The sequence below is a fragment of the Azolla caroliniana genome, unplaced genomic scaffold (assembly GCF_043228905.1).
Source record: "Azolla caroliniana isolate FFs.n. ecotype wild unplaced genomic scaffold, voAzoCaro1.0.p SCAF_16, whole genome shotgun sequence".
In the NCBI taxonomy this organism is placed as follows: domain Eukaryota; kingdom Viridiplantae; phylum Streptophyta; class Polypodiopsida; order Salviniales; family Salviniaceae; genus Azolla; species Azolla caroliniana.
In genome coordinates this window covers 7,936,706-8,080,884 of record NW_028230451.1, presented here as the reverse complement: position 1 = coordinate 8,080,884, position 144,179 = coordinate 7,936,706, and the positions used below count along the sequence as shown (strand labels likewise).

General features: G+C 41.9%; 7 protein-coding genes, 4 non-coding genes and 1 pseudogene across 13 annotated transcripts; 5 read left to right on the top strand and 7 right to left on the bottom strand.

Annotated features, from left to right (window-relative positions):
- Positions 1-41,456: 41,456 nt before the first annotated feature.
- LOC147853911 (uncharacterized) lies at positions 41,457-42,392 on the top strand. The gene is made up of 2 exons (XM_087332457.1): positions 41,457-41,771; positions 42,222-42,392. Exons 1-2 carry the CDS (start codon positions 41,457-41,459, stop codon positions 42,390-42,392), a joined length of 486 nt encoding a protein of 161 aa, XP_087188583.1.
- A 4,376-nt stretch (positions 42,393-46,768) lies between these two features.
- Positions 46,769-52,951, top strand: LOC147853910 (uncharacterized). The gene is made up of 5 exons (XM_087332673.1): positions 46,769-46,919; positions 49,291-49,371; positions 49,507-49,685; positions 52,245-52,311; positions 52,430-52,951. The coding sequence occupies exons 2-5, from the start codon at positions 49,323-49,325 to the stop codon at positions 52,669-52,671; spliced, it is 537 nt and encodes a 178-aa protein (XP_087188799.1). The 5' UTR covers positions 46,769-46,919; positions 49,291-49,322; the 3' UTR covers positions 52,672-52,951.
- Positions 52,952-54,763: 1,812 nt separating this feature from the next.
- On the bottom strand, positions 54,764-63,195 carry LOC147853909 (uncharacterized). Of its 2 annotated transcripts, none has more exons than XM_087332301.1 (10): positions 63,098-63,195; positions 62,430-62,469; positions 62,250-62,346; positions 61,967-62,034; positions 61,352-61,438; positions 61,147-61,302; positions 60,522-60,557; positions 60,355-60,429; positions 56,180-56,279; positions 54,764-55,117 (listed from the first exon to the last, which is right to left on the bottom strand). In XM_087332301.1, exons 3-10 carry the CDS (start codon positions 62,331-62,333, stop codon positions 54,941-54,943), a joined length of 783 nt encoding a protein of 260 aa, XP_087188427.1. In that variant the 5' UTR covers positions 62,334-62,346; positions 62,430-62,469; positions 63,098-63,195; the 3' UTR covers positions 54,764-54,940. The 2 variants fall into 2 exon arrangements, with proteins under 2 accessions (XP_087188427.1, XP_087188428.1); XM_087332302.1 differs by having other exon boundaries at positions 61,147-61,280; positions 61,363-61,438.
- Positions 63,196-64,230: 1,035 nt separating this feature from the next.
- Positions 64,231-64,302, top strand: TRNAD-GUC (transfer RNA aspartic acid (anticodon GUC)). Its single transcript has one exon. It is a non-coding gene; the product is annotated as a tRNA-Asp (tRNA).
- Positions 64,303-70,666: 6,364 nt separating this feature from the next.
- On the bottom strand, positions 70,667-72,183 carry LOC147853907 (small RNA-binding protein 11, chloroplastic pseudogene; annotated as a pseudogene). Its single transcript, XR_015531203.1, has 2 exons — positions 72,147-72,183; positions 70,667-72,098 (listed from the first exon to the last, which is right to left on the bottom strand). The product of XR_015531203.1 is annotated as a small RNA-binding protein 11, chloroplastic pseudogene (transcript).
- Positions 72,183-95,510, top strand: LOC147853905 (eukaryotic initiation factor 4A-9-like). Its single transcript, XM_087332498.1, has 5 exons — positions 72,183-72,192; positions 90,934-91,021; positions 93,263-93,366; positions 93,548-93,978; positions 94,629-95,510. The coding sequence occupies exons 2-5, from the start codon at positions 90,966-90,968 to the stop codon at positions 95,262-95,264; spliced, it is 1,227 nt and encodes a 408-aa protein (XP_087188624.1). The 5' UTR covers positions 72,183-72,192; positions 90,934-90,965; the 3' UTR covers positions 95,265-95,510.
- LOC147853906 (uncharacterized) lies at positions 74,717-76,584 on the bottom strand. Its single transcript, XM_087332678.1, has 3 exons — positions 76,196-76,584; positions 75,391-75,620; positions 74,717-75,236 (listed from the first exon to the last, which is right to left on the bottom strand). Exons 1-3 carry the CDS (start codon positions 76,530-76,532, stop codon positions 74,958-74,960), a joined length of 846 nt encoding a protein of 281 aa, XP_087188804.1. The 5' UTR covers positions 76,533-76,584; the 3' UTR covers positions 74,717-74,957.
- A 1,112-nt stretch (positions 95,511-96,622) lies between the features above and the next one.
- On the bottom strand, positions 96,623-96,695 carry TRNAF-GAA (transfer RNA phenylalanine (anticodon GAA)). The gene has a single exon. It is a non-coding gene; the product is annotated as a tRNA-Phe (tRNA).
- A 1,701-nt stretch (positions 96,696-98,396) lies between these two features.
- Positions 98,397-98,469, bottom strand: TRNAF-GAA (transfer RNA phenylalanine (anticodon GAA)). The gene has a single exon. It is a non-coding gene; the product is annotated as a tRNA-Phe (tRNA).
- A 1,972-nt stretch (positions 98,470-100,441) lies between these two features.
- On the bottom strand, positions 100,442-101,438 carry LOC147853902 (uncharacterized). The gene has a single exon (XM_087332720.1). It carries the CDS (start codon positions 101,376-101,378, stop codon positions 100,779-100,781), a length of 600 nt encoding a protein of 199 aa, XP_087188846.1. The 5' UTR covers positions 101,379-101,438; the 3' UTR covers positions 100,442-100,778.
- Positions 101,439-102,599: 1,161 nt separating this feature from the next.
- Positions 102,600-102,672, top strand: TRNAA-CGC (transfer RNA alanine (anticodon CGC)). The gene has a single exon. It is a non-coding gene; the product is annotated as a tRNA-Ala (tRNA).
- Positions 102,673-104,793: 2,121 nt separating this feature from the next.
- Positions 104,794-110,437, bottom strand: LOC147853900 (kinesin-like protein KIN-14N). Its single transcript, XM_087332216.1, has 17 exons — positions 110,304-110,437; positions 109,297-109,566; positions 108,946-109,090; positions 108,744-108,853; positions 108,513-108,632; positions 108,116-108,319; positions 107,822-108,031; positions 107,650-107,724; positions 107,205-107,351; positions 106,960-107,107; positions 106,762-106,871; positions 106,473-106,634; positions 106,202-106,395; positions 106,031-106,112; positions 105,730-105,834; positions 105,538-105,642; positions 104,794-105,408 (listed from the first exon to the last, which is right to left on the bottom strand). The coding sequence occupies exons 1-17, from the start codon at positions 110,352-110,354 to the stop codon at positions 105,241-105,243; spliced, it is 2,406 nt and encodes an 801-aa protein (XP_087188342.1). The 5' UTR covers positions 110,355-110,437; the 3' UTR covers positions 104,794-105,240.
- Between the last annotated feature and the right edge of the window lie 33,742 nt (positions 110,438-144,179).

Genomic DNA, 144,179 nt, shown 5'->3' with positions numbered 1-144,179 from the left:
TGGTCTAGTGTGTGAACTCACCTTGAGAGTGAAGAGACACTCCAACGGTCAAGAGTCACCATTATGTCATGTTGAGAGACAAGCTCAACATTTGTGCGTAATACAATGCGTAGACTGGGTGCATAAAACCGGTACGCAGACCAGTGCGTAGAAAGGCCGTATCGGTGCGTAGATCGAAAGGCCGTTAGAAAGATATTCCTCGTAAGGAATAGTTTTGGGAGTAAGTGTCGAGGCTCATTTATGAGCAGTCAAGTACTGCCAGTACTTGTGTCAGCCCATTGTCAGGGCTTGTATAAAAGTGCTCACTGAGCACATCCTATGTAGAGATTGTGTATTATTTTTTGAATTTAAGTTCTTGAGTTACTCTCTCTCTTTGTCTCTTCTGTGTGTACTGTGCAAACCTAAGCTTTCCATTAAACCTGCGTTTTTTGTTGTTCGGTTTTCCTAGATTGCTTCCGCACGCCATTCTTTTCATGTCACCACTTTGTATTCTAGCATTTAGTATGAGTCATAGAATCATATTCTATGACACATAACTTATGAGCTTTCACATTCCCCATGCTCCATGAGTCTTGTAGTTAATGAAGAGAGAGGGTGACTACATAAAGCACCCTCCTCCCACCTTGTATAAGGTTGTGTCTTTCTCCTTTGTTAATATACTTTTCACCTTGCGTATACTCTGTGTGTGTGTCTCTCTCTCTCTTTCACTATCTCACACACACACCCAGTTCACACCTATTCCGCTTCACAAGAATCCATCTCTTGATTCTTTACACTATGGATCCAACTAAGGTCAAAACTGTGGTAGAGTGGCAGACTCCCCGTTCGTTCCCCGTTCGTTGCGAGATGTGCAATATTTTTTAGGCTTCGCAAATTTCTACTGCAAGTTTATTCAGGACTACTCAAAGCTTATTTTGCCTCTCACACAACTTACCAAGAAGGGGTAATCATTTGTTTGTTCTAAGGAAGCAAACACGGATTTTGTAAATCTTAAGAAAGCATTTACATCAGCTCCTATTCTAGCTCATGTTGATCTGAGAAAACTGTTCATGATGGAGGCAGACGCATCGGATTTCGCCCTTGGTAGCATTTTGTCACAACAGGGCGATAATGAAAAACTACATCTTGTAGCTTTCTACTCGCACAAGTTTGACGCCGCCGAAATCAACTACGAGATACATGACAAGGAGCTATTAGCAATAGTAGATTCTTTTGCACAATAGAGGCATCTTTTAGACGGATATCCTCATCAAGTCACCGTATTAAGTGATCACAAAAACCTTGCCTATTTCCGGAATGCTTGTGTATTAAATCGACGACAAGCTCGATGGGCCCAATTCCTCACTTGTTTTGACATCGAAATTACATATCGTCTTGGGAAGCAACAAGGGAAGGCAGATGCGTTATTGCGGCGCTCGTATCTAGCACCTCGTCCCGGTGATCCACCATTTGATAATCAAAAGCAAGTCATCCTAGGACCAACACAACTACAAGCAACGTGGGTTTTTGACACTCCATTGGATTCCCAGATTATCGAGATCATACGTGAAGACTTGAAGATAGACGTTTTCGCTCAAGCCATTCTAGCGCAAATTGATACCTCGCGGGCAAAATGTTCACAATCGCAACAACAAGGTACAGACTATCGACAATTCGAATGTCATGATGGATTACTAGTCTTTAAGAAACTCTTGTATGTTCCCAATGGTTCTTGTCGCTTTGGAGTAGTCCAAAATTGTCATGAAAAATATACAACGAGACATTTTGGTAGTACTAAAACGTTAGATTTAGTACAACGATCATTTCGGTGGCCTCATATGCGACGATTTGTCAAAGACTATGTTAGGACATGTGATACATGTTGCAGAACAAAGATGCCAAGACATCATCTGTATGGTTTATTGGAACCATTACCAATTCCAAGCAAGTCGTGGCAATCCATTTCTCTAGATTTTATCACAGATCTTCCAGTTTCGAAGGGATTCGATGCGATCTTAACAATAATGGATTAATATACTAAGATGACACATTTTCTGCCTTGTACTAAGGCTATCACTAGTGAAGAAACCACCAAAATTTTCATGCATGAGGTATTTCGGCATCATGGCCTCCCGGATAGTATCATCAACGACCATGAACCTCAATTCTGGAAGCATCTCTTCAAAATTCTCAAGGTCACTTGTAGTGATACATGTTGCAGAACAAAGATGCCAAGACATCATCCGTATGGTTTATTGGAACCATTACCAATTCCAAGCAAGTCGTGGTAGTCCATTTCTCTAGATTTTATCATAGATCTTCCAGTTTCGAAGGGATTCGATGCGATCTTAACAATAATGGATTGATATACTAAGATGACACATTTTCTGCCTTGTACTAAGGCTATCACTAGTGAAGAAACCACCGAAATTTTCATGCGTGAGGTATTTCAGCATCATGGCCTCCCGGATAGTATCATCAGCGACCATGAACCTCAATTCTGGAAGCATCTCTTCAAAATGCTCAAGGTCACTTGTAACCTTTCCTCTGGCTATCACCCTCAAACAGATGGCCAAACAGAACGAACAAATCAAATGCTAGAACAATATCTTCAGTGTTTTCTAAGCTATCAACAAGATGATTGGGCGGATATTCTCCACTTTGCCGAATTTTCTTATAATAACTCTATCCACTCATTGACTAGGGTTACACCATTTTATGCTTATAGAGGCTATCATCCTTGATGGTGTGTGTTCGAAACTCTAGAGTTACCCACAAATCCTCGTGTAGAGGATCATTTGGAGCGGCTATGCAAGATACAAGCAGACCTATCTACCCATTTGCATCAAGCTCAACAAACACAGAAGGCTTATGCAGATCGTCATCGGCTTCCATCCTATTTTGACATTGGAAATCGGGTATGGCTATTACGACGACACATCAAGACTACTCGACCATGCAATAAATTGGATTATCGATGATTAGGTCCTTTTCGTATTTATCAGAAAAATGAATGATGTCACTTTTCTTCTTGATCTACCTCCACAACTACGGTTACACCTAGTTTTTCATAGTTCTCTTCTCGAACCCTATCAAGATAACGCTATTCCGAATCGTATTACACCACCTCCACCCCCCATCGAGCTTGAAGCAGGACCAGAGTACTAAGTTGCTGCCATCCTCAATTCCAAGATTGTTCGCAACAAGCTCTACTATTTGGTCAATTGGTTAGGATATAGTCCAAGCGAGCGTACTTGGGAACCAATCGCAAATGCTCGAGCTCTTATTCAGAACTTCCATCAACAATATCCCGACAAACCGGGTCTTCCATCGAAGACTCGTCACACTCATCGTGTTCTTAAGGCGGGCAAGGGGTAGTGTCATGATATGGCATGGTATGGCTCTGAAGGGATTTGAATCCATGACCTTGTGTTACATGGGCTAAACCCTTGCCATTAAACCATTAATTGTAATACGAAAGATATTAGTTTCATTTATTATTTCTATAGGAAATTCATGTATACTCTAGATTACTCTGGAACATTCTAGAAATTTCAAGAGTAATCTTGACAACACTATAAATAGAGGCAAAAGGCATTATTCCGGACCATTTTGGTTCAACACCAGTCTTAATCCTCCTAGCCGTTCTTGTATCTTTCTTCTTATAATATAATGTACTTGTTGTCATCATTATATATATATATATATATATATATATATATATATATATATATATATCTCACATGGTTCTCACACACTCTTTTCGTTCTTAGTACTAATCCTCATTCTTCTCCTCTACCTTTAGTACTAATTCTCCTTGCCTCTAGTACTATCCCTGACATTTGTTAGTGCATAAGAATACAAATCCTTCCTTTTGGAGCTTTAATGCTTGAGGGAAAGTCCTTGTAGTGGAACAAGAAAATCAACGTTCGTTGGCTGATCTAAAACAAATCACCATAGAAAACCAACAACAACACAAGGAGTTGACATTACGAGTGAACAATTGGAAACAAGCACTGCGTCTTTACAAAAACAAGGAATAAGAACTCAAGGGATCCTTAAAGAACCTAATATGAAGTTTGATGGAACATGATCATTGTTTAGAGGGTTCCTCAATCAGGTACGCTTAGTAATTCAAATACATTCTTCTTGATATCGAACTAATGCATCGTGAGTGGGGTTTATAGGCACATTACTAAGGGGAACATTATTAGCATGGTTTGCCCCTTTGTTAGGAAAAGGATCTCCTTTGTTAAATGATTTTGAGGAGTTCACTAGTGAGTTCAAAGCATGTTTTGGAGATATTGATAGTGTTAGATAACACTCAACAAAAAATCAACGTGTGTTGGCTGATCTAAAACAAATCACTGTAGAAAAGCAACAACACGAGGAGTTGACATTATGAGTGCAACAATTGGAAACAACCCGTGTCTTTACAAAAACAAGGTATTAGGGCCGTAGCCAAAGACAAGTTTAAAATGAAGAAAAGAATGAGAAATAGAAAATAAGAGAGGAATGAGAGAGAAATAAGATATTGAAAATGTATTAGCAATGCGAACAAGGGTTACAATAGCAATGAGAACAAGGGTTACATGAGTACGCCGAAGACTGGCGTTGAACCGGAATGGTTCATCAATAGTTCGCTATATGTTTATATAGCATGCTTTGGATACATGCATGCTCGCCACCTCATAGGCACGCATGCTCGCCATTTGTCATTCATGCAAGCATGCCACTAGGTATTCATGCAAGCATGACACTTGGTAATCATGCGTTAGCCTATGCGGTGGCAACGTTTCACACTATTAGATATGTTTCTTCTTGATCTAATATAAAAATTTACAATTTAATAAATGTAATATGATATATCCTAGTGGTTGAAGCTACACATTATCTTTGAAGAGGTCATGGGTTCGAATCCATATTATGAGTCTTGGACTTTTGGATAATAAATGTAATATGATGTATCCTAGTGGTTGAAGCTACATATTATCTTTGAAGAGGTCATGGGTTCGAATCCTTATTACGAGTCTTGGAGTTTTGGTATATGTTCATGACATTATCCCCTTCCTTTGATGACGAGTTCCACGAGTCGCAATGCACGAACTAGGAGTTGGCTTTTTTAGATATCGTTGATGAAATTCAACTACCAGTTCTTTGGTATTACTGAGGTTTTCAGTTGGTTCCCACGTTCGATTCGTAGGTGTATAACCCAACAAATCAACAAAGTAATACAATTTGTTCTTCACAACTTTGGTGTCCAAAATGGATTTTACTTCATATTCTGGGCCTTCATCAAGCTCAATAGAAGGTGGAGGGGAAACAACGCAATTTGGAATAGAGTTTGAAGTATAAGGTTCCAAGAGTGAGACATGGAACACAGGGTGAAGACGCATATAAGGAGGGAGATCGAGTTGAAAAGCAACTTCATTGATCTGTTTAGTCATTAAATATGGACCAAGGCGTTGATAATCCAGCTTGTTACAAGGCTTCGTGGTCTTCGCATTACGTTGTAAGAGCCATACACGATCTCCAACTTGAAATTTGGGTTTTTCTAGTGATGAGTTGAGTTGATGGCGATCTGCAAATTTCTTATGGGTGGCTTGAGCGTGATGTAAATGATGAGAAAGAGCAATATGAATTTTTTGGATATGATGTAGGAGATCCTCCGCAACGGGGTTTTTCGAGATTCTTGGGTGGTCAAGAATTGTTCAACGGGGATGAACAACTGTGTTGGCAAAGAAGGGAGTAATTTTGGTAAAAGAATGAACTGAATTGTTGTAAGAAAACTCCGCAAAATGTAAATAATCTACCCAATCATCTTCTTGATAATTGATGAAGCAACAAAGGTATTGTTCCACGGTTTGATTGGTACGCTCGGTTTGACCATCGGTCTTTGGGTGATAGCTTGAAGAGAGTTTACAATCAATTTGGAGGAGCCCAAACAAGTGTTTCCAAAATTTTGAGATAAATTGTGGTCCTCAATCACTAATGATGTCATCAGGAAGACCATGATGCTGAAACACTTCACGCATAACCAAATCTGCTGTCTCTTGACTGTTAATAGTCTTTGTGCATGGTAGAAAATGTGCCATCTTAGTGAACCGATCTACAATAGTAAGGATGGAATCAAAACCTTTGGAAGATGGAAGACCAGTAATGAAATCCATAGATATAGACTTCCAAGGACCATTAGGAACTGGTAAGGTTTGGAGTAAACCATATGGTCGATGTCGAGGACACTTGGACCAACAACATGCATCACAACTACGAATGTAGTTTTCAACATAATTACGAAGATGCGGTCACCAATAATTTCTAGAAACTAATTCCAATGTTTTATGAACTACAAAATGTCCAACCATTGGCATATCGTGGCAATGTTGTAAAATTAGGAGTTGAGAGCGGCCATCAGGGACATAAAGCAAATTATTCGATAAAGTAAATTATCATGCCAACTGAACTGATTATAATCTTTACGAGAATTCATCAACCTTGAACAAGAAGCACGATTTGGAATAATATGATTCAAGACATCTTGGGAAAATTCGTCTACTTCAAGATCAGTACGGATCGTACTTATAAGTATCGAGTCCGTAGGTGTTTTAAAAGCATTAGCGGCCATCACTTGTAAACGATAAGGACCAAGGAGGATTTGCTTTTGATGATCAAAAGTAGGTTACCCTAGACAGGGTGCCATGTACGAATGCCGAGATAGCGCATCTGCCTTTCCATGGTGTATTGCGGGGTGATACACAATCAAGAAATCAAAGCGTGTAAGAAATTGTGCCCAACTTGCCTGTCGACGATTTAAGACTCGAGCATTCTGGAAATATGTTACGTTATTGTGATCATCATAGACAATGATTTGATGGGGAGAACCTTCCAAGAAGTGGCGCCAATTCTCAAAAGATTCTACAATAGCCAAAAGCTCCTTGTCGTGAATCTCATAATTAATTTCCCTAGCTTCAAATTTCCTCAAATGAAAGGCAACTGGATATAATAGCCTATTTTCTTTGGGTTGTGACAGGACACTCCCGAGTGCAAAATCTGATGCATCAACTTCCAAAATAAAAGGCTTGTCTTGGTCAACATGGATCAAAATAGGAGTTGATGTGAACGCATATGATTGTCCATATGATTGTCTCATTGATTTAAAACTAGGAAAGGAGCCACCATGGGAACCAAGCTACAATTTGTCACCAATCAAGCTTAAGGTTCTTCAAGCATACATTGAGGAAAACTTGGCAAATGATTTCATTTGACACTCGAAATCTGTAGCTGGTGCATCTATTTTCTTTGTAAAGAGAAAACATGGTTCACTTCGTATAGTCATGCATTACCGGGGTTTGAATAAAGTTACTATCACGAATCGGTATGCACTCCCATTGATCTCTAGTCTTTTAGAACGGATTAGTGGTGCAAAATATTTTACAAAGATTGATTTACGAGGTGCATATAACCTTGTACAGATTCGTCCTAAAGACAAGTGGAAGACAACTTTTGGCACCCGATATGGGCATTTTGAGTATATAGTTGGGCCATTTGGTCTCACAAATGCACCATCAAGACTTGTTCCATGATGCAAGTTGTATATGCAATATAAATAAGGAGGTTTAGAAAATACACAAGCAAGATGAATGCTTGAAATTTTGATTGGAAGAATATTGTTTAAGAAAGCATCTCACGTCTTCACCCCTCTAGACATATGAGATGTGATTCGAGATCCTGTAACTATGGTAATACTATGGTGTTTTAAAAACCACAACAGAAAACATAGCGAATATGTATTTCCTCAACCCGTATCTTGAATAATCATGGCGGCTCCTTGCGGCTCAACCGTGGTTCTAGAATCAACATAATTTTCTAGATAGTTCGATATTAAATTGAAAACCCAACATGTATTGGTATGGTTGAGAAAGTGTATTATGTGCAAAAACAAATGAGGTTGCAAGTAGTATTGTAGTCTTTCAAGTAACAAGCAACTTGAACCAGAGAGGATGGATGACTCGAAACCTCGTTAGTGTCGAATGATTATTAGAGTAAGAAAGATCGTTAGACTCAAAGGATCTACAGATTTGAAAAATCGTTGGAGTCGATTTTAACCCAAAGTTGAAAGATCGTTAGATTTGAAAGTTCTATAGAGTCGAAGGTGAGTCAAAGTCAAATGTTCCTTAGCGTCAAAGGTAAGTCAAAGTTAGAGGCTCTTCAGAGTTAAAGGCTCCTCAAAGTCAAAGGCTCTATAGAGTCGAACGTAGTAGCGATCCAAACAGTGAATTATGCAGGAGATTAACGCATAATTAACCCAAAGAACCTAAGATTATGAATGGATTCTACAATACTAAGTCCAAATTGTCGTCTTTATAGGATGAAAACATTGGATTATGAAAGAAATTTCCTTTATAAAATAAGGTTTACAAGATTTTGGAGTATTTGATTACAACAATGGTAAATTTTCAAAAATGAAACCTGAACTAAGGCCCTAAATTTCACTAAGAAGAAAGAAATGAAGCCCTAAAACAAGAAACATGTTGTGGAGAAGAAGATGATGATGAAGAAGGAAAGATAAAAAGTAAAGCTTCAGTAGGAAATCCTTGTGTTTTGGTATAAATTTCCCTACAACCAACATTGACGTTGCCTCTTGTCAATGTTGGTTTGACACGCCTGCTTGATTCACAACCCTCGTGTCTCAATCTGTAGAGCTTTTGTGTCTCACTCTTCCTCCCCTCCCTTTTGTCTTTGTTTTCTTCACCCTTTTATAGGATGAAAGAGCTCTCCCTTGAATAAATTAATGAGTGTTTTTTAGCATGCACCCTGCTTTCTTTCCCACTTGCTCTACTTTCCCACTTGCTCTACTTGCTTCCACACACCCTGATGTTGTCCGAGCATGACGGCCGAAGGTGTGAGAAGAGACAAGAAGCCAAACAAAGGGATCCGGCCAAGAGCCGAATGTGGCGTACTATAAAGCAAAGTATTTAATGAGTGAAATGATTGTAACTGACCCATGATCCACTGAAATAGGAAGCATGGAATCTTATATAAGGACTATGTGAGTGAGAGAAAAGGGGGGAGATTTAGACAAGTAATTGTACAAGAGGGGTGAGTGTTTATGAGAGAATAGAGACTATACCGACAATCGATCGGTACTTGCAACAAAGTTGTAACATTAATATATTATTATGTCTTGTGGGGAACTCTATGCGGTCTATTTGTGTTATAAGGTGTTGATCTCATGTTACTATGTAGTCGCGTGGTTGTAATCAGTTGTAGCCGATTCGATAGCATATCTATTCCTAAGTTCGTTGCAATTCTATAGGAATAAGTTTGTGTCTCCAAGTGTTGAGCAGAGCAGATGAGTTGGATATCCTCAAAGTGAGATATCTCAGATTCCCCGAAGTAAAATTACCCCAACTCCCGTATCGGATGAGTGCACAGTCAACGGGACGACCCAAAACTCTTTCCCTCCCTACCTACCACAATACCTTGGTCTAGTTACTTGGGAGTAGTAAGTAAGAGTGTGTTCCTCCAAAGGGGAGTAACATTGGACTCTACGAGAGTTAGCATTCTTTACATGGTATCAAAGCATGAGGGTTGGAAATCCTTCACCAAGCTCTACCATTGAGGTTGTGTGAGTTGTTGGAGACGTTATTGTTGTTGTAGTGTTGTTTCATGACAAGAGGTGTACATCAGGAGGAGCATACAAATCGAGCTAAATTAGAAAGATTAATGCATAGATAGGTAGTGCACTTCCTACGGAGAAGTTGGATAGGCAAAACTACGCATCTTGGGAGTACAAGATGCGCCAATACCTAGTTGGGAAGGGTTATTGGAGTTATAACGAGGGAGATCAAGAAATAGCCCCCAATCTCATAAACCCTAACTACCCACATGGTAGCAAGGCACAAACCGAGTAATGCACTGCTTAGAAACATGTGTGTTTGATCGCATAGTAAGCTATATCTGAGATGTAAAGGCCCCAAAGGAACTGTCGGAAAACTTGATGAAGATTTTCCCCAATTCAACTACAACCCAAAAACATGAACTTCAATAGTAGTTGAACAATATTTAGCAAAGGGATATGTCTTTGATGGACAATACCCTCAAGACCAAAGACTTCTACGATGCACTCAACTCCATCAATGTTGTAGTAAATGACAAAGATGTGGTGCATATCGGCCTCGACAGCCTCAAACATAAGTATGGTGTGTTTTAGATTGCCATAACAACAACGGAGAACTCCCAAACTTTTTCAACTTGCAATCCATGTTGATGGACATAATGAACCATAACAGTTGAAAAGGGCAACATCTTATAAGCAGACACTATATACACTAGAATATCTTGGTTGAGGTCATGTTCATGGAAATGGGAGGAATGGCCATGGAAGAGGTGGATGATGTCCACAATAGTTTAGTTCCCGACATCAAGAAGATGGAACCAATTGAGAGAATTCTAGTAGAAGGGGGAACTCCCACCAGTCTACATCAACCTGGGAAAATCAATAAACTAAGTTCTAGTACTGTGGAAATCTTGGCTAGTTCCAAGATGAGTGCCAAAAGAAGAAAAATGACTTAGTTGCCTCTCCTTGGAAGTAAAGGAACTATACTATGATGGCTGAGATAACAAAGGGAGAAGACCAGTGATGACTCCACACACACAATTGACTAGATTTGAGATGTGGCCTTCAACCATCACAACAACAAGGGCTACATCAAGGACATATTGTATGTGTTGACTATCACAAAGAATTTAGTCTTTGTTGGCCAAACTAGGAATGTTACTTCATCAAGGATAAGGACCATCTTATTTCTTATGCAAGTAGAAATGGTCGCATGTTTATCCTCGACACGATCGAAATGAACACAATAATGAACGCAAAGGGACTCAAAACTGAGTTTGACATCATGTTGTGGCACAAGAGGGTTGGCCATGTAAAACTCAATAAACTTGTCTGATGCATACGAAAGGAGTTGTGCATGAATTGCCAAGATTTACTTCGGAAAATCCCAATAAAGTATGTGAGGCATGCCATCATAGGCATCCATTCCTGCTCAAGGGGAATGTGAGTAACAACCTCCCAAGCGTTATTTAATCAGACATATGGGGCATGGCTCAAAATGAGACAATAAATGGGTACAAACACCTAGATATGCCCAATGAAGTGAAGGAGTTCTTTTCTCACTTTCTCAAGTTAAAAAGTTGCATTGAAAACAAGATGAATCACAAGATACAATCCTCTCGGTCCAATGGTGGTCAGGAAGTATCAGCTACACGACACCATGTTGCAAGGGAAGAACATTTTCAAAGATCTACTTGGCAAGGGCAATTGTCATAGTCTCGTATCTCATCAATGGGTGCACAACTGAGGGTGTCCATGATGTGACCCCACATAAGAATTATTTCAGGAGAAAGCCAAATCTTTTGAAGTCAAAATGTTTTTTGCATCATGCATTGCATCCTTGTCTATCCCAACTAGTTCATAAGGAACTTAAGTAATCCCAATATCGTGTTTGGATTAATGGGCATGGTGCAACTGGAAATTAGCCATACCCATGGTGATTGAGTACAACATTAATGCTAGCATTAGATTTTCCCAAACATTGCTTGATCATGCCAACAACCCCACTTCAAGCTTGATGAGTGACCTCAATGAGTTGTAGATCCTTGACCATAATACTTCAAGGAACATCATCACAATCTTATTCTAACATGAGAAAGCCAACGCTAAGGTACTCAAAGAAAATGACAATTGCGAAATCTCTAATACAGTGGAACCATGATCCATCAATTCAAGAAGCTTGAATTTGTCACTTGATGAAGAATTCAATGTGCCTACCATGAGGGCACCTAACAGGAAGAAATACCTTTGGAAGGCACAAGATCAACCATGACTCTCCATTCATGGGAAGAATCTGGTTGTGTGGCGACATGGTACAATATCATGCTTTTATTATGAAAGTACGATTGTCTATGAATCAGAGGACTTCCCCAAAGTAGGTGTTGAGAATAAAACTCAACTTCCTCAAATGACTTTCACACTAGCCAATGGACATACTTGGCTAGTTTTGTAAATAGTAGAAAGGGCAGTTGCCCTAGATTAGTTGGTATTTAAACCAACCTTTTGTAACTTAGTTACTGTTGGATGTATTTTATCTTCTTATCAATATAGCTTCTTGTTCTAAGCTCTCTCTCTCTCTCTCTCTCTCTCTCTCGATGAATTGGTAAATATCCCATTTTTTGTTGTAAACCATTTGTCTCATGGGCCACACACAACTCGCTTCCGTTAATATTTCTTTCTTTCTTTCTCTCTCTCTGCACGCATCTTACATACACACACACACAACTCGATTCCGTTGCACAACACCACCTATGTCTCTCATTCTTGACATGGTATTAGAGAGTGTGGTTATCTGATCGAGATCACTCAATTGTGGTGTGCTACACAACGACGATCAACATCTATTAGTTAGCAACAAAGAAGAAATCAACATCATGAACACTCAGATGGGAAGCGCTCTTCCTACATAGAAGCTTGATAGGACAAACTTCGCATATTGGGAGTACAAGATGCATCAATATTTTGTCGGACAAGGTTATTGGAGCTACATCGAAGGAGCTCACGAAAACTAACCCAACCCAACACACGCCGACTACCCAGCATGGGAGTAGGCCACAAATCGTGTGTTGTATTGCCTTGTATCATGCATTCATGATCACATGCTCGGCTATATTCGAGAGTCAAAAAAGCCGAAAGAAGCTTGGGGCAATCTCAAGAAGATTTTCACAGCCAACACAGCTGCACAAAAGCTCCAACTCCAACAGGAGTTAAACAATATGCAACAAATGAACATGTGAATCACCAGCTATACCTTGAAGATCAAGGAACTATGTGATGCCCTCGGGTCAATCAACAACATCATCAACGATGAAGGAATGGTGAAAATATTCCTTGGCGGCTTAGCACCGCGATTCGACATGATTAGATCAGCCATTCCGCAAGGGAGAATCCACTTTCCTTTTTCGACCTTCAGTCGATACTATTGGTGGAAGAAAATCATGCCCGACAAAGGAGCAATGCACTCGATGGACAGATGCTCTACTCCCAGTCAGATGATACAAGAGGATTCGATCGAGGAAATAGAGTTAGATTTGGCCGAGGGCGATAGGGTAAACCGACCCAAGAACACAACCCCCACTAATGGCAAGACAACATGAACAATCCTAGGGAACCGGTAGGAGGAGCCATCCTATCGGACCGAGCCATCACAACAACCCGATTGAATGCGGGTACTGTGGAAAACTCAGCCACTACAAAGAGGAGTGCTGAAAGAAGAAATGAGAATCAACTTGGACTAGCCGACAACTCACAAACTACGCCATGAATTTCGACTATGATGGCCCTGGTGGAATGTTCGTAATTAGGCATAAAGCTCACTCAATGTCAGCACAGGGTCCGACCAACACCTCTTCTTCTGACAGTATATGGTTTGTTGACTCGGGAGCATCCAATCATATGACATCTCATGAAGGTTGGTTCTGAGAATTACGAAAGCCTGATTGACCCAGCTATGTTGAAACCGGAGATGACACAACTCACCCGATTTGGCATGTCAGAAATGTCCCATTCGGGAGCGATGGCAAACAAACCTACCTCAAAAACATGTTGCATGTCCCAACCATCATGAAAAATCTGATCTCGGTCAGCCAGATAGTAGAACAAGGCATGCAAGTGCAGTTCAATAATGAAGAGAGCTTCATTGAAAAAGACGATCAAGTCATAGCTCACGGTGTTGCTAAGTTTTGTGTGCGTGTGTCGCTCAAATGGGACCGTCGGGGCCCTGGATCGGGGAGACAAAAGAAGTGAGGATAGTGGGAGATTATGATGTCAATGACATGGGGAAAATATACATAAGTTTAGATATAAAATAGGCCTTAAAAACCAATTAGGCTTAATACCACGATTTCAATGGGTTTTTCTTACATAGAATTGGTTTCATGATTAATAAAAACAGCTATGAATCAAAACCGGTTTTTATTTTCTTTAGATTTGCTAGGCTTGACACCATGATTTCGGTGGTTTTTACAATGATCGGTTATGAAATTATCAAAGGCTAAAATAATCTAACGAAGGTGAGTCTAGTGGGCTCCGAGCTCGACTACTTCCAACGGCTATGTTGCCTCAATTCAGAGTAGCCCTCGTGCCACTACAACCTCCCTTCCACAATGGGCCACCGAGTTGACTACCACCGAGATGCCGAAGAAGTTGATGTATAAGGAATCCAAGCCCTAAAATATCTCGAGTAAGAAGTATAATAGAGGCAAAACTCTCAAACCCGAAAATCCTAACTCCTCTAGTATGTTGAGGAGAAAAGAAGAAAAGTAGAAAGAAGAAGTTCCCAAACCCTAACCCTAGAAGGAAAAGAAGAAGGAGAAAGGGATAAGGAGAAAGGGAGGCTACCAAACCCTAACCCAAGAAGAAGAAGAGATGAAGCCCTAGTGGTACACCCGTAGAAGACAAAATGGGCGACCCCCAAATAAGCCCTATCCCTCTTCTCTTATAGAGGAAAGAGGAGCCTATTATAAGATTACATGCTCTCTCTCTTTTTTCCCTTCGTCACAAAAATGGAAGGGGAGCAAAATATTCCTTGATTTGTAAGAAGAGAGACTCGAACTCCACACTTCTCTACATATACTTATAAGTTTTAACCACTACGCTACTACAAGTTGTTGGGAAATCAGTCTCTTCGGATGGGATCCGGTGATGAATAAAGAGGACCCAGTGAGAACCGGAAGAGATCCGGAAACCGGAGGAGACCCGGAAAGAACCATAGGAGATCGAGAAACCGGATCGGTGGACCCGGTGAGAACCGAAAGAGAAGACAAAGTTGTAAATATGTCTTGAATAAGCCCATTGAGGCTATTTTTGTAAATAGCCCTAAGTTCATATAACTATAAATATGACTTAGGGCAATCACTTTAGAAGTGTGTGTGTGTGTGTGTGTGTGTTGTTGTCATAATGTTGTAACTATTGTACAGAGAGAGAGAGAGAGAGAGAGATACAGAGTGATACTCTGTTGTAACCACCACTGTGCGAAGAAACAGAGCTCGAGGTCGTTGCCTCTGAGTCTCTGATTGTACCCCTTCTCTTCATAGTGATAGTTCGGAGTTTGTGGGCTCCCGTGGTTTTTCCCTACTAGGGTTTTCCACGTAAACATCATGTGTCATTTTTCTTGAGTACTTCCCACTTCCCATTTTTGTGTTTGATTCTTTGAAAAGTCACTTACTACTCGGTTGTAGCCGAGCGATATTCCGTGCATTTCTCTTCAAACTGGTATCAGAGCGAACAACACAGAAAATGGAAGAATCTTTCGGCGGCATGTTCAAGCTTACCGGTTCCAACTACTCAATGTGGAAGTCGAAGATGAGGGACATGCTGGTGGTTAAAGATCTTTGGTTGTCGGTTCAGTTCGGGGACAAGAGACCGGATAAGATCGACGCCACGGTGTGGGAGGTGATGCACATGAAGACGAGGGCATACATCCGGTGCTTCATCGACATGAGCCTATACAACAACTTCAATGAAGAGAGCAAGGCTCATGAACTCTGGGAGAAGAGCGGCATCATGTTCCAGAACAAGAATGTCGTTAATTGGGTTTCGGTATTTCGGGAGCTAGTGAGGCTCCGGTACTAAGACAACTCCAGTATGGCGGAGCACATGAATGCCTTCCAGGGGCTGATACAACAAGCAACCTCGTTGGAAGTACCTCTCGCCGATGAGGTACTTGCTCTACTCTTGCTCGGTTCCCTCCCGGATAGCTGGGAGACATTAGTTGTCACATTGGGCAACACCGGGCTGGAAGGAAAACAACTATGCCTAGCAAGGGTCAAGTTGAGCTTGCTAGATGAGGAGGCGCGTCGGAAAGACAAGGAGGTGATCTCTGACGCCAAAGCCCTCCTTACCGAATCGGAATGCGGAAGACAAAGGAATCGGAGTCCTCAGAACCGGAAAAAGTCGGGGACACGGTCAAAGTCAAGGGGGAGGCCCACTTGCTTCTATTGTGGCAAGTCGGGGCACTTCCAGAAGAACTATTGGCATTTCCGGAAGGACAAGGGAACCGACAATACCGATATTAAGAAGTCACCGAACCGAACTGGTTCGGATCGGCGAGGTCCGGACCGAAAAGGAACAACGGGGATCGCGGCAAGTGAAGAAGAAGTAATGCTTATCACCGAGGACAGTGAGTTGAACCTTGCCATCGATGAGACAACGTGGGTTGTCGATTCCGAAGCGTCATTCCACCTTACCCCGGACCGGAAATGCTTCTCATCCTACACAGCCGGTGAGCACGGCTGTGTCCAGATGGGGAATGAAGGGACATGCCGAATTATCGGCATAGGAGATGTGTTATTGACGACATCAACCGAATGCAAGTTGCTGTTGAAGGATGTTTGACACGTTCCAGAGGTTTGACTGAACCTGATATCAGCCGGTCTGCTAGATGATGAAGGCTACATAGGTAGCATCCGGAACGGTGTCATGAAGTTCTGCAAAGGGAGCTTAATAGTGGCTTGAGCCTGGAAGGTCAACATGTTGTACTTGATGAATGCTCGGATAATGCCCGGATATGCCGGGAAGAAGTGAACGTAGCATCTGACACTACCGGTGAGCTGTGGCACAAAAGGCTGTGTCACATGAGTGAGAAGGGGATGAAGAGACTTGCCGAAGACAACCTCATTCCGGTGAAGGACATGCAACTTGAGAAGTGCACCAACTGCTTGGCCAGCAAGCAAAACTGCACCTCCTTCCGGTCAAGACCACCGATGAGACAGAATGCACCACTGGAGCTGGTGCATACCGATGTGTGTCAAGTTGACACGAAGTCACATGCTGGATCGCAGTACTTCGTGATGTTCATAGATGACCATAGCCGGAAGTTGTGGGTCTCACTGTTGAAGATGAAGGATCAAGTGTTATCCGTCTTCAAGGAGCTCCACGCAAGAGTGGAAAGAGAAACCAGCGAAAGCTAAAACCGGTTCGAGCAAATAACGGAGGAGAATACCGGGGGCAGTTCGAGGAGTACTGTCGGTCGAAGGGAATCCGGCTCGAATTCACCATGCCGAAGACGTCGGAACTAAATGGGTTGACCAAAAGGATGAACCGGACCATAATGGAGAGAGTCTCGAGCATGCTCGCACAGGCCAAGTTACCCAAGACGTTTTGGGCTAAGGCGCTGAAGAGGACAACCTATGTGATAAACAGATCACCCTCAGTACCCTTGGACGGAGACTCACCGCAGAAAGTATGGACCGGTAAGGATGTGTCTTACCGGCATCTGAAGTTGTTCGGGTGTCTCGCATACGTTATCGTAGTGTAATTTGCACACTACGTGAAAATTGCATTTTGGTTCCTCTGGATGGGACGAGGAACCAGTAAGGAGAACTGGTAAGAACCGGATGAAGGAGGAACCGGTAAGGAGGACCCGGTAAGGAGAACCGGTGAGAACCGGATGGAGGAGGAACCAGCAAGGAGACCCGGTAAGAACCGGATCAAGCAGAACCGGCAAGAGCCGGATAAAGAATGCCGGTGAGAGTCTCTCACCTGATGAAGAGAAAAATTTATAAATAGAAAAAAAGATTATTACATGCATAGGGCAAGATTCAAACCCTATACCTCCACGTAGACAAACCCCAACCTTACCATTGTATTAACTTATCTTAAGTGTTTTAAATATAGATTTAATATGTATAAGACCTTTATTTACGCCTACCTTTATTAAAAGGTAAGTCATGCATTTTTAGAATGCGTGAATACTTTATTTATAAGAAAAATGTACACCAATAAAAAATTACTCGTGCACATCTAGCGAGCATGAGCACTATATTTAGGAAATGAAAGCATAGTGTAAAAGGCAACACATGCACATTTAGTGTGCATTAACACTTTAGAAAAAGCATGAAGCTATGCTTAGCCTCTTCCATCCTTATATAAGGAGGAGAGAAAGATGTATGGGGTTGTTGATTATTTTACAAGGATTGATCAATCTAATATATTTGTGGGATTCACGAGTTTATCATCAAAATTCTCTTCTTACAATCTAAATATTGATTAAATACACTAAACACGTGGGAATCCCACATTTTATTTCTTACTTCTCTTTCTACCATCCATAACTAGCCTTATATTGTATTCTTCTTTCTCCTACTCCAAAACCTTAGTGGTTCCCACCCGACTCACACAACGATCCGGAGCCAAAAGGCACGACACAAGTGGTGAACCCGACGTGAAACCGGGTGGCAAGGAGATGAAAAATCAACCGGGGGCTAACAACATGATGGCGATGTTTGAGTGGATGCTACAAGAACAACACGCAATGTCGGAGATTGCAGCGGCAGTAGAGTGGCTCGTGCAATGGAACATGCAATTCAACGGGAAAGACATGTCGCGATATTTGCGAGATTACAAGGCGGAAATGCTACGGTGCGGGATTTCGGATGGATTGGAAGTGACATCCTTCAACCGGGTGGCGACCGACGGGCTTCAAGGGAGTATCCACGGGATACGACAGCAAAATCTAACGTGGGAGGCGTTTGAAGAGGCACTAAAGACCACATTCGCCATCGAGGACTCCTCCAAGGTAATGAGGAGGGGATTCAAAGATTGGGTGGAAACACCGGATAAGGGGATGAAGGTCCTCGATGTGTTTTCATCATTTGAAAGTCGGTTTGGGAGGTTGTCTGCGAGAGACCAAGCTATCCTCGCACCAGACAAAGTGATCATGTTCCTACGAGCCATGGACATCCGGGACCGGAAATATCTTGGAGTGCTTTTGGAGGACACGACCACTGAGAGTGGCCTCACCGAAACATGGGAAAGCGTGCGGGATATCGTCGCGCGATACACAAAGAGGGGGCAATGGCTTGCTAGCGAAGAAAACTGGGTTTCAGAACCAATTCCGAAACCAAGATCCGGATTGGAATACCATCAACCGAGGGCTCGGGAGACTACGACCGAGAAGGGAATCGATGCAACCACAGTGGAGCAGTTGCTGAAAGAAATGGAGAATCTGAAAATCGCGATGGTAAAGAAGTCGGTTGACCATGTTGGGATTTTCGGTCCCTCCGGATGGGATGTCCGGAGATGAATGACGGCAGGCCTGGTTGCGGTTACGGAACCGGAGGATGAAGAGTACCCGGTTATGGAGCAGGATAATGAAGACCCCGGCTACGGAGCCGGATGACGAAGACCCGGTTACGGAGCCGGATGATGAAGACCCCGGCTACGGAGCCGGATGACGAAGACCCGGCTACGGAGCCGGATGATGAAGACCCCGGCTACGGAGCCGGATGATGAAGACCCGGCTACGGAGCCGGATGATGAAGACCCCGGTTACGGAGCCGGATGACGAAGTACCCGGAGAGAGATCCGGATGCGGAGACTATATTTGTAAATAGCCCGAAAGTCGTATGTGTATAAATATGACTTAGGGCAAACAGTTTTATAAGGCTGTTGCTCATTTTCTGTTTTCCACTGAGAGGAAGCGAAGTGAGAGCAGCCGAGAGAGAGTGAGAGAGAAAGAGGAAGGAAGAGGTCGACGCCTCTGTGTAATACCGCCGCCTGTGGCGAGGACAGCGAGCTCAAGGTCGTCGCCTTGCAGCTCGCCATTGTACATTCCCCACGTATAGTGATAGTTGGAGTCTTGCACTCCCGTGGTTTTTCCCATTTAGGGTTTTCCACGTAAAACATCTAGTGTACCCTTCTCTCTATTGTTTTCGTGCATTTTGTATTTCCTATTTTCTGTGAGTTGATCCTATTCCTCGGTTGTGGCCGAGCACTGTGAACAACAGACCATCCCACAAGCTTCAAGCATATGGACCGTCAATGCATATGGTGCGATAGCACTGAACATAATCAGAAGGATTGCGACGAGCACAAGGAGGCGTTACGACAAGATCTTATCTACTACGAGGGAAATCGGATCCATTCGATGGACTCTCGGAAGCCACTCCAACCGAACTTCCGGAAAGGCAGCATGAAGAAGGTCCTCAAGGAGGAAATAGCGGCGAATAGCAATTATGCGACAACCGCAGGAATACGTGTTGAGGAGTCATCTGGAGCAAAGGCGTCTTTTTGGCCGGAAGTGCTAGAAATTTCGAAGAAAGCCGACCATGATGAAATTCGAAGCGCCGTGGAATGTATCCAGGAAGCTACGGGATGGGAGTGCCCCGTAGATAAGAATAGCGTACATGCGTTATGTCAATTGCATGAAGTGTATGTGGATGAAAAACAACGGTGCACGGATGATGCAGCCGGACCATCAAAGACATCGGAGAGCTGGAACTCCGAAGGGAAGGGGAAAGGAAAAACAATTCTGGCATTCAAACTCGCTTCGGACATCGAACAACAGACGGACCTAAAGAAGGTGTTCGAAGAGAGAATCCTTGATAGTCAGGTGGAATTTTCGCTTCGGGAATTACTCGGAATAGCGAAGAAGGAGTTCCATGATCTTCTTGTGGATCTCATGAAGAGAATAAGACAAAGTAAGGAGGAGAACGCTCCAAGGGTAAATGCAAACACGGTTTTAATGAATGACACCGAAGCGGAGGACGAAATTCCGAACTCCCACTACACAAGGCCACACTGGGCACATGCAACTACGGAAACTCCGGTCCAAATCGACAACATCAAAGAGCCCGTGCTAGCATTGATTGATCATGGATCGGAGATCAATTTGATGTCTAAGGAGTTCTACCGGAAGGGGAAGTGGCCTATAAACACTAACCATGGATGGAAGATCCGGGCAGCCACTAAAGCAATGGAAGATCTATTTGCGGCTTGTCCGGATGTGACGGTGAAGATTGGGGATGTCGAGATCGACCAAAATTTCTTCGTACAAAACGAGGTCTCACATTCCATGATCCTTAGGCAACCCTTTATCACGGCTTCACGGATGGAGACAAAGGTGCTCGATAGCGGTGCGGCTTTCGCACGAATTCGGAGCCAAAGCAGAGGGAAATCCGTTTGATTCCTAACTGTGCCGGCAAATCATGAAAGGAGAAAGAGAGAGCTCTTGTCCCAAACAAGGATGGATTTTTAGAGCGGACTGTTATGAAGTGGGGAAGTGATAGTCCCAGAAGCCCTGATACCCCACACAGGAAGAAAACTCTCGAAGCAAAACAAGTACGAATCAGTCCGGATGGGGCATCTACGTACACGGCCGTAACCGGAGGAAAGAAGAAAGAATACCGAAAAGTAGAGGATAAGTTGCAGTCGGCATCAATAATAAAAGAAGACGAAGAAATCGTGGGGGTAGTTGAAGAAGTGTTCTATGGGAGCACGCTACAACGGCTTGAAGAGCTTGTGGAGGATAAAAGCCAAGGAGACTGGCTAGTCCTGGTGGAATCGGTCGAGATGTACGAGATCATTGCGAAAATGGGGCCAGATGCGCTCCGCAAAGAAGAAGCAATGGTAAGTACAAAATACAAGACCGTGGAGAAGAAAGTGAAACCGGCCGCAGGACCGTTACCCGCCAATAGCGAGCAAAAGATGAAAGAAGTCTCAGGAGATCCGACACTTCGGAAGTCCGTGGATATCGGACATGCCTTCACGGATGAGACCCAGAAGAAACTTCGGATCGGTGGAGGTGGTTTCCTTTCACAAAATGAAGAAGAACGATTCCGTGGGATGTTGGAACAACATGGGAAAGCATTTGCATTCACATTGAAGGAGATAGGGTGCGTTGATCCGAAGATAGTGGAGCCGATGGTGATCTTCACGATTGACCATGTGTCGTGGAACCTGAACCCGATTCCGGTGCCGCGGGCGAATATTCCCAAAATCATCGACTTGCTCAAGGAGAAGGTGGCGATGGGGATTCTAGAGCCATCAAACGCTCTGTACTCAAATCGATGGTTTACAGTTCCGAAGAAGAATGGGTCACTTCGATTTATCCAAGACTTGCAACCGGTGAACAAGGTCACGATCCGGAACTCCGGAGTCAGTCCGATAGTGGACGAATTTGCGGAAGCATTTGCCGGTCGTGCGATATACTCCGTCGGAGACCTATACTCGGGGTATGACCAATTCCAACTAGCCACGGAGAGCCGAGACATCACTACCATGTGAACACCGATAGGATTAGTTTGTATGTGCACACTACCACAAGGTGCAACGAACTCGATCGCACATATGACAAATGCAATGAACAAGGTGCTTCGAGACTGCATTCCGGAGATAATGATGTTGTTCCTAGATGACATTCTGATGAAAGGATGCACGGTAGAAGAAAAAGATGAAACTATGGATGATTGGGGATGCCAAAAGTTCATAGTCGACCATATTCGTGATTGCGAGAAAGTGCTTCGAAAGTTAGAAGATGTGCACCTAACACTTTCTGGGGAGAAATCAGCATTCGGGCAAGAAGAGATATTGGTAGTCAGACATCTATGTCAGCCCTACGGCCGAAGACTGTCAGCAACCAAGATCAATGCGATTCAAGCTATGAAAGAAGTATGGGAGTCACAATCCGAAGTCCGAAGGTTTCTTGGAGCTTCTACATTTTATCACATATGGATTCCGCACTATGCACATATTGTGGACCCACTCTATCACTTATTGCGGAAGGGGAAGAAGTTCGAATGGAAACCGGAACACACCAAAGCCATGAAGAAGCTCAAGAAAACACTACGGAGGGTTGAAGCACTTAAGAAGCCGAGCTATGAGCGACCGATCATAGTAATGGTTGATACAAGTCCAACCGGGATCGAATGGGTCATCAATCAAGCCGACTCAGATGGGTTGCGATATCCGATCCGATTCGGAGCAAAGTTTCTCAACGAAAGGCAACACGGATATGCACAAGTCAAAAGAGAATTATGGGGAGTCGTGTCGGCAATCAAATCGGATCGAGATTATTTGATCAGAGCCGAAGTAGTGATCGAAACGGATTATCTTCCGATACTTGGGATGATGCGGTGTTGTACGATACCAGATGTGGCTATGCTAAGATGGATTGCATATGTTAAGTCGCTTAACCCGGACGTACGACACATCTCCGGAAAAGACAATGCGGTAGCGGATATACTATCAAGGGCTCGATTCGGAGACGACATAGCCGAATCCGATAATGAAGAAGTTTCTAAAGACTACTTTGCTTCGGAGCACATATTCCGAGTAAACCTAATCCGAGAATTTCGAGAAGAAGAATACGAGGGAGAAAGCTTGATGATCGGGAAGGTGCTACAAGAGATTGAGGAATCACCGGACGATAAAGAGAAGAGAGCCGAGATCCGAAGGAAGAAGAGGCAAGTCCAAAAGTTCTTGAAAAATGGATTAATATGGAGGGAGCTGAAAAGACCGAATGGCATACCACTTCGGGTAGTCGGGATGAAAGAGCAACGAAACCGGATAATGTTCGAGTTTCACGAATCCGATTGGGTTGGACATCGAAGAACATGGGCAACTTTTGTGAAAATCAAACAAAAATATTTGTGGAAGAATATGTACAAAGATGTAGCGGAGTTCACGGGAACCTGCGAGAAATGTCAAATCTACTCCGGAGTTCGACACCGAGATGAGTTACATCCAACATTCTCACCGACAATGAACTTCAAATGGATGGTCGACATTGTAGCCATGCCAACCGGGATCGGACAAAAGAAGTACTTGGTGTTAGCTCAGGAAGATCTCACAAATCAAGTAGAAGGTCGGGCGTTACGAAGGAAAACGTGTTTTGCGGTATGCCAATTTCTTTTGGAGGAGGTGTTTTGTAGGTACGGGTGCATAGGACAAGTGATTGCGGATCTGGGAGAACTCGACTCTGATAAAGCTAGGGAATTCTTCACCAAACATGGAGTTCGGTTAACACTAATAATGGCATACAATCCAGAGGCCAAGGGGAAAATCGAACAAGGACATAGCCCGATCATCAAAGAACTTGCCAAAGCATGCGATGGAAGGGTGAAGGATTGGCCGCAGATGCTCCCGTATGCACTATGGGTGGATCGGACCACTCATAGCTCCGTAACCGGTTATATGCCAACAGAACTTATGACCAGACAAGCACCGGTAATGCCAATGGAAACCGCGATCGCGACATTGACAATGCTACCGTGGAAGGAAGAGATGAGCCGGGAAGAACTACTAGCTGTCCGGATACGACAACTAGAGGGAAGACCAGAAGACATAGCGGAAGCAACACACCGACAACAAGAAGCGCGATTCCGGAACAAAAGTCGGTTCGACACAAACCACCGACTACGACCACAGAAGATTGAAGAAGGAGATTGGGTGGTTGTCTATGACAGTAGTTTGGATCATCAACATACAATGATACGGAAGTTCGCGAAAAGGTGGTTCGGGCCATACGAGGTTCGGAAAGTTTTCGACAATGGAACTTACCGACTATGCGAGTTGGATGGAATGATACTACGAGTGCCTATAGCCAAAAAACGGGTAAAGATCTTCAAGATGTAATACATATAAGACCTTTATTTTCGCCTACTTTTATTAAAAGGTAAGTCATGCATTTTTAGAATGCGTGAATACTTTATTTATAAGAAAAATGTACACCAATAAAAAATTACTTGTGCACATCTAGCGATAATGAATTTAAAAAATAAAAGCATAATGTAAAAAGCAACTCATGCATATTTAGGGTGCATGAACACTTTAGAAATAGCATGAAGCTATGCTTAGCCTTTTCCATCCTTATATAAGGAGGAGAGAAAGATGTATGACGTTGTTGATTTTTTTAAAAAGATTGATCAATCTAATATATTCGTGGGATTCACGAGTTTATCATAAAAATTCTCTTTCTTACAATCTAAATATTGATTAAATACACTAAACACTTGGGATTCATAAGTTTTTATTTCTTACTTCTCTTTCTACCTATTCATAACTAGCCTTATATTGCATTCTTCTTTCTCCTAGTCCAAAACCTCAGTGGTTCCCACCCGACTCACGCAACGATCCGGAGCCGAAAGGCATGACAACATGCATGTGGCAAAGAACAAGAGAGCAAAGCTGGATCCGAAGTCCCGGCCATGCATATTCCTTGGATATGGCGATGATGAGTTCGGTTACCGAGTGTGGGATCTGGTCGACAGAAAGGTGTTCCGGAGTCGGGACATGGTCTTCATGGAAGACAGGACCATTGCCGACTGGCAATCGGAGAAGAAGGTAGCGAACTCCGGATCATCCATTGAAAACCAACTTGAGGACAAAAGGATATACCCGGTTGAAAAACGGATGTTAGCCGGCAACCGGATGACACTGGACGAACCAGCCGGATTCGGACAAGAAACCGAACTGACCGAAGAAGAAGAAGACACTGGAACCGGACAAGATCCCGAATCGGATTCGGATTCGGAACAGACGGAGGAACCGACAGTCAGAAACCAAGGACGGATGTTACCCCGTACGAGTTGTACGGAGAGTCAAGTGTGATGAGCGAGGGTCGAATATTATCATGATGATGTTGTATATGTGTAGGGAACATAAATGTAATTGTGAGTTGATATGTATGTGAACACATGCACACGTGTGTGCATGTGGAGGGATACGATGAGGTGTGAGTGAGTGTCCAGTATGAATGCTCTATGGGGCTTACACCCCTTTGTATCTACCCCCTCTTGTATTATTTAACCCCTTTATGGGGAATGAATGAAGGAATGAACCATTTCTCTCCTAATCTCTCTCTTGTCATCCCTCTTTCTCTCTCTCTCTCCCCCTCAACGTTGAATCCCCTTGGGAGGGGGGTGGAGCCATTCTAGGCACCACCCCCCACCCCGCAATGCTTCTCTATGCTTCTCTATACGATCTCTCATCATCATGCTCTTCATGACCACCATGTCTATCTTTATCATGATTATCATCCTTAACCCTAACCCTAAAAGCTACAACACATTTTGGCGACCACTACGGCGACCCCCCTTTGGAAACGGAGTCAAAGAATGATACGCGGTGATGAAGGCCATAGCGAAGGCCATAGCGACATATTTGTGTGAGTACAGGAAATGACAATGCGATGAAAGAATTCATGAATGGAACGGTGTTTATGTAAGGTTGCGATTGGTGTCCATGTACGTGTTTCCGAATGCGGTTAGTGACAATGTGCGTGTTCGAAGCGTGGTGCAAGATGCACGGCTGGACAAACAGCGACGCAAAGAGAACCGGTGCAAGCACAACCGGTAAGAGAAGCCCACCAGGAGACTGCGGTGGAAAAGACGCAGTGTGTGGAGCGGAGGCCGGCAAGATGTGCTGAGAGTGCACGAGAGATGGTTCCAGACGAAGCAACGCAGAAAGAGTCGAAACCAGAATCGGAGCAAGAACCAGACTTGGTTCACATCGAATGGCCATAGAAGACGGAGAAGGAGATGCAAAAGCAGACCAGACATCGAGGACCAGAGACACCAGAAAGCCACGAGCAAACCCTAGGTCGAATACCGGACGAGACTAACAATGGCGACCATGGGGCAACATTGCCGGACAGAAGGCACACAGGCACCGGACAGGGACGAGTACAACCTGTTAAATCGACAAGCACCACCCGTCCGACGGATCGAGCCAAGAAGCAGCCGAGACGAAGATGACGATTGTTGGCAAAGAATGAACCGGTACCCACCGGCACAGGATGTCCGGTACGGGGACAGGCAAGAGAATGATGGCCGGTACGGGAATCGGCGTGATAACTACGACCGGTATGAGCGATCGGACCGTTATCGAGAGCCCAACAGACGACACGAGCAATACGACAGAGACCATTCCCCCGGTTACCGAAGGCACCAGGAGGACTACGGCCGATTTTACGATCTACCACGACCGGACTACCGAAATAAAAATAAGAATAATAAGAAACGTAATTTCAAGAAAGGTGGTCACACTAGGGACCCGGAACAGGGAACCCCAAGGAGCCAACCGGCACAGAACGCACCACTCACTACGGGACCGATTCCGGCTACCAGCAATGCTGAATCCAGCAATACCCGTAAAGAGTACTGCTACTACTGCAGGCAGGAAGGCCACTACAGTAACCAGTGCCCGGTAAAGAGCTACGAGAAACGACCAGCAGTTAATATGGTGGTTCCGGAAGTGGCGGATTTACAGCAAGTAACCACACGGTCGAAAGGCATGGCCAAAGAATGGGAAACACAAGAGGCCATACGAAAACAGGCGACGGAATGGGTGAAGGAAGCCAATGAAAGGAACGTCGCGGACGCGGAACGGCAAAAGGCGAATACCATAGGGAGTGCCGGCGGTAGCCACCCAGAAAACGAGACATGGCAAGCACTACAAGAATGTCAGATCACGTTACCATTAGGAAGACTCTTGCAGCTCGTGCCGCGATTCACAGAAGGACTAAAAACGGTCATGACAGACGGTATAGCCCCACCGGCACCAGTCCTCTTCTCGAATCCGGAGGAGGGACCGACGGTGGTGGACACTAGTAGTCTGGCGATTACAACTATTGTCAAAGGGCACGAACTTCCCGGCACCGTAATCGATGGAGGTTCCGGGGTGAACGTAATAAGCCTCCGTACGTGTGATGCCTTGGGTATACATGAATGGGAGCCATGCCCGTTCTGGCTACGGATGGCGGATACGAGCTCGGTACGGCCGACGGGCTTAATACGGAAATTGGAAGTCACCATAGGAGGTCACACATTTCACATCTCGGCTGTAGTGCTGCAGCTACAGGCGCAAGGCGCGTACCCTCTGTTGCTGGGCAGACCATGGTTGAAAACAGCACACATCAAGCAAAATTGGCGAAAAAATATGATTACCTTCCGGCGCGGAAAAGCCAAGGTCCGGGTACCGACACAACCACGGACGACCAACGGTAAGGAATGCACACCGTTGTATGCGGAATGTGTGAACATGCTTGAAGGATTGGCAGACGACGAAGAAGCCCAGTACTTGGAGGAACACCCGAAGATCGTACCACTCTTCGAGATTGACGTAGCTGAAGCCGTAGCCCCATACTTGCCGCAGCGGGACGACACCGAAGCCGAACCAGACAAAGATGCGATTCGGGAATTACGGCAAGCACAGGAAGCGTTGGAACGGGAAATGGCCGTTTCCCAACGGGTAAAAGCATCCCAGCTCGACGAAGTGAACCTAGGAAGCAAGGACGAATCAAAGCCGGTACACATCGCCAAAGAAATGAAGCCGGAGGATAAAGCGGCGATGATCAAACTTCTCACGGAGTTTCGCGACGTATTCGCCTGGTCATACGAAGACATGCGAGGGCTGGACCCTCAATTATATCAGCATCAGATCCACTTAGGCAAGGACGCGAAACCAGTGGCGCAAAGACGATACCGAATGAACCCTAACTACGCCGCCAAAGTGAAGGAGGAAATCGACAAACTCCTAAGAGTGGGCTTCATCCGGCCGGTAAAGAAAGCGACGTGGCTGAGCCCCATTGTCGTCGTCCCAAAGAAGAACGGTAAAATCCGTGTGTGTGTAGATTACAGGAAACTAAATGCCGCCACAATTACGGATGCATTCCCTCTTCCGTTCACGGATGGAGTACTGGATGCCGTCGTCGGCCATGAAGTTTATAGCTTTTTAGACGGCTTCAGCGGATACAATCAAATCCGGATGCACCCCGACGACCAGGAGAAGACAGCGTTCGTCACAGAATGGGGGGTGTTTGTGGCCGAAGTCATGATGTTCGGCCTAAAAACGGCACCAGCAACTTTCCAGCGAATCATCATGGAGATCTTCGGCGAATACATTCCGGCCTTCATGCAGGTTTTCCGGGATGATTTTGCAGTCTATAGCCGGGGAAAAGACCATTTGCAGCACCTACGGTTATGCCTTGAAAAGTGTAGGTTATACCGGCTAAGCTTAAACCCAGCAAAATGCATCTTTGGAGTTTCAAGTGGAATATTGCTGGGACACATTGTAAGCAAGGAGGGCATTGCGGTCGACCCGGACAAAGTAAACGCGATACTAGGGGCACCGGCGCCGAAAACAGCCAAAGCACTAAGCCGATTCTTAGGACAGATCCGGTGGCACAGCCGGATGCTCCGTCACTTGGCTGACTTGGCTACACCATTGCACACCGCGGTACATCGGACACCGTTCCAATGGACGGATACGGAGGATAAGGCATACAATGCCCTGAAGGTACTTTTGTCGCAAGCACCCGTCGTGCAGCCTCCGGATTGGAGCAAGGAATTTCACGTGTTCGTTGACCGTCCGACATCGCTATCGGCAGCGCCTTAATGCAACTTACGGAGCCTAAATGGTACCGGCCGGTCTATTACGCCAGCCGGAAGCTGTCCCAAGCGGAGAAGAACTATTCGACGACGGAACGGGAGGCCCTGGGCATGATCTACAGTGTCACAAAGTTTCAGCATTACCTATTGGGAAGGAAGTTCTCCTTTCATGTGGATCACTCGGCGCTCCTGTACTTAGTGTCCAAGGCGTCCCTGACCGGTAAGTTGGCCCGTTGGACCTTGCTGTTGCAGGAGTTCGAATTCGAGATTTTCCACCGGCCCGGTATCCAGCATGCCGTAGCAGACTACCTGAGCCGGTTAGAGTCCGGAGAAGCAGGCGACGGAGTATCGGATGAATTCCCGGACGCAGAGTTATTCCGTATCACCCCGGAAACGGCAGCGGACGACACGGTGGCATCAGAAGATAGGTGGCTGATAAACATGCACCAGTTCCTAAGCACGGGCCTGCCACCGGAGGAAATGAACCGGGACGAGAGGAAACGACTGGCGGTGCAGAGCCGCAATTTCTGTCTGTTACGGGACACTCTCTACCACAAAGGAGCAGATGGAATATGGAGACGGGCAGTCCGTAGTGACGAGAAAGAAGTAATCTTACGGGAAGCACACTGTGGGGTTGCCGGAGGACACTATGCCGGGGAAGCAACGGCAAGGAAAGTATGGCAGAGCGGCTTATGGTGGCCCACGACTTTAAAAGACGCAGTCAAGTATGCTAAGGAATGTGACCTATGCCAACGAATGGGCCAGCCTACGGAGCAAGCACGGATGCCACACCAACCGGTACTTCCACTAGAGCCATTCCAGAAGTGGGGGTTGGATTTTGTCGGACCGTTCAAGCCACCGGCAATGAGAACAGGTAATCGTTATGTCATCGTGGCAACGGATTATTGCACTAAATGGGTGGAGGCTAAGGCCTTGAGAGACAATACCGCGTCATCCACAGCAAAATTCCTGTACGAAAACATTTGGTGCCGATATGGATGTCCGATTGAATTAATCAGCGACCAAGGAGGGCACTTCCTCGGCCAGGTAGTGGAAAGCTTAACAACGTTCTATGCCGTGGTTCATAAACGGAGCACACCGTACTACCCACAAGCGAACGGGTTAGCAGAGTCCACCAACAAAACGCTGCAGAACATTCTCCGCAAAATTGTCAATGAAAACCGGACGGACTGGGACACAAAGCTCCATAGCGCGCTATGGGCGTACAGAACGGCATACAAAACAAGTATCCGGACAACGCCGTTCCGGTTAGCATTCGGCTTAGAAGCGGTCATGCCGGTGGAATTTCAGGTACCAAGCTTACGGATCCAACTACGGGAACGACTGAATGAAAAGAAGTCGGAGGAAATGCGGCTAGCAGCACTATGCGAACTGGAGGAGCAACGGCTGGCCAGCATCCTACACATGGAACTGGAGCAACGACGACGGAAAGCGTTCGTTGACTGTCACCGGAAAGGTAACGAGAAGATGTTCGAAATCGGAAAGCCGGTGCTAGTATTCCAAACGAGGATGGGCAAGATGCCGGGTAAACTCCGGTTCAGATGGACAGGCCTGTATTGGCTGACACGGGAATACAACGGGCCCTATCAGATAGGGACACTTGCCGGTGAAGTACTAGGCAAGTGGGTGAACGGATTTCGACTAAAGCCCTATAAAGGACCGATGCCAAAGAACCCGTTTATGCAGCTCACCGGCACTACACCGGGAACCTGTTCGGGATCGGTACGGATCGGTCCGGAAGAAAAAGACGACGGGGAACCAGTAGCAGAGGCGAAGGAAGACACGGCAACCCGTAAGGAAAACGGTAAGGGTCCGAGGGGACCTACGGATGTGTAAGGTCACACACCGTCATTAAAAATAAAAATAAAAATAAATAAAAATAAATAAAAAATCATTAAAAATCGAGGTATGAACGGACGTGAAAGCAAGGCGCGAAAAGGTACGTAGTGGGCATTTAAGAGCCGCCACGTACTTAATACTAAATCGGTACACGACGTGCGCATGCTCGAAAAAAGGCGCCAAGACGCACAGAGAAAAAGAAGAGCGCATGGAGACCTTCTTTTTTCGCGAGCCAAGAAGCACAGAAGCACCAAGGCAGTGGAAGCTGAGCAAACGCGAACCTGCACGCAGAGAACCCCCGCGCTCAGAACGCTCTCTCTCTCGCTCTCACTCTCATCACCACTCTACTTCGCCATCTTCCCTCGACCTTGAAGCAGACATGGAACCACAAACGCTGTCGGAAGCGGCCAGGAAATGGTTCAGGCAACACGGACTGGAGGGGTTCTTGGCCATCATGGAGGCACCGCCGCACAGAGAAGCCGACCGGGTCATCAAGGAGCTCGCCACAGAGGTCATCACCGAGGAAGCGATCCGCGCGCTAACAGGCCTTCCGGAGGGAGGAATCTTTCAGATCGATAACCCAACCTCGGAGCAACTCATCCGATATTTCGGTGAGTACTCTGTTGCCGGCAAAGGCTATCGGACGCAGGGCGGCGAAGATCCGCTATTCAGGGAGATAGCTCGAGTGCTCCATGAGTACGGTCACGTGTACCCCCGACCCCCTGTCATGCCAAAAAATCGGGCAGGGATGATCATAGCCACCTATGAAGGGATCAAGGTGGACTGGCCGGTGTTGATTGCAGACGGTTTGTGCACGGCAATCGACATGGTATGAGGAAAGGACGGCAAGGAGGGCCGGAAGCTGTGGCACGCCGTAGCTCAATGGATAACATTGCTCGTGCCACCGGTCGAGACCGTCCAGCCAAAGAAGCGGCCAAGAGTATCGGAAGGAAGCACCTCGAAGCCGGCGTCCAAACGACAGCAGCTGCTGGCGTCGAAGGCGACGAAAGGGAAGAAACGGGTCCCAGAACCGGAGGAGGTGTCACCGGTCCGACCCGTCAAGATAACCATACGGAGACCGGGACAGAAGGAACCGGAACCCTTGACGGCACAGAAACATGCCGTGACACAGGAAGAGGAAACGGAGGAGCCAGAAGAGCACCTCCAACGACGGTCAAGAAGTAGGACCGTCGAGACAGGAGGGGAGCGGTCGTACCCGCGAGAGGCAGAAACGCCCCCAACTCAACCTGAGCAAACCACAAGGGAGGAACCGGAACCGGTGCGTAGGGAACCGGTCTTGTCGACTTCTATAGAAGAAGTCATTCCAACGGCTCCGGAGACGGCGAGAACCGGAACTCAACAGCCGGCGAGCCCAGCCAGAACACACGACGGCCAAGGAGTAGAACCAGAACGGCATATGCAGGCACTCAGGCCAGACAATTCAACAGTGAATGAGCTGACCCTACCAGTACAGCAACAAGGCACCAGTAGCATGTGGCTACGGTGGGTAGGCGAGCAAATCGCCGGAGTGGTCGAGTATATAGAGGCGGAAGAGAGAGCGCACCAGGAACGGTTGCTCGTCACAACCGTAGATCTAGAGACGGCCCGGTCCAGAATCCGGAGCCTTGAACAAGACTTGGACAGGGTCACAAGGGAAATGGCTCAAGTGGCTTTGACAACACAAGTCCAAGCACCGGTGACTCCGGGCAATGTACAGAATAAAGCGGCAGATCAACCTGTACATAGCAATCAGACCCCGGCAACGGAAACCGTTCCGGAGAAAAATGCGGCACAAGCCCAAGAGCTTGCGGATTTAAAGGATGAGCTAGCTGCCCAAGAAGCGCTGAGGAGCCGCGAAAGAGAATTGAAGACGGCAGCGGAGGCAGAACTCAAAAAGACTGCTGAGAATCTACGCCGGGCCGAGGAGAGCTTACGGAAAGGCCACCAAGCGTACGACCGGCTCAAGGAGGAGAAGGAGAAAATGCTGCAAGAGAAGGACAGGCTCCGGAGGAACGCCGAAACAGAAGTAGAGCGCCTCAAAGAGGAACTCCGGCAGGTAAAGGACCGGGAGGACCGGAACCATCGCCAGATCAACGGCAAGCTCAAACAAAAAACGGAGGAATTTGAGCAATTGCACCGGGAGTATAAACGGTTGCAAACGGAGCACAAGGAACGGACGAATGAGCTCCGGCAAGCAGTTGATCGGACCGCAACCGCATTCGCCAAGGAACAAGCAGAAAACAGAAGACGGTTGGAAGAGGCGGAGAAGGTTCGGACAGAGCTCCTCAGGCAACAGCAGGCGGAAAAAGAAAGAGCGGCGGAGGTACTGCAGAGGCTGCAAACGACATATCAAGGGCAGCTGACGCGCTACAGAGAGCAGGCGGAGGATACGGCAAATCTCATCAAGCAGTTGAAGGAGGAGCGACAAGTGGTGGAAAGCAGAGCACAAATGGGAGCAAGTCGCATCCAGGATATCATGCGGGCCTGGTTGAACCAGACCAAGAGCTTGATTGACAACGGTTCCGTCAAATGGTGGACCAAGTGGGCCACGAACGCGGCGGAACTCCAATTGCTCCGGGCCGACGTAGAGAACCGGCGGAAGGAGGGAGATGATTGCTATATGCTGAATTCTGAAGATTTCACCGGCATAAGAGATGAGCTGGCCGAAGACTTTCAAGCCTTGGCAGAGGACCAACTAGAGCAAGTCCGGCAACTTGTAGCTCAGCTGGACGACGACAGGCTGGAGGCGCAGATCCAGTTTGAAAGCTACGAGAGGTCCCGGATCCGGGGAGAGAAAGAACGAGAACCAGTTACGGTCAACCTCAGTGATGAGGAACCGTTACTGGAAGGAGACCGGACCAGAAGCAGTCAAACGGAGATGCCGGAGCCAGAGAAACAAACGGAGCAGCAGCAGCAAGCAGAGCAGCCGGAGCAGCCTCAGTCCCAACCACAACCACAACAGCAGCAACAAGCACAGCCGCAGCAACCACAACCGGAAGAACAAGTGGAAATTCTTGAACAAAGTATTTTGGACAATTTGGGTGAACAATGAAGGGATCGAGAAGGGTTCGACGTACAAGGTACTGTCCCACGGGCGTGCCATGTGTTACCGGCCGGCAAGGAGTCCAAAATACGGAGTGAAGGAATTAATTAAATATAGTTGTAAATGAGCATAGTATGGACGGACGGACTGGAAACGGTATGCCGTTCCAGTTCCGGACGGATCCCGAATAGGTGCGAGAGGCACCGTTTTGTACTACGGACCGGAAACCTATTTAAAGGCCTGGACCCCATTGTAATGACAGCGGATAATTAATAGAGCTTATGTTGTTTATACTTCTGTCTTGATTTCCGTTCTGTAATTACTGTTATATCTTACGCGTGTAATTCACCAAAGCATTCTAATCGTATAACCTATGTAAGTCGGTGTAATCGTTGAATCTTAATCCTATGCCGTAATCACCCTTTGGTGAAGTGTCTTCGTGACACCTTGTGTTAGGCCTTGTCCGGCTAGAGAATAACAACGGAGATATCCTCTACGGAAGAGAAGAGCCCCCCGAAGATTTTCGGATGGAGAGCATGTGTTGCTAACCGATGAGGGGGAGCCGGAAAGCTTTGAAGAAGCAAGGACAGACACCCACAGCCGCAAGTGGTTGAGTGCCATGCAGGATGAGATGGATTCCCTGCATGTGAACCACACATACGAATTGGTGGAGTTGCCGAAAGGAAAGAGGGCACTCCGGAACAAGTGGGTGTACAAACTGAAACCGGGAGACACCGGAAATCCACCAAGGTATAAGGCCCGAATCGTGGTGAAGGGTTTCCGACAGAAGAAAGGAGTGGACTTCGATGAGATCCTTGCCTCAGTAGTAAAGATGACATCCATCCGGATGGTATTGGGCATAGCGGCAAGCATGGACCCCGAGGTAGAGCAAATAGATGTCAAGACGGCATTCCTACACGGAGACCTCGAAGAAGAGATCTACATGCATCAACCGGAAGGATTTGAGAAGAAAGGGAAGGAGCACTTGGTGTGCCGACTCAAGAAGAGCTTATACGGACTGAAGCAAGCTCCCCGGCAATGGTACCGGAAGTTTCACTCCTTCATGACCGATCAAGGTTACCACCAGACGCATGCCGATCACTGCGTGTTTGTGAAGAAACTTGATGGAGGAGATTTCCTGATATTGCTCCTGTACGTGGACGACATGTTGATCGTCGGACGAGACCAAGTCAAGATACGGATGCTGAAGAAGGCCCTTAACCGAACCTTCTCAATGAAAGACTTGGGTCCGGCTGCAAAGCCCGAAGACAAAGGCAGAGAAGGCGGATATGATGAGGATTCCATATGCCTCTACGGTCGGGAGCTTGATGTACGCAATGGTGTGTACTTGACCAGATATTGGATACGTGATTGGAGTGGTGAGTCAGTTCATGACCAACCCCGGAAAAGAGCATTGGAATGCGATAAAATGGATACTCCGGTACTTGAAGGGCACTTCGAGTATGTGGCTCCAATTCGGCTCTGGTAAACCCCTCATGGAAGGCTTTACCGATTCGGATATGTTGGCTGATGTGGACACCAGTCGATCAACTTCCAAATATGTCATGACCTATGTAGGGGGAGCCATTTCATGGCAGTCGAGGCTGCAGAAGACGGTTGCGTTGTCAACCACGGAGGCGGAGTACATGGCAGCCGTGGAAGCCGGCAAGGAAATATTATGGATGAAGGACTTCATCGAAGAACTAGGGATCCGGCAAGAGGAATATTGGCTCTACTGCGACAATCAAAGTGCCATCCACCTTGCAAAGAACGCGGCATACCATTCCAGAACAAAGCACATCTAGCGTGGGCTCCCATGTCATTTTTCTTGTGTACTTCCCACTTCCCATTTCTGTGTTTGATTCTTTGAGAAGTGACTTATTACTCGGTTGCATCCGAGCAATATTCCGTGCATTTCTCTTCACAAGTTACTTATTATTTATTTATACATTATTTCACAAGATGTGCGTGGAACCTCGACTTTTCTCACACTGCACACGCCACACCACGACAACAATCGTCGAGAAGGCGGAATGTTCATCTTTGCGTCGAACGAGGTGAAATCGGTTATGTTTGTGAAAGGCCTCAAAGTCGAAACCGACTTAAAACCGTGGCACAAGAGAATCGGTCATATCAATCTCGAGAAGCTCTAGAACATGCAGTCAAAAGGAGTCATCATCAAACTCCCGACCTTTACTGAGAAGGAGATTACAGGCTTATGCAGGGCATGCCAATTCGGAAAACAACACCGACAACCCTTCTCAAAAGAGAGGAATGTGAGCAAAGGGATCCTGGATATAGTACATTCAGATGTGTGGGAACCATCCCAAATGGCAACATTTGGTGGTTGCGGATATTACGTCACATTCATCAACGACATCTCAAGGCATACCTGAATCTATCCTATGAGGCAAAAGAGTGAAGTGTTCGAACACTTCCAAAGGTTTAAGAACGACGTCGAAAAAGCCACAAGTCGGCATGTCCAATGCCTTCTAACAATGGAGGCAAAGAGTATTTCTCAAATGAATTTACAACTTACCTCCGAAAGGAAGAAATTTGACAAGAATTCTCATGCCAACAGACACCTCAACAAAACAGAGTAGCCAAACACAAGAATCAGCACATAGTAGAGGTGTCAAGGGCCATGATGAATGAGAAGAACCTGCCAAAATCGTATTGGGCAAAAGCGGCTAACACAACCATCTACCTCATGAATAGGTGTACAACCTCTGGGGTACATGACATAACCCCTCATGAGAAGTTTTTCGAAAAAAAAACTGATCTATCACATATCCGGATATTCGGTTCGATCACCTACATGCATATTCCCGATGAGAAGCGATAAAAACTCGAACCGAAGTCGGAAAAATTTATCCTCGTAGGGTACTCACTTGAACAAAAGGGGTACAACTGTTACAACCCATCCACACGAAAAGTTGGAGTGAGTCGGGACGTCATTTTCGACGAATCAACATCCTGGTACGAACCAGTGACGATCTCCATTCCGACCCCAGTCGACCCGGAATCAGCCGAACGAGAGATAGAAGATGAAGATCGACTTAGGCGCATGTTCGAAGAAAGTCCGATTAAGACCAAACGGAGTGGACCTTAGGAGCCACCGAGCGATCAAAGCATATCTCGGTAGAGTCCGAAGCCAAATAAAGGGAAGGCCAAAATGTAGGAATACGAAGTTCTGATCGACAATGAGTCGACTCACTCCCTTGATAGTGAGTTCAAAGGCCTTGATCTTCCAATCATCTAGACAAATGGCGCCAAGAAGGCCATAGCCACTACAAATGAAAAGCTCTATCACTCCACCCGAGAGAAGAACCCGGTCAGCCGATTCGTCTACAATGAGTATATGGTGTATCACTATGCATTCATGATGGTGGCAACACTATTCAAGAACCGAAAACCTTTTACGAGGCAACCAAGGATCCACAATGCATCGAAGCCATGAACGAAGAAATGCAGGTTCTTTGCAAAAATGAGACATGGGATCTCGTCCCTCACTCTCCACACAAGAAAGCAATCAGCTGTCGGTGGATATATAAGGTAAAATATAATGTTGACGGTTCGGTAAATCTCTACAAGGCACGACTCGTTGCTAAGGGGTATGCTCAAACACATAGAGTCGATTATGAGGAGACCTTTGCCCTAGTGGCAAAGATGACGATTGTTCGGACAGTCAATGCTCTTGTAGTTGCAAAAGGGTGGCACCTCCACCAAATGGACATGAAGAACGCCTTTCTCCAAGGCGAATTAGAAGAGTCCAGGTCTACATGATTCAACCACCTAGTTTCGAATCGAGCAAACACCCAACTTCAGCTTGCCGACTCAAGAAGCCATTATATGGACTCAAGCAAGCACCACATGCTTGGCATTTGAAGATCACCCAATATCTTCACCAATCAACTTCCAAATGTCGAAATCGGACAACACCCTATACATTCGAAACAAGTCAGACAACCGGATTGTCATCATCATGTACGTAGATAATCTAATCATCGAAGGAAAGGATCTCGCCAACATTAAGAAGGTCAAAACACTCGTATCCAGCAGATTCAAAATGAAAGACATGAACGAGCTCCATTAGTTTCTCGATATCGAAGTAATTCGAACACTAGTCGGGATGTTGATATCTCAACGGCACTACATTCTTAACTTACTCTACAAGTTCGGAATGACCAAGTGCAAACCTGTGTCTACCCTACTCGATCGAAATCTCAAGCTCGACGCCGATTTGGGGACAGAAGATTGTGAGCCAACTCGGTACCGTCAACTAATCGGTAGCTTGATCTATCTAACCATCACAAGACCCGACTTCAGCTATTCGGTCAGCCTACTTAGCCAATTTATGCAAAAACCTCGGGACATCCATCTCGATTGTTCTAAGTGGGTACTCAAGTACATTCGTGGGACATTGGATTTTGGCATTATATATAAGTCAGATACAATCATTCGGCTTGAAGGGTACACAGATGCAGGTTGGGCCGGCTATAAGGCCAATTGACGATCAACTTCAGGATTCATATTCTCCCTCGGTAGCGGAGCGATCTCCTAGAGCATCAAAACGTAGCCGATCGTGGCACTGTCGAGCACAAAGGCTGAATATAGGGGCGCGGTTGTCGCCACATGCGAGGCCTTCTAGCTAAAGTGCATATTGAAGGATCTGGGTGTTGCCATCAAGGATCTGATTCTCCTATACTGCGACAACATGAGCAACTATATCTACCTGGCTCAAAACCTTGTGTTCCATGCACAGACTAAGCATATCGAAGTACAATATCACTACATCTGAGAGCATGTTCAAGACGGAGATATCGACCTACATCATGTTAGCACAAACCTTCAGGTTGCCGACATCTTCACCAAGGCTTTAGGAATCGACAAGCTCGGGCAATTTACATTGGATCTTGATCTCACGATACACACATTTCCGACCTTGAGGGGGAGTACCGAATAGCAGCCGATCACCGACCAGGGAAGTCGAAGTATGATGATGACAATCAAGCAGAACAAGGATCACGAAGTAATCAAGCAATCAAAATTGTCATGATTGACCATCCGGATGCAGAGCAAAAGCCGAATCCAACCGAACAACCGAATCGAAGTATTTTCGAAGACCAAATCGAACCAACTTTTCGGCGTTTAGAAGTTGTGTTTGAAGGGGCGTGTTGAGAATCAAAATCAACTTCCTCAAATGACTTTCACACTAGCCAATGGACATACTAGGCTAGTTTTGTAAATAGTAAAAAGGGCAGTTGCCCTAGACTAGTTGGTATTTAAAACAACCTTTTGTAACTTAGTTATTGTTGGATGTATTTTATCTTCTTATCAATATAGCTTCTTGTTCTAAGCTCTCTCTCTCTCTCTCTGTGCATCTTATGTACACACACACACACACTCACAGAGCTCGCTTCCGTTGCACAACACTACCTACGTCTCTCATTCTTTACAGTAGGCAATGACCCTCATAAGTGAAAATGATTGATGAAGTGATGTAAGCTCTCTACTTCCCCCAATTGTCACAAAGCCAGACTTTTCACTAAGGGTTGTACACAAATCCACATCGTCAACTATGATGAGAATTTTTCTCCCACGGCAAAGATGAAGATCATGTAAAAACTTGTTATCATGAAGGGTGGCATGTCTATGAAATGGGTGTGGAAAGATTAAGGAAGAAGTCTACATGCAATAACCACCCCGATTCCACCCATGTACTCATTGTATGTCAGATGAAGAATTGATTATATACCTGAAGGAAGCAATGAAGACATGCAATTGAGGATCATGTGGTACCCGAATAGCATCAACTTTTTCATGTCCAAGTCGAGCAACTACCTCTACATAGAAGCAAAATTTACCAATTTGTTAATTAAAAAGGCTAAGTAAGAAAACCAAATATGAGCTTGACTCATCCAAGGATTTTCCTATCATTTGTAATTTCTATTCATTGATACCATTGTGTAGACTTGGCATGTTCTAGCCTCATTTCCCATCTCTTAATGTAGGCAAAGGCTAACTAAAATTTTGAACAAGTCACATTTATTTCAACTATTGTGGTATTATTTCACAATTGCTCTATTATCTCAATATTCAACACAGAAAATGATTAATAACATTTGAGCATAAAGTTAGTCATATAATGTGGTAAGAACATACTCATTTTTAGCATACTCCTTATCTAGTTAAAATGTAATGGAGAAATACACATAGATTGTGCTTGTTTGGAAAAAGATGTGATCATTGATGGTCAAGACATATATTGTCTTCACCATCAATGATTACAAAACAATTTGTCGCATAGTGAAATTAAAGTATATATATGGATCTATAATGAAGACAATATCAGACCCATTTAATTCGCAAACTAAAATTATGTAGAGTTGCTATATTGAAGCCAATATCAAATCTATCTCAACAAACTAAAATTTGGTAGAGTTCTTTTAGCAAACACATGAATATCAAACTCAATATGTTCACTACCAACATGCAAACCAATAGCTTCAACTCTAAATAGACTGGACGTACAACATTCAATAGAAGAGTATGTCTATCAGTATCTATATCCTAAAGATAAATACTTTACGTGACACTCTTCCCTGGATTGACTTTGTGGCTCAACGAAGAAGAGATGGTCCAAATATTTCTCAAAGGCTTATCACTTATCAATGTCGAATAGAAACATGTTGCACCCAAAGATAAATTTGACATTGTGGTAAGTATGATAGAACATATCACACAATTAGTGGTAGACTCCTAAATTAAAAAACCTTCTTATTACACCAAGGAATAACAAACTTGAAAATTGTCTAATAGAGCTAGGTTACACCAAGGCATATACGGACTCCTAAATTACCATAACCTAATTCAATATTAATAAAAATAATAATTCTGTCATTTATATCACTTAATATTATCGATTTAATATTAGAAATTATATATTAGTGTGCATTTTTTATTAAAATTATATATTATTTATATTGTGGTGTGCATGTGTGCCTTATGTGCATTTCATAATATATTAAATAGGAAATTATCTATCCATATTAATTTATAAATATATTGATATTTTTATATTGTTTGTAAATATACAACTGGTTTTTATTATATTTAATATTTAATTTTGCACATGGCGACAATGCAAAGAAACTTTCCCAAAATAGATAGATAGCCCAAACCAAGAAAGAAGGAAAGAAATAATGTTCATGAATTAATCTCTCTGTTACTTTGTGTCATTAACTTTTGTGTTTAAGTTAATGGAAATTTGATGTCTCCATTTAACGTAATACATTTCTAAGTACAATATTAATTATATTGTTTTTTAACATATATGTAGGGCAATATGTCTAGTGCTAGCATTAATGATGATAATGATTATCACGAGACGGTCGGCGAGTTCACAACCCTGAAGACTACAGTTGGCGGGGCACAACCCATTAAGATTGTTCACATGGGTGGTGCGGGCGAATCCAATCATACCACTAGTAGCGAGGATCTAGCACGCCACATCGCTCAACGTAAAACTGGCGATCCTGATGCTTATGAACGAGCACCCATAGTCGAAGAGGATGAGACCATCCCACGCGATGACAATCGAAGCGGTGGACGTGGTTCTGGTATTGGTGATGATCGCGCCGAACATGAGCACAAAGGGAAGGTAAGAATTCAAATTTGATATGGCAGTTTTTTTATTTGTTAGGTTTCCGTCCCCTATATAAAAATCGATGATAATATGGTGGGTTTTTTTATTTTCGGGTTTCCTACCCTATAAAAATCGATGATAACAATGGCATTCGATTTGTTGATATGGTGGTTTTTTATTTTCGGGTTTTGTCCCCTATGTAAAAATCGATGATAAATGGTGTTTTTGATTTGTTGATCTGGTGGTTTTTTATTTTCGGGTTTTGTCCTCTATAAAAATCGATGAAAAATGTCGGTTCAATTTGTTTTTCGTTCTTGTTATTTCAAGTTTATGGCTGGATAAGTATATGTGTACACATGTACTGGGCTTTGTTTTTGTAATTAAGCTAACACTTTTGTTTTTGTGATTTAAGCTGCTAACAATATATTTGAGGTTGTGTTTCAAACTTTATGTTGTAATCTGTAGGCTAATCAGAATGATGCCCATGGAGGCGGTGGGGAAGAGGGGAAGCGCGATACATATAAGTATGCACAGTTTAGAATTCCATTGCTCGTGTCGGGAGCAGCCTTGGCAATTGTGGGTGTCATCCTGGCATTCACAAAACGTAGTAAGGATGTAGAAAATCGCAAGTCGTAAGTAAAGTCTTGAATCGGCAAACTTTGGAATTGAAGTACCACTTGAATCTACTCTTCGAAACATATATAGATTTTATATAGATATATATGCATTTACTACTAAGCAATATACAAGGTCCGAATCCTACTGGAAATTCCCCATAATTTGCTTTTGAAAATTAGCTTGGTTCTTTAGGGTATTGTGTTGTTACGATTCGGGATCCACCAAATGTGAATTTAAGACGGCGTTGTCTTATAAATTTTAGCCTAATTTGTGATAGTAAGAAAATTATAATTTGCTTTTGATTGATAATTGTTTTTTATTTATTAGTTTACTACGTCCCTGTTCATTGCCATGATTCGTAATGTTTATGTAACTAATCATGATTTACACGGAGGAATCCTCTATAATTCATGAATTATTCATACTCATGGGACTTACCATTGCACCCATTCTCATTTTGAAGCCTAGGATAGGATGTAATTATACCCACCATATCACCAACTCAAATGGCATGAATACAACCGTATGTTGGATCAAATGATGAACTTAATGCTACACGTGAGTGATAGGGAGCCCTTGGGCTATATAATGTGTGAATGTGATGATATAGAAGCTTAGGCTCAAATGGCGTGAACATAATGTTTATATGTTACCTATATAGTGTGAACGGGCATGTAATCCTTGGCTGCAATGGCGTGAACGGGCATGTAATCCTTGCATAATGTTAATCCTTGAGCTGAAATGGCATGAACGTAAGTTCGCTAGTAATGTACATGTTCGCTAACGTAGTGTGCCAGGACATGGAAGGCTTGAGCGCAATGTTAATCCTTGAGCTGAAATGGCATGAATGTAATGTACATGTTCGCTAACGTAGTGTGCTAGGACATGGAAGTCTTGAGTGCAAATTGCATGAACATAATGTTATGTTAGGTAGGTAGTATGTGTAAGGGCATAGATGGAGGCTATGCCGACTCAAATATTGCAAATTTAGTTTGTGCCTTCTAATGACATGAATATAATGGTATGGAAGTGAGCCTATGCCGTGGAAATCTTGGTATGTGAAAGCTATTGCTTATTCCTAATTGCATGAGAATACATACGTATGAGTGTGGAATGATCATGCAAACTTGTGTAGAGATTTGATAGTAAATAAGTGCAACTATATTAAAGATTTTTATAAGTGTGTATATAGAAGAGACAATGTGAACATTCGAATTGGTTTTTGGTTCATGGGAATTTGTAATTTCTATATAAATTGTATAGTACATTAATATTCTTCCAATCCTCCCTCCTAAAACCTTACACTCCTCTCTCTCCCTCTTAAGAGTAGAGTGATCTTGCAATAGTCTCTCCACTTGAAACTTGATTGATGTGATGACCTCCCAACTAAATGCCAAATGGAAGAGGGTTTCTCAAACACTCGAAGCTTATGCCTAAGAAAAAGTATATAGACTCGAGATTTCTAGCTAGGAACTACTATCTTAGGCTCATCAATAATCTTCTTCTAAATGTTGTAAAGTGATCTATTGCTAAATCCTCAACGACATTTGCAAGTAGATAATAGTTGTATTTTTCTCTTGCATTGTGGCATAACTAATCGTCATGTGGGAGATTATCTAATTGATGAGGTGCCTACCATGGTTTCTCACTACATAAATGTAAACATGGGCACCATGAACTTCATATGTAAACATGGGTCAATCTTGTTGCCAACACCTTTGCATCACCCCACTTGTTTAAAAAAGTAGTGGTTGATGGCTATGATGATCACCATACTTATTAGTATGGGAAGCAGCCAGTTTTAATGGTTCAAGAAAGTTGAGGCACCATTTTTGGAATATGAATAGAGCAAAATAATAGGAAAATGTGGCATGCAAACATTGGTCGTCGATTGTCACAAGAATTGACACTTATTTAAACACCTTGATGAATAAGAGTGCATCTTTTACATCATGAGCCAACATAGGCCGCTCTACCTATGTGGTACCATTGTTAACATATTGTACTAAAATCCCACTATAAGTTGCCTCTTGTACATGCTCCGTTTGCCTAAACAAGCGAAAAACTTTCCTGCTCGCACTCATCCTTTTTTAACTAAGTGGGGAGTGTTCTTGTCTCCAATAAACATGACATAATTTCCCATGTCCAATAGTGCTCATCTCAAGGAGTTGTTGAAACTTCGATTGAGAAGTGAAGTATGATTGCATGCAATAAGTTGTCATAAACTTCCCTTCACACCTAACTCCAACGTGCGAAAGGTAGTTTGTAATCGCATGCTACATTCCAAGAGTGTGCAGATATTGTGACCTTAAAACCCTTGCAAGATCAACATCTAGCTAGTAAGTGATTTTGTTGATGACTGATGTGTTGGCCACTAGATAGAGGAGGGTGGAGTGGTTGACATAGAACATGGTTTTCAATCGGTAATAGGATGTGGTAAAATTTATTTATGTTGTAGATCATGCAATGCTTCTCTCTCCATGGTAGGATAATTCTTCTCCACCTTTGAGATTTAGCAATTCAAAGAAAGGATTGGTTGGCACCATTTCAGCATATAATTGAATGAGTACATTTTCTACTAGTATATGTGATGTATCAACAAACACATGGGTCTCTCAACTACAATTTGAAGCTTGTACAACCAAGGCTTACAGTCATAGAATTAACTTTAGTGCTTAGAATGACCAACACATTACACAATAGTAGGATAGCATCTATGATGCAAATGAACCTACAATTTCCCAAAAAGAAAACTTTGGTGAAAAATACTTGAGCACTAGATGGTTTTCTTTTCATTGTGTGGACTATCTATTATACCCACCTCCTTCGCAACTTCTAACATAATTTAGGTACATTGCAAGTTTGGTTCTTGAGATGGTCTCCTATATTTATTGTCATAAAGAACTAAGAGTGTTATTGGGGAGTGTGGTTGCCTTGGGGAGTGTGGTTGCATTGTTCACAAGCATTTGACGCCCTCTTCTATTTCATATCTTTCTCTTCTTTCATGTCTTTTACGTCACATTTTGCTTTTGTTTCTTCTGTTTCAATTTTAACTTCTTCGTCGTTTTCTTTTAAGGTTATATTTCTTTTCATGAATTCATTTTCTTCTCTTCCTCTATAAATAAAGGCATTGCCTCCTTTGGCTCCTCTTATTATTGTGTTAATTTTGTGAGAGGTAGAATTTGGATATGAACTTCCCGGTGATCTATTCAACACCATCAAGCTTGTCCAACAAGAATCGTGACAAAAAATTTGGAACAACTTCGAAAGAAGTGAGGAAACCCATAAACATGTCAAAGTCTTTGAGGATTCCATCTTCATCCAATGGGAATTGACACAAACCAGTTTAGAATCCAAACTTACTTGCTTGCAATAGACCCCAATTGTTTTGTGCTCCATTGTGGAAACTTTTTGACAATAGGCCCCAATTTCACTACAAGTGGCAGCAAGTCATCAATAATTGCACTTCTATTAATCTTTTGTTGATCTTGTAATCCCACCTATTCTTTTTGCTTGTTGCGATGTCTCCTTGGTGATATTGCTAGGAAGTCAATGAAGGAGCACAAATCTAAGCGTCTAGTCCCATTTGAGAGGTAGCAATAATCTATTTACCCGTTAAATGTCAATGTTCATAGATGTATCATCCTTGGTGATTGTCGCAGAAACAAGAGTACTTCAAAGACTGGTGTTGAATGTGAATGGTTCAACAACATTGAGATCTTTATATGTTGATAGTAGTCCTAGACTTATGTAGGATCAACACCTAATTGTGATATAGGCTTGCCACTTGGCAATTGTACATTGTTGCCATTTAGAAATAATGCAATCACTCACGCAAGGTTCTACAATAACTATAGCATAGCTTTGCTAATGTAATAATGTGAACATGCTACATATGAGACATTACGAAAAACATTTTACATATTAATGTGACAGCATAATGGTGAAGGTTCCAAGTGCACGAGACCAAGGAGTTCATGAGGATTTAAGTTGGCTAAAACCTACGGAATTCTGTAGGCTCGTGGCATTGCCAAGCAGCTCGAATGTGTCGTCGGCGATCTACAAGAGAATGGAGTTCGAGCAGAAGGCAAATTAGCGGACATGGGATGGGAAATGGGCCCATATAAATGTCACGGATCTTCCGGTTACTGTGAATGGATCGAGTAGAAGCGTAAGGTACATGATGAGGTGAGGACAGAAGAAACAAAAGTGTGCCAGATATTCTGGAACAGGATTCAAGTGATTGTCACCGGCACTACGACCCAAAGTGAAAGGAAGGGATTATGTGTGTGTGTGTGTGTGTGTGTGTGTGTGTGTGTGTGTGTGTGTGAACCCAAGCAAATCTTTTGAGTGACTTATCATTCTATTACATACAACATATGTATGTATATATATCATATCAATTCAGACATGGAAATTCTTCTTCTTCTCTGCACTTGCCTCTCAAGGCTGCCATAGCTTCGCGTCTCCTCATTCTCCTGTCAGTTCAATACTTCTTCCTCCTCTCGTGCCTTTCACAACATCGAACAGAGGCAGAATCAAGAAGTAAGTTTTATTATTGGCAAACTAGTTTGGACTGTTTCTTGTGATGATAGCTTAGCCCTATGATGGTGATGATGAGAGGACATTGCTTGTGAATCGATGCCTGCTTTACTAATGTTTCCAGCATCATGTTCAATGATGATGTTGCCCGGATAATGTTTAATTCCGCCAAAGACTGGATGATCATGGAGCGCAGGCATAGGTGGTTGTTGCTTTCATGCCACTGGTGTAATGAAATCTTGCAAATCATGAAGATTTAAGAAATGCTAGGAAAAGACTCTCCAAGTTATTAAGAAAATAGCAAGAAGGAATCAGAGAATTATATGTATACATTGTAAATAATTATTCAGTTTAACTATGGTGGTTAAGATTGTGTGGAAGCATGAAGAGATGACCATGTTAGCGTTTACTTGTTTGCATAGTTGTAGAAGTAGAAGTACCAATGAATGTTATATGTGCACAGTGTGGGAGAAGCCTTGGGAAACTACAACTTCTGTGTATAGTTCCAAGGTTGTGGTGGTGGTCGATGATGTGCAGATATCTATATGTGTATAGTGTGTGTGTGTGTGTGTGTGTGCACTTTTCTATAGGCTTCCAATCTCCAAGGTTTTGATGGTTGTTGATGAGGTGTGTATATCTATATGTGTATAGTGTGTGTGTGTGTCCGCGTGCAGACAACACTTTTCTATGGACTTCTAATCTCCTTATGAAATGCACTTTTCATGTTCTGTCATAACTTTGGACAAGAAGAATAAATTAGACAATTCTTCATCATATACACCATACACCAGCTATCCCCTAACTAGGTTACGAGTGCATAGTAGATTGAGTTAGCTCCTCTATGAATTATGTGTTATGTTAATAAATAAATATAATGAAAGAGAGGGTAGTTGCTCTTATAAATTTACAAATGTGCCACCCTTCTCACAGAAGAGGCCAAAATATGGACTACAGACTGACTCGGAGAAAACATATATATCATGGGTTTCAGTGGGATTATGAGGTCGCTCTCAAAGGAAGAGAATGTGAAAGTGATTGAGAGAGAGAAAGAGAGAGAGATTTATGATCTGCTAACATCATCGAAGGCGAAATGTGGACTATGGAACTGAATGTTAACATGGTTTTTGGTGGGTTCATGAGAGTCTCATAATGTGTGTGTGTGTGTGTGTGTGTGAGAGAGAGAGAGAGAGAGAGAGAAAGATGATGTTTTCATGTCATGGAAAGTCTACAAACATGACTTATGTATGGGATCAAGTATGAGAAAACGTATAACAAGGGCTTGATTGGGTTGTGAGACTCTCATGATTAATGTATATATATCCATATAGTGTGTGAGAGCACTCTCATACCATATGGTACCCCAAACCCCGACCCCTATAATCCTCAAAGGATCTAAAGCCATTCGTTTCCAATTTAAAATATAAATGTAGTCAGATTAGTATCTTATGTTTGTAATACTCACTTTCCTCATTCTTCTTCTTTTTCTGATAGATTGGAAGATCCATAGTGGAAACTTGCATCCTTTCTTGCCTCGTAAACTTTTCTTAATATTTTACCAATTGTGAATTTTTCTTATGAATGGTCATGCTGTACGATTTGGTATGTGCTGATCTTTTTTTAAATTTCAAGAAGTTCTAGATGACATGAACACTCGTAGGAAAATGGCTGGTTATAATTTTTTTAATCCAGTTAGATTAATGAGAAGTAGGAAAATTTCCGGTAGCCCCAACACTGATATGACATACATTCATTCCCATATTTGTATATATATACTCAGAAGAAACCAAGAAATCAGGTTCTCTCTCTTTCTCATGACTGTGCATATTGTCTCTGTCTTTCCTTCTGAGTTCTCTTTTTCATGTTCTTTGCTTTTTGGGTACCTTTTTAATCTATCCCCCAAATTGAAGAATTACGAAATTTTATATCAATGTCTTTTATAATTGACGTCGTGCTTTTCACCTATTTGTTAGCGTCTTTTTTGCTTTGTCTCAACACTTCCTGGTTTAACATAAACTGCTTTTCTTTCTGGATTCCATCTGTCTTCCTTTCATATCCCTAATTTTTATTGATGATTTTTTTTTCAACCTAATATTAGTTTCTTGATTTCTGTTTCTGCAGAGAACCGCAAGAAATGAAATGAAATTTGTTCATGTAACTATGAATTTCTCTTTCAATCCAAAATTTTCCGTTGCTTGATTCTATATGTTAAACTTATGAATAAACAAAATCTCATTCAAATGAAACTTTTGAGGAATCAGGTCAATCTTTTCATAGGAAACTAAGGAAATCCTTGATTCACAAGGACAAGATTTATGAAAGAAGAGTTAATTTTGGTTTTATCCCTTAAGAGAACTTATACCCTCTCTTTTTGAAGAATTTGCAGACTATTGGCTCAAACTGACATCAATGTCTCCATCCTCAACAACAGTTTTTCACAGTCCGAGCTGCACCATTGGTAAGTTACGTTTAGCTTTCTTGATAATACATCCATATAGTTCCCAGGATTTCAATCATATGTCGGTTTGTGCATGTTCAATGACCATGTTTCATTTTCCAGAAATGATTTAATTCTTTCACTCTTGATATACAGTTAATGGGTGCGAGAAGCAGAATCCACGTGGATTGTTTCCACACCTTCCAATATCAAATTCACATGCCACAAAGGTCCCGTTAAACTTTGTAAGGATGGAGACAAAAGGAAGTGCACAAAAGCGTTCAGGCAGGTCACATACAATGATGTCTGCACGGACAGTTTGCAATACAGCTTTGGTATGTTGGAATTTTTTCAGCTTATTGTTCTGTAATCTTTTCTTTTGAAAGGTTGCATTATAACACAAATTAGAATTGTAGCAAAGAAGAGGAAGCCATTATTAATTAATAAAGGGATGAATGTGAATGGGAAAACTACTTCTGACTCATTGCATGATATGTCTGATGGTCTTGGAATTCAGAGGATATTAATGCTTCTTGGCTAACATCAGGGTCTAGTAAGTAATAACTGTAACCTGTGAGTGCATAGGGTATTGCAGAAAATGGAATTAGTATAATGAAGTAGTGGACTCTTGACGCTTGCCTTTGCCGTCAATGAGCGTTGCGTCCTGTCACATCAACCCTGTATTTCAAAGCTTCCTGCTTTCTAGTCTCCATCTTTACTTAGATGCTCCATCTGGTCGATAATTCTGTTGAAGCTTGATACATCTCATTGTGTTTGTCTGGTGCTTTTTATTGCATCCATGGGAATTGTTTTCATAAGTTGATTCTTCGTTCAAAAATATGCTACTCAGCAATTTTGGTGAATTCTAAGTACAGTTAATACAAACTTTGTTTTTCTAACCCAAAAAAGAGATAGCTGATCACCCAAGTTTGATATTTCGATATCTTAGATTCAAGTTTCAGAGGGAAATAGAACAATCAAGGAATTCGATGATGATATTATAGAAATAGACTCGGTTGGGCTAAAACAAAACGAGAAAATGGAAGCACGAGAGGGGAAGAAGGTACAAAAACAAGTCAAACGGTAACATTGCTCGCTGGAATATAAACGTTCTATGGCAGAAAGTAGACGACAGAATGTACATACATACTGAAAAATAATAATTTCAGTTGTCACACACTGTCAATAGCCATTGTTAGGCATGGCAGAAATTGGGTAATGAAAAAAAACTGGGCAAGTGAAGGAGAATGGGGCTGTATCAGTTCGTAGAAACTGAGGAGGAAACGTCCATTGTAAAAACTGTAACAAAAGTTTGTGGAAAAACAAGGAAATGGAAAACTAGAAGGAAAGAAACTCAAGTTAATGGAGAGGATGGCTACGTACGGTATGCATGATGGAGGGGGCAAAGCGTTGTGTAAAACCATGTCTACTGACATCAGGGGAAACAGAGCCATACTGAGTTTTCCCTGAAAAGAAAGTTTGTGCGTTTGATCCAACTCAAGAAACCGAATAACAGCAAACAACAGATATGCACATTCGGAGTGGCTTCCTGAACATCTTGGACATTAGCATTGGTATCCCATTTCAGTCTTGAAAGTAAAGGACTATGTTGATGACTTTGCATGAATCTCTCCATGGATGCTAGAAAGATATGTAAAGCATTGTTGTCTGCAAGAATTTCCCAATTTTCAAAAACATCAGTACACTATGTAGAGTTAGAAGCAAAATAAATGCACTCGCTAAATCCATAAATTAGATATCTGCAAAAAATACACAAAATATTGGAAAGAATCATTACTATTATCTCTTTAGCTGCAGTACATCAGACAAAGGAGACATGCAATGCAGGAGACTTGTCACATGTAATCTATGAGAGAAAAGTAATAATATATTGTAAGTTCTATGTGCTGTGATTTGGACGATTCATCCTCTTGGGTTTGCAAAAAAGAGGGGAAGATAAAGCATCGGAAAAGATCAATGCATAGAACCTGCACAAGACTTGGGAGTTTGGAACTATGGCCAAATATGCTCCCTCGTATATGTGTACTAGCCATGTGGTAAACATCACAATATGTTCCCATCTTTCCCTTGTAGAAATCACTGGTTTCATATATCAAAAGGTAAGGAGTGTATCCTAGTACAATAATAACATTGCAACTGACTCATCTGTCAATTATTCCACAATTACACCAAAAAAGCGTAACTCTTCCCTACATAAAGTCACCGGAGTTCAATTAACCTCCAAGTTCAAGGCAACAGTATATATACCAAGTATGGTCGATAATTTGCTGGAATATTTGGTGGTCCTTATAAGTTATGAGAGAGGCAGAAAGGTCTCACATTATTGGAGGAACATTTGTTGCTGCAGGGTATTAGATGAATATTTTATGCTGCGGGTAAAGGATTGTAAGAAAGGGCATATGTGCCATCTAGATGTATAGACATATGATGCAGTCTCCTGGAATTCCAAGAGGAAGGTTTATTTCAAGGAAAAGCATTGCAATGCATCAGAAATTAGAAATCTATGTATGGAGCTGTTTGCCACATTCTTCAAATGATCCAATCAATTATTGTATGTGGTTTACTAATACCAGGGAAAACAATAAAAGCACAGTTTGCACTGTCACTAGAACCAAAATTTGAGAGACTTGCATATAATTAGTAAATTTTAATCAATGATGAATGTATGATTGTTATTAAATCCATAGAATTAGGTTTTCATGACCAGTTAGAATGGAATTGCTCTCATGAAATTACAAAGCATGGGTTTACCAACTGTGGACAGAATTATCCTTTGTATTTTGGCATTATGATGAGGGGTAGGTTTGGGAACGGACCTCATTTTTTTTGAAGTATTCCAATATTTACTGAATGTATTTTATGTGCATGTGCAGGCAACAAAGTGCTCTGCAGAGCAACAAACTATTCAAAACCCAGTTTCAACCAAGAGTCCTGCTCAAGGTACTCTACGCGTTGCAATATAAAAAAACAGATACGGATTATATAATGCTCAAGCTTTTCTCTTGTTTATTTTAACTATATATATTTGTGTGTGCATGTTTGTTTATTTTATTTTCAGCACGGATGAAGGAGAATCTTCCCAAGATAGATGATGGTGGGAATGGTTTCCCACCTGGACGGGGTGATGGTGGAGGCGGTGGTGGCGGCGGTGGCGGCGGTGGAGGCTGGGTCGGTGGTTTCTCCCTCTGGGGATTTCTTATGTTGATTGCTTTTATTAGAGATAAAGAAAAAGAGAAACCATACAAGCATACTGCCTTAACCAAGAGTCGTTTAAAACGTATGAGACAGGGCCAAATGTAATGCTATCATCCTCCTGATCAGTGCCCAGGTTTAATAAGCATACTTTGAGAGAATGGGACCTGGTTAATGCCATGAATTGTGCTGTGAATTCACAATTTTAAATCATTTTGTGTTTAATTTGGCCTACATGTATGTTCCAGTCTGTTGTTAACAGTGGATAACTAGAGACTTCATATATTTGCCTCTTTTCAAGGATATTGTGTACGGTATCTCATCTGAACTGTAAGGAACGGAAGATTCTATTTTCAGGTTTCATGATTAAGTAAAACTCGAGTTTTCATATCAATATTGTTAATGTTTAACAGGCAAAGATTTATGTGAAACAGTGGGAAGCATGAGAGAATTTATAAATAGAGTATCATGACTTTTATGGTCGAATGCATAGACCACTGTTTTCTTACTCACAATCTAGGATTTGTGGGATTAACGTTTGGTATCTTCCAAAAAATAGAAAGTTAAAGCAGAGATTCTACACTATTGTTCTTGGCATATCATATTGATGTACAAAATAGTTAGTTTGGAAATTTGTCATGCAACCACAATCATGATTAATACTTGATCAAGTGCCCAAGTCAAGGGCTTCTCTTAAATTATTTCAAGGATCAAACGATCGTACTTAAATACTATATGCTTAATGTGTAACATACTAAATGCGGTTCTTAGGTGATGTAATTGGGTACATCACTCAAAGCTTGTCAGAGAATTTTAGTCACCAAGAGACTTTAGATGTTATAGATTGAGCATTTGCCTTCATCAACAGTCATGACCTATGAGAGACTTCCCACCTGGGCCCAAGATGCAGAAGTTGACAAAGAGTACGCTACCAAAGTGCTCTATTGTGTTGTGTCACCTACATATTGATTCAATGGTGTTCAAAATCACAGGAATTTGTGTAAGATTGGCTGATTGTGTAAGGTTTCACAAATGGTATGATGATGGTCTGAAAACATAAAATGCTTCATGTTTTTCTAAGTTCCAAAGCTTGTAGAACAAACCATCAAATACAAAAGAAAACGTGCTATGTTGATCTATACACAATACAAAAAAACAAACTTTGTAGGCCTCCTTCCAAGGTTCAATTTGGGTGGTGCCATCATTTTCCATTGTAACTGATAAAATTGTAGGTAATTATTGAGCTCGTTATTGCTTCCAATCTCTAAAAAGTCATCCTTCAGATCTTTCATGCAATTTGAGTATTAAAGGAGAGAATCTGTACAATGGTTTCTAAAATTAAGTAAACATTGAACAAATCCAATGAGAAAACATCAAATTCTTTCCGACAAACTACAACAAAGTGTACAACATTATGGTCTGCTATTGGTAGAATAATCCAAAAGGACACGTCAAAATGGAAAACCTAAGCATATTATGGTATCTGGTGTTTTGCCTAATTCATTATATTACAATAGCTCCAATGTATTGCATTCTCTTACAAACTTCACAACCATGTTATGGATCATGCTTTTGCAATACATGCCAAACGCACTAAATTTGGCTCCATCAAAGTTAGTCTTATTTGCAGTAGCATGTCTCACCTCTGATTCTTCAATATTAAGCTTAGGGCACTTTTCCATTGTCAAGAATTAGTGAAAGTGCTTATTTAGTCTAGGTATCATGGTTAATTATAGCATTGTAGCCCTTGAACACCAATTTCTTAAAACTCATATTTTTCACCAGATGATTTGTTACAATTCAAAGAACAGCCTGCAAGCACTTCCTGTACATTTGGTATCGCCAAAACAATAGAAAAAATGGAACCACGCACCATTGTTCAGTTATACGCAATACTGTTGGAGATGAACATTTCAAGGGCACGTTTGAAGGACATGTATGGGAACAATATTTCCTTGCATTTTAAAGAAAGGTAAGTTTATTAGATTAAAATCAAAAAAGATTACAAATAAAATAAATAACTCAGGCACGAAGACAACTTTTTATACAGGGTTATCAGAATTCAGACGTCAAGGGGTAAATGAGGAGAAACGCCCTGTATTTATGATCAAATTTTTTTATGGAATGACAATTTATATCAAGTGTATCTTGTATGCTTAATTTATGCTTGAGAGCTTCATGAAGAAAGTAAGCAACCACATGAAAAATAGTATTGATCTAGAGTTGGAAGGCTGTTGCAGACAATTTTACATCCATCATTTGTAAGTTTGTTCCATTTACATAAATCATGATGGCTCTGATTTCCCTATGATCACTTAAAGCAAAAACAATATGTAATAAATAAATGTGAATGTGCTTTATGGAAGTTCAAAATGGTTCAGGTAATACGGATCAAAAAGACCATAAGCAGAAACATGCAGCTCATTACAAAGATGATAAGCCAAGTCCAACATCCTGTTTTGAAGCTCTGAGAGTAGATGTCATGAGCACGCTTATTCACATGGTTTGTTGCTGCCAGACTACCCTCCACTGCGTGCTCTGTGGAATCAAGAACCTGCACAATAATGTAATTGTTAACTACTAGTTGAGTATAGATATTACTTATAAATTCTTTCGATTTCTTTCATAATCCCTAATACACTATTTTTTCTTTCCAAATCCTGTATTATATACTGAATAGTGATTTTCATGGAGCACAGCCACCAATGTATCTTTGACTTAGGTACATATCAAACTTTCTATTTCCAAATGATAAATTGCTAGTCAAGAAGATTGAAGATATGTTGAGGGAATCCTATTTTCGAACTATTTGCTTTCTGTTGTGCAAACTGTTCAACCAATTTGGATACATAACACAATTGTCAGCTGTATGTAAGCCAATTAATGTAAAAGTGAATCATTCCCATTGTGGGTGGTGTCTTGTGTGAGTGAGTAAAAACTTTCATCCTCACTCCTGTTAGGTCTTATTAGGGTTTCCCATTCTATATCACTCTCCAATGTCAATCAGACGTTTTCATAGCACATTTTACATGCAAAAACGGGGCCACACATTTCATAAACTAGTTAGTTGTATGTAATTCAATGTGAACGTTAGCAGGAAACCCGTCTTCATTGTCTTCTCATGTGAGTGAGTTTGACCTTTCACCATCAGTAATCTATTTAGTGATCCCATCGATCTCCAATATACCTTTTCATAGCAACACTGTCACTTCAAGTACTCTTTGGCAAAACCATCATATCCATGCATAGATAAACAAGCATGTTCTCATTGAATGTTTATCACATGTCATCATATGTGTCTGTCCCAAGGCATGGAAATGAGCTAAGTATGATGTATTGAATAGATATAACACTGGCATCCTCTATGTCAATCTTGAACCAATAACATGCCAATCTTCAAAACATGCATCATCCACTTTTCATTAAATCTTGAACCAATAACACTTCGAATCAAAAGGATCTGAAGTCGCTGGCAACAATTCCATTCTTGTTTATTACTTCTTCTCATAAGTAATGAGATTTCTACTTTATTATAGATTGCTATTGGAGGTCATTGAAATTGGCCTTAATAGATGATGATAGCTAGGTAAAAAAATACAAGCTCTATATAACTCACCTTTTGAGAATTAAGCACTGCATGATTCATGGAAATGCTTGCTTCTTTAATCCGACGTGCCAGGTCAACCATTTCATCAGTTAAATCTTCTTGCAAGTGCCTGCATGAAAACTTGGTAGGAAGAAACCAATCAGCCTTTATAACAAGTCAATTTCTGTATCTTACAGCTTTCAATTCCTTTGTAAGACCTTTGGCTCCTTAATTTACTCACAATATTGTATAATGTTACTCAAATACATCAAACTATTTGATTCTTTCAAAACTAATGCGCAAACAAGAAACATGCGAACATGCCCAGTTCATTGTCCACTTAACTCATGGATGGGTGGATGATGTCCGAGGAACGATAGCCAGTGGATATAGGGGAGGGATGACGCCCATGTGATGCTTTCTATGTACCAATATAGCATAATGATGATGTCCGAGGAACAATAGCCAGTGGATATAGGGGAGGGATGAAGCCCACGTGGTGCTTTCTATGTACCAATATAGCATAAATCATATCAGTCGAGGAGGCCTTATTAGGGACACTAATGCAAAGACAGTAAAAATCTTTAGCATAACTACTACGATATAAAACCCAGTTTGTATGGAAGATGTGACCGTGGAACAGGTTAGGGTAAAAATCATTGCCCACATCCACAGTAGTCTCCCAATCCATATATAAATTCCATGACTATCACGATGGGTCGGCAAATGGGATTCGGGAACCAACAGGTCATTGATGGGAAGCTGCGAAGAAGTCCCCATTCATGCCGACTATGTCATGAGCAGGGAAACAATGTGTGGGCTATTTATCCCCAAATGGCTATTTTTCAATGATTTTGAAAACTTTCAGTTGTTTTTATAAAGCATTTTTTGAATGATTTCTCCAATTTTACCAGAGAAGTGACGGAATTCCAAGTAACATTCACCACAAACAAGCTAAATTTGGGAATTTCTAAAATATTGGCATGCGAAAACTTGTGGGAGAGGTTAGACAATACTAAAACCTTCATAATCAAAAACAGCATGCATGTCAGCTTGGACGCTCTACGCAGTCCACAAAACTGGAGAAATTGGCCAAGGCTTTTCGTCTTCACGATTGTCAAAATGATAAGCAGCAACGCATCAGTGTCCCATGATATAATATAATCTGGGCTGAGAGCAAGGCATTATTCCGATCAGTAACTTCTATCCGACGCTTTGGGAGCTCTCAAAGCATACATACTCAAGAATGGCACATATGTCTTCAAAACAGCTGACAGGACAGGGAGATAATCATTGCTGGTCCATCTAAGTTTACAATGTTAAGTACTTAGCTAGTGAATTCTTTGGTTCCTTAGGCAGTTCTACTAATTTAGTATATCTATTGGTTAGTAATTCTTATAGATGAGACAACTTTTAAGATGTAATCTTGTCGAGTTTCTTTTAAGTCATTAATAAACATTTCGTTCTGTCTTTCTATATAGTGTGCAACTTACAGAGACGCAATTAGAGAACAACTCCCAATCTTTGTCAATCATATTAAGGTTTGGTGTGTTAATACCCTTCAAGATTTGTGCATTTAAAATGCATTATGATATTGAAAAGATCTCTATCCTGGGAGAATGCCTTATCATGTCAATCACTTTGTCAAAATGCCTTTAGAGACCAAATGATGATCATGTATCTAACATAAATACATAAAGTATCATTCCAACCTAATTTAAGTAGAATAAACTTGTCATAAGAACCTAGTCGACTACTAAATTGAGAGCATGGTTTTATTTTTGCTAGTTTACCAAATAGTGACAGAGGCACTATTCTGAACTTATTCTGAAACTCCCAACACAAAGGTACTCTAGACTAGCACTTAAATCACCAAAAACGTTGAGTGAACATTGAGCCGATCAATGCTTGAAATGCAAGAATGGTTCCAATCACACGGAATAAATATAAATGCACTATCCCCATTCCATTATAGTTTGCTTGTCTTCACTTCAATATAGCCAAAGACAAAATTAATAGAAGGATCCAAAATGATATCATTAAATTGGATAATAAAGAAAATGTAACAGCCCCACAATGGCTCTCAGTACGACAATGGCCCAATATAAGGCCCCTTGTTAACACATGATGCAGGATGGATTTATCATCGGGGCTTCTTAAATCGGTACACATATATAGTTCATGTGCTCCATAGCGTGATCAGGAAGCTCAGGACCTCTTCACATCAATTAGAAATTGAGATAGGTATATATGGATGCAAACACAAATGCATGGAAGAATGGACCTTCCAATAGTCAATCAGGGTGTGGAATCAGAGGAACATTATATTTTTCTTTGTGCTGTTTTTTATGAAATAAGAGGGAGATATCACTGCCTCATCGAACAAGGTTTTGGCCCATTATGCAAGGTAACAGAATGAATATAAAGACCAACAATGTTTGGAAATGTTCTTGCTAGAACTCAAGAAACAGAGGAAGTTGTGAAAGGATAACAATACAGCCACAACAGCTCATCAACAAAGAACCATCAAAACTTCTTTGTCTCCATCACTCCTTATGCTACATGTCAATGGCGGGCTATACAAGTAGGTTCTCAACCACAACACTTGAAAGTAAATTTACATGCATGTAGTCCACATCCATCTGAACCACGACCCCTTACCCTTTTCATAGACAAATAAAGGTTATTATCACCAAGCACAGAAGGTACTTCCTTTGCTTTGGAGCCATCTCCATCTCAGATCAGCCCATGTTAGAGACCTTTCATAAGCAAAAATATCTGTGCCTCTAAGTTCAGCATATTAAGTGATTGGCCAACAAGATTCTCAGGAATATTTGGAGTTCAACTAATTTACTTAAAATTTATTTTGGATTGTTCTCCAAGAAGAGAAAACATTTGAGATGTAATCTCTCGTTCAATCTGATAGGCCATTTCAACCTATTAAAGACATTCATATATCTTTCTGTCTACTATGAGCTCATATTTCCCTATATATAGCCTGGCCAGTCTAGTTGTTCATTACGACCTTGGTGACTAGTTGTTCAACCAGAGCATCTATATAATTTCCACCTATTAAAGACATTCATATATCTTTCTTTCTACTATGAGCTCATATTTCCCTATATATAGCCTGGCCAGTCTAGTTGTTCATTATGACCTTGGTGACTAGTTGTTCAACCAGAGCATCAATATAATTTCCTCCTTTTTATATAAAACCATCAGTCCGTCGGAATTGCCATGAGACCTAATTCTCGGGAAAGTCTAAAACTGGTATATACAGCACCCAAAAAGTCATTGTGGCTATAGTGAAACATGATACTACTATGGGGTTGTTTAATGGCAGGTAAAGTCAAAAAGTAGGCAAGAATGCCCCAAGATATCAGGAAAGCTTGTATTCCTGCAATTTTTTCACACACCTGTAAAAGCATCTCGTTGCTCTTTACGGCATGAATCAACTCAGACCAAATTAATATTAACAACAGATCCACCAAATCATCGTGAGGCAGGATAACCACAGTATCCTTGGAGTATCCTGAAGGCAACAACATAAAGATCGGGGTCTAAAAGATCCCTCCCATATCATAGATGCACACCGTGACTGTGTTGTTACTGCGAAAGACACTTGTGTTCAAGACAGCTTGCGCAGGTAGTAAGTTGACTGCACAGCACATGTTAAGGACTTGAGATAGAAGTACTATACAAGTTCACATAATTTCCTCACAATTCTTAATTGTCTCTACTGATATTTGATTACTTTTCATTAGTACTGATCACCTTTTATTTCCCTCTTTTCTCCATTTAATCCATTACGTTCTACTTTTTGATCCAGCTTAGATTAAACTAAGGGAAAATCAATATGCAGATTCAGCACAAGAATGAGGATAGCGTCAGAAAAACTTCAAGGTGAAATTTTCTGTATTATAGACTTTGTTTTCGTGAGAAAAGAATCCCATTTTGGTTCCCTTTATCTTTTCATTTTAGCGGCCTCGCATCTGAATGATGCAGCTAGACATTGGCTTGTGTATCAAAACAGCTCCTTGAAAGCAGCAGCTTCGAATCTTAAAATATGAACATGTTTCTTTATTTCTTACAAACCATAGTTCCTTCATTTTAAGAATGAACAATTCGTTATTTGGGAATAAAAAGATGAAAAGAAACTCTAAAAATATGGATTCACATCATTTATTTTTAATATATCACATTACCGGTGCTTTTCTATGAGCTCTAATGTTCCAGAATCTGCTTTCACGCTAGCAGACACAGTTGCTTCATTTTTGGATCTACAAATTAGTGCAACAAAAAAAATTAATCCTTTATCCCAATGAAACTTGTGATGACATAATTCAGAACTAAGGTTTTGTCATTGTCATGCCTGCTATCTACACTCCTCTTGTTACTTGTATCCAACCTGCACATTGTTGGACACCAGTGATGCAGTCAGTGGATGGAGAAATTGCAGTAGAAAAAATTGACCTAAAAAGACAAGCTCGGGAAACAGGAGAAGTAACAAAATATAGTGAACAGTTTCTTGCCTTGGGTAATGAACGTGGAATGATAAAGAACAACAGTTTTATCACAATGGCCAAGATCCACGGTGGGGATACCATAGTTGGCCTATATACTGCCATAGGACTGTGATGCTAATATATGAGATGGATATGCAAACATGATATTCGTAGATTCTTATATCCACCCCACTGTAGATGGATAAATAATGGCATGCATCTTTGAACAAAGACCACATAGTATGGTGGTTTGATCTGAGCATGATCATCATGGATTTATCATTCGCTGTATTACTATAGAATTATTAGAAGAATTAGAAGATCCTAATAGAATATTTCATAGATGCCACCACCATTGCCAAAATTCCATCTATTCCAACTCTTTGCCCTTTCCTTCATACTCTTCTAAATCTCTGCTTATCATTTATTACCTACTACCAAAACTTTAAAAACGAATTTTCTTGATCTACAATGGTTAATATACAAACTCACAGAACTCTTCGTCTAACTCCAGTTGCTACTGTTAGCTTATCTTCTGGAAAATCGGCAGGCAGAAGCAGATTCTCTCCTGATTTCTGTGCATTCCCCAACTGACCGGCTTCTGATGCAAGCATATCCCACATGTCCTGAAAAGAAATCCCAAAGGAACTGTTATGTGAATGAGCATTACAACCTAACAGGATGTAGGGTGAAATACATAAAGTTCACCAATCCTGCTGTGTTGATTCTAGAGGCTGCTGCTTCTATTTGCTCGGCATACTCCTTTGCCTTCTGTTCTGAAATGCTACAAGACAAAAGAATGATTAAAATGAGGTACTCTAAACAGATGTTCAGTTAATATAATACCTTAACCTTCAACTGCTTCAGCAAATGCCGAAGGTAAATATTATTCCTATATTCTTTATCATCACACAGGCATCAATAAATTCGATGTCTTTCAGGATCCAACTAATTCCAACAATTTACTTGTTCCATACTTCAATTACAGTCTAAGGACCTTCATTCTTTTCTTCATGCCTTCAGATAAAATTTGTCATGACACCACGATTTACATGTTTTTGGAACCAATTACCAGCTCATTTCTAGAATTCTGAATGGTTTTCTATGCTTTCAAATTATTCCTAAGGATCTTCATTCATTGTTTCATGCCTTCAGATCAAAATTGTCAAGAAACTCACAATTTGCATGTTTGTCTAGAATTTTGAATGGTTTTCTATGCTTTCAAACCAATTTAATAGCAATACGCCATTGAACTAGCTTAAAAATCATTTGAATGTAGAAAAATGTGAAGATGTAAGAGTGTGGTTTTTACCAAGGAAGGTTTCCTTGACCAGACTCTCCAGTAAGCAATGCTAGTTGCTCCTTCAATGTTACAACATACTGCATGTGAACAATATATATGAGAAAATGGTCAGAATACTCTAGCATTAACAAAGAAAACCCTGCCTCTGACAGATTAACATAATCTCTGCTTGATTCCAGCGTTTATTAACGTAGCAATCTTATTGATCAGGTTCAATCATCCTCCTAAACCATGTTTCCAGTGCCAAGAACAGATCAATTGTCATGATGATAAAGATATGTTTGTACTGTACCTGGGACAACTTAGCTTGATTAGTTTGATTTGGCATGGCAGCCAATAACCTTCTTAAATTAATCTCTGTTTTTGTAAGCCCCATTGGATAGGACCTTCTGTTATGGACATATCATCCATTAGAATAAATAAAAAATGTGAGGATTTCCAAATAGAATAGGTATGATCGATCTGTATATACCTTTACAAAGCCAACAAATGTGAGTATTCAGCTCTGAACACTGAAATCACAAAGTAGAGCAAGAATCCAAATTTGATTTCCACGGTTAACAAGACATTAAGTGCAAGGTGCAAAGTAATGCACTGCCATCTCTTATTATATTGGGTGGTAAAGTATGATAGGTGGGTAGATAGATAGATATATGTATAGTTAACATCCACTGGTGTTTGAATATGATCTACGGGGTTGAGCCAATCCAAGGGTGAAAGACTGATAGAAAATGGCAACATAAAAAGATGAAGTTGATGTGGTGGTGCATTATGGACGCTCTCACATACAAAGCCTCACATCTTGAAACCTCAGCATTTCGCAAACTTTATAACTTGCATAATGAAACCTTTACTTTCTGCATACCCTATATGCTTTTATAGCACTGCTACATATCACACACAATTGAGCTAATTCTGTTAGCTTAAATTAGATCATATATACATAAGCTACCATGGTGATTGAGATAATGCATATATAGTGGAATCAGGGGGGGGGGGGGGGGGGGGAAAGAAACGGTGAAACAATGCACATCTTCTCAAACTACTTCATTGGCATACAAATAACAAACAACAAAGAGAGGATTGTATGCTACAGACAGATTAATAATCAGAGAAGGAATTTGTTGTGTGTGCACAGACCTGTTCGTATGAGAAGACTCCGCCACGAGAACCCTGCTAATATGTGGTTTCCATTGAAGTCATGGATGTGAGGCCTCCTCTGCAGGCGCAGACAGACAAGACACAGAGGGAGAGAATGAGAGAGAATATGAACGTCTTCTAATAAGACCAAATTTGGGCCATTCCGAGAACAAACATGTCATTGGTTCCCCCTCAGGGATTCCGTGGCGGACACAACACGAGGTTTTGGCAGAAGCCCGGCCCGACCCGCCCGCCCGCCCGCCCAAGTGAGCTAGTGACTAAGTGAGTTTCGCATGACCGGACACGAGCCTCACGTGCCACGAGTCTTCCTTTTTTGTCTTGAGCCAATCATGAGTCTACCCGTTTCACCCCACCTTTGTGCTTTTGGCTGCCCCAAAACACACACAGAGGGTGTGTGTACTCTCATCTATCTCCATCGGATTAGAGTTGTGACAAATGGTGTCCTCGAGGGAGAACTAGAAGGAGGTGTCGGATTCATTAACCCCATTGAGTAGAGTAGGTGCAACTCAATAATAACTTGATCTACCTATCTATAACCTGTTGAATAACACCCCCCCCCCTCCCCACCCTAAGGAATAAGAAGACGAAGAAGCCAAGTCTTGAGCAAAAGGTATGTAGTAAAATAAAAGGCAATAGAAAACAACAAAACAAAATGTCAATGCCCCTCAAAAGTTAGTCTTGAAAATTCCGAAAAAAAGTGTTTGGGGAGTAACTAGGGGTATATTGAGAGGTCCAAAGACATGCCCTAGACCAAATCCAGTGATACCAATCGGTGTGATGACCCAAGACCATGCATATATCCAATGCACTAGATGCAAGATTTAGGCACAAATATACTGAATGTGTGTGGTCGAGAAATAAAAACTTCCAAGGGGTAGTATCAAAGGACGTATAAGTGGTCCAAAAAGATGCACGAGGCCTCTGGTACCCAAGTACCATTTTAAAATACCCAAACCCAAATGTTAGTGAACCGAGTAGAACCAAAACATCATTTGTTTGAGGAAAAAGAAACTAATTTGTGGGTCACTAGTAATTGGTCAAATTAGAACTAAACCGGAAAAGTAAGAAGTAAGAAAACAAATTATATTCTATTAACGATACGAATATTAAAAGTCGTTGTAGTATAGTGGTAAGTATTCCCGCCTGTCACGCGGGTGACCCGGGTTCGATCCCCGGCAACGGCGTTACTTTTGTTTTCATTCGTTAAGTAAATTTCTTCATTCTTGCCTCCTCAATCCATCTCCACCATCCATACACATACAAACGTTTTCCAAAGTATACGTCTAACCTAACCTCTAGACTCCATTCCATGGTGACACAATATTTTTTACATTACTTCGTCAAACTCTTTTCGAGTCTTAAACATCAGAGGAAAAGAAGACAGCAACATAGAATTCACAAAAATCTAGCTACATACATATATTGTATCAGTTTGGTTAAGGACCAATTGCTTTGTAATGCTTCATCTTTTCCGTATCTTTTAGTCAATGCAAGTTTTCATGTACGACGTATTTGTTTTCATGTGTTGATATGTGCGTAAAAGTTTACAAAACATCGTCCATGCTAAGAGAAAATGGGTCTTGTTATAAGGCCAAAGATTTTGAAATTCTAGTTTACTAAAAAATTTCAATTGGTAAAAAGCTACATCATACTTCCTATTTTCACAAGCCTCAATAGTTGTAGGGAAGGGGGACTTGGCTATATGTATACCTAATTTGGCAATTGACTTACTAAGTTATAACCCTCCAAAATAAAGGTTATTTCTTATATTACTGAAAGTGTGTTGGAGAAGTAGGCCAACTCTCTAAGAGCAAAATATTTGTTGTGATGACCTAGTTGCAATTGAATGTCCACACACATATTTGGTACAATCTATACAAAAACATGACTTGTTCACTAAGATTAAAAAAGAAAACTCGTCCCTCGACTTCTCCTAGATTATCATGAATGACGAAGCTATCTTAGGCACATATGACTACTCTCTCTCTCTCTCTCGCTAAGTATAAGAGTGAAACACAAAAAATACATGAGCCACATTTCACTACTATTTTGTTGCACAAACATGTAAGACATTATTATGATGCACTCATATAGGTCATATTTTCAGCCATTAAAATGTCATCATCATCGTCTATATCTCTCCCCGTGTAAAATATTAGCATGAGGTATCCCCAACTCCAATATAGATTATTTCTTTTGTTTATATATGAATGTTCGCAATTGAGGAAATCGTGAACAAGCTTTCCCATAATATCTTGCATTTCTGTAGAAATCCTCCAATGAAAAAGAGTTCATATATATTGAACATAATGATTATAAAATTGCAGTTGGGATTAAGACCTATACATTACGTTTACTTTTTCATGGATGTACAACATTATACCATATCAAGGGTACTTAGTATGAATAAAAGGAATCTATTATCTGACATCCACAATATCTTGAATTTACTATCTTTAATACCCTTTATCTTAATAATTTTTAGTGCAATTTGCTTTGATGCTAAAAAATAAGCAAACTAGGGAGTGTTTTTAGAAAAGCATGGGGTATTGAAACTTACGCATTTCAACATGAACTAACTTCGTCTTTTGGGAGCTCCTCATCAGATAAAAATAGAGATGTCCCTTTTAGCATGCACCATAACTTTTCTATTATCATGCTATTGAACCTTATCCTTGCATGGGCATTTGATGGCAATGAAAGGCTCATTAACGTTTTCACACACACACACACATGCATACATACATATATATCTTGCTTGATTGTGTCACATGTATGTTATAGCTAAAGTTTTCCCTCCATCACACCTAGTTACATAAGAAAGGAATTTTGCAAGCAAACATAGTCGAACTCATGACACAAAGTCCTAAGCAACCCAGTGTCCATGTAGTCAGAAAACATTTGTAATTTCAAGGCAAAGAGGAAATGATCATTTGATGGGCTAATCCACAAATAGGTTCAAGGTGTGGCGTGTCATTCAAATGCATTCCAGTATATATCCAATAGATGCCACTCACGTTGGTTTAGTAGGAATACTCCTAACAGGTATGACAATTACATGCTTTGCGCCATTAGAATATAACTCTCCCTTGTTAGATGATTTTGATGGTTTTATCAAAAAAATCCAAGCAAGTTTTGGGATATAGATAGTATAAGATTAATAGTCAATCAGATTTGGAGATTGCTCTACCTCAAGTTATGTGATAGATTTTTGCCTCCTTACAGCTGACATTGCTTGGGATGAAGAGGCCTTAATGGATCAATCCCATTATGTGCTACACAATGATGTGAAGGATTTACTTTTGACTTTCCATGAAGATCCAAAACCAATAAAACAAAGACAATTAATCAAGCGGTGTGATGTGCTAATTGATTATTTGAATGATGCTCCGCATGAAAACAAATATTACACTCAAAGATGGAGTAGACTTATGCATTTGTGGTAGCAACCCCATCTTCAACCCATGCTAAAGCACCAAATACAATTATGAAGGGTAGACTCACTCCAATGGAGATTGATGCAACACCTCATCGCAGGCCATTGACTTTAAATGACAAGCAAATGCGTCGGGTAAATTGGTTATGTTTACATTGTGGTGGCCTAGGGTGCAACAATAAATTGTGCTCATTGACTTAGATGGAGAGTCAAGAAAGTAAGCTAAAGTGATGTTGATTCTTAAATTATATCTAGGTATTCTCCTTGCCCTAGTTGCCTTGCATCGTCTAATATGTTTGATGTCCTTAGCAAGATAGATGAAGTGTTAAACGAGTAAGTCCACCTAAAATAGGAGCCATTTGGTTGGGCAATCTAGAATTCATAACATTTATCCAAACAAATGGGTACATTGCATCAAATCAGTTAATACGGTTTTGTGGCATAAGTTGAAATTAGTAAATCTAGATTTTATCGAGTCCTTGCCTCTTCTCTTTTAGATTCAAGTGCCAACTCTTGTTTTATGGAGCGAAAATTTGCCTTAACATAGAAAATCCTCCTAAAACAAACTACCTTATCCATCATCCACCATAGTCATAGATGGTCAACCTATTGCATGTAGAGACATAACCGAAGAGTCTGAGTTAGTTTTTGAGTTTTTAGTAACCTAACTTGTGCAAGTTCATTCAATATAATCCATAGTCCCAAGCATCCAATTGTCCTCAATCTACCTTGGTTCTAGCTTCATAATCGAAAGATTATTTGAGAGAATGAACAATCCTTGAATCCCAACAAAACCAAACATTAAACTTCCCTATTTTTCTAAACTCAAGTCCAATGTGTCATCTAAGCAAAGGATGGATACATTACTTCCAATCAAGCCTCAAGAATTCAAAGATGTCTTTGATACGACAAAGGTTAATATGTCTTTGACCTTACGATTATCCAATTGATCTTCAATCAGGAAAACACTAATCATAGGGACCTAACATCATCAAAGCTTAAGGTTCTTCAAGAATATATCAGAGAGAGTTTGGAAAATGGATTCATTCGGCATTCCAAATATCCTATCGGTGCACTAATCTTCTTTGTTAAGAAAAAAGATGGGCCACTTCGCTTGGTCATAGATAATCGACGCCTAACAAAGTCATAATTAGAAATCACAATGTATTGACTCTAATCTCAACTCGCTTGAATGGAGCTAAATACTTCACAAAGTTCCATCTTCAAGGTACTTATAATTTGACAATGAATGGAAGACTCCATTCCGCACTTAATATGGACACTTTGAATATATTGTTATGCCTTTTGGTCTCAAGAATGCACCAATAGTTTTTTAACAATGATATTTTTTGAGATTTCTTGGACATATTCACCATTGTTCATTTGGATGACATCAATCTATTCCAAGACTCAAGAGGAGTATAATGTGAATGTTCACTAAATCCTACTAAAATTACAAGAATATGGTCTTTGTGCGAAAACTTAGAGAAATGTAGATTTGATCGCAACCAAGTGGAATTCCTCAAATACTGACTATCACCAAAAGTTATCTCAATTGATCCAACAAAGATGCAAACAATTCTAGCCTCGCAAACACCACGATTGCAAATTTTTACTATAAATTCATTAACAATTACTCCAAGATGGTATGCAACTTACACAAAAGAATCAACTATTCATATTGAGTTTAGGTGCAGTCGAGGCTTTTGAAAGCTTAAAGCATGCCTTTATATTTTTTCTATTCTGACAACCAAGCCTCTTACCTTAGGCGTTGATGTGTTGGATTTTGCATTTGAAAGTGTCCTATCACAAATGGGCAACTGGATCCAGTTGCTTTCCATTCACAAAAATTTGAATATGTTGAATCAATTACAAGATTCACAATAAAGAGCTCTTGGTCATTGTAGATTTTTTTTAGCATTGTGCCACCTCCTATATGTTTCTCCCCACCATATCATTATCTACAGTGATAATAAGAATCTAGCCGCTAGAGTATTTCCAAAATCCTCGAGTCTTCAATCGACGACAACCTCGTTGGGCGCAATGTCTTACTTGTTTTAATTTTATGATCATATATTACCTAGGAAGACAAAAAGGAAAGGCAAATGCTCTATGTCGGTGATCTTATATAACATCACGTCTAGGATAGTCGGCTTTTGACCATTAAAAGCACAAAGTTTTGGGTGTTGATCATTTCTTGTTTATGGTAACTACCATTATTAAAGCACAAACCAATTCAACTATTCTTGATTCCATTCGTAGTGATGTTCTTGTAGATAACTTTGCACAAGATATCTTGAATCATATTGTACTAGATCGTGATTCTTGTTTGAGGTCGAAGAGTTCGTGTAAAGACCATAATCAATTCATTTGGCATGACAATTTGTTGTTGAAAAAAAAATTGTACTATATGTTCCTAATGGTCATCTCGACTCTGAGTCTTACAAGATTGCATTGACATGCCAATGACTAGGCATTTTGAAGTCTCCAAGTCTTTAGAGTTAGTTCCTCGAAGATATTGATGATCGCAACTCTGTAGCTTTATTGAGAACTACATTAATAGTTGTGATGCACGTTTCCAAACAAAGAATCCCCAACAACATCCATATGATTACTACCACCTTAACTAGTTCCAGATAGTCCATGGAAATCTATCGATTTTGATTTCATTACTGATCTCCCATTTTCCAAAGGTTTTGATGTTATTCTCATTATGGTGTATCGGTTCACTAACTTAGCACATTCATTCCATTCCATGCTCAAAGACAATCAATAATCATGAGACAATAGATCAAGTTATGAGGGATATTCATGGCGAGGCCGGAGGCCCTTTGAACCAAAGGTTCTCTAGAAACCATTTTTCTGAGAAAGGTGCTCCCGATGATGCACAAGGCTGTATGAACTTCCTAATGACATCGTTGGTGATCGAGGATCACAATTTATCTCAAAATTTTGGAAACACTTGCTCGGGCTCCTTCAAATTGATTGTTAAACCAAACAAACCAATCAAACATTGGACCGTTGATCAATCATCAACCAAGCCACTCTGCCCATACCACACCAATCGAATGATTCATCAAGTGTGCAATTGTGCATACCATCAAGCCAACCATCAGTGATGCAATAAACATGGTTAGGCGCGATACAGAACTCAATCAATGATTTGCCTACACACACAAATTGAATGTGTCACCAAGCATATGGAATTGAGGATGAAATCTACAAGTTGATGACACAGTTGACGAATATGTTGGTTGCAGAGCCTACCTAACATAATCATGGTCAAACTGATGGTGCATAAAACTCCAGATTTTCAATGGTATTTTAATCAAATCATATGTCCAATTTAACTCCAGACGAGTACTCTATCATCGTTCCTTTCGTGCTGGACATGGCAACATTTAGGTAAGTCAGGTTATTCCTTCAAACATTGCAATATTTAGCTCAGACTGGCTAGTTTTCTTCCATCTTCCCACACTAGTAGTTCAGTAAAGAGGATGGGTGCATGTCGATATGCCCACATATACAGCCAGAACATAAGAGAATCAAAATGCAAATTATAAGGGAATCGGAAGGTACTAATGTATGCAACCAATCCTACATGAGGATTGTGTTAGGAGACAGCATCATATGATCCCAACACATAGAACTAGCCTCTCGGTACATGAAATAATAAGAAGCTTCATTTCATCTCTATATATTTCATTCCATTTCATCACCATATTTACAAGGTACCAAACCCAAGAGGGTTCATCCAATTTCTAATGAAGAGTAGACTCCATTTTGAAAAATTACCATCATGCCACATGTATACAATAAATACAAATCATTTCTCATGTTCCAAATTAAGTCTGAATTGGAATATATATATATATATATATATATATATATTAAAAAGGAATCAAATGAGATGAATGCACAATGGTTTTTTCAATACTCCAACATTAGTTTTCAGAGAATATTATAGCACAGTGAAATGGATTAGACAGAATTACCATAAGATGAGATGACGTATAGCATAAGTATATAGTGTAAAGATCAACAACAGTGCCACTTTAGTAGAGAAACACAGGAATTGTATTGAATCAAGATAAACAAAAGTGCCACTTCAAGAGAGAAACACAGGAATTGTATTGATTCTTTGAGAAACACACCAGAATTACATTGATTCTCCAGCCTTTACATATTGGAGCCATGTGTCCATCACACTGTTTTGTTTTTCTAGGTAATAGAGAAGGCAAAAGCAACCTAACAGGCAGACATCGCCGAAACTAGAAACATACAAGGGGGGGCAAAAACCTAAGAGAGAAGTGCATGTGTTGATGAGCACCCTGAGGTCACCTCTATCCTATGATCTCTATGTAACAAAAATCGGAAGAAATCCCTAGGGTTTGGAGGAAATCTCTAGAATTATACCTTCACCAAGCCATGATGCAAGCAAGCATATGCCAAAACAATGGAACAATGACGTCCTAAATATGTAGAGATGATGACAGACACAATAATAAAAATGCAGGATGACATTGACGATTGACGGATGAGGATATGGTATGTATGGCAAACAGAATGATGGCACAAGATAGTGGACGACGATAGAGAGAGGAAATCTCCAGCTGTAGGCTACGACAGATGGCATCATATGGTGGTGGTGATGAAGATCAGCTATATGTCGGAATGATTGATGATTTGCAGATGAAAATCTTTTTCAGCTATAGATTGGGATTAGATGGTATCATGCAGAGATGACAAAAGTTGTACATTTTTTTCCGATCGATCGATGGCATGGCAATGACAATGACAATGACAAGAAAGATTCAACTATTTATGTCTGTGAAGATGGATATCACATGGGGTGCGATGTATGTCAAATGATGGCGGATGGATGACAGGTGAATGATGATGATGATGATGATGATGATGATGGAATGCTACAGAACATGGAGAAATCAATCAGTCAGGGGCTTACTTACTGTCAGGGAGATCAACTGTAAGTGATGGTAAAGAACCCCAGTCTTCGTCTGCAGCAGGCTCGGGGTCATTACTGAATCCTGAGAAGCCACCACCACCATAGCCTCCTCCTCCGCCGCCGCCGCCATATCCACCACCATCTCCTCCCATGGTCCGTGGCGGGCGACTGGCCGCCTTGTCCACCCGAATCGTCCTCCCATCAAGGTTATGTCCATTGAGCTTGGAGAGTGCAGTGTCTGCATCTTCTTCCTTGTAGTAGGTGATGAATCCGAAGCCCCGAGACCTGCCTGTCTCTCGATCCATGATGATCTTGGCATCCATGACATCGCCATGGGCGGCAAAGGCATCCCGCAGGCGATCCTCGGTGGTGTTGAAAGAGATCCCGCCCACGAACAGCTTCGCGCCTTCCGTGAAGAAGCGGGAAGCCGTCATGCGAGAGGGCATGAGGTTGGGATCGATTTGGGCGACAGTGGCGACGATGGCGATGGTGTTCCGGTGGGACCTACAGACCTGCCCTCTGCTCCTGCTCAGCAGCAGTCGACCCCAAGCCTGAGCCATCGCTGAGTCTCTCTTTCTCTTCTGTTTGTCTGTCTCTGTGTGTGTGTGTGTGTGTGTGTGTTTTACCTGTCGATCTCACCTTCTCTCTGCGCGTCTCTCTGTCTCTGTCTCTGTCTTTCCTGCAGAAAACAGAGACCCTATATAGTATCTGTGTCTGTGTGTGTATATATGTATGTATATGTATATGTAGACTAGGGTTTTATGTAGATTAGGGTTTTATTAGGGTTTTATATAATAACTTACATATATGTAGACTAGGGTTTATTAGGGTTTTACCCTACACCCTCAATCTCTCTCTCTTTGGGTTCTCGCTCCACGAGAAGGTGTCTCACGAAATGACGTATTACCTCGCCCTTGCTTGTCCGACTCCCGCCACTCTCGTCCATGTTTCTGCGGAAAAAAACAAACAAACAAACCCTCTTTGCGAAAAAAAACTCATGATGCCGGGAATTTCAGGGCATGTCAATGTCGTGTTTGCTTGAATGAATAATCCCTAAGGGATCCGTGTATGGGAAGACAGCCAACAACTTCTCGTGACAAAACACTTCCCATGGCATGTGGCATTTCAAGAGTTCGAATCATCGCCCTCCACTTCAATTTCGAGCATATCCGATTCCATTATCTACTCACGGGGATATGTTTTTCGGTTTAAATATGGCTTCCTGCTTTTATAAAGTATGGTCATCAAATAACTTGGCGATTAGGATGTGAATGACCAATTGTCATACATACAGATATTTTCAAAGCAAACAAAACATTATGTGCTAAAAGCACAACATGACATGTTGTCGTTACCATAGCACAATACCAAGTATACACAACACAACAATACATTGGTAAAGATTCTACCTCGCACCTTAAAAGTTGTGAATCGAGTCTTCGGCACATGAGTTTTCTTTTGAGTGTGTGCATTATAAGACATTTGTGTAATGTGTAGTTTGAGGGGTGATGCAAAGTAGCTATATTTCTCCATTTGCTTACAAACATAGGATCGTAATACTAAGAACAATCTTTATAAATTATCTTCGCACTTGAACGGTAACATAAGGATATGATTGCCCTTTCACAAAAGACACAATGATTCAATTGTTTATCAACACGACCCTTTTATTCTTCTTTATGAAAACTCAAGTGACAAAGAGATATTAAAATTATTTCTCTAAAGTCACAAAAATTCCATTGTCAATCAACATACCTTGGTCCTACCTTAAAACATAATCATAACAACATTGACTTTAATGAATAAATAAGTTGTTTCCCAAGTGAAACGTTGCCGCCCTTTGGCAATAAAATGACTAGAATAGAGGACCATTGTGACAATGCATTATTAAAAGAATCAATTACATACAACCAATAAACCAACCATTGAGGCATTCCCCGACAAGTAGGCTAAATTTGCGTTCCTTCTCCCGTTATTGGTATGTTTTAGCAAGCAACTTTAACTAACCAACGGACCAAAACATATTAAGCGATAATAGATATGTAAGGTAAGTGACCTTGAGGATGTGATTGTTCAAAACTAAACATCGTGTCTTGTATCAAAACACATTGCAATAGTTTTTTGAGCATATTAGTTTGATGGTATGGGATGCTTGACCTTTTATTGCTCCTTCAAACCCATTGGAAAGACAATGTTGGCAAAATGACTATTTGCTAAGAACGTCTTTGTTGATTGTAGACTCACAAAGTCTTATCATGGAAGCCATAGAGTTAGAGTTGAGTAAAAATGAATGCATCTTGATGCCAATTTCATAAATCCATTAAATTCATGGTTTGATCATGTAATGTACCTCCAACAACCTATAAAATGTGTGTGTGTGCGCGCGCTACATACATATACACTATATTTGTTATCATGGAAAGTTTGCAAATTAATATGTTATGGTTGTCACACGAATCCTTAATGAAATTGGATGGGTACTACGCCAGAATGGATTTTTTAATTTCCGTGCCAAATCCCAAATGAGGTTGAAATGACTACAAAAAAGGTCCTTGGTGAGTTTTTCTTTGTCAACACGCATGTCTCAAAGCTTTAGGACTCATGGGCAAATGCTTAAGGCAATCAACTCTCATACATTTTAGCTCTATTTCCATCCAATAAGCCCTATGAACCTCCAGATGTTCCTTAAATTCCCTAAACTAACAACAAACTTTAAATCGTGCTTTATAAAGGGATTCCTACTCTTCTTTGCATGCAAATTATTTCCAAGATTTGAGGAAGAGTATGTTCCTGCACTTTTAATCTATGAACTAACAAAATCAATATCTAATGCACTTTGTGTCGCACACAACTCACAACATCATTTTGGATTAGAAAAACAGCACCTACCGCATTTTGGATAAATGCTCAATGACAAGTTATCTTTGTGAACAATTACTTGGAATCTCTTTCAAAGTGTCCCACTTTCATATGCAAGTCACAACATGTCATAATAAACTGCAAACAATCAAAACTTGAGTTTGCACTTCATAATAAAAATGATTTAGAATTAACCAAGTGTATCCTCTCTTTTTTCTAAGTGTACTGAATGTAAAAACAAACATTTGGTACAATAACTACCAAAGGAGATGTGCCGTGAGCTTAATTATAGCAGTTTCATTTCAGATATTGGGGAGGTTGTCCCAAAGAAAAACCCTTTTTAAATACTCTTAAGAAACCTTTTATCATTGACTGAAAATAAGAGTTTTATTTTTCCACATATGTCTAGAATGATTTGACAAATCAAGAATGATTTAGAAATGATGGCCACAATATTTGATACTTTCTTTTTTTACAACTTTGCCTATAGAGGCACCATAACATGTGTCGGGTCGGATATGGGGTGCCAGAAAGAATTCACAATTTAGAAAAAGAAAGGTGAGATACTAACTCGATCATCAAAGAGATGACCAAAATGGTAGACCGGGGATTGAATAACCACCATCAACTATGAAAATGTTACCTGTGATGTATGACGAAGAATCACTTGCAAGAAACACTACCAAAGATGTTAAATCTGGACTTACGTGCCCCCACCTTTGTAAAGGTACCAGCTTTTGTGCAACCTTATGCATCCAAGCCTTTGCAAACAGCTCTTCTGTAATCTCAGATTGGAATATTCCAGCTGCGATCGCGTTGACACGGATACCGAACTTTCCAAGTTCTATTGCCATTACCTACACAATAAACATAGATGTGTGTTTTTGCAAATGACAATGCCTTATCAATCTCAGCTAACACACAAAGTCTTGATTCCATTTCGTAAATAAACGCAGAACAGTCTTGGTTTCATATGATAAAAAAGGGGAAGATATTGCTATATGCACACACCTTTGTCAGTTGATTCACGGCTGCCTTGGAAGCAGCATAGGCAGAATTCCCCACCAAAAGACCACGCTCGAGGCTTGATGTCGATGATATATTGATGATCGATCCAGCTATGTTTGCTGAACGCATGCGCTTGCCTACTGCTTTGCTCATTAACCACAACCCTCGCAAATTTGTGTTCATTACTTTGTTCCATTCATCCCCATCCAAGTCAAGCGACAACTTCACCTCACCTGAGGAAAGCACACGTGAGACGATCATCATTTTCGCGTCTTAGGTTCATATACTAATTTGCACTGATGATGGGGAAGGAGAAGTTCAGTTCCACGTATGCTATTAAAAAGTTTACGGGGATAAGAATCAAGCAACCATGGTGTTCCAGAAGATCTTTCTTTAGGATTTCTACGGCATACTCTCTTCTTGAACCTACGGCCAATCCAATATCCTTATGTCCTTCTTCCATATGATTGGGGAGTATGAATCAGGCGCACACCCATATGATTACTTATTGAGATTTTGGGCCGTACCCCATGTCATGGATAAGTTAGGAAGACACTTTGAATCTTCCCGAGCTCTTGATCTTACATATCCATCCGTTACACAAAACACCCCCAAACCTTATCATATTCCAGGTATGTGTACATATATACATGTAATACCTTTTTTCTCTTCATCATACATATACATACATGTATATGATGAAGAGAAAAAAAGTGGCAATAATAATTGTGGTAAAACACACAAAAAAGAAGAAGAAGAAGAAGAAGAAGAAGAAGAAAAGCAGCAGGCAGAGACAGTAGTTACCTACCTCTTAGGCCGGCATTGTTGATAAGGACATCGATCCGTCCAAAGGCATCCCAAGCATTTTGGACTGCCGCATCGAGGAGCGACTCCTCTGCAACGCTCACATCGAGCTCGATCAGGGCATGGTAAGGCCTATCTGCTTCTTCTTGTTCTTCTTCTAGTTTTGGTTGTTCTAGTTGTTGCAGGAGGTCTCTGAGGAGGTTTGTTCTGCGTGCAGCGGCTACGACATGGCATCCGTGGGAGGCGAGGCTGAGGCAGAAGTGTCTGCCCAGGCCAGAGGACGCCCCACTGACCATCGCCACCTTCCCCTTTAACCCCTTCATCTCCATCTCCATCTCCATCTGCTTCTGCTTCTGCTTCTGCTTCTGCTTCTGCTTCTTCTGCTTCAGATTCCTCGTCAGTAACGAAATTCGGAGACATTCTACCCCAAAAAAGCAGTCTCCCCAATACAAAGAATCTCTCTGAAACAGAGCAACACACTCGTGCGCGTGTACACCCCAAAAACAGAACATTATGTATGTATGTATGTATGTATGTATGTATGTATGTATGTATGTATGTATGTATGTACGTATGATATGTATGTATCAGTATGTATGTATGTATGATATGTATGTATTAGTATGTATGTATGTATGATATGTGTGTATGTATGTATGTAATGTATGTATGTAATGTATGTATGTATGTATGTATGTATGTATATATGTATGTATGTATGCATGCATGTACGTATGACATGTATGTATGTATGCATGTACGTATGATATGTATGTATGTTCGTAAGATATGTATGTATGTACGTAAGATATGTATGTATGTGTGTATGTATGTATGTATGTATGTATGTATGTATGTATGTATGTATGTATGTGAGTATGTATTCTCTAGGAAAGAAGAAAGAGAGGAGACATGGAAGGCTTGGCCGTGTGATCCTCGCCTCTCAAGGAACGGAGAGAGGAGATGCTCTCCTTAACTCCCACACACACTCCTGCCCATTGTCCATCTTCATCAATCAAGACAACTAAAAGTCCTCTTTCTTCTACGTTGATCAACCAAGGGTCGTTTGATTATGCTCCTTGATTCGATGAATTGTTGTTTGTTGGGAGTTCCTGTAAGCCTATCGGAGGGTTGTTGCACTAGGACATGAAGCATGATGATCTCCTCTTGCAAGAGTATGACATGGATACTCTAAAAAGTTGCATGGAAACCAAGAAGTGAGTATTCCTTTAGCTTTTTTTGCAAACACTTAATACTCGTGGAATCGCCGATCCATGTGAACAAAGGCATTTTTATGGAGTTATAATTTCTTGTATAGCTTGTTGATGTCATAGAAATTTATTTTTGAGAATGTGTGAAAGAGGGAGCAAGACCATTAGGGTCTTGAACCAAGGAAGATAATTTGTGAAGCTTGAGAATATGGGTACCAAGCTTCATCAATCGATAGGTACAAATGTGTTGAGCGGACAAGCTCAACTTGATCTGGATTGGCTAAGTAAGCCAGAGGCGAATTGGAGGACCGAACCCAGGTGTGAACTTGTAGGCCGTTGGAGGTCTACACTCCTAAACTACTAGGTAGTTATCCTAGGAGTTAGTGGCAATAGCTCGGTGTTGTGAAGGATTCCGGCCATAAAGAGAAACGAGGCCAAGTGCGCACGAACGAGTGTGTGCACTGATACACACGAACCAAGAAATATGTACAAACATTATGTAAATATCATAGGACTGGCAAGTACTAGGTAGTAGGAATTAAAGAGTACTTTAGAGCCCCACACGCATAGAGAGAATGCGGGGATTTGATGGGAAGAAATCAAAGGGGGGGATCTCTGACACCGATCATGATGTAATGGTCTTCCCTTGTGCTATAAAAGGGGAGGCTTGAGCCTGTTTTAGGCATCCGGTTTTGGGAGGTGTTATGTACACATAACATTGGTGAGGGTAGGCCACTAATATTTACATTGAGGGTATGTTCACTAATGTTAAAAAAGGAGCAGGGATTTTTATCAATTGGAGAGCGAGGAGACGATGCAGAAAGCAGAGAAAGAACGAGTCGCGTGTGGTGCGAACAACGTGACCACAGCGAGAGGTGATCCTAGCACGATCAGGAGATTGACTGTGGGCTAGCCCCATTCTTCTTCTGCGGTTGGACCATATACGTGAGCAGGGGAATCTGGTGCACCCCCCCAACTTTCGCCTCATCTGTGTGATGAGTCAGTCGACCTTGTGTTGTTAGAGGAGGACAAAGCTATAGTTTTGGGTGAGGTAAATCGGTTGGAAGCTTTCTCTTTGGTAGTGCAGGCACAGGGTTCGCGAATGAATAGATTGGAACTCCGTCATACTTTGTACGCTGCTTTCTCAGAGGAAGCAGATAACATTCTCGACATTCAATTCATGTCTCGAGGGTGTTATCATGTGGAATTCGCGACTGAGGAGTCCGTCAACAAGCTATTAACGATTAAGGAGGGGGGCGTGGAAGGTGCGTGGGTATCCTTTCATAAATGGTTGCATAATGTTAAAGTAGATGTCATATTGCAATATCAACAGGCCAGTATGGTTTTTACGACGATATTTCCTGGTTTGAGGAAGGAGTGGAGGAATGTTTTGCCTTGCATTGGGGCTTTGTTAGGTAAAGTCATTGCCACGCATGATGGACAGGTTCACGGGACAGATAGAATGGGAGGGGTACCAGCTGTTCGGCTTATCACAACTGGTGGTTTACTTATAAGTAAACCCACCAGTTGTGCAAAAGGTATATTATCAAGGACTGCCTAATCAATGTTTTGTGTGCCGTCAGTTTGGTCATTCAAGTCGAGATTGTTAGAAGCGACGTCCGTACATTGAAGACCAACCACCTAATCGACCAGATGTTAATAACGATGGTTGGTCTATAGTTTATGCTAAACATGTTTTTAAACCGTCTAGTACAATGGTTAATCCAATGTTATTTCTTGAAGCTAATCCTTATCATTCTTTGCAGGAAGTGGAAAAAGATGCAAGGATTAGTAAAATGGAGGTGGGGTTTTCCATTCCAAACTTCACAAAGGAAGATCAGGTGGAACAAAATTCGCAAGACATACTTTTGAAGGTACAAACTGTAGAATCTGTTTCTAAGGTTAATAATCAATGGAATAAGGATAAACATATGCTTTTAGATAAACTAAAACAAGATGATAGGTCCTTAGTTGTGAACGAGGGTAAAAAAAATGAAGTGGGCAAGGTAGACCTTGCAGGTGTTGACATGGATTGTGGGAATATAATTGCTTTTACTACAGCCACTACGTCTTCCGATAGGGTTTCTATAGTAGATAAGCATGTGCCAATGCGGGCACATAAGTTGATTGGGAAAGACATTTGGTCAAATAAGAGACAATTACGAGCTTCGGAGGATGGGCAGAAGGGTAGAGATGTTGCACTTGCTGAAAAGAGAGTAGGAGGGAAAACCATGAATGATGGATAGCTTAAATATTATTTCATGGAATGTACGGGGCTTAGGAGGTAGACATTGTTGTAAAGTAAGGAGTGTCTTCCGTCGTCAGTTAAGGAACTCTTTGATGGTAGGATTGATGTTCTTCTTATTCAAGAGCATCATTTAAATGAACAAAGGATCCAAAAATATGGAAACTTGTTGTCAGGCCAGTGGAGACAATTCTGGGTGCCTGCGACTGGTGATAATAGTTTGAAAGCGGGACTTTGCATTGGAATAAATGATATTTGGTAGGCTTCGTTCTTACATTATGGCATCTTGACTTGTGGTAGAGGTCATTATGTAATTTTTCAACTAGGTTTGAAGAAGTGGGGTTTGTTAAATATCTATGCAGCGAATCATGCAAGAGATAGAGCGATATTATGGAAGAGTATAATGTCATAGTTACCGGCTATCGACCATTGGGCAATTGCGGGTGACTTTAATATGTTGGAGGATGTGTGTGATAGGTTAGGAGGCACAACACAAACATTATCCGATACAGAATTATATGAATGGAAACGTTTGATTTTTTCTTTGGACTTAATGGACTTGTGGCATGTGCCTTCTTTTGTAAGGATACAAGATTCGTTAGCTTACTCAAGATCAAATAAAAGAGAGTCACATACCAATTTATCTAGGTTAGATAGATTTTATGCTGATAAGTTTTTATGGGACAAAGGAGGTTCCATTGGAATCATACCTTCATTTTCCTTTTTTGATCATGCACCACTTCGTTTAGTTATAGTATTGCAGGAACATTATAAAAATTCTAGGTTTAGAATTCCAAATCATGTGTTTCTTAGCCAAGATTGTGCTCCTACTGTATATAATATTTGGAATAAATATGACTATTCTTATTATTATGCACTAGCTAGTGTTCAGAAGGCTATTGGTGAAATTCAACAATTTTTCCATTATAAGTCTAAACAAATATTTTATGCGTCTTTTACTAAAATAGGAAGACGTCGTAGGGGATTGAGGTCCTTGCAACATCAGCAAGAAAAAAGACCATATTCGAGTTATATAAGTTCTCGAGTGGTACTACTAGGGAATCAGATATTGGAATTAGAAAAGATTTCCGCTGATTTTAATTATCATAATATATCATCTACATGGGCAGAATCGGGAGATAAAGTCAATAAAGTGTTCTTTGCAGTGCATAAGCAATGCATAATCATCATAAGTCGACTGTTAGGATTTCTCGGTTAAAATGTCCTAATGGTTCTTATACCACTGATCCTAATCAGATGCGTCAAATAGCCTCTAATTATTATGAGACTTTATTGAAAGCTAGATCCTTTTCTGGGGATGATTTAGTTAAAAGGGACATCATATGGTCAAGGATTCATAAGAGGGTGTTAGTACAAATTTCAGAATGTCTTCTGCAACCTTTAAGTTCTCAAGAGATTCTTAAAGTAGTAAAAGCCCTTGCAAAGGATGTTTGTCCTAGATTGGATGCGATGGGAGTCCAATGGTATATACAATATTGGGATTTGATAGGTGATGGCCTTACCAAAGCTTATCAACAAATTTTAGACTAAGGAAATATGCCACAAGAATGGAATGAGGGGTTAATCTATATGATTCCTAAAACAAATGGACAGATAGAAGAACTTCATAATTGGAGACCAATTACTTTGCTGAATGTTATTTATAAGATATTAGCAAAAACAATAGCTAGAAGGTTACAACCTTATCTTTCGGAGCTAATTCATGACTCCCAAACCAGTTTTATGAAAGAGCAAAGTATTTTTTATAATATTATTCTTTTTTAGGAAATGGTGGCATTTGTTGAATTACTTAAGCAAGATCTAGCAGTGTTATTTCTTGATTTCGAAAAAGCTTATGATAGAGTGGACTGGGATTTTATGGAGGGAACACTACTTAGGATGGGTTTTCCCAACACATGGATACGAGGAATGTCAACATTATATCGTAACGCACATAGGTCTCTTTTATTTGCAGGGGATATTGGTAGGCGGTTTTCTATTTCAAGATCCGTGCAATAGGGATGTCCACTTGCTCCCTTCCTGTTTTTATTAGTATCTGAAGCATTTTCTGTACATTTAAATTCTCAAGATGTAAATATTAAAGGTTTAGCACTATCCGTGGAAAATGTTGGCATGAATAGTGAGTTTGTTGATGATACAGGTCTATATGTTGTTGCCTCACAAGTTAATTTGTTACAGGTACAAAAAGTTGTGGATGATTTCTCACATGCATCTAGAGCATTGATAAATTGGGATAAATCATCAGGTTTTTGGGTCGCTTCGGGACATTGGCCATTTAATGTACCTACCTCAGGATTTACATGGATACCTCAAGGTCAATCCATTCGATATTTAGGTTGTAGAGTGGGTTTGGGATTAAATGTAGAGGATATGATTGCACCCATATTGTTAAGATTAAGGAACAAGTTAATATATTGGAACAAGGAGAAGTTATCCTTAGCAGGACGTGTAGTTGTAGCTAACTCAATGCTCTTCTCTTCGATTTGGTATATAACTTCTACCTGGCTGTTTTCTAGGTCAATAATGCTTAAAGTTCAACATCTAGTACATAATTTCATTTGGAGGAACACTATTGCAGACAATTCTGTAGCAAAGGTAGCTTGGTTGGTTCCTATACAATCTAAACAGAAAGGAGGTCTAGGTTTGATTGATCCTTTTATGCAAAGTAAAGCCTTAATTGCTAAACATGTTGTTAGGAGTTTATTGCCAGGAGAGGAGTTATGGAAAAAGCTATGGATTCGGCACTTACATAAGGTCAAGCCCTTAGTAGGTGGGCAATGGCATGATAGTCTTAGGTGGTTTTTTAATTCAGATTTTCCATTACCTAAGTCCAATGTTGGATCATTATGTTTCTTTGGCGGAATTTTTCGGGCAAGGGAAAGTTTTCGTCAAGCACTTGTTTTCTTGCCACCGAAAAATTATCAACAATTTATGCGTCAACCTTTGATATGGAATCCTTTATTTACTGACGAAGTTGCATGTGTTTTGGGTCTATGACCGAGGTTATCTTGGGCGGCAATGGAAAGTGGGCCAGCCCGTACAGTTGCGGATTGGATAAAGTTTTTACAAACTTCAGCACACGACCAAAAGAATATGTTTTCTAATTTAAGAGGGGCAAGGATAATGTTCTCTCAATTGTCCAGGGTGTATAAGGTCACACTACCAACTTTGTAGTTTGATCATTTTCAAAGTTGGTACGGTATGTTTTCGACAATTAATATACTTATAGGAGCTCGTTTATATCATCATAATGACAATTTTTATTTTTATGATGTTTTGGACAATGGTAGATTGATATTAGTGGGGGAGGTGGCTCCAATCATGTCTGATGCAAAGTAGTTGCCAGTGAGAGTAATTGCTAGATTAGATAAAAAAAATATGATCGATCCTACTCTGTTAATTTGGGTTTTACACTCTAGGCCACTTGTCGATCTGTAGTGGGACCCATTAGATTATGGTTGGAAATTGTCCATGTCTGACACAACGACTAAGGTCCTTCCATTCTTCTCATATTCGGTGGCGTTTGGTAGAAACTTTATGTTGAATCAGACTGAGTCGGTCCCAACGGGAAAAAAGTATTGGGAGGAAGGTAAGGTCTCATCATCTCATATGTGGATGTTTTGGAAACGGTTTTGGGTAACTAAATGCATGAATAAGATATTGCATTTTCGATGGTTGATGATTCATTATGCATTGCCAGTAGGTTAACTTTTGAGGGGATCAGTGCGTGATCGGTCATGTGTTATGTGTGGGTCTGCATATGAGACATTGCATCATGTATTTTGGGAATGTTTTTTCGCTAAAAGGTTTTGGTTTCGAATTCTTAGGCTTCTAGGTCATAAGTATACCTCGGCTATATTCACGTGGGGTGTAGTCTTCTGGGGAATGTTGGATCAACAAACGACCTTTTATCATTGTCAGCATTCTTCTTTGTCTTTACATGTGAGAAGTTTTCAAGTAGATGCTATTTCAAGTTCCTTGCAAGGAATCAAGTTCTTCTCGCGGAGTTATGTTTGGCAAATTGTTTTCTCTTTGGGTTTATGGGTTCTTTGGAAAGCTAGGTGTTCCAAGCTATACAATGATGAAAATACTCATGTTGTAGAACAAGTTAAGTCTTTTTGGGACTTATTGGTACATACGGTTAAAGGTGATTATGACAGTTATAAGGGATCAAGAAACACAACTAATCGAAAAAGAAGGAGAATTCGAAGAGTTTGGTCATCTATTCCTATCATGTTGGATGTAGAGGCTAATGTCAAGTGGAATTACATACCACCTCATTGGTTGTTCTCGCCACCAACATTGTCCTTAGAGCAAACAACACGAATCAAAATGGAAGAGGATTTCGTTGATAATCAACGACATGGAGAGATGGTTGATGTTGATTGAATGAAGCATGTTTTATTTTTCATTACGATGATTGATGATGGCGGTGGGGATTGAAGCATGTTTCCATGAAGAGAGGATAAGTGATGATGGTGCGACGACTGAAGCATATCATGAGGAGATGTGGAAATTGTTTACACTTAATTGTTGTTTTTACAGGCCCTTGGTGGTAATCAGTGAGATGTTTGATGCAGACTAAATGAAGAAAGTTTTTTTTTTCTTTTGAGATAAGAATGAGTGAGAAGCATATTTTCTTGAGGAGCCGTTGTTTGAGGTAGTTGATTGTCTGTTTTTCATTACGATGAGAGATGGGGGTGTGGGAATTGAAGCATATTTTCATGAGATGAGTGATGATGGTGTGGGAGCTGAAGCAGATTTTTATGAGTACGTTAGAAACTGTTTTTAAACTTAATGGCGAGATAGTCGGTTAAGGAGGACTCGAGATGGTGTGTGGGATGAGGTTACTATAATATCATTTTGTTGTCATAGGTACATCGTTTGGGAGATTGCTATATATAGATATTGTGTTGTTCATTAGGATGAGTAATAATGACGGTAGATATTGAAGCATATTGCTACGATGAGAGGGTGAGTGATGATGGTGTGGAGGCCGAAGCAGTTCATGAGGAGAGGAGGAAATATTCTAGACTCATTTTGTTTGTTATTTGTATAGGAATTGGGTGGTAATCGGCGAGATGGTTGATGTGGACTGAATGAAGAAATTTTTCCTGTGATAAGGATGAGTGAAGATGGTGGGGGGTCGAAGTTGACTATCATGAGTAGGTGAGAAAACTTTTAGAATAATTTTTTGTTGTTAATACAAGATTTTCGTGGGCATTGGCAAGATGCCAAGATGGTCGGCTCATCAGGATGTTGAATGAAGAAGATTTTAGGTTTCTCATTATGATGTGTGTTCATGGTGTGGCGATAGGGATTGAAGCATAATAGTATGATGAGAGGATGAGTGATGACGATGTGGGGACCGAAGCAGATCATGAGGGAGGAGGAAATAGTCTACATTTATTTCGTTTTTAGTTGTACAAGAACTTCATTGTTGAACTTCGTTTGGAAATAACAATCTGGCTTGACTATTCAACCAAGACTGGGAGAGCAGGATCTTCTATTCGAATCAAAGACCGTTGAAGCAATGATCACTTTCCTTTTGAAATGTTACAAAGAGTCCGACAAATCATCCCTAGATCAACGTATTTTATTGTTATTGGAACATGCCATGGTCTTAAATGGAATTGTTGATTTACATGTTAAGGCATCAAATGGACTCCTGGTTGTTGCTGCTCAGTCACCAAAGAAATTTGCAGAAATGTATGTTGGGAGAGTAAGTTGGTTGAGACAATTCGTTGGACATGTTGATACAAGTACACGAGAGATAATAGAAGGCTTTTTGACAAGGTTTGAAGAAGCTCACAATGTTGTATGTGCAATTGGATATATTCTGGCGCAATGTATGACTGGCATGCCAACAATTCCAATTAACAAGATGAAAAACATACTATCAAGCTTGGTTCACTTGAGAACGTCAGGAAATCCTCTCCTATCAGGAACTGTAGTGGAAGCAGTTGGTCATATTGGTCTACGGGGCTGTTTACCTCTATTTTCTGATGGTGATGAACAATATATAGGTTCTACATGCAAACTACATGACGCGGTTCCTTCCGCGATCCTACACACTCGTTGTCCCGCTTCCAGTAACTGACCAAGCAGACCGTCATGGTCACTCTTCGTACTCTTAACAGTCGTATCAGAGCATTTACTAACAATTTTTTTGTTGTTTTGATGTTTTTTGCATGTGAGCGATGAGGATCTAATAAGGCTCGTCATGTTCTTCACGGGATCAAAACAACATTCTTAACCCGATATTCTTCTTTCTTGATCTCTCTCTCCTTTTCTATGATGTGTTCTTCTTGGTCGAATCAAATTTGTATTACGTTTTATTTTCTTTCTTTCTACTTTCTACCGTACTACGATTTTAATTATTATTGTGCATCGGGCCGAGCGTGTTTGCACTAATCACACACGTTCAACTCATGGCCCTTTTGCATATTGCGATGTATCTCCCACTCTCCCTTGTCTTGAGCCATCTCTTACAGTAATAATTATTCTTGTGCATCGGGTCGAGCGTGTTTGCCCTAATTGCACACGCTCACCTCATGACCCTTTTGCATATGATGTTGAGTATGACACCCTTCCCTTTATTGAGCCATCACTTGGCTGTTTCTATGGGATGTTGTGGTCTTAACAAGGTGTATGTCGCCTACCTATGCCACTCTACTCTCTATTGAGCTATCACTTGGCCAATTCTATGGGATGTGGTGGTCTTGAGGAGGTGCTTGTCAATTACCCTAGGGTTTCTTACCTTAAGGTATGCTTAATGTTCCATACACCTAATTGATTATTATTTTAATTATTTTCTAATTACACAAATTTTCATTTCACTTTTGTATGATTTTCTAGTAATTGACATTTACCCACCCACAATTAACTCTCATTTTCCCCTTCCTTGTCGTGTTTAAAGTATTTATGTGTGTTTACCTATGATGTAACACTACCATGTAGACTATTTTTTCGTATTGAGTGGGCATCATGCCATTTTTTGAACGATTTTTTCCAACGGCTCATTTAGGTTTAACTCATATGATCGAGCCTTAGAACTCAAGTAAAACCACATGAGTTCCCCTATTGATGTTTTACTCATAACACCACCACCACTTGTATCAATTTGTGGCTTATGTCACAATTGTGCAAATTACAACCACCATATTGGGATGGATAGGTGCATGCATCACAAATCCATTTATTGGTGGTATTTTTGTTTAGTAGACAACGCATGGTTTTTGAACCTTGTTTTCGTCACTTCTTGACTCTTATAGATAATGACTTCTTTTTCTCTTTTTTTCATAACATTTGCTTGCTACTCACAAGACCAGAATATTACTTGCGAGTGCACTTGTTTTTTCACGTAATACACTTTCTCGACCATATCAATACATGTTGGGTTGACATTCTAATATAAGGCTAACTAGGAAACTACATTGATGTTAGAACCATGGTTGAGCCTTGGGGAGCCACCATGATTATTCAAGATAGAGATCCGAGAAAGACATCTTAGCTATGTTTTCCCCCATGGTTTTTAAAACACCATAGTGTTACCATAGTTATCGGATCTCGAATCACATCTCATATGTCTAGAGGGGTAAAGACGTGAGATCCTTTCTTGGTAAAGTTCTTACAATCAAAATTTCAAGCATTCATTTTGCTTGTGTATTTTCTGAACCTCCTTATTTATATTGCATACCCACAACTTGCATCATGGAATAAGTTTTGAACGTTGTTGGAGCAATCTCTTTGATCGAGACCTCTCAACTCCAATCCACATCTCGCACACAAGCTGAGATCACTATTGAGCAATTGCTCACTACTACCTTGAATCAATTGGCCGAAATGAGGCAAGCCAATATGGCATTGGAAAAGAAATTCCAAGAATTGACTATTGACTCCAAGAAAGAAGGTGAACCTTCTTTCATAGTAATGCCATTCAAGGGAGGTAAGAAAGAAAGAACCGAGGAGGCCATTAGCACTTGGCTTGGTTGTTGGGAGTCTCACTTTGAGCTCCACCCCAAGCCCGATGCTGTAAAAATTGGTTATGTCGGTTGTGAGCTAGGTGGGCGAGCTACTGCTTGGTGGCGTGGCCTAAGGACTACAAAGAACTTACCCACAATTTGTCAAGGTTTCGTTGATGTTTTTAAGAAACAGTTTTTGCAGCCACCTTCTCAAACTGAACAAACACAACACTTGCTCACGTTGTCGAGTAAGCCATTTACCTCTCTTGAGGATTACGTGCATCATGCTCGGACCCAGGTCCAAAAATTGGGACTTACGGGTGAGAAATGGTTTGTTGCTTGCTTTTTGAATGGTATTCCCAATGGGGATTACCATTGGATTGTCCATGACAAGAACCCGACAACTTTTGAGGAAGCCGTCAACATTGTACTTCGGTACCATAGGACTTCCAAGAAAGACCACAATAAACCTGAGTTTGCCAAAACTCCGAATGTCAAGTTCATTGGGAAACGTAAGCAATCCAATGACACTCTTGACTGCGACTCCAAGAAACCGAACCTCTTCTATGCATATTGCAAGAAGCGGGGCCACACAAAGGATACTTGTCGTCGTCTTGAGAGGAAGTCAATGAACACCCCTCCTTGAGACAAATCTACGAGTCACACAGGTGAGTCTTTTGATGTTGTTGAAGTTCATACCAACCACTTAAGTTCATGTGAATGCACTTTTCTGTCACATTTACTTGGACCTAATGATTTACTCCGAGCGGTCGAGTATATCAATGGAACACACGCACATTTCTTGTTTGATTCTAGTAGTTCTCAGAATTTTCTTAATGATCACTTTGTGCAGCAAATGGAATCCCACATAAACGCAAGTGATCATATTATTAAGTTCACATGGCAAATGGAAGCGTTCAATACATCAGTGGCATTGTTTGTCAACTGCCAATTCAAATAAATACCTATTTAGAGAAGCTAGACTTTCATGTTATGAAACTATAATCCGCATATGTCATTTTAGGATACCCTTGGTTTTTAATAAAAACCCTTCTTTGTCCATTGACTGGGTTAATCACTCAATCACATTTGAACTTAATAATTGTAAACATTTTATTCAATGTTCCAAACTTCCTTCTCGTTCACTTGTGTCTTCTAAATCTTTAAGTGAGTATTCTAGTTCATTAATTTATTTGTGTGTAATTGATCCTAGGCTTCAATTTTATTATTTTAATATTGACGCCACACAATTACCGCATTATGAACAACGATTACTCGACTCTATGTTAGACGATTTTCAAGACGTGTTTCCTAACGACTTGCCGCTTACTTTAACACCAAAACATAATGTGGACCATCAAATCGAACTCATCCCCGGTGTTGCTCCTGTGAGCATTCCACCTTACCAACTTAGTCGATTAGAAGAGGATGAGATCGCTAAACAAGTTAAGGAATACTTGAGTATGGGCCAGTTCTATTAGTTAAGAAGAAGGAAGGTTCATGGCGAATGTGTATCAATTATCGCCGTTTGAATAAAATGACAATAAAAAATGCATATATGTTACCTCGTGCCGATGATTTGATTTATCGTTTGCATGGGGCCCGATATTTTACGAAAATTGACTTACGAACATGTTATCATTAGATTCGCATTCCCAAGGATGATATTCCTAAAACCGCTTTTCGTATGTGCTATGGCCATTATGAGTTTTTAGTCATGCCTTTCAAGTTGACTAATGCTCTAGCCACATTCCAACAAGTGATGAATGACATTTTCCGAGATCAACTTGGTGAGTTTGTTGTCGTCCTCTTGGATGATATTTTGATATATAGCCATACCTTGCAAGATCATGTTCAACATCTTCAAGATCCATTTGAAGCCATACCATGCTATATCATGACAACACTCAACTACAAAATCATGTTCTTCGTCGAATGGGGAAACAACACACATCAATGCATGTCAAAGTCAATCTTGTTGTTTGCCATCCAAACTATTGCTTACATGAGACTTAACTCATGCTCACTATGGTATGAGGTAGGGAGTTGGGGCACAAGTGACGAGAGTAATGAACTACACGTTCTCTCTCTCTAACACACACCACACACGACTAGTTGGTTGCGTGCTTCTAAATCTTGGCATCTACATGTGACAAAACATTGCCATATCATTATGCCAAGAAAATGTAGCCCACATTGTTGTAGCATGTTCTAGTAATCTCCAACAAAATGTACCCCTTGAGTAGTCTCGAACTATACTTTGTCAACTTGTCAAGGGTCGGGAAGATTGGAGCAAGAGTTATTTCCAGACCTTAGCACTCCACAATGGTGTTGATGAATGACATTCAAATGCAAAGCTTCCATTATAGGTGGGAGTTGTGGTTGGCTAATGTATTTACTATGTCCACAATCACCACTTGTGGCCAACCTCCCTTCCCTCCCTCCATCGGTAAAAAGGAAACAATGTGCCTAACCATGTTACAATAGAAGCAAAGATAGTTGGTTGGGGAGTGGCTTGCTCATCCCAGATCGAGAGCTTATGCAAGTTGACAAATACGTTAACGTTGCTAGGAAGCCCATCTTATTGAAGGGGTTATATAAAGTTAGTTCACAGTGAGGTTCATGGGTTGTTGAGCGTGGATTCAATTACGATGCGGAAGTGTCCACCGATGGAGTGCGCCTGGCATGTGTGCGCTCAACTCTATTTACTTGCTCAGTTCACTCATGAGAGAGAAAGAGAGCCCAGATGGACGTAGCTCAGTTGGTAAGGGTGCCCAATGGAGACTAGGAGGTCATGGGTTCAACCCCCTACATTCCACAATGGGCACCCGATAGATTAAGAGGATGATATGTATGGAGTAACATTACAGAGAGGTAAGAAAATTGAGGTTTCGAACCCAAGACATTAGGGTAAGCTAATTACGATAAAATGCTGAAGAAAGAAGAAGAGAGAGAGGGAGTATTAGGAGAGTGTCATTAGACACTCCTAACCCAAATTCAAGAGAATAGACACTTCATTGAACTCAAAACGCAAAACGCAAAAGCGCAGAGAGCGAAACCCTAAGCTTGCTTATCTCCTCTCTCTGTCTTTGTCTTTTATCTCTACATTCCTTCTTTCTTTCTTTCTTTCTACCATTCCCTATCTCTCTGTCTCTCTGTCTGTCTCTCTGTCTCTCTGTGCCTGCCAACTCAGATCCCCTCTCTCTTTCTCTCTTTTCTCTACCATTCATTCTGCCTCTTCACATATATTCCCCCCCCCCTCTGTCTCTGTCTGTGTCTGTGTCTCTCAGGAAGGAAGAAGCTGAAGAAGAAGAAGAAGAAGAAGCAGAAATCATGGCAGGAACTGAAGGATACGACCCCCAAGCTTACGATGCCAAGATGGACCAAATGTCAGTAAATATCTCTCTTTCTCTCTCTCTCTCTCTCTGCTCCTTTTCTTTTTGCGTTCTGCTGGTTGATTTTCGTAGCTCACACACATACACGCACACACACACACACACACACACCCGCAGAATTCCTCATACTTTCCAGATCTGATGTTTTGCTATATGTCTTAATGTTTATTTCTGTATCCCCAACCTTAAAAGACAAACTCAGAGAAACCGAGGACTTTCGGTAGGTTCAGACCCTTCCAAAAACTGATATTCTCCTTTGTGCTGTATTTTTTGTAACCTTAACCCTAACTGCAGATTTCGGACTGATGTTGCCATCTTCATTTCAACCTCAAATCTGTCTTCTTTTAGTTTTTTGAGCTCGATTATGTAGAATCACAATTTCCATATGATCTTTCTTGCCATGATGTTTTTATTGTAATTTGCAAGTAATTTTCTCCCAGTAAGCGGAGATCCAATGCATCATAGCTATTTCTTCTGTTGAAGATCTCAATCTCCAGTCGCACGTCTGTTTTAAATATGTATTGAAGGTCACAGGGTAAGTTCCCACAAGGAGCAGGGACCTCTTACACTTTTAACACAGTAAGTAAATATGTAGGTATGGTCTTTTCTTTTTTAATTTCACTTTCGGTAGCATTTTAGGCAGCATTAGGCTTCATTCATTTAAAACTCAAAATGGGATTCAAACTTTAAGCCATTTGTATTTGATCTTGTTATAACCTTCGTAGCTGTGATGTTATTATGTAACAATTTGCATATTCTTTGGTTTCATGCGATATTGGACTAGTCCTAGATGGGTACTCTTGTGTTTTTGTCGGTTTTTTTCTTAATTTAAATATTTTTAAATCCATGAATGAAAGATATGATTTCATGTTCATATTACAGATAACCACGCTTGAACAGACGGAGCTAACTTTTGCACTTCTTTTTTCACATGTAAAGCCTAGTTCAGATCTTCGTGGAGGGGGGGTCATCTATTTGGTTTTCCTCCACAGAATCAATTCTATAAAGATTAATTGGTATAGGTGTTACATAGTATCTGCTAAAAAGACTTCATTGACTTATTTGATAAAAATAGCATGTTACACCACAAATACATGTGGTTTGTCTATCCTATTGCTCAGTGTTATTTTTCAAATCTTGAACATAGCATATGGCACATACTAGAGATAACAGAAGTGGCCGTGTGCTTGATAACAAATCATGGATTTACCAAAGCAGCTGTATGCTTGATAACAGATCATGCATTGACTTAAATAGTGTGGGTTACAGACTAGTATTCAACATCGCCTGTTAGCATGTACTCTACGCATCTAATTGGGGCTTCTTGCTTTTGGTCAAGAAGGGTGTGTCCCTCTGAGATTGTTATTTCTGTTATATTTATATCTATTTCAATGTTTGGTTTGATCCTTCACAATTCCTGAAATTTGGCAAGATGACATTGCATGGACAATGTGAAATCACTGAGTACACAATGGCCCTGGACTGGAGGAGGCAATAACTGCCTTCTGATCTATATGCATATGGTCAGGTCCTATTTGCATTGGGTTATGTGCGTCGAGGTATGTGCATTCAATCGCAAGATGTTCCTGACGAAATAAAGTCACTTTAGGCTAGGGCCTATGAGTGAGGGAATAACTAAGTGGGCCATTGGTTTATTTGTAGAGATGACTCTTGGCATCAGGAGAAATATATTTCTTATTCAAATTCGGCTTTAGTGTGCATGAATATCTATTTAGAGTTTTCTATTATTCTAAGTGGAGAGTACTTCTGACGTCCTACAGGTTAACCTATCTTTTTTAGGGTTTTCGATCTATAATATTGTATACTCTTCTGTTAACTGTTGATAAAGAAATGCCAGAAGGGCTCCCAGTTTTTGGGGCGAACAGGATGGTGGATTCCTTGTTCAGGAGCAATCTATCTTCCTGGATTTGAAATGAAGTCTTAGCCAGATTAAAATCTTAAAAGACATATTGTTTGGTTTATGTAAGGTTTCTCAAATGGTGGAAACTTAGCTGAATTATGTTTTGATTTGTGGTTTGCTTCCATCAGTAAGTTGCAGTGCAGGTTTGAACTTTTATGTTTGCTAAAGAGTGTTTAGGTTTAGGATTTAATTGTGGAAGTAATCATTGATAAATGCATTAAAATCCATTCTAACTATTCACACAATAAATCAATATAATCTGACATGCACGTCTTTGAGCTGTTTCTAATATGTACCTTTTGTCCTTCGATCAGTCTCGAAGGTGGTGATGAGGTAATCTCAACTTGGGATGAGGCTTACGAGAGTTTCGATGGAATGGGTCTACACGAAAACCTTCTGAGAGGAATTTATGCTTATGGTAAGACTCCTATTTCATTCAGACTCTCTATTTTTGAACAACATAGAGCAGTAGTGATTAGACACTTGAAGTGTTTCTTATTAGTGATTTTTCTCCATACACCTGATTTTAATCATAGGATTTAAAATCAAAACATGATTGCCTTAGAAATGGGTAACAAAGAATGCAATTTTTGTTTTAGGTTTTGAAAAGCCCTCAGCCATTCAACAAAAGGGGATCGTTCCTTTTGCCAAGGGGTTAGATGTCATTCAACAAGCTCAATCCGGAACAGGAAAAACTGCAACATTTTGTTCAGGAATCTTGCAACGTCTTGATTACAACTTGTTCGACTGCCAGGCACTTGTATTGGCACCGACAAGAGAGTTAGCACAACAGATAGAGAAGGTGATGAGGGCTCTTGGTGATTATTTGCAAGTTAAAGTGCATGCTTGTGTTGGGGGTACAAGTGTACGAGAGGATATCCGGATCCTTCAAAGTGGTGTCCATGTGGTCGTGGGAACTCCTGGACGTGTTTATGATATGCTTCGTCGTGGTTCTCTTCGTCCCGATTACATCAAGATGTTTGTTCTTGATGAAGCTGATGAGATGCTTTCTCGTGGGTTCAAGGATCAGGTAAAATTCGGAATAAAATGAAAGTAGAATCAGCTTCTTATGCTACCTATGTTACGAGCTCATCTATGGTATGATGTTATTCTCAATGTTGTAATGCTGTTGTCTATTCCTATATTATTGATCTTGTGATTCTATCTATGTTATGACACGGGTTCAATGTCATATATGATAAATTGTTATCAATGCTATCTATTTTGTTATGCTATTTGTACCTATATAATGTGACTTTGGTATCTATGCTATTGTAATTTATTGTATGGGATAAATATTTATTGTCACTATATTTATGGTATACTTTACTATAATTTTATCAGTGCTATTTATGGTATGGTATACATTTGTAGCTATGAAATCTATTTTATCTATGTGATGATTTTATTATCTATACTCTCTGTGAATGTAGTGGTGATGTTATTTATTATATCTACTATCAATGTGATGATATGATCAATTCTATCTATACTATAGTCTATGACCATATGCTGTTTCTACTTCTGTGTTATGGTATTGTTTTTGCTATCTATGTTATAATGGTTTTGTATGCTATGAATCTATGTTAAGGTGATGCTTTTTTGCTGTGCTTTGGTATCTATGCCTATTCAGTTTAGTCTCTGATTTGTTCTGATTCCATTATTACATTTTTGCAACAGATCTATGATATTTTTCAGCTACTTCCCCAGAATTTGCAAGTGGGAGTGTTCTCTGCAACAATGCCTCCCGAGGCACTTGAAATCACAAGGAAATTCATGAACAAGCCAGTGAGGATTCTCGTGAAGCGTGATGAGTTGACCTTAGAAGGTATCAAGCAATTCTATGTGGATGTGGATAAGGAAGAATGGAAGCTTGACACTCTTTGTGATTTATATGAGACGCTTGCGATCACACAAAGTGTCATTTTTGTGAACACAAGAAGAAAAGTGGATTGGCTCACTGACAAGATGAGGGCAAAAGACCATACAGTTTCAGCCACACATGGTGACATGGATCAAAACACTAGAGATATCATCATGAGAGAATTCCGATCTGGATCTTCACGGGTCTTGATTACCACTGATCTTTTGGCACGTGGAATTGATGTCCAACAAGTGTCTCTTGTTATTAACTATGATTTGCCCACTCAACCTGAGAATTACTTGCATCGCATTGGTCGCGGTGGAAGGTTTGGTAGGAAAGGTGTGGCAATCAACTTTGTGACCAAAGAAGATGAGAGGACGTTGCAAGACATTCAGAGGTTCTATAATGTTGTCATTGAAGAGCTTCCGAGCAATGTTGCCGATCTTATCTGAGGGAAATCCAACCAGCTTTGTTTATCTATCCGTCTATGAATGAGAATGCAAGGGTGCCTTTAAACTTCATATTTTCCATAAAATGTCTTTGATTGGATTTTCCAATTTGGGATTTTTGGTGAGGTAGTTTTAGTACTTATTTTTCTTTTTGAGACTTGAGCGAGTTTTTTGCGGACTTGGCGATCTCTCTCAATATTTCGCATTTGTAGTTTCAACTTTATTTATATAGATTCTACCTTCCATTAAGCTTTCCTAACTCTGTTATTCAGTCATTGGGGTGTTTTATATGGATAATGTGATTTGGATATGGATTATGTGATTTGAATATTATGTATCTCTCTTGTTTCCATCAACTATGCTCTATGAGTTTCCTGAACATAATTTCCATAGATGATTATTCATATGTATGACTATAAACATCAATGGTTGAAGAAGTAAGAAAACTTTTAATTACAGCTCTTGAAAATGATGAGGCTGGTCGAGTTCTGTAAGCTTCTTGATGTGATTCAGTTTCAAGTCATGCAGTTTAGCTGCCTGGTTTCCATCATTGCTTAAGAAATCTTTTTTCTTTCTATTTTTTAGATGATGTTGGTGTATTTTTCTGATTCTCTGAACTGGGTATAACTTTTTCTGTTTGATGATCGTTTGCCAATTGTTGGTTGGATAAGATACAGCTTATTAGCTAGCTATACTTTTATGTGCCACTGGCGATTCTCCTTAAACCAATCACACCTCCTTAAAACAACCCTATGGCTCCCAATATCTCCTGAAATCCTGTATAAAATCCTTTGCTTCATAACATGGGCACCTATGTAACACTTCCAATCCACTATTTGGTATCCCCACCTGAATTCTATTTAATCTATATTTGAAAGATCTGGTTTGTATTTTGCACTCTCACAATGCAAATTTCTTGAGAAACATGATCTTGCTTTTTTGTATTTCAGCCCAATTTATCTAAAATTGAGACTGCCATCAATCAATAACAATGGCTTGATAGGATGAAAATTTTCTTACAATCACATCAAAGCATCATCATTTTAGATTTGGAAGAGATGGATGTGTGCTTCATCACTGCTCAGATTCTCGCATAGATAGAAAGCTAGCTTCTGTATAGGAACAAGAGACGATTCAGTTTTATTATCAGCACACTTCTTCATTGCGCTAACACGAGAACTTGGTGATAGGGAGAACTATGCGCGTTTCTTTTGTTGATGATGGATGATAATGCGTGTAGATCAGTGGTACACAAAGCTCTTTTGCACAAACTCCAAGAAGGAAAGATTAGTCAATAGGATAATGAGAAAAAGGAAAGATTAGTCAATAAAAGAGAATAAGCAGAAGGAATCGAAATTAACTGCGGTGAGCGTGGATCGAACACGCGACCTTCAGATCTTCAGTCTGACGCTCTCCCAACTGAGCTATCCCCGCTATGTCTTTAGAAGCTCTGTTCTTATTATATATATTATATAATTGGATCGACACTCTATTGAAAATTGTTCAACCAAATTATAAGACCCCATGTCGATTGATGCTCATTGCAAATGAAGATCTCAAGTACAACCACACAAATGTATAAGGTCAGTGTCACAACCCTAATTGTCGCAAAGTCATTTTAAGATATCTCAAGTGTTTGTGTGGGAAAATAACTACATTATTGTGTGTTTCTTAAATTATAATTCGGATTGATTGCATATTGGGACATACGCGTAGAAAAAGTGAAAAACCTTTACACATTGAAATGGGGTGAGAAATGTGTACTGACTAACCTTCACACTTGTTGGTAAAGTATGGCCTATGAACCAAAGCTGAATATATTTTCATTTTGTAGATGTGGAATTGAGCTGGGACAATATTCAAGAATGTTGGTAGTAAAATGGAATGGTATATGCAACATCTTGGTTAAATGTTTTGCAAATAATCTTGTGTCCATCTAAACACACCATAGAGTCTTCAAGCAAGACTTACATAAATGCAAGGATGAAGGGCTCAAAGATTTCAATGACAATATGTTGAAACTTGGTTGGCGATGTCTTTAACCCAGGCATCATTACAATGGTCACATATATTTCCCCATTCAATGATGAATATTTCTTGTGGAGTCCTCAGGCATTGTCCACACTTGATTGTAACCACTAACGCCATCCATGCAATTGTATACGTTGCACTGATCTTGCCCTAGGCTATTGAGATTGCCGACTTCCAACCCATGTTTGACGAAGTTGTAGAAGGTGCCATTGATGCAAGGTAGAAGTTGTTCAGATTGTTGTGTCATCCTTCTAGAACAAACGATAAGAGTACGTTTGCTCTTAATAATATAGCTAATCCAGCCCTCAAGTGTCATAATGGGTTGGGCGAGTTTGTTTGTGCAAACTATGGAGAGGGGAATAACCATCCATTGGAACGGTCGATAACAATTTTGAGTATACTTCATGTTGGTAAGGAGCATGCTTGAATTTCATGCATAGCAAACATTATTTTCTAGTTGCTTTTTTTTTCTCAATCAAGAGGAAAATTAGAAATATTCACATTGTAGTTTGATGAAGAAACAATTGTGGTTAAGATGTTCATTGTCTCAACATTCTATCAATCTTTATGTGTCAAACTCAAATTGTCAAGTGCCACAAATCTCCAATGTGTCAAATCGAAATTGACATCTATTGTATTAAACTTGTCCTTCAATCAACATTTGTTGCATCGTTGTAGTTACAAGTTATCCCCCATGAAAAATATGACTCCACTCTCGAGCCCCTCCTTAGGTAGTTGTGGAATGAGACCCATTTCTCCGATACTCAAAAAGGCATTGGTAAGTGTGAATCCGAAAAATCTCATTGGGGCCACTGAGTTACCACTATCCACAACAATTTACATGTATTTTTATTTGAGAAATATACATGAACTGTCGTTTAACTGATATATTAGATCAACGATATGCTTCACTATTGGTCATGTGTGTTCTCCTTCTCACAGGTGTGGAAGAGCCCAAAACAGCCTACATTATTCGTACTCGGACACGAAGACAACAAATTATATAAATTAATGAGCTCATGGAAATAAACATTCTTAGCAACGAAAGAATAAGAAGAACAAATACCAAAACTGAGAGAAGACAAACACAAGGCAACATTAGAATGCGGTGAGCGTGGATCGAACACGCGACCTTCAGATCTTCAGTCTGACGCTCTCCCAACTGAGCTATCCCCGCATGTACTAATTGGAACCTTTCTTTCAATAGTTATTGTATTTTGATTGATGGATTACTCCTACTTCTATCAATCCCTTTTTTGGTTTACTTGTTGTGCATGAGCATTATACATGCAATCATGAAAATATAGGGTTAAACCCCCAGGCCAAGTGAGCTTCATGTATTGCCCTTTAGTATTAATAAAGCCTCAGTTTTTAGTCACCTCAATTAACCTCCAAATCGTTGAGTGCAAGTCTATGAAGACATGCATGGGTTACAAAACCTTTGCAGAATTAGGCCCTCCTCGCTAGGTCCAAATTTCCTATCTTATCATACCACTCACACCTTGAGAAATCATATTATATAAAGTCTCGTCGAATACTCAAGAGGATTGTCAAGAATGCTAGACATCACTTACCCACCATTTCCTCGAAATATTGAACTTTTCATTCGACGAGCAACTCAAGCAATCTACTTGTAATGCTTCCTTTTTCACAATGTTGGCTATGCAACTCCTTTGATTAGGGTTTAGGGTTTAAACCCAACTCTTAACATGTCTACAGAGCTCTCCATCTTTTCAACATTCTCATGAAAGAAGTAGGACTCACAAACCAACAGTGCTTTTTAGTAATCCATGAAAACATTTGAGATGGAAGATTCTCACCTTGCTTTGGACATGCTGTACTGTCAACATTTCAAGGTGTTGCCACGATTACTGGTTGTGAGCTTGAGAAAACCATATAGTGCTCATCCAAAGCTTATTACAATCAGAAGTTCTTATTATACTTCCAGACATTTTATCAACAAACTTAACAAAACGCAGCCTACTATAATCATTCAGGAAGTTCCAACCACATTCAGAGAATAATAACTCACGAAATATGAAGGACGTGACATTCGCAAATTGCTTTTTAGAGTTCTTTGCATAGAATGCTCAATGACCATCACCACAAAGTGTAAGCTTAAATAGAAGCCGGAATATAAATACAACGAAATAAATCAGACATGCAAAGAGTAAGATAAGTAAACAGGAATCCAAATAGCCATTAAGATTTAACAGATTGTATCAATTGCATTAAGTAATGCCCACCTCACATGAAAGTTCATCTCCAAACATAGTATTGATTGAGGCACATTAATAGATAGATGTATCAATAGACATTGAGAAAATAAATGTTATGGCTTTTGACAAAAGAAAATAGCTAGCCAAACAGTAATTGAAAGAATGCATGGAAGATAGATAAGACAGAGAGAGACAGCTTCCTGGTATCATGCACTAGAATCAAACATGTGCCTTATGTTTGGAAAATTGTTCACACATTAGGAGTACTTTAGTTCTTGCAAATACGCATCTTCGCATACCTTCATAGTATGTCTCTTAAGAACTAAAATATCTAACAAATCATAGATTTGAAGCATACATCTACCGTGTATTGGTCTTCAGTTAAACTTACTATCAAACAACAATATTGAAACATTCAGCAAATATTAATCCATCACCAAATCGTATCATATATGATCTACTCTGAATTCAAAGTTGCCCACTATATGCACATTCATACATATGTAACTTACACTTGGAAATCCAAATAATTTCGCTTAATCATTCAAATTTGAATCCAAATTTCTGTTAAATCATGGTAGATGATATCATCATACAACATTCCATATGCCATGATCAACTCCATTGATAAAACATCAAATGTGCATTATAACACAATCAGCCATCATCAAACACCAAGCAAATTGATTGTTACTATATCTGATGGTAGAGATATAGAACATAGATACATTACGAACTCTACATCAGCAATTATGCTTTGAAATTTATTTAAAAGTTTGCTTTCTTAGCAAGAATGTAACTAATGATGAGGGGCTAAGAAAACAAAAACCACATCTTGCCTGAATTTAAGTGAAACTCAATGAACCAACAAGCAAATTGGATAACTCAAATAAATTCCTTTGTATATCCATTCACTTTCACACTCTCGTGAGAAAAACAATGTTCTGAGTTACAACAAGATTCACTCCATTACATAAAGTAAGAAAGAAATTTGTGTCCATGTTTTAAAGGATGGATGCATATCATTGTGATAAACTGCACGAATTGCAGTCTTTACCAAAACCAAGTCCCAATAGTTAACCGCATATGGGAAATCAAACCTTATTTTTACTTGTTCTTTTCCCCCCTCCTTAGAACTTTCGCCATACAACAAAAGAATCCGAACAGAAACACACCAGAAAAAAACGAAGAAATCCTTATTCTTTTTCAATCCTTTTTTGCCAAATTCAAAAACACCGCCATGAGAACCAAAAGAAACACAATGAAATCATGAATTGACCTGAGGGTTTGAGCTAAATCCAGAGGAAGAGACGAATCGATGTCGGACTTGCTGCGCACAAAGAGCATACGCTTTCACACTATCTCGGCACTTGAGGGGATCATTAGGGTTCGCACTCAGACAATCGATACAATCTTTCTTCTCTTGGGGGCAAGGCAAAGGTTTAGGACGAGGGGCCTGATACTCCTTCCGGCTGAGTTCACGGGCTCTCTCCTGGATCAATCGCCGCTCCTCACTCTCCTGGGTCTTCAACCTTTCGAGTAATTCTTCACACTCTGCCACTGTCTTCTTGAAAGGAAGCAAAACCTCATCCGCAGCAGGAGGGGGGAGAGGAGGAGGGGCACGTGCGAGGGCCTGGGGTGGGATTATTAGGGTTTGCTTTGGATTGATGGGCGGCGAAGGCTTCGTTGCTTCTCTTCCATCAATCTCATCTGTTGATTTAGCAACAGGTTTCTTGCGAGATTGCTTGGGGAAGAAGGGATGAGCAGGAGGAGGAGGAGGAGGGGGAGGAAGGGGCTTCTTCTCAGGCTCTGTGAGCTTCAGGATGAGCTCAGGGTTGATCTTGATCCCAAACTTACCTCCTGCCATTACTCCTCTTCCCTCCTCCTACCTATGTCTCTGTCTCTGTCTCTGTCTCTGCCTCTGCCTCTCTGTTTTTCTTCGTCTTCCTTTTCTCAAATTCGCTCTAAAGACCCAAAGCACTTCAATCCAATGATTCCATTGTCTGGTTAACAGGTTTAAGTTATAATTAGGGTACTCTACTCATCGATCACTATTTGCTTAATCAGTTGTGTTATGTTTGTTAGGTTATATAATTAAGGTTCTCTACTCATTAATCATTGTGCTTATATTATGTTAGGGTTAGGTTACAATTAGGGTACTCTACTCATCAATCACTATGATTATGTTATGTGTATGTTATATGTTATCGTTTTGCATCGGGCGTGTTCTAGAGAGCGTGGCGAACCAATACCACGTCACAACATCCCCTTGTCAAACCCCCCCTCATCCACTCCCCGATTCGATCGGATCGAACCTGAGCCCTCACCGTCAAGTTTAGCTGTTGGTTTTACACCTCACCCATCCCCATGCTCGCACAATCGATCCGATCAATGGCTTGCTCGAGAATAGGAGAACCTTCCTGTCCTCGAATCGGTTTAGGGTTTGTCGTCATTGCATTGATCTTGAGGTCTAAAATTGCGAGATCTAAAATTGGACGAGGTGCTTTGATATAGCTCATGTGGAACCATTTTACTTTGAGTTGAAAGGCAAGATTCATTAGGCAATAATGTTAGATCATTGCATTGATCTAACATTTGAAATGGCGAGATCTAAAATTGGACGAGGTGCTTTGATATAGCTCATGTGGAACCATTTTACTTTGAGTTGAAAGGCAAGATTCATTAGGCCTTTATTTACAATAATGAGTGCGAGATCTTGACATGTTATGATTTAACCATTCCTCAATGATCGATAAACAAAGTCACCTACGGAATTGAGAGATTTGGGGACAAAAAGACCACAAAACAAAAGTGATCGCGCAAAAATACCAATTGTTGTACGCATCTTTTCTTAGAACCAATGGTTAAGCTATAAGCGAAGGCTATGAGATAGAGATAATCACATTCCACAAACTTCGCACGAATGGCGGCAGGTTTATAGCCCATTGATCACAAAAAATTGTGGCAATAAATTAGGGCTTCATTCATGACGCCACGAGGCTAGCTTTAATTATAATGATATGTCTATAGTTATAAAGTGTTTTGTATATCATTTATATAGTAATTGTGAGGTAGATAGAGTGTGATTGGGGATGTAGCTCAAATGGTAGAGCGATCGCTTCGCATGCGATAGGTAACGGGATCGATGCCCGTCATCTCCAAAGGACCAAAATTGATGTACTTATTCTCCTTCCTTCAACCTATTTTATTTCTTTAAAACTCTCTCTCCCCCTCCTTGTGCTGGTTTTCCTTTTCTCCCTAATTACCCTAATCTTCTCTCATCACATACATGTACTTTTCTTCCTTTTCATTCATCATTCTTCTATTACTACACTTATTTCCGCTTCACTGCGTGCTTAGGGCCTTCCAACACTCAAATGTATTCACAAAAAGATCAATGGCAATAAGCATTGGATGTTATGGGAAACATGTAACAAGTGCTAATTCCTATTTCTGTCAGAGTAAAAATGTGGTTGGTTATTATACATCTCGTATCTCATTAAATTAAAAAACATTTAATTGTAAATGGTTGCGCAAATGTAGTAGCCATTAAACCATTTAAAAGAAGACTAAAGTTTGAGTTTCAATCCATCGTTCTTAGATTTTTTTTTTCAAAAACTACCTTAAATCCTTGCTTATATTTGGGCAAATATTTTAAATACCTTGGTCATGAACTTAAATTTTTTCAAAACCCTTGAAAATTAGTGGGTAGGGTCTATGTTTCTTGGTACTATTCTTATCCGGTATTAGTAGCAAATGAGCACATTAGCAACTAGCTACGATTTCATGTTAGTACACGTGGATCACCGTGAAACAAACTACGTAAGGTTTGTAGGTGTCACATTCTTCAAGTAGAAATAAACATAAAGGAAAACACCTTGTTTGAAAAAGGTTGATGGGAAGTTGTTCATAAGCATTAAAGTGTCCATGTAACATCTCAATTTAGTTTAGACAACTCTTGGGTATTTATGGTTTTGTCGAAATATTCCCATCATACAAATCCTAAGAGGTGATTGGCAAGCTCTACCTCCACAATAACCCTTGAAACCAAAGGGACAAGAGTTCATAACACTCTTTAGAAATGAAAGAGCCATGTAAAGTCGCATGTACAAAATCATTGGAGGCATTTGTGAAACTCTAGATGACCAAACATGGCTCTTTTTGGCATAATCATCATATGTATGTGTTACCATAGATCCTCTTCAAAGTTCTAAAAATGTGTTACATGGAGACTATATGTTGTTGGTTCATTGTTGTTATGTATACATAACGTAGGTGAGGGTAGGTCACTAATATTTACATAAGTTAAGGGTATGTTCACGAATGTTAAAAAGGAACTAATGTGATTGGAGAGAAAGAATGATAGGTGCATGCACTATCATGATTTGGACAACCAATGAATGGAGAGTCTTTTCCTAGGAAGAGGTATAAATATGAGGCTTAGCTACCCTCATAAGCACATTATGTCGGAAGGTTGCTATCATAGACAATTGTGTGTGGGCTAGGCTTTCATCATGACGAAGGTGTTAATCTCTTGCAAGGTATTGATCATCCTAATATCCGACGGTATGGGACGAGTTCTTCTATCCAATTTATTTTCCTTCTTTTTACTTTATTTTGGTCTATTTAGGGATGGCTTCTTCCAACAACCATCTGTATAAATACAGTGGGGATAATGATTCCTTCTTATAACAAATGTCTTTATAAATACAAGTGGGAAGAATGATGTCTTCTTCCAACAACCATCAATATTCTTGTTGTTTGTTGCCTTGCTCTTTTATTGTCTCCAAAGGCATGATCAATCCCCCGTTGACAAACAACCAAACAAGGTTGCACGATCGATCCCCATCTCCTACCATGTCTTTGCTTGATGTGTAATTCATATCATTCCAGAAATGATTTAATACCATGTCATGATTAATCCCTATCTCTCACCATGTTTTTTTGCAAGAAATCTTTCCGCTTGTTTGGGTAAAAACTTCATAATACCATCTTTCATTTAACAAATTAATAACATTTCATGATCTCAACATATGTGGGTTGATTTCTAGTACCTGTTAAGTTTTTACCTGTAAGGATATGGCTCTATTGTGACTAATGGCAAGATTGGCTGTAGTTACTGGGTCAAAATAATGTCAAGATTAATGTAACAAATGATGCAAATAAATAAAATATGCCTTAGCCATTGCTATTGAATCAAAATGGTCAATCAAACTCATTACAAAACCTAGTTTGATAAACACCTAAAACAGACAGACAGAACATGCCAGGTCGTGTATACGAAGAAAGTGCATAAAATTCAAAATTTGACAAGACTGTCTTCATTTCAGAATGTCAGTTCCATACATTCTCAAGGTACATTCCTTTTTGTTTGTAATGTTTCAGCAATGTGCCAAGTCATTTACAACTTCTATACATTGTATCCATAACATAATCTTAAATCCTCATCCATTACATAAAAGTGGAAAAAATAGTGATTGAATCCAAAACCTCCGCAACCAAGCTATGTTGCCTAGGCTATATATGTGATGACAATGAACCAAATCCTCGAAAAATCAATCACTTTCTGTTCAAATGTAAGCAGCACCTCTACAACTAAGTCATGTTGGAGAGGCACCTGATGAGATATATATATATATTAATATATAGTTAGTTTGGTTAGCTCAGTCAAATTCATCAAACAATTGAGCTTCAAAGCATGCATTCATTCTTGAGTGCAATTGTTGATTTCAATTAGGGCCGTTCAACCGCATCTGTGTATTGCGGCGTGGCACCCCAATCTCGCATGCATTCACCTTCGATGCAAACCTGAGTGAGCATAGAGATTCATTTGTCGACTTTGCATCAGGGGATATGTTCACAAACATAAGCGTTTTCGAGTTCCCACCAAGACAAGGCTGACATATAAAAAATAGCACTTACAATCATATATTGCATTTTTGTTACTTCTTAAACAAAAAAAACATATATCTATGTATGTTAATGTGTGTTTGTGTGTAGGCGTGCACATGTGTGTCTATACATACCTGCAGAAGATAGGTCAGCTTCGAGTTGCGGTATGGAATATGCTGATCTCTGTTCGCAATTGCTACAATTACATCTCCCAAACTTGCCAAGCTTTTGTTTATGGCCTGTAAAAATGTAATAGTATCAGAGATTGATCTATCAGGTGCATTTCTTTATTCCCACGTTTGATCACAATGTAACATGGTATATACTTGTGTCTCTTTGAGACGATCGCCACTAGATCCACTTCTAGATAGCCTCTCACTTCCCGCTAAGTCAATCAGATTTAGTACTCCATGGACTTCTTGGTCTATCCTCTGCATGAAATCAATCAACACACATGGAATTTCGAATAAGACAATACCACTTAACCCATTCGAATTAGTGGATTAAAATATACATCATGTGTATTCATGAGAATGTGTAAGGATCTGTTTTGGTATTGATGATGTTGCACATGATATGTTGCTTCAATTTTACATTTCAACTACCTTTTTTATTTCTTACACTTACCTCATTTAGACCTGAAATGCGTAGAGTAAACACACAATGACTTCTGGACGATTGTTCATTCATAGCTGTCTTCCCTACGGATCTAACATGTTCATGACACTTCATATAAATCAGCCCATGTCACAAATTAAGCAATAATTTTTTAATCAAGATGAACAAAACAACTGGTACCGGCTTTGAGAAGCACGACGCAAAAGAGAAGAGACTTCCTTCCATGTTGTTACTTCAATCAACGTAAGATCAGAAACACTAGTATTCCCATTCTGATCATGTGAAACAACAAAAGGTTTACTAGGTGTCTCAACCTTTACATTTGATGACAATAAGTCTCGAATTGTCTCGTTGTATATCTCCAACATAGATGCCTACATGGATCAAAATACTGAAATTAGCTATTTATTTAGAAATCTTGAAATAGTGTATTTCAGCATGTGTAGTGAACCTGTATACGGAAGCTCCATCCTTGAGCATTTAAGGCTTGACTAGCTTCGAAGATCTGTTCCAAAGATCTCGGAATCACTCCTCTCTGTTCTGGATCATCAGGATTACCTAACATTGTGTGTGTTTTTCCTGATCCAGTCTGTCCATATGCAAAGATGCATACCTACAAAGAAGAAGATAACCATATCTCTCTCTCTCTCTCTATCTGTCTCAATCGCATATTCCGAAGGCCTCTTTGGATCATTTTAACAGCCTTGAAACAAAAAGGATTAAATGATAAGGAGATAAACCTTGTACCCATCAAGAGCACTTTGAATTAGTTGAGAAATCTCCACAAATACATCCTCTTGCCCCACTTCTGGACCAAAGACTTTATCAAACGAAAACCCATACTTCTGCCCTGGCGAGAACAAAAAATTTCCCCAAGTGTCATTTTCTGTAGCACCTTTTACACTCATTACAGCACTAAATTGGGTTTATTTAGAGACCTTGGGCTTGAACAAGTTCAATCCCACGCCCAAGTAGTTCAGTTGAAGTTGGATATTGAACAGCAGGTGGTTCTTCTGTTGAATAACTCTCATCATCGGGAAGCAATGGGCGCACTCGGCAAAAGACTCGTATGTTACCTTTCAACTCCTGGAAAACAATTTACAGATTTTTTTTTTCAGGATTCACGCTTTGCATCTCTATTGAAATTCATAAAATGCCAGTTCCATCTGAGCAAACAACATACCAAAATTGTGTTGTGAAGTTTTCTCCTAAGTAGTTCTCCCTCAGAAATCCTAGCCTCTGCTTCAGAGAGAAGTTTTTGCAACTCTTCCATTGCAACCATCTTTTCTGCCCCCACATTTCTATATTGCAGTACAGCATTTTCTGCTACCTGTATTTACACACCAGTAAAATCAATCTGACATGTTTGATGTGAAAAACTTTGACAAAGTACAATGCACATCGCAAGAATAAACAATTTTGTTTGAGACATTTCTTTTGGGAGATCCATGACTGGATCCATGCAATCTATGTATGCCAAATTCATACTCGCACACACAGTTATATGTTACAGAAAACATGGATATTGCACGTATGCATTTAACCTACATATGAACATGCATTCAACACCAATATGTACGTAGTCGAGCAGAAGACAACTCAATGTACCACAAAAGATATGATCTTACCTGCAGTTTCCGATTAGTTATGTCAAGTTTAGTATGAAGGCACATAATCTCTTCTGCTTGAGAGGCATTTTTCTCCTGATTAAAGATGTAAACGTGTATTCAGTAGGAGACATCAAATAGTTTTAGCAAGCACATAAGCATGTATAACTACAACAGACAGAGCATCAAAAACCTCCAGAATTGTTGCCTTTTGGTTAAGCATCTCCACTTCCCTTTCTGATTTTCCAGTGGTCTCCTTGAGTCTAGCATTCTCTTGGGTAAGTATTTCCAATTGGTTTGCCACCTGCTTTGCATTTTCAAGTGTTCGTTGATGTTCAGCTTGAAGTTTCTCTTTATCCTCTATAAGAAGTTTTTTCTGGTGGGTGACATCATGGAGAGAAACCTACAAAAGGAAAAGCAAATGAATGGATATGTTGCAACACAATAAATTTTGAGCATAAGGCACAAGTCTATCCAATTAATCAACCTTAGACTGATTAAGTTGCTCTTGAAGAGCAGTATTTTGACCCCTCAAGCTGCTTAGGGTTTCCACCATGGTTGTTTTCTCTTTCTGAATCCGGCAGAGATTCTCGGTGACTGCTGCAGCATCAGTTTGCAGCTTACTGTTATATGTTTGCAAGCTAGTGTTATACTCTTGTAATCTCTTATTTATGTCTTGCAAGGCAACAACCTGCATTGACATATAGAAAAATTTCAGAATACTGCAGATGAAAATTCCATCTCATTCCAGGTATAATTTCAATTGTGATTGCCGATCATCTTGTAATCAGAAATGAATAAATTTTCGTTGTATTAGTAAATAATAGAGAATTTGATCATTATATATATATATATATATATATACATAAATACATATGCATTACCTGTTGTGCTGCATTTTCAGAATCCTTTTGATGGTTCTCTGACTCTTCTCTCAGGCAGTCTATCTCTTTCTTTGCTTTTTCCAATGCTTTTAAGTCCTTCTCTCGATCCTGGAGGAGCGACTGTAAAAATACACAAATGAATGAATGAATCATTGATGAATATAAGTCTAAATTGCTATCAACCATGGATAATATGCATTATTACATCTATCAATCAACCATGATGGATACCTTTGCCTGAGCTTCTGAATCGTGTAGCTTTTCTTCCAATGCTCCACGCATGATTTTCAACGCAGAAATGCTTTTCTCGAGCTCTTCCTGCTTCAGCTTGAACCTATCTTCTGTTGATTTGAGCACAAATTATTTAATGCATCAGGATATCTTCAAATTAGTGGTAGACTATATGACATAGCATAACAGAAGAATATACAACCTGCAAGGTTTCGGTCTCGTCTTTCTTCATTCAGTTGGTTTTGTAGAGACTCCTTTTGCGACATTTGAGATGCTTCCGATTCTTGAAGTCCTCGTATACATGTACGAAGCTTTTTTATGTAGTCCATCATTTGCTCCGATTTACCCTAAAGGATGAATTCCACCAAATATTAATTAGAATTACATCTTAATTTTCTAAGATCAAGCTCTTGGATAGTCCCAGAATCATGAAATGTCGACCATTCATAAGAATTTCATAACCAACAATGCCTTTTCGTTTAGTATACTCGAATCAAACCGCAAGATAGGTAGTATTATGCCATTAGCATAAACAAAGATCAAGGAAACTTACTTTGAAATCAAACTTGTTCTTCCCTTTCATCTTCAAGTTGATTAAAGCATCAATATCCTCTTTGCTCAACATGACAGGGGTGATGCCACCAATCTCACATGTTGAACCAAATTCAGGTTGGCTTGGTGTGGCAGATGGGTCGTTCTCTCGGGCATTCACCGACGAGAACGCTTGGCGGACACGCACCCTCGGCTCTGACATCACCCTAACACCAAATATGTCCCTTCCGATCTTCCTCTTCTTGTCTGTCGGAGCTTCACGGTTCTCCTTCTGAAATGAGAATAAGAATGTGCAATCTATGAGATCATATGTAAATCGAATCATATAGTAGATGTCCACGTGTGGAAATCAGAAAAATTATTAGACAATGACTCCTTGAATGATTACTGATACTAGTTACAGTAAGAAAACTGACCATTCCGAAAATCAGTCCTTTTAATCATCTAATCAGATATTTTGAGCATCAAATCAAACATTTTGAAGCTTCACATCAGACCATGGGAGCATCTAATTCATACATTCCAGGCATCAAATCGGAGTCAAGAGAGATCCAAAAGCAGTTAAAACATATGTGTCACGCATGTGAAGCATCGACAAAAACACTTTAAGCATCTCAGATCACAGTCAAGAGCTGCGCAGAAGCAGTTAAAACTACTAGGTCACACATACGCGTTAATCTCCGCACCAAAACTGCCATTTTAATCATCAAATCGGACATTTTAGGCGTCAAATCGGACATTTTAAGCATGAAATCAGACATTTTAATCGTTAAATCAGACTCTAATGAAACCCTTAAAGTAGCAATGGAAAATATGGTGTCCACCTTTAGCATTAATGCGTGCACAGGGGCACCACCACACGTCAGAAACAACAGCTAAAAATGCACAGAAACAGAAAAGCCAAAAAGAAATGGGTATATAGGGACGGGATTTGCACAGAAAATGCGTTCAAATTATTAGGGCATAAATGAGGCGAAATGCAAAGAAAAGGGAGGAAAGAGAACTTACATTAAGAGGGATTTTCTTAGCACTGGTGGGCGTTCTAGAATTCATCATCATAGACCTACCAAAGGGAACAGAAGAGGAGTTTAGGGTTTTTTTACTGAAAACAGAGTGAGTTCTTGTTTTTGATTTGTTTACTTGTGGGAGGGAGGAAGAAGAAGGAATCTCTCTGTTTCTGGAGAAACCAATTTAAACACAAACAGAAAAAACAATGCTTCTTCTGTGTAATTTCTTCTGCTTCTGCTTCTGCTTCTCCTTCTTTCTCTCTCTCTCTCTTTCTCTGTTGTTTGTTGGTTGAGAGTTCTGAGTGCGTGTGTTGTTATTTTTGAAAACGAGAGAATGAAAAAGGAAGAGAGCGAGGCGCTCAAACGATCACTTCTTGCTTTTTGCTTTTTCTTCCCTTTTTTGCGTTTTGCTTTTTGCCTTTTGCCTTTCCGCTTTTTTGCCTTCTTCTTCTTCTTTTGCTTGCCGTTCAACACACTTCTAATTTGAAGATGGATTTATCCCCACACAACCACCGGCACCTAACAACTCACATACATACATACATACATACATACATGCGTGTATATATATATATACATACATATACATATACATACGCATACGAACTACCTACTCACACTTTTACTCTTTGCCTTGACTCGGCCACGAATGCTTTGGTGTCCTCGTGGAACCTGCCAACTCACTCTTTCTTGTGTACACACGCCTCATGTGCCACTTCGTTGCCTGGGGCCCGCCTCTCTCCCTGGACAAGCACATGTTTGTGTCCTCATGGCACTTGCAGGGTGGTCGCGCTTTTCCGTGCACTAAGGTTTTGTGAGACCTATGTGTGTGTGGATTTGTTTCGCATAAATGTCCCCCCCCCCCCCCCCCCCCCCGAAAGGGTTCTGCCGATTGATTGAGATCACGAGTTCTATCGTGCAGGGCGGCTTTGTGCACTAAGGTTCTCTCCTTCATAGGTGTAACCGTTCGTGGGGGTTTGCAAGGTAATTGGAGGGAGAGAGGTGCATGCCAATCAATGCACATGCGTTGTTGTGGCACTCCACTGCCCCCTACACACCATGTCATCCCTTGTAGTTGGCGATGTTGTTGGCCCTCCTCTCTACTCTCAACCCTAGGCTTCATGTTGAGTGTAAGGTTCATACACTACATTAATAACTATCCCCCCCCACCCTCTGTTACATCCTGTTGAGAATCAAGCTCAACATAGTGCAACGTGTGAACACACATTTGAGAATCTATGTGCACTCAAAGGTCAAGAGTCATACCACTCTCTACACATTAAACTATGTGTCATAGAATCATATTCTATGACACATAACTAATGAGTTCCATATTCCCCATGACTATGAGTCTTCACATTCCTCAAGGTTCTAGGGAGAGAGTGGAAGTTGTAATGAGGTAATGAAGAGAGAGGGTGACCTTATATAAAGCACCCTCCTACTTCATACTATGTTGGTTGTGACTCCTTGTAATGCTCCAACTTTGTATCTCCATTCTACTTGTGAAATATACATCTTCTTCTTCTTGAGTATTTTATTTCTCTTGCTTATCTATCTTGTGTTCTCTTCTCTACTCTATTTCTCTCTCTCTCTCTCTCTCTCTCTCACACACACACACACACACACACACACACACACACACACACACACACACACACACACACACATAACACACATATCTATTCCCCTGCAAAAGAATCACCATCGATTCTTTACATGGTATCAAAGCGGCTTGGTAGCTCGATCTAGCCCATCCGCGTGTGTTGTGTTCTACGCCGACGTTCAAGAAGAACCAGTTCATCGTTATCGTAGTACCACTACATAGCTTGTGTTCGAGACAAAAGGAAAAGAAGAAAGGAAGCTTAATCGACAATGAATACTCAAATGGGAGCGCTCTCCCTAGCGAGAAGTTGGACCAAAACAACTTCGCATCTTGGGAGTACAAGATGCACCAATACCTTGTCAGCCAAGGCTATTAGGGTTACATCAAGGGAGCACTAGAAAACCGACCTGACCCGAAAGACGCCGACTAGCAACTTGGGAGCAAGCGGCAAGCCAAGTGATGTATTGCTTGGCGACATGTGTTCACAACCACATGCTCGGCTACATTCGAGAAGCTGAAACTCTAAAGGAAGCGTGAGAGAATCTACGAAAGATTTTCACCGCCAACACAACCGCGAGAAAGCTTCAACTCCACCAAGAGTTGAACAACATTCAACAACGGGATATGTCCATCACAAGCTACACCTTGAAGATCAAGGAGCTTTGTGATGCACTCGGCTCGATAAGCGTCAATGTGGAGGATGACGAAATGGTGCAAATATGCCTCGGCGGCCTTGCACCACAGTTCAGCGTGATGCGGACCGCCCTACTAGCACGAGAGAATCCACCTTCCTTCTTCGATCTTCAATCCATGTTGTTAGTCGAAGAAAATCATGTTCGAACAAGGAGCAACGCCTTAGAAGGCCACATGCTCTACACACATTTGGACGGAGGAAGAGGACGCGTCCGTGCAAGAAGAGGCCGATTCGGCCAAGGACAAGGCGAACGAGGCCCGACTGACGAAAACAATTCCCAATTTCAGCATCAAGACGGAAGCCATCGAGGAACCTTCGGAAGAAGGGGGAGCTTCCATTCCGGTTCGAGTCGACAAAACTTAGTCGAATGCGGATATTGTGGAAAAATCGGTCACCACGAAGAAGAATGTCGTAAGAAGATACGCGAGTCGACTTCCACTAGCCGACAACTCACCAACTACGCCACCAACTCTGACTATGACGATCGTGGCAGAATGTTCGTGATGAGACATAGAGCAAATTCTATGTTGGCTTCTACTTCAACTAGTGCCTCAGGTTCGGAAGACGTATGGTTCGTCGACTCTGGTGCCTCGAACCATATGACGTTGTCGCGAAGATTCGCGCGTGCGTGTGCTACTCCAGCGACCACCGGGGTCTTAGACTAGGGAGGATGTTTGCAGAATTATCGAAGAGATGACGATCAATGTAAGATTAGATGAAATTGGTTTACTTGAGAAGAAGAAAGATTGTACACTTGAAAAGTAGAAAAATATGAAGAAGATAAAGACAAATATAATTATATTGATGATATGGTGTTGGTGATATCACATATTGAGCCCCCCTTACACAAGTCCAACTAGAGGCTTTTATAGGTCTTTCCATGCTTGTGACATGCACAAAACCATGGGCTAAAACCATGGTTTTGTGCACACGGTTTTGCTTATGTCATGCACATGGTTTCCTATGGTTGTTTCATCTATAATTCGTATATAAAAAGGAAATACATAGAATTTATATTATATGATAGTTGTCCTAATGGTAAGGCAATCATCTTTATATCTTAGAGGTGCAAGGTTCAAACCTTGCTTGCACCCCTTTGTATGAACTCAAGTGCCATTAGGCCTTAGGTTTATTTGCTAAGTGCATGTGCAATGTTGCACATCCTTGGTTTATTCGTCTCACTCGGTTTCACACCGTAGCCGAAAATTGTCACGACATCCACCCCCACCAAACCCGCACATCCTCCGGTATGTGCCGAGAAAGGTGAAGAGGTGAGATCTTTGGCAACGGTGATCAACCGAGTTCCTCTGCACGCTCGTCGACCTCGTCTGACTTCGTCTTCCACTTCGAGTATGCGCAATCTTTCCAACCGAACCATCGTAGCCACCCGATCCACCATACTCGGCGTTCACACCTTCTTCCCTGATCGGTTGTAGTAGATCTACCGAATGATGTCGTTGATCCGACTGCTCTTCCTTCGTCCACTGTGCGTGTCCTTCGATTGGACTCCTGGCCACTCCTCGCACTCACCGTCTTCACTTGGGTGTTGTGGATCGTTCGTGTCGATCTCCGATTATGCCAGGTTTGCCCTTGTCCGGATCGGTCTCCGCCGATCGCTTCTTGGCTCGGTTGGCCTTCGTCTGCATTCGCATTTTGCCGAGTTGGGCCCGACCGATTGATTTTGGCTAGGTCGGCCCCCTTTTGGATCGGGATCATCCGATCGATTTCCTCCGAATCAAGTTTCGTCCGGGTCGGCCCCGGTCGATCATCTCCCATGTGGATCTTCCTTCGTTCGGGCCGGAATCCCGACCGAATCGTCTTCTGGTTCAACCGGTTCTCGACTCTTCCTTCCGTCCCGCATGCCGCCTCTCCATCGAACTCAACCGCGGCTTCATCCTTGGCTTCCTCATCACCCTTCCGGTCGTCCGCTTTTTCGTCGACACATTCCGTCTCTCTGGTCTCACGTTGGCGCACGTGCACAACCGCCGAAGTCTCTAGAATAGGTGTGGGGATATTCTTTCTTCCTCGATCTTCTTCCTCTTTGTGTTGGGCCTTCGTCTTCTCGTCACCACCTTCCGTCTCTCCGGTCTCATGTTGGCACACAGGCGCAACCGCCGAAGTCTCTGGAACAAGTGTGGAGAAAGTCTTGACATGGCTATCCGTTGTCGACTCGTCCATAGCCACCTCCGACTCGATGTCGTTTGTCATGGCTACCTCCTCAATCTCTTCAGACTCAAACACTTTATCTCCCTCGATCATGCAAGCTTTTCTCATGCTTGCACCTTCATCACCCGATGTTTCATACACAATGCGTGTTCTGAAACATTTATCCTCCCTCAAAGTGGCGTTCGCCGTCCTCGAGTCATCGGCCTCCTCCTTGGCCGTCGTTTCTTCGTAAGACAAGAAGGTGACTTGTTTCGCACCTTCTCTCTCGGTACCGTCATACCGAACCTGAGCCATTGTATTGGCCACTTCATTAACCCGCATTTGTTGGGAGGTCTCTTCTTCCTCGATCACCATTCGCCTCGGTTTTGTCTCCCTTTTAAGCTTTATTTCTTTTGTTGGTGGAGCATTGTTGCATCTCACCCCTCTTCGATCGTCCCTCATGGGCCGTCTTGTTGTCGTCGATATTCTCGCTCGCCCCTTATCGTGTAGTCGGCATACACTTTCCACTTTGCTCCAATTCTTGATGAGGCCATTTGCACCGTCATCTTCTTCGAGTTTGAGGCCGATGGCCATCCTTTCCATTCGATCGATTGACTTCACGAACATAAGGGCCTTATCGACCCCCACCAATCATTGTTCCCGCTCCGACAGTTGAGAAAAACGACACTCGAAGTCTACGAATGCTTGTGTCGCGCCTTGGTAGGTCTTCGCCGATGTCACCCATTGGTCGAAGTTGTGTAGATCTCGTCCCTTTAGTCTCTCATAGCCATATTCCTCCAATAAAGCCTTCTCGAAAGTCGCCCACGAATCATGAGCTTCTAGAAGCTCTTTTACATCTTTGAAGATCGGTTGAGACACCACCCGACAAAAGCACTCCAGCCTCATAACTTCGTCCACACCATTTGAATCCATCTCCGCATTGTAGACTTTTAGAAAACTTTGGAATTCGCCGCCGTTGAAGTAGCTCACTCGCTCGACTACCCTGTCGACGGCTTGTTGGGCTTCATTTCTTCTTTTACCTTCTCTCAGAAACTCCACCATCCTTTTTGACATTGCCTCCATGAGATATTCGCCATCCATCTTCGTCCTCCCTTGCTGCGAAGATTCGCCAAATGATGTTGCGAAGATTCGCACGTGCGTGTGCTACTCGAGCGACCACCGGGGTCTTGGACTGGGGAGGATGTTTGCAGAATTATCGAAGAGATGATGATCAATGTAAAATTAGGTGAAATTGGTTTACTTGAGAAGAAGAAAGATTGTACACTTGAAAAGTAGAAAAATATGAAGAAGATAAAGACAAATATAATTATATTGATGATATGGTGTTGGTGATATCACATATTGAGCCCCCCTTACACAAGCCCAACTAGAGGCTTTTATAGGTCTTTCCATGCTTGTGACATGCACAAAACCATGGGCTAAAACCATGGTTTTGTGCACACGGTTTTGCTTATGTCATGCACAAACCATGGGTTTAGAACCATGGTTTTGTGCACATGGTTTTCTATGGTTGTTTCATCTATAATTCATATATAAAAAGGAAATACATAGAATCTACACTATATGATAGTTGTCCTAATGGTAAGGCAATCATCTTGTATCTTAGAGGTGCAAGGTTCAAACCTTGCTTGCACTCCTCTGTATGAACTCAAGTGCCACTAGGCCTTAGGTTTATTTGCTAAGTGCATGTGCAATGTTGCACATCCTTGGTTTATTTGTCTCACTCGATTTCACACCGTAGCCGAAAATCGTCACGACAACGTCTCATCAAGAATGGTTTTGAGAACTTCGAGAGTCGGAACGACCCGGCTATGTCGAAACTAGAGACGACACTACGCATCCGATTCGGTACATCGGCAATGTTCCGTTTGGAGAAGAAGGTAAGCAAACTTACATTAAGAATGTCTTGCATGTACCAACTATCATGAAGAAATTGGTCTCCGTCGGCCAAATTGTAGAGCAAGGAATGCAAGTTCGATTTTATCAAGGCGGTTGCTTCATCGAAAAAGAGGGCCGACTCATCGTGCGCGGACGAAGAGAGGGCCAAATGTTCATTCTCGACTCGCACGAGATGAAATCGGCCATGTTCGCAAAAGGCACGAAAGTTGAGTCCGACATAGAGTTATGGCACAAGCAGATTGACCATATCAACCTCCAAAAGCTCAAGGCGATGCAATCGAAAGGAGTCTTCATCGGACTCCCGACCTTCAAAGAGAAAGAGATTGAAGGCGTGTTTGTCGCTTGCCAATTCGACAAGCAACATCGGCACCCATTTCCGAAGGAGTGGAACATGAGCAAAGACATACTCAACGTAATTCATTCCGATGTATGGGGTCCGGCTCAGACGGCTACATTCGGCGGATCCCGATACTATGTGACCTTCATTGATGACTTCTCCAGGCACACCTGGATCTACCCCATGCGGCAAAAGAGCAAAGTGTTCGGACACTTCCAAAAATTTAAGAATGAAGTCGAGAAAGCCACGGGCCGACATGTACAATGCTTTGGTCGGATGGAATCAATGAGTACTTCTCTAATGAATTTTGGGTTTTTCTATGAAAAGAAGGAATTCAATGAGAGTTTTCGTGTCGACATACGCCACAACAAAACGGAGTCGCCGAACGAAAGAATTGGCACATCCTCGAAGTAGCATGGGCCATGATGAACGAAAAGCACCTGCCGAAGTCGTATTGGGCAGAAGCGGCTAACACGGCCGTATACCACATGAATCGGTGTACGACATCGGGTGTGCACGAACTTACTCCGCACGAGAAGTTTTTCGGAAAGAAGCCGGACCTATCGCATGTTCGAATATTCGGCTCCATTGCGTACGTGCACATCCCCGACGAGAAGCGACAAAAGCTCAACCCGAAGTCGGAGAAATGTATCCTCGTAGGATACTCACTAGAGCAAAAGGGGTACGAGTGCTATAACCCCTCAACTCAAAAATCTCGAGTAAGTAGAGACGTCGTCTTCGACGAGTCCGCATCTTGGTACGCACCAGAGACAACTTCGACTTCGATTCCGCTCAACCCGGATTCCACCGAAATAGAGTTAGAAGCCGAAGATTGGCTCGAAGCCGAAGAAAGCCGAATTACAACAAGGCTTAGTGCGCCACAAGAGCCCCCAAGCGATCAAAGCACATCTCGGCCGAGTCTGAAGCTGGACAAAGGGAAGGCGAAAATGCCAGAGTATGAAGACGATCATTTTGACGGCATCCTCACTCCCTCGATAGTGAGTTCGAAGGCCTTGACATCCGGAAAAATGGAGTGAAGAAATCCTTAGAATCCACAAACGAGAAGCTCCATCGATCCACCCGTGAAAAGAACCCTGTAAGCCGATTCGGCTACGATGAGTACATGGCGTACCATTACGCATTTATGATGACGGTGGCAACAATATGGGAGCCGGAAACCTTTTCCGAAGCTGTGAAAGACCCACAATGGGTCGAAGCAATGAACGAGGAGATGCGTGCACTACGCAACAACGAGACATGGGATCTCGTTCCCCACTCACTGCACAAGAAGGCAATTGGTTGCAGATGGATCTACAAGGTGAAGTATAATGCCGATAGCTCCGTTAACCACTACAAAGCTCGACTCGTAGCGAAAGGATACGCACAAACACATGGAGTCAACTATGAAGAGACCTTTGCCTCGGTGGCAAAGATGACGACGGTGTAGACCGTGATCACACTTGCAGCGGCAAAAGGGTGGCACCTCCACCAAATGGACGTCAAGAACACCTTTCTTCAAGGAGAATTAGAAGAGGAGGTGTACATGGTACAACCACCCGGCTTCGAATCGCGTACTCATTCGAAAGTTGTTTGCCAACTCAAGAAGCCACTCTACGGCCTCAAGCAAGCACCGCGTGCATGGCATTTGAAGATTACGCAATATCTTCATTAAATCGGCTTTCGAATGTCGAAATCCGACAACTCCCTCTACGTACGACACGACTCTAGAAGCCTAATTGTCATCATCCTATACGTGGATGATCTGGTCATTGGAGGTGAAAGTTTAGTCGACATCAACAAGGTCAAGTCCCTCCTCTCCGGAAAATTCGAGATGACAGACATGAAGGAGCTCCATTATCATGTGTGAGTGTGAGCTGACCCAATATCGTCAATTGATCGGGAGCCTCATCTATCTCTCGATCACTCGACCCGACCTTAGCTATCCAGTTGGACTCCTTAGCCAATTCATGCAAACTCCACGAGATATCCATTTCGATTGCGCTAAGAGAGTATTACGATACGTGAGCGGCACAATGGATTACGACATTCTCTACGCATCGACCACACCAATATGACTCGAAGGGTACACAGACGCGTATTGGGTAGGCTACAAAGTTGATCGACGATCGACCTCCGGATTTGTCTTCTCGCTCGGTAGCGGAGCAATATCTTGGAGTAGTAAGAAGTTGCCTACTGTCGCACTTTCGAGTACAAAGGCCAAATACATGGGCGCAACCGTAGTTGCATGTGAAGCCGTATGGCTCAAGAGGATTTTGAAGGATTTGGGCGTTCCCATCAAGGATTCGACTCCCATTTACTACGACAATATGAGCATTATATATTTGGCTCGGAACCCGTTGTTCCACGCACGCACAAAGCATATCAAAGTGCACTATCACTTCATTCGAGAGCATGTTCAGGCCGGAGATGTCGACCTTCTACACATCAACACGAATCTTCAAACAACCAACATCTTCATGAAAGCCCTAGGAGCTGACAAGCTTCGGCAATTCATGTCAGATCTTGGAATGACAATCCCTGACTTGCCAAGCTTGAGGGGGAGTACAAGCGAGAATTGGATATCGTCTGAACCGGATACGAGCCGAAGTGGACATCAACCGAAAGAAACCGACCCGAGTTGAGCTTGAGGGGGCGTGTTGAGAATCAAGCTCAACTTAGTGCAACGTGTGAACACACCTTTGAGAATCTATGTGCACTCAAAGGTCAAGAGTCATACCACTCTCTACACATTAAACTATGTGTCATAGAATCATATTCTATGACACATAACTAATGAGTTCCATATTCCCCATGACTATGAGTCTTCACATTCCTCAAGGTTCTAGGGAGAGAGTGGAGGTTGTAATGAGGTAATGAAGAGAGAGGGTGACATTATATAAAGCACCCTCCTCCTACTTCATACTATACCGGTTGTGACTCCTTGTAATGCTACAATTTTGTATCTCCATTCTACTTGTGAAATATACATATTCTTCTTCTTGAGTATTTTATTTCTCTTGCTTATCTATCTTGTGTTCTCTTCTCTACTCTATTTCTCTTTCTCTCTCTCTCTCTCTCTCTCTCTCACACACACACACACACACACACACACACACACACACACACACACACACACACACACACACACATAACACACATATCTATCCCGCTGCACAAGAATCACCATCGATTCTTTACACATCCATTAGGTATACCTAAAATATAGAAACTGTCATAAATAAAGAACCTTGGAAGTGCAAATGATTCAATTAGTGAACGTTTGACATTCCAAAGATTCCTATTTAATAGAAGCCTATTTTCCTAGAGGGGCAGACCCCAATTTTGGGAGTTAGCAATACTTATGGAGTTTGTGTAATTCTTATTTTAATAAAATCATGTTGTTTTAGTTAATTCATGTTGGTGGTGGTAACACTTGGTATCAGAGCATAGTAAGATCTAAGGGCAAAGCGTTCAAAACAAAACAATACAGTGAAACAAGCAATATTCAATTGTTGTGAGAAGGTCAAGGTAATCACAAAGAGAATCTTTTTCTTTCTTTTTTTGCTATAATCTTAATTGGTGGCAAAGAGAAGGTGAAGAAAAGGATTCAATTTGGATAAGCTTTGGGATGGAGGGGGATCCCTATTGGGGGAAACCGCACAAGACAAAGGTGAGCAAGATGGCAGGGAAGTGGAGAATGGGAGGAGGCGCTTAGAAGATCATAGATTTCCAAGAGAAGAAGAAGGATTGATTTTGCAAATGGGGGAGACACAAGGAAGAAGGCGGGCTAGGGAAATTGGAGGAGTTGGTACAGAGGTTGGAATCGGGCAACATAGGTGACCGTCGCAATAATTGGGGGTCATTCAAGCCTCTCAAGCTCAAATGTATTCAGGGGAGAGGAATTCGGTAATACTCATTGTCATGAAGACAACATTTTGGCTTATCAAGAACCGAACCCACGACTTCTTGGTCTATGTGTTAAACCCTTAACCATTGTAATAACATATATATTGTGTGATTATAATAATTATATTTTTAGTTATTAGGAGATATTAGAATATTCTAGAACATTCTAGATGATTCTAGAACATCCTTTAATATTTCATGATTATATTTCTTATCATAAAAATCTAAAATATTCTAGAACATTCTAGAATACTCTATAAGGATCTATAAATAAGTGTCCATACATTCATTTCAACTCATTCGGTTCAACACTAGTCTTTAGCCCTTAGCCTACTCATTGTAATCTTGTCTCATCATAATATAATCTCATTTCTATTTCAAGTCTTATCTCTCCCACTCTCTCTCACTCTCTCACACATATACACACACACCCTCTCTCTTTTGCTCTCACTCTCGCTCTCACTCTATCTCCTACCCACGAGTCTTAACAGTTTGAACCGAATATTTTTGTTTCCTTTTCCAATAACCCTAACAAGCTTTCTTCTTTTCCCTTCTTTCTTCCCCCCCCCCTCATTTATGGAATCCGTCAGCAAGCAAGAGTATATGCGTGTCCTTTCTGAGCTCGACATGCTCACGACTAAGTTTGTGGCATTAGAGCAAGAAAATCATAGGCTACTCGGGGATTTACAACAAGTGAGTACTGAGAAAGCTCATCAATATGAGGAGTTATCACAACGGGTTCATCAACTCAAGGCTACTATATTAACATTACGAGAAGAAGCGGCGGGGGTTCAAAACTCCCCAAGGGAACCAAAGATTAGCCTCCCTTCCAAGTTTGATGGTACCCGACCTTTGTTTCGAGGTTTCCTAAATCAAGTCCGTTTGGTGATTCAGTTACATCCCAATCGGTACCCAAGTGATGCTGCTCGTGTGGGATTAATAGGAACCTTGCTAAGCGGTACAACATTAGCATGGTTTGCACCACTTCTAGAGAAGAAATCACCATTGTTGGAGGATTTCGAGGCATTCGTTAAAGAGTTTCAAGCTAGTTTTGGAGACACCGATAGCACTAGAACGACAATAAACAAGATTCGAAGACTCCGACAAGGAGATCGTCCCGCTTCAACCTACGCAACAGATTTCCGTCTCTTGGCATGTGACATCCCTTGGGATGAGGCAACCGTAATGGATCAATTCTGTCATGGTTTGTGTAACGATGTCAAAGATCTTCTTCTTACTTTCCACGAAGATCCAAAGTCTCTTACAGAGGCCATTAGTCGAGTTGTGCGATGTGATAATCGCCTATTTGAGCGACGTTTTGAACGTCAACAAATGCTATGTTGCCAACCGAAACAGACGTATGCTTTAATAGTCGCAACACCGCCACAAGTTCCCAGACCCGTTACGAGGGATGGTCCCACTCCGATGGAAATAGAGTCAACACCACATCAAGGGCCTTTATCAGATGCTGAGAAACAACGACGTCAGGCGCATCACCTATGCCTCTATTGTGGTGGTCTAGGACATATTGTTGTGAATTGTCCACATAAACCCAAACATCAAGTTTACCAAGTAAGTGCACATGACAACCCTACCTCGAGTTCTACTATCACTTCTAATAACTTAATTACTAGGCCTAATAACCCATGCCATGAGAATAGATTTGATGTCTTGAGCCAATTAGAGGATGTGTTAAATGAATAAGTCCGGCCAAAATATGTAGAGTCAGTACCTAGTTGTGGCTCCATTTCATCAAATCAAGTTAGTCGAGTTTTTTCTGCACAAATTGAGCTTAGCATATCTACAGGTCCTCGAGTCCTAGCCTCTGCCCTCCTAGATTCTTGAGCCAATTCTTGTTTCATGGATTGCGAGTTTGCATTGACCCAAACCATCATCTTGAACAAGCTCCCGAACCCAATAGCTGTAGGAGTCATCGATGGTCACCCTATAACATCAAGTGATATAGTCGAAGAGTCTGAACCAATTGATGTAGTCCTAGGTAATTTGGCTAGTATCATCTCATTCAACATCATTAGTAGTCCAGAGCACTCTCTAGTTCTTGGTCTTCCTTGGTTTGAGTTACATAACCCAACTATTAATTGGAGAAAAAGAACTATTGAAGAGGTCATAGTACAATCCGAGTCTCTTGAAACTTCAACAAAGGATCTAGGATCCCACATGATTTCAACAATCTCTATACATCGGTTACGAGAGGATGGAAGGAAGGAAGACATGATGGTGTTTGCGGTTTTAGCAACTCCCTCATCTAGCACACAAAAATTGGGGGTCTAATTACCAAAGAAGTACATAGAATTCTCCGATGTGTTCAATAAGGTGAAGGCTAATAGATTACCAGAGCATCGACCATATGATTGCCCGATTGATTTGCAGCCAGGAAAAGAGCCTCCATGGGGGCCAATTTATAACCTTTCGCCCACGGAGTTAGAGGTTCTTCGAGAATATATCGATGAGAACCTGGCAAATGGTTTTATCCAACATTCAAGATCTCATGCTGGTGCACCCATCTTTTTCGTTAAGAAGAAAGATGGTATGCTTCGTATGGTTGTGGATTATTGGGGCTTGAATAAAGTGACTATTAGAAACCGATATGCTCTACCATTGATCTCAAGCCTTCTAGAACGCCTCAGTGGAGCAAAGTATTTCACGAAGTTAGATCTTCGAGGTGCCTACAACCTTGTTCGAATTCGTCTTAGGGATGAATGGAAGACCACGTTCCGCACTCGTTATGGTCATTTTGAGTATACAGTGATGCCATTTGGTCTCACGAATGCACCAGTAGTTTTCCAACATATGGCAAATGACATTTTTCGAGACTTCCTCGATATCTTCATCATAGTTTACTAGGATGATATCTTGATCTACTCAAAAACTCAAGAGGAGCATGACATACATGTTCGTCAAGTTTTGCAACGGTTATGAGAGTACGCTCTCTATGCAAATTTGGAGAAGTGTAGTTTCGACCAGTGTCAAGTGGAATTTTTGGGGTACATAGTCTCTTCAAATGGCGTCTCTATGGATCCATCAAAAGTTCAAACAATTTTGGATTGGCAAACACCACAGTTTGTGCGAGATGTACAATGTTTTTTGGGGTTCACAAACTTTTATTGCAAGTTCATCATAGATTATTCAAAGATTGTATTGCCCCTCACTCAACTAACGTGCAAGAATCAACCATTTGTATGGGGTATAGATGCGAACTCTGCATTTGAGGGTTTAAAGCAAGCGTTTACATCTGCACCAATTTTAATGCATGTCAATCCAATGAGGCGCTTTATACTTGAAGCTGATGCATATGATTTCGCACTCGGAAGCGTTGTCGTGAAGATTTTCGGCAATAGTGTGAAAATCCCATAAAACGTACAAAATCGAGTATGAATCATGTAATGCAATAATTGTGAAGATAACATTTTTAATATCTAAGTACAAAATGATGGAGGTTTCGAATGCACTTTATTACACGAGAAATGGACAACTTAATGTCAAGATATGAGAGTATAAAGTTTGTGAAAAGAAAAGAGAAAATTGTGAGATATCCCACATAGGCACGACAAATACGGCTCTCATCATATATAAGGTGGAGCAACAGATATTATCTTTGTGTCTATGTGTGCAGCATAGAGAGTTCAAGGTAACTTGAACTTAGAGTGGAGGTGGCTAGCTACTCGTAAAGGGTTTTGGCCAACCAAAACCGGACCGGCGATGGAGCCGGTGATCCGACGGCATCCGACGGCAATCCGGTGGCGGCATGCGGCACCGGCATCCGGCGTCGGTATTCGGCGGCGGCGGCGGCATCCGGCGACGGTATCCGGCGAACCGGCGACTAGATAAAATAAATATATTAAAAAATATATACATATTTACATATACAAGGAGGGCAAGTATGGATTCAAACCTTGCACCTCCAAGTTAAGAGTCAAATGGCTTACCATTAAGCCATAGTATTTAGTTAAAATTATATTTCTATCATTGTACTTTTACATGTAAATTCTCATCCATGAGTGCTAAAATGAGTGACATGGTTAGCATGCACCACATGTAATACTTAAGCGCCAAATGGCAAACATGCAATTTATGCATGTCTTGTACCCTCACATGCATCATATGCATGAGAGCATCTATAAAAGAGGGAAGGGGGAGGAGAAAAACACGGTTTTTTTGTATGAAAATTAAGAGGAAGAAATTCATTTTGAAATCAATCGTGCAATCTCATCTTCTCTCTTTCCCAATCTATCTTAAGTACTTTCTCGCTAAAGCTTGTATCGACTCTAAATCCTTCTGGTCCAGAACCCCGGCGGTTCCGCCTCACGATCCGCGCGTAGTGACGGATCTTCACGACATAATAAAGTGGTGAACCCGACGTGAAAGAGGCGGTAGGAAGGATCAAGTCGAGATTAATACTTGGAGATGGCGTCCTCAAGCAACCAAGCGGGAGAGCTCGAAAGGATGATGCTAATCGTCGAGCAAATGATGAGATCTCGGGACAACGACGCGAGCGTGGAGAAGGCTGTTGATCGTGTCGTAGAGCTCGAGGGCCAATTCGATGGAAGGAACGTTACGAAGTTCCTTGATGCATATAAGAGGGAGATGAATCAAAGGGACGTGTCCGAGGCACGTCAAATCGCAAGCTTCAAGAGAGTTGTCGCCAACAACATCCAAAGACGCGTCATCGAGCTTCAAGAAGGAAAGACAACATGGTCCGAGTTCGAGAAAATGATACTAGCGGAGTTCGTGATTGAAGACTCAACGAGGATGACTCGACATGCCCTGATGAAGTGGATAGAGAAGAAGAATAAGAAGATGAGCGTCTCGAGGGTGTACGACGAATTCGACCAGATGTTTAGTCGTCTCCCCAATACGGACCAAGTATTGCTTGAAGAGGACAAGACTTTGTACTTCTTGAAGGCCGTGGACATAAAGGATAGACGGGAGTTGGGGACTCTTCTCGAAGATGATACCCAAGCAAATGGGCTCGTAGCGGATTGGATCGCGGTGAAGCGGGCATGCAATAGGCTCGACAAGCGTCGCCAATGGGTTGATGACACCGACTTGATGGGACCGACTACCACGGAGAAAGTAAGACAGCTGAAAGTAGCTGAGCCGCCAAGACAAAGTAACGTGGAAGAAAAGAAGATTGATGACGACATCATCGAAGAGCTAGCGAAGAAGTTCGAGAAGGTCACGCTAGCCAACATGAATTGTCGGGGCCCTAAAGGAAAAGAACCCTTTAGATGCGTGTGGTGCGATAGCATGGACCACATGAGAAGGGATTGTACGAGCCTTCGAGAGGCGATTCAACAAAATATCGTATATATAGAGGACAACATGATCTGCTCAAGCGAGACTAGAAGACCCCTACGGGTGAATTTCGGAAGAGGAGGAATGAAGAAATCTATGGAGGATGCCGATGCGACTCATGTGGATGCGATGCACTATGCTACGTCGGCCGGAATAAGAGTCGGGAAAGACAAGACTGAAGCTGCTAGAGCGGGAGCAAAGTTTTGGACTTCTGTTCTCGAATATGAGAAGAAGGGAAAAGTCACATCGAACGAGGTAGAGCTTGCGGACCGAAACGTGCAAAGCATAACCGGGTGGTCGGATCCGGTGGACGACAACACCATACTCGCAAAGGTGATGTGCGACAACCACGAGGTATTCGTTGAAGAAAAGAGAAAGAGAATAGAAGAGCAAGGCCCATCTAAAAGACATGAAACAAGGAACGCGAAAAAGAAGGACGATGCGGAGACGAGTCGACCTTTACAAACGGAGGAACGAGAATCAAGCCGAAAAGGGGAGCCGAGCATACGAGTTGAAGAAACGGTTCGGCCCGTGAAGGTTGGTGTCGAAGATCCCGCTCGGAGGACAAGGACCATACCTACCTATAAGCTAAGGTCGGACATAGAGCAGACGACGGACCTAAAGAAGATTCTCGAAGAACGAGTTCTTGATAGCCACGTAACTTTGTCCTTGAGGGAATTGCTTGGCATTACGAAGAAGGAGTTCCATGACACGATCGTGGACCTTGTAAAGAGAAAGAGACAACAATTGGACGAGGAAGAAGAGAAGCCGCAAAAGGCAAAAACGAATGCCATAACGATGGCAAGAGACGAAATCGATGAAGATATGGTGGATAGCCACTACACTCGACCTCATTGGGCACGAGCGACAACGGAGACGCCGGTGAAGATCGGGGAGAAGAAAGAGACCGTCGTAGCCTTGATCGACCACGGCTCGGAGATCAACCTCATGTCAACCGACTTCTACAAAAAGGGAAGATGGCCAATCAATACAAACCACGGATGGAAGATTCGCGCAGCAACAAAGTCTACGGAGGACTTGTACGGAGCTTGTCCCAATGTCAAAGTCACGATCGGGGATGTGGAGATGGATCAAAACTTCTTCGTACAAGAATCGGCGTTGCATCCTGTCATCCTAGGGCAACCTTATATCACATCATCTCGGATGGAGACCAAAGTGTTCGATAATGGAGCAGCCTTCGCACGAATAAAGAGTCTTGACAAGCAAAGATCGGTCCAATTCCTAACAGTGCGAGCCAATCATGAAAGGAATCGAGATAGTCTCGGAGGCGAATCCTCGGATTTTTAGAGCGGACTATTGAAGCATGGGGCACAAATAGTCCGAGCAATCACAAGACCCCACAAGAAAGAAGAGCGCGTGGATTGCAAGGAGAAGCAATATGTGTCACACCTAGTGGCGCATGTAAACTTGTACTACCCGACAAGAAGCACAAGCGCCGAATACAAGAATTCGAGAAGATGCTGAAAGAAGAGAACATAATAGAAGAAGGAGAGTTCGTGACTCATATTATGGAAGAAGCCTCATTTAACGACACCATCGGCGAAATCGAGGACGTCGTGGACTTGAGCTATCTTCACAACCAACGTGTGATTTCGGTTAACTCCGTCAACATGTACGCTATCATCGATGAATACCGTCGTGGCATCTCGATGAATGAAGCTGACATCAACACGAAATATAAAACAGTGGATAAGAAGATCAAGCCAGTTGCGGTTCCGCTACCGGAAGATAGCTGGCAAAAGATGAAGGAAGTCGCTAACGATCCAAGCTTAAGAGATCCGAAGAAGATAGGTCATGACTTCACCAAAGAGACGAAGGGGAAGCTACGAGTTGGAAAGGAGGATTTCCTTCTCCCTGAAGAGGAGCGAATGTTTCGCGATATGCTTGAGAGACATGGGAAGGCTTTCGCATTCTTCCCACGAGAAATCGGATGCGCCGACCCAAAGGTTATAGAGCCAATGGTGATCTTCACGGTGCCTCATGTGCCTTGGAATTTGAAACCGATACCGGTTCCGAGAGCACACCTTCCGAAGCTGATCGAGCTCTTAAAGGAGAAGGTGAGTATGGGAATTCTAGAACCGTCGAATGCTCCTTATTCCAATAGGTGGTTCACGGTACCGAAGAAGAATGGATCATTGCGATTCGTCCAAGATCTTCAACCCGTCAATAAGGTGACAATTCGAAATGCCGGAATCGGTCCGAGCGTGGACGAATTTGCCGAAGCGTTTGCGGGCCGGTCCATCTACTCCATTGGCGATCTCTACTCCGGATATGACCAATTCCAGTTGGCGATCGACAGTCGGGACATTACAACCATGAGGACTCCGATCGGGCTTGTGCGGATGTGTACCTTACCCCAAGGCGCAACGAACTCGGTGGCTCATATGGTGAATGCCATGAATAAAGTGTTGAAGGATTGCATTCCGGACATCACGATGCCATTCTTGGATGATATTCCGATAAAAGGATGTTCGGATGAGGAGAAAGATGAATCGAAAGATAAGGAAGGTTGTAGAAAGTTCGTTGCGGATCATATGAAAGATTGCGAGAAGGTGCTTCAAAGGCTCGAAGATGCGAATTTGACATTTTCGGGAGAAAAATCCGCATTCGGGCAACCGGAGATCTTGGTGGTAGGTCACTTGTGTGGAGCATACGGCCGGAAACCCTCGCCATCCAAAGTGAACGCAATCCAAGACATGAAAGAAGAATGCGAAAACCAAACGGAGGTTCGAAGGTTCCTTGGAGCGTGCGCGTTTTATCATATATGGATTCCTCACTACGCTCATGTCGCCGAACCGTTATATGGACTACTAAAGAAAAGAATAAAGTTCGAATGGCGAGACGAGCACATAAAGGCGATGCGAAGATTAAAGAAACTGCTTCTTGAAGCTCCGGCACTAAGGAAGGCCGACTATGCCGAAGGGAAACCAATTTACGTGACCGTAGATACGAGCCCAACCGGAATCGGATGGGTCATCAATCAAGAAGGTGAAGATAATGCGCGATATGCCGTCCGGTTCGAAGCAAAGGTTCTCAGCGAACGACAATAGAGATATGCCCAAGTCAAGCGGGAACTTTGGGGTATTGTGTCGGCAGTGAAGACGGACAAAGATTACCTGATCGGGTCAGAAGTGATAATAGAGACAGATTGTCTCCCAATTCTCGGAATGGTCTCGGGATGTGCGACCCCAGATCTTGCTATGCTAAGGTGGATCGCCTACATCAAGTCTTTAAACCCAGAGATCCGTCACATCGCAGGGAAAAAGAACGCCATGGCTGACATGCTGTCGAGGGCAAGATTTTCAAATGGAAGTAACATGGTTTCGGAAGATGAAGATGTCGCCCTCGACTTCTTCAAGATGGCTCGATTGTCGGCGGAGGACCAGGACACGCAAACCCTCCACGCCTTCAACGAGAACGAGTACGAAGGAGAATGGTTACTCATCGGTAGATTCCTAAGAACATTGACGACAGATGCTTCGTTGACAAAGGAGGAGGCCCTACGAATCCGAAAGAAAGCTTACCGATACTTCTTGAAGGGAGGATTCCTTTGGCGACATCCAAAAAGAAGGACAGGAATACCACGTCGAGTGGTGGTAAAGAAAGAAGAGCAAGAGACGCTGATGACCGAATTCCACGAGAGTGCTTGGGCAGGTCATAGAGGAACATGGGCGACGTTCGAAAAGTTGAAGGAGAAGTACTGGTGGCCAAGCATGTACAAAGATGTACTCCATTTCGTGTTTACATGCGAAACTTGCCAAGTATATTCAAATATACGTCATCGTGATGAGTTAAAGCCGACATACCCACTCACCATTCACTTCAAATGGATGGTGGATCTGGTCTCGATGCCCATGGGAGTGGGACAAATGAAGTACTTAGCGCTGGCAAGGGAAGACTTGACAAATCAAGTGGAAGGACGAGCCTTGACAAATAAGACGACTTCAGCCGTTTGCAAATTTCTACTTGAAGATGTTGTTTGCCGATATGGATGTGTAGGGAAGATAGTGGCCGACCGAGGGGAGTTGGAAAAGCGCACGAAGCAACGGAGCTCTTCGAAAGACTAGGCGTGAAGCTCTCCCTCACGACTGCCTACAATCCGGAAGCAAATGGGAAGATCGAGCGATGGCATGGACCTATCGTTAAAGCCATCGTACGGGCATGCAACGGTCGAGTCGGGAATTGGCCACGACTATTACCCTATGCCTTGTGGGCCGATAGAACGACACATAGCTCGGTGACAGGGTATATGCCGACGGAGCTTATGTATGGACAAAAGCCGATTATGCCCATTGAAAGGACGATCGCCTCATGGGTAGCGATACCGTGGGAGAACGAGATGAGCCGAGAAGAGTTATTAGCGGCGCGGATAAGGCAACTTGAAAGAAGACATGAAGATTTAGAAAAAGCGCGAAAGATGATGAAGGCAGCCCGAGTAAAGAACAAAGTTCGGTTCGACAACACGCATCGACTTCGTCCCAAGAAGATTGAAGAAGGGGATTGGGTTTTGGTCTACGACAACACCCTTGACAATCAACATAGTACAACAAGGAAGTTCGCAAGAAGATGGTTCGTGCCGTATGTGGTGACAAGTGCCAATGATAATGCCACATACCACCTTGCGGAACTAGACGGATCAAGGTTGGCCGTACCCATTGCGGGAAAAAGAGTAAAGCTTTTCAAGAAAAGACAAGACAAGGATCCTGACCTCGATTACCTCGACGATGAACATAATAGGCCGGATGAAAATGAAGACATGGAGGAATCTAATTGATCATCGTAGCCGAAATCTCACTTCTTCTCTTCTTGGCACGTACCGGAGGACGTGCGGTTTGGTGGGGGTGGATGTCGTGAAGATTTTCGGCAATAGTGTGAAAATCCCATAAAACGTACAAAATCGAGTATGAATCATGTAATGCAATAATTGTGAAGATAACATTTTTAATATCTAAGTACAAAATGATGGAGGTTTCGAATGCACTTTATTACACGAGAAATGGACAACTAAATGTCAAGATATGAGGGTATAAAGTTTGTGAAAAGAAAAGAGAAAATTGTGAGATATCCCACATAGGCACGACAAATACGGCTCTCATCATATATAAGGTGGAGCAAAAGATATTACCTTTGTGTCTATGTGTGGAGCATAGAGAGTTCAAGGTAACTTGAACTTAGAGTGGAGGTGGCTAGCTACTCGTAAAGGGTTTTGGCCAACCAAAACCGGACCGGCGATGGAGCCGGTGATCCGACGGCATCCGACCGCAATCCGGTGGCGGCGTCGGCATCCGGCGTCATCCGGCGGCGGCACCGGTATCCGGCGTCGGTATCCGGCGGCGGCACTGGTATCCGGCGACGGTATCCGGCGAACCGGCGACTAGATAAAATAAATATATTAAAAAATATATACATGTTTACATATACAAGGAGGGCAAGTATGGATTCGAACCTTACACCTCCAAGTTAAGAGTCAAATGGCTTACCATTAAGCCATAGTATTTAGTTGAAATTATATTTCTATCATTGTACTTTTACATGTAAATTCTCATCCATGAGTGCTAAAATGAGTGACATGGTTAGCATGCACCACATGTAATACTTAAGCGCCAAATGGCAAACATGCAATTTATGCATGTCTTGTACCCTCACATGCATCATATGCATGAGAGCATCTATAAAAGAGGGAAGGGGGAGGAGAAAAACACGGTTTTTTTGTATGAAAATTAAGAGGAAGAAATTCATTTTGAAATCAATCGTGTAATCTCATCTTCTCTCTTTCCCAATCTATCTTAAGTACTTTCTCGCTAAAGCTTGTATCGACTCTAAATCCTTCTGGTCCAGAACCCCGGCGGTTCCGCCTCACGATCCGCGCGTAGTGACGGATCTTCACGACAACGTACTATCCTAGATTGGTGAAGATGGCAAACTGCACCCTGTGGCTTTTCACTCATGGAAATTTGAAGCTGCAGAAATCAACTATGAGATTCACGACAAATAACATCTTGCCATTGTGGATTCTTTTCAACAATGGTGTCATTTTTGGAGGGTTCTTCTCAACAGATTATTGTCTCCAATGATCACAAAAATCTAACATACTTCCAAAATGCTCGAGTCTTGAATCGTCGACAAGCTTGTTGGGCGCAGTTCTTAACTCGTTTTGATTTTGTAATTCTATATCGCCCTGGGATGCAACAAGGAAAAGCAGATGCTTTATCTCGACGTTCGTATATGGAACTTCAACTAGGAGAGGCCGCATTTGAAAGTCAAAAGCAAATCCTTTGAGGTCCTGATCGTCTACGAGTAATGGCAATACATACTATCAACACACTGGGAGATTCAAGGCTTCTTGATTCCATTCGGGAGCAGATTGCGATCGATGCATTTGCCCAAGATGTTTTGAGTCATATTATCCCAAATCGTGCTTCCAACTCCCAATATCAAAATCCTCGTCTAGACTACACCTAGTTTAGTTGGCATGATGGTTTGCTTTTTCGACAAACTCTCTTGTATGTGCTTGACGGTCCTTCTCGACTCAAAGTCATGCAACAATGTCATGACACGCCAATGGCTGGACATTTCGGTATCCATAAGACTTTTGAGTTGATTTCTCGCCGATATTGGTGGCCACGGCTTTGTCATTTTGTTACGGATTATGTTCGTAGTTGTGATACATGTTGCCGATCAAAAAAGCCTCGACATCATCCATATGCTTATTATAGCCAATGCCTTTTCCTGAGAGCCCATGCAAATCTATTTCCTTGGAATTTATTATGAATCTTCCACCTTCCAAGGGTTTTGATTCTATTCTCACAGTAGTTGATCTTTTTACGAAGATGGCGCATTTCCTTCCATGCATGAAGACCATTACTATCCAAGAGATAGCCGATTTACTCATGCGGGAGGTGTTTCGCCATCACGGTCTTCCAGATGATATTATCAGTGATTGGGTCCCCAATTCATCTCAAAATTTTGGCAACACATGTTCAAACTCTTACATACTTCTCGTAAACTCTCTTCCGCCTTCCATCCCGAGACTAATGGGCAGAGTGAGCGCACCAACCAAACAGTCGAACAATATCTACGTTGTTTTGTCAACTATCAACAAGATGATTGGGTGGATTTATTACATTTGGCGGAATTTTCTTACAACAACTCTGAACATTCTTGTACTGGATATTCCCCAGGTTTTGCTAACATTGGGTACCATCCTCGTTGGATGATGCTTGAACATCCCGAACTCCCAAAAAACCCGGTTGTTGAAGATCGACTCACTCGACTCCAAGAAGTTAAGGATGTACTTTTGCATCATTTATGTGATGCCCAAAACACTCAAAAGAAGATTGTTGATTGTCATCGGCGTGATTCATCGACTACGTTTCAAGTAGGAGATCATGTATGGCTCTTACAAGGTAGCATTAAAACCACCCAACCTTGCTACAAATTGGATTATCAATGTTTTGGCCCATATGTGATCTCTGGTAAGATCAATGATGTGACATTTCATCTTGATCTCCCTCCTCATGTGTGTCTTCACCCGGTCTTCCATGTTTCACTTTTGGAGCCCTACACAACAAGCTCTATTCTGGGTCGTCTTACACCTCCCCCACCTCCAATCGAAGTTTCCAATGGCTCTGAATATGAGGTTGCTTCCATTCTCGACTCCAAGATCATCCGCAACAAACTATATTATTTGGTTGATTGGTTAGGTTATACACCTAATGATCGAACATGGGAGCCTGTCGAGCATCTTGCTAATGCCTCTGACATGGTTGTTGGATTTCACGACAAATATCCCCATAAACCAAGTCCGAACTCTTGTCCTCCGACTCGTGGAACTCGTCATGGAAAGGGGGGATAATGTCATGAAGACAACATTTTGGCTTATGAAGCATCGAACCCACGACTTCTTGGTCTATGTGTTGAACCCTTAACCATTGTAATAACATATATGTTGTGTGATTATAATAATTATATTTTTAGTTATTAGGAGATATTAGAATATTCTAGAACATCCTTTAATATTTCATGATTATATTTCTTATCATAAAAATCTAGAATATTCTAGAACATTCTAGAATACTCTATAAGGATCTATAAATAAGTGAAGAGAATATGCGGAATAATACTCAGCCACAACCGAGTCTTCAATCACTTCGTTGAGAATTACAACCACAACAATGAGAATGTGGAGATAGATGAACGTATACACAAAAACAATAGAGCAAGAGAGTACACAATATGTTTTCGTGGAAAACCCTAAATGGGAAAAACCACGGGAGTTCACAAACTCCAACTATCACTATGTCGAGAGGAATACAACAAATAAACACAGAGGCAACGACCTCGTGCTCACGATCTTCGCCTAGCGGCGGTTACAGCAGAGACTCGCTCTGACTCTATCTCTGTCTCTCTTTCCCTCTGCTACGCTCTGTATAGTAGTTACACCAATAATCTCTATACAAAATAATGACAACACAATGATACACACACTACACTTTGTTTGCCCTAGGTCATATTTATACTAATATGACATTAGGATTATTTACAGATATAGCCCCAATGGGCTCTCAGAAACATATTTCCATATATGTTCCTTCATCCGGTGAGAGCTTCTCACTGGGCCTGCATCATCCGGTTCTCATCGGGTCTTCCTTGCCGTGTACTCATCATCTCATCCAGAGGGACCGAAATCCTAACAAACTCCCCCTTCACTCCAGCATGGGATGCCTTTTCAATATGATCCTCTTCCTGCATGCTTCTAGCTTGTTAGGTGTCAGCACTTTGGTCAGCATATCCGACCCGTTCTCCTTAGTGTGGATCTTCGTCAGCAGGAACTCTCGATCTTCTACTCGCTCCCGGATCCAATGGTACCTGCGCTGGATGTGCTTTGTCTGGGAATGGAAGGCCACGTTCTTTGCAAGGTGGAGCGCACTTTGATTGTCGCAGTAGAGCTGGTATTCCTCTTGTCGGATCCCTAGCTCTCCGATGAAGTCCTTCATCCATAGTATTTCCTTGCCGGCTTCCACAGCTGCCATGTACTCCGCCTCCGTGGTTGACAATGCAACCGTCTTCTGCAACCTCGATTGCCACGAAACAACTCCCCCTGCATATGTCATAACATATCTCGATGTTGACTAGCTGGTATCCGCATCAGCCGACATATCCGAATCAGTGAAACCGTCAAGTTGGGGTTTACCGGAGCCGAATTGGAGACACATACTTGAGGTGCCTTTCAAGTACCAGAGTATCCACTTGACTACGTTCCAATGCTCCTTGTCGGGATTACTCATAAACCGGTTCACCACTCTGACTGCATATTCGATATCCGGTCGGGTACACACCATTGCGTACATTAAGCTCCCGACGGCAGAGGCATATGGTATCTTCATCATATCTGCCTTCTCTGCCTTCGTCTTCGGGCTTTGCTTACCGGATAATCTGTAGTTTGCCGGGAGTGTCGATCCAACCGGTTTTGCTTCTGACATGTTGAACCGCTGAAGCACCTTTGTCACGTACTTCTCTTGTGACAACTACAATTGCTTCTTTGACCGGTCCCGGATGATATGCATCCCCAATATCTATCTTGTCGGACCCAAGTCTTTCATTGAGAAGGTCTAGTTCAGAGCCTTCTTCAGCATCCGTATCTTGACTTGGTCTCATCTGACGATCAACATGTCATCCACGTACAAGAGGAGTATCAAGAAGTCTCCTCCTTCGAACTTCTTCACAAATACGCAGTGATCGGCTTGCGTCTTGTGGTACCCTTGATCGGTCATGAAGGAGTCGAATTTCCGGTACCATTTCCGGGGAGCCTGTTTCAAACTGTAGAGGCTCTTCTTCAACTGGCAAACCACGTGCTCCTTCCCTTTCTTCACAAATCCCTCCGGTTGTTGCATGTAGATCTCCTCTTCGAGGTCGCCGTGGAGGAACTCCGTCTTCATGTCTAACCGCTCTACCTCGAGGTCCACGTTTGCCGCTATGCTCAACACTGTCCGAATGGAAGTCATCTTTACTATCGGGGCAAATATCTCATCGAAGTTCACGCCCTTCTTCTGTTGGAACCCCTTCACCACGATCCTGCCTTTGTATCTCGGGGGGTTACTGGCATCTCCCGGTTTTAGCTTGTGCACCCACTTATTCCGGAGTGCCCGCTTTCCTTTCGGCAACTCCACCAGTTCATACGTGTGGTTCTCATGCAGGGAATCCATCTCGTTCTGCATGGCACTCAACCACTTGCGGTTGTGGGTGTCCTCGTTTGCTTCTTCGAAGATTTCCGGCTCCCCCCCCTCAGTTAGCAACACGCGCTCGACATCCGGAAATCTCTGGGGGGGCCTTCTCTCTCTGAGAGGATATCTCTGACTTCGGTTTTCGGTAACTGGCTCTCGCGTCTATTCTTCATCCGAATCCGATTCGGGATCTTGGCCGGTTCTGGTTTCAACTTCCTCTTCTTCTTCTGCCGGTTCAGTATCTTCACCGTAACCGGCCGGTTCTTCGAGTGTCAACCGGCTCTTAGTCGGGTAGGTTCGAATCTCATCGAACCGATCTTTACCGGTCGACTCGGAGTTCATTATCTTCTTCTCCGACTCCCAATTGGCAAGGGTCTTGTCCTCCATGAAGATAATATCTCGACTCCGGAAAACCTTCTTGTCGATCGGATCCCACACTCGGTAGCCGAACTCATCATCGCCGTATCCAAGGAGTATGCAAGGCCGGGACTTTGGATCCAACTTTGCTCTCCAGTCCTTTGCAACATGCACGTAAGCGAGACACCCGAACACCTTCAAATGCCGGTAAGACACTTCCTTACCGGTCCACACTCTCTGCGGCGTGTCTCCATCCAAGGGCATTGAGGGTGATCTGTTTATCACGTACGTCGTTGTTGCCAGCACCGCAACCCAAAACGTCTTGGGTAGCTTTGCATGTGCCAGCATACTCTGAACCCTCTCCATTATGGTCCGGTTCATCCTCTTAGCTAGCCCATTTAGTTCCGGCATCTTCAGCACGGTAAATTCGAGCCAGATTCCCTTCAAGCGGCAGTACTCCTCGAACTGTCCCCAGTATTCTCCTCCGTTATCTGCTCAAACCGCCTTCAGCTTCCGACCGGTTTCTCTTTCCACTCTCGCATGGAGCTCCTTGAAGACGGATAACACCTAATCCTTCGTCTTCAATGGTGTGGCCCACAACTTCCGGTTGTGGTCGTCTATGAACGTCATGAAGTACTGGGATCCGGCATGTGACTTCGTGTCCACTTGACACACATCGGTATGCACAAGCTCCAATGGTACATTACGTCTCATTAGTGGCCTTGAGCGGAAGGAGGTCCGGTTTTGCTTACCAGCCAAGCAGTCGGTGCACTTCTCAAGATGCACGTCTTTCACCGGAATGAGGTTGTCATCGGCAAGCCTCTTCATCCCCTTCTCGCTCATGTGACACTGTCTCTTGTGTTAGGAAAGAGGTCCCTCCGGATGGGAAGTGAGAAGAACAGTACTGATGAGTAAACTCGGCCTAGGCCGATAGGCCGAGGCCAAAACCGGATGTCAAGTACCTGACTACGGAAGACCCGGTGAGAACCGGATGAGGAGTACCCGGCAAGAGCCGGATGATGAAGGCCCAGTGAGAAGTGCTCACCGGATGAAGGGACATATTCGTAAATATGTTTTCTGAGAGTCCATCGGGGCTATATTTGTAAATAGCTGAAAAGTTATATTAGTATAAATATGACTTAGGGAAAACTTAGAGGGGTTGAGTTGTTGTCATTCTTGTTGGCGCAAGATTAGAGCGCAACAGTGTACAGAGAGAGAGAGAGGGAGAGAGAGAGAAAGAGACGAAGAGTTCGTATCTCTGTTGTAATTGCCGACTGTGGCGAAGATAGCAATCTCGAGGTCGTTGCCTCGGTGCTCCACCATTGTACATTCTTATATAGTGATAGTTTGGAGTCTGTGGACTCCTGTGGTTTTTCCCTCTCAGGGTTTTCCACGTTAAACATCCTGTGTACTCTTCTCTCCTTTGTGTCGTGTCTTTCATTCCCGTTTTCTGTGTTTGATTCTAAGCTCGGTTGTGGCCGAGTGGTGTTCATCGGAGCGTGTAGTTCTTGTCAAAGTGGTATCAGAGAGAAACGACACAGAAAATGGACGATTCGTTGGGAGGCATGTTCAAGCTCACCGGCTCCAACTATTCGGTGTGGAAGTCGAAGATGAGGGACATGCTCGTGGTTAAAGATCTTTGGTTGCCGGTTCAGTTTGGGGACAAGAGACCGGACAAAATCAACGCCACGATATGGGAGGTGATGCACATGAAGACAACGGCTTACATACGGTGCTTCATCGACATGAGCCTATACAACAACTTCAATGAAGAGAGCAAGGCTCATGAGCTTTGGGAGAAGATCGACATTATGTTTCAAAACAAAAATGTTGTTAATCAGGTTTCGGTATTTTGGAAGCTAGTAAGACTCCGGTACCAAGATGGCTCCAGCATGGTGGAGCACATGAATGCCTTCCAGGGGCTGATCCACCAGGCAACATCATTGGAAGTACCTCTTGCCGATTAGGTACTAGCGCTACTCCTGCTCGGTTCCCTCCCAGATAGTTGGGAGACGTTGGTTGTCACTTTGGGCAATGCCGGGCCGGAAGGGAAATGGTTATCCCTAGCAAGAGTGAAGTTGAGCTTGCTAGATAAGGAGGCGCGTCGAAAAGATAAGGATACGAGCTCCGACTCCAAAGCGCTCCTTATCGAATCGGAACGCGGAAGACAAAGGAACCGTAGTCCCTAGAACCGGGAAAAGTCGAGGACACGGTCAAAGTCAAGGGGGAGGCCCACTTGCTTCTATTGCGGCAAGCCGGGACACTTCCAGAAGAACTGTCGGCATTTCCGAAAAGACAAGGAAACCGACGATACCGATTTGAAGTGGACACCAGACCGGAGGGGGCCGAACCGGAAGGGAATGACGACAATCGTGGCAAGTGAAGAAGAGTTGATGCTCATCACCGAGGAGAGTGAGATAAACCTTGCTGGCGACGAGATGACCTGGGTGGTCGACTCCAGAGCGTCGTTCCACCTTACCCCGGACCGGAAATGCTTCTCATCCTACTCAGCCGGTGATCATGGTTATGTCCGGATGGGGAATGAAGGGACATGCCGAATTGTCGGCATAGGAGACGTGTGGCTGACAACACCAACCGGATGCAAGTTGCTGTTGAAGGATGTCCGACATGTTCCGGAGGTTCGTTTGAACCTGATACCAGCCGGTCGGCTAGATGATGAAGGCTACACGGGTAGCATCCAGAACGGTGTTATGAAGTTCAGCAAAGGGAGCCTGATTGTGGCTCGGGCCCGGAAGGTAAACACGTTGTACCTGATGAATCCCCGGTTATGCCCGGAAGAAGTGAACGTGGCATCTGACACTGCCGGTGAGCTGTGGCACAAGAGGCTGTGTCACATGAGTGAGAAGGGGATGAAGAGGCTTGCAGACGACAACCTCATTCCAGTGAAGAACGTGCACTTGGAGAAGTGCACTGATTGTGTGGCCAGTAAGCAAAACCAGACCTCCTTCCGACCAAGGCCACTGATGAGACGTAATGCACCACTGGAGTTGGTGCATACTGATGTGTGTCAAGTGGACACGAAGTCACATGCAGGATCGCAGTACGTCGTGACGTTCATAGATGACCACAACCGGAAGCTGTGGGCCACACCGTTGAAGACGAAGGATCAGGTGCTATCCGTCTTCAAAGAGCTCCACGCGAGAGTGGAAAAAGAAACCGGCCAGAAGCTGAAGGCGGTTCGAGCAGATAACGGAGGAGAATACCGGGGACAATTCGAGGAGTACTGTCACTCGAAGGGAATCTGGCTAGAATTTACCGTGCCGAAGACGCCGGAACTAAACAGGCTGGCCGAGAGGATGAACCAGACCATAATGGAGAGGGTCCGGAGTATGCTGGCGCATGCAAAACTACCCAAGAAGTTTTGGGCTGAGGCACTGTCGACGACGACATATGTGATAAACAGATCACCCTCAGTACCCTTGGACGGAGACATGTCATAGAGAGTTTGGACCGGTAAGGAAGTGTCCTACCGGCATCTGAAGGTATTCAGGTGTCTTGTGTATGTGATGTAGCTAAGGACCGAAGAGGAAAACTAGATCCGAAGACCCGACCATGCATATTCCTCGGTTACGGCGATGATGAATTCTGCTACCGAGTGTGGGACCTGGTCGACAAGAAGGTATTCCGGAGTCGAGATATTATCTTCATGGAGGACAAGACGCTCGCCGACTAGGAGTCGGAGAAGAAGATAATGAACTCCGAGTCGACCGGTAAGGATCGAGTCTACGATGAGCAGACCCAACCGGCAGTAGACCGGTTAGCACTCGAGGAACCAATCGGTTACGGTGAGGATACCGAACTGGCAGAAGAAGAAGTAGAGGAAGCTGAAACCGGAACTGGCCAAGACCCCGAATCAGATTCGGATGAAGAGCGAATGGAGGGCCTAGTTACCGAAGCCCAAAGACGGAGATATCCTCTTAGAGAGAGAAAGCGCCCTCGGAGATTTCTGGATGTAGAGCATGTGCTGCTAACCGATGAGGGGGAGCCAGAAAGCTTCGTAGAGGCGAAGGATGACACCCACAACCGCAAATGGTTAAGTGCCATGCAGGATGAGATGGATTCCCTGCATGAGAACCATACGTACGAATTGGTGTAGTTGCCGAAAGGAAAGCGGGCACTCCGAAACAAGTGGGTGTACACGTTGAAACCGGGAGATTCTGGCAACCCCCCAAGATACAAAGCCAGGATCGTGGTAAAGGGGTTCCAGCAGAAGAAGGGCGTGGACTTCGACGAGATATTTGCCCCAGTAGTAAAGATTACCTCCATTCGGACGGTGCTGAGTATGGCGGCAAGCATGGACCTCGAGGTAGAGCAGCTAGACGTGAAGACGACATTCCTTCACGGTGACCTCGAAGAGGAGATCTACATGCAGCAACCGGAAGGATTCGTGGAGAAGGGGAAGGAGCACCTGGTATGCCGGTTGAAGAAGAGCCTATATGGACTGAAGCAGGCTCCCCGACAATGGTACCGGAAGTTCGACTCCTTCATGACCGATCAAGGGTACCACAAGACGCAGGCCGATCACTGCGTGTTTGTGAAGAAGTTCGAAGGAGGCGACTTCCTAATACTCCTTCTGTACGTGGACGACATGTTGATCATCGGACGGAACCAAGCCCGAATACGGATGCTGAAGAAGGCTCTCAACCGGACCTTCTCAATGAAAGACTTGGGTCCGGCAAGACAGATGTTGGGGATGCACATCATCCGGGACCGGTCAAAGCCGGTCAAAGAAGCAATTGTGGCTGTCATAGGAGAAGTACGTGACAAAGGTGCTTCAACGATTCAACATGTCAGATGCGAAACCGGTCGGATCGACACTTCCGGCAAACTGCAGGTTATCCGGTAAGCAAAGCCCAAAGACGAAAGCAAAGAAGGTTGATATGATGAAGGTTCCCTATGCCTCTGCTGTCGGGAGCTTGATGTACGCAATGGTGTGTACCCGACCGGATATAGGCTACGCAGTCGGAGTGGTGAGCCGGTTTATGAGCAATCCCGGCAAGGAGCACTGGAACACGGTCAAATGGATACTCCGGTACTTGAAGGGCACTTTGGATATGTGTCTCTGATTTGGCTCCGGAAAACCTCAACTTGACGGTTTTACCGATTCGGACATGTCGGCAGATGTGGATACCAGCCGGTCTACATCCGAATATGTAATGACATATGCAGGGGGAGCTGTTTCATGGCAGTCGAGGCTGCAGAAGACAGTTGAGTTGTCAACCACGGAAGCGGAGTACATGGCGGCTGTAGAAGCCGACAAGGAAATATTATGGATGAAGGACTTCATCGGAGAGCTCGGTATCCGGCAAGATGAATACCGGCTCTATTGCGACAGTCAAAGTGCCATCCACCTTGCTAAGAATGCGGCCTACCATTCCTGGACAAAGCATATCCAGCGAAGGTATCACTGGATCCGGGAAAGACTAGATGACCAAGAGTTCGCGCTAACGAAGATCCACACGGCCGAGAACGGATCAAATATGCTGACCAAAGTACTGATACCCGACAAGCTGGATGCATGCCGGAAGCAGATCAGACTAGTAAGCCGTCCCATGCCGGAGTGAAGGGGGAGTTTGTTAGGAAAGAGGTCCCTCCGAATGGGAAGTGAGAAGAACAATACTGATGAGTAAACTCGGCCTAGACCGATAGGCCGAGGTCGAAACCGGATGTCAAGTACCCGGCTACGGAAGACCCGGTGAGAACCGGATGAGGAGTACCCGGCAAGAGCCGGATGATGAAGGCCCGGTGAGAAGTGCTCACCGGATGAAGGGACATATTCGTAAATATGTTTTCTGAGAGTCCATCGGGGCTATATTTGTAAATAGCCGAAAAGTCATATTAGTATAAATATGACTTAGGGCAAACTTAGAGGGGTTGAGTTGTTGTCATTCTTGTTGGCGCAAGATTAGAGCGCAACAGTGTACAGAGAGAGAGAGAGGGAGAGAGAGAAAGAGACGAAGAGTTCGCATCTCTGTTGTAACCGCCGACTGTGGCGAAGATAACAAGCTCGAGGTCGTTGCCTCGGTGCTCCACCATTGTACATTCTTATATAGTGATAGTTTGGAGTCTGTGGACTACTGTGGTTTTTCCCTCTCAGGGTTTTCCACGTTAAACATCCTGTGTACTCTTCTCTCCTTTGTGCCGTGTCTTTCATTCCCGTTTTCTGTGTTTGATTCTAAGCTCGGTTGTGGCCGAGTGGTGTTCATCGGAGCGTGTAGTTCTTGTCATCTTGTGCTACAACTCACTGGTAGTGTCGGAAGCAATGTTCACATCTTCTGGGCATAACCGGGCATTCATCAGGTACAATGTGTTGACTTTTTGGGCCCGAGCTACTATTAGGCTCCCTTTGCTTAACTTCATAACACCGTTCCGGATGCTACCAGTGTAGCCTTCATCATCTAGCCGACCGGCTGATATCAGGTTCAGTCGAACCTCCGGAACGTGTTGGACATCCTTCAGCATCAACTTGCATCCGGTTGGTGTTGTCAACCACACGTCTCTTATGCCGACAATTCAACATGTACCTTCATTCCCCATCCGGACACAGCCGTGCTCACCGGCTATGTAGGATGAGAAGCATTTCCGGTCCGGGGTCAGGTGGAACGGCGCTCTGGAATCGACAACCCACGTTGTCTCGTCGCCAGCAAGGTTCAACTCACTCTCCTCGATGATGAGCATAAACTCTTCTTCACTTGCCGCGATTGCCGTCGTTCCCTTCCGGTTGGGTCCCCTCCGGTCTTTACCGTTCCGGTCCGGTGACCGCTTCGAATCGGTACTGTCGGTTTCCTTGTGTTTCCGGAAATGCCGATAGTTCTTCTGGAAGTGCCCCGACTTGCCGCAATAGAAGCAAGTGGGCCTCCCCCTTGACTTTGACCATGTCCCTGAATTTCCCGGTTCTAGAGACTACGGTTCCTTTGTCTTCCACGTTCCGATTCAATAAGGAGTGATTTGGAGTCGGAGATCGTATCCTTGTCTTTCCGATGCGCCTCCTCATCTAGCAAGCTCGACTTGACTCTTACTAGGGATAACTGTTTTCCTTCCGGCCTGGCGTTGCCCAAAGTGAGAACTAACATCTCCCAGCTATACGGGAGGGAACCGAGCAGGAGTAGAGAAAGTACCTCATCGGTGAGAGGTACTTCCAATGAGGTTGTCTGGTGTATCAGCCCCTGGAAGGCATTCATGTGCTCCGCCATACTCGAGCCGTCTTGGTACCGGAGCCTCACTAGCTTCCGAAATACCGAGACCTAATTAACAACATTTTTGTTCTGAAACATAATGTCAATATTCTTCCAGAGCTAGTGAGCCTTGCTCTCTTCATTGAAGTTGTTGTACAG

Bases quoted from the DNA above. Each gene is read 5' to 3' on its own strand.
- LOC147853902 (XM_087332720.1), bottom strand. From the start codon at position 101,378: ATGGCAGGAGGTAAGTTTGGGATCAAGATCAACCCTGAGCTCATCCTG.
- LOC147853905 (XM_087332498.1), top strand. From the start codon at position 90,966: ATGGCAGGAACTGAAGGATACGACCCCCAAGCTTACGATGCCAAGATG. The intron at 93,367-93,547 runs GTAAGACTCCTA...TTTTTGTTTTAG, and splicing joins GAGAGGAATTTATGCTTATG to GTTTTGAAAAGCCCTCAGCC. The intron at 93,979-94,628 runs GTAAAATTCGGA...TTTTTGCAACAG, and splicing joins CTCGTGGGTTCAAGGATCAG to ATCTATGATATTTTTCAGCT.
- LOC147853909 (XM_087332301.1), bottom strand. From the start codon at position 62,333: ATGGGGCTTACAAAAACAGAGATTAATTTAAGAAGGTTATTGGCTGCC. The intron at 60,558-61,146 runs GTGAGTTTGTAT...AACAATGTGCAG, and splicing joins GGAGTTAGACGAAGAGTTCT to GTTGGATACAAGTAACAAGA. The intron at 60,430-60,521 runs GCATGACAATGA...ACTAATTTGTAG, and splicing joins AAGAGGAGTGTAGATAGCAG to ATCCAAAAATGAAGCAACTG.
- LOC147853911 (XM_087332457.1), top strand. From the start codon at position 41,457: ATGTCTAGTGCTAGCATTAATGATGATAATGATTATCACGAGACGGTC. The intron at 41,772-42,221 runs GTAAGAATTCAA...TGTAATCTGTAG, and splicing joins AACATGAGCACAAAGGGAAG to GCTAATCAGAATGATGCCCA.
- LOC147853900 (XM_087332216.1), bottom strand. From the start codon at position 110,354: ATGATGATGAATTCTAGAACGCCCACCAGTGCTAAGAAAATCCCTCTT. The intron at 106,113-106,201 runs GTACCAGTTGTT...TGAACATGTTAG, and splicing joins CGTCGTGCTTCTCAAAGCCG to ATCCGTAGGGAAGACAGCTA. The intron at 105,409-105,537 runs GTATGTATAGAC...TTTATATGTCAG, and splicing joins AGCTGACCTATCTTCTGCAG to CCTTGTCTTGGTGGGAACTC.
- LOC147853910 (XM_087332673.1), top strand. From the start codon at position 49,323: ATGTCTCCATCCTCAACAACAGTTTTTCACAGTCCGAGCTGCACCATT. The intron at 49,372-49,506 runs GTAAGTTACGTT...CTTGATATACAG, and splicing joins CAGTCCGAGCTGCACCATTG to TTAATGGGTGCGAGAAGCAG. The intron at 52,312-52,429 runs GTACTCTACGCG...TTTTATTTTCAG, and splicing joins AACCAAGAGTCCTGCTCAAG to CACGGATGAAGGAGAATCTT.
- LOC147853906 (XM_087332678.1), bottom strand. From the start codon at position 76,532: ATGGAGATGGAGATGGAGATGAAGGGGTTAAAGGGGAAGGTGGCGATG. The intron at 75,621-76,195 runs GTAGGTAACTAC...TGCTTTCCTCAG, and splicing joins CAACAATGCCGGCCTAAGAG to GTGAGGTGAAGTTGTCGCTT. The intron at 75,237-75,390 runs GTGTGTGCATAT...TTTATTGTGTAG, and splicing joins CCGTGAATCAACTGACAAAG to GTAATGGCAATAGAACTTGG.